This window comes from Sorex fumeus, unplaced genomic scaffold (assembly GCF_029834395.1).
Source record: "Sorex fumeus unplaced genomic scaffold, SorFum_2.1 ptg000098l, whole genome shotgun sequence".
Taxonomy (NCBI): Eukaryota; Metazoa; Chordata; class Mammalia; order Eulipotyphla; family Soricidae; genus Sorex; species Sorex fumeus.
The window spans coordinates 4,017,359-4,152,803 of record NW_026606155.1 but is presented as its reverse complement, the minus strand read 5'-3'; the positions used below and the strand labels follow the sequence as shown (position 1 = coordinate 4,152,803).

Below are 135,445 nucleotides of genomic sequence, written 5' to 3'. Positions count from 1 at the left end.
CAGCCGCGGCGTCCCGGGCCGGAAAGCCCCACGCCCAGCACCCCCTTCCACCCCCCACCTTGGCAATCCCAGCGGCTACCTCCGTTTCAGTGTGGCAACGGTTTGGGGGTTCCCCACCCCCAAACCCCCGCCTCTAGATTGCAAACACGCAGGGGAGAGGTTGGCAGGAGCAAACGCGCCCTGCGGTGATGCCGCCGAGTTGGGGGGTGCACCCCTAGTGCTCATTCCATTTTCGGTGGGCTTCAGGCCTGCTGTTAGCTGTTAGCCGCAGAAGGTGCTTTTTATTTTATTTTATTATTATTTTTTTTTGCTTTTTGGGTCACACCCGCAATGCCAGGGGTCACTCCTGGCTCAGCACTCCGGAATTACCCCTGCCGGCGGGAGCTCAGGGGACCCTATGGGATGCTGGGAATCGAACCCGGGTCGGCCGTGTGCAAGGCAAACGCCCTACCTGCTGTGCTTGTGTTACCACCCCCCGACCCCCTGTTATTGTTTTCGGGCCCCACCTGGCTCAGTAGTCAGGACTCACTCCCGGCGGGTGGAGTGGGGAGCGGGGGACCCTAGGGGGGGTGCCGGGGATGGACCTAGGGGCAGCCACAGCAAGGCTCGTGCCCGCCCCGCTAGACTGTCGCACCCGCCCCCCCCCATGCCGTTTTTCAAAAAGATTTTTTTCAAAAGTAGGAAGAAACTGCAGAGATCTTGGCTTGTTCCCTTCGTTTCCCGGGGTACGATGCGTGCAGGGTGGCTAGGAGAGGGAGGAAGCTCAAGGGGCTACTTCCTCCACCGCTTGGGGATCTCACCCTCCGGCAAGGCAACGCAGGGATCAAACCGGTCCGACTGCAAAACTTTTCTCCCCAGTCTTTTGCACTCCCCCCCCTCCCCATTTTATTTTAACAATGTATCTTCAGAATATTACTCAGTGGACAATAAGATGCATTACACCCCCCTCTTGTGTCCGAATTTTAAAATTCGATGAGTGTTTCATGGCAATTCTCTACGGATGCTAAATTTAGATTCTTTAAGTCTTCGATTCAGAGGCCCAACTAAGTGGAGACAGACACAGATTTCTCGAAAATAGGGTATCAATGTTTAGATTTCCATTTGAATGAAAGTTCAGAATTTGGTTTTGCTAGTAAATATTTCATATTTGATATGATTTGGTTATTTTGAGGGTTTGAAAATGCGCTTACACTTTGAAATTAAAAAAAAAAAAATCCAATCAAATCATTAGGAGAGTTCTACTTCCAGATAGCTGGGGAACCAGATACTAAACCACTTAGAAAAAGACTGAGGCTTTCTCAGGATATAGGCCTTTCCCCAATAAAATCTGAAGTTGTGACTTCCCAACTCTGTTAAATGCAAAGACATCCTCACAAAGAATGACCAGAACTGTTCATCCTATACAAACACAAAATTATTAAAACAAAGCAATTGATTTTTTTTCTAAAAAGTAAATTGCAACTGGGGTCAGAGTACAGCCGGTAGGGCATTTGCCTTGCAGGCAGCAGAACGGTGCTTTGATTACTGGCACCCCCAATGGTCCCCCAAGCGCGGTCAGGAATAATTCCTGAGTACAGACCAGGAGTAAGTCCTGAGCATCGTGTGTTGTGACCCAAAAAGCTAAAAAAAAAAAGTAAACTGCAATAATTTCTACCATTAGGTTATGAGAGCAATTTTCATCTGCTTTTAATGCAGCATATCTCAAAATTTTTTAAGAGTATAGATTAGGATTAGATCAGTTTATTCATTTGAGTAATTTACTTGATCTCCAAAACAAACATGAAAAATTTATGGCAAAAGTTTACTATTTCAAAATCTTTTTAAGGTAAACAGCCAGAAGTATCTATTAGGGAGCATATTAAATAATACTTAGATTACACTTAGAATGAAAGAATGTGTTTAAATAAATTTTTAAGTGAACTGTATAGACCTTGAGCTATATCTCTCAGGGCTCTACCAGAGAATCAATTAGAAGGATCTTTATGGCCCGTTCAAAGAAAGGGTTGGTCTTGTTATCCTAGTTGTGTCTGGCTGAAATAACAAGTCTGAAATAAGTGAGGTAGCATCAGCCGGGAAACTTTAGTACAGAAACTGCCACTGATGTCCACAACCATTTTTCCTTAGAGAAACATGAATCTTTCTTTTAAGACTTTTCAGCTGATTAGAAGATCTACCCAGATTACTCAGGTTACTTTTTAATTTATTTATTTTTTAAATTTATTTTTAATTTAATTTTTTTTTGGTTTTTGGGCCACATCCGGTGGTGCTAAGGCCTTATCCTTGCTTGGTGCTTAGAGACCACTCTTGGTGGGTTCTGGGAGCTGTCTGAGGTGCCGGATCAGACCCAAGTCTGCTACTTGCAAGCCAAGTGCCTTACCTATTGTATTATTACTCCAGCCCCTCAGGTTAATTTAAATTTTTTTTTTTTTTGCTTTTTGGGTCACACCTGGCGATGCATAGGGGTTACTCCTGGTAGTGCTCAGGGAACCATATGGGATGCTGGGAATCGAACCCGAGTTGGCCGTGTGCAAGGCAAACACTCTACCCACTGTGCTATCTCTCCAGCCCTCAGGTTAATTTTAAGGTCAACTGAATTTGTAGATGTTGATCACATCTACAAAATAACCTGACAGTGATACCTAGGATAGTGTTATGAGTAATTGTATATAAAGTCTACCTGAACTGACACTAATGTAATCATCCCAGTAACAGATAAGTACTTTATCTTGTAATCGCTTACTCTTATGCTGTGTGCAAATGTCATATAACTTAAAAAATTGCGAATGAAGTTCAATGATGAGAGTTTTAAACCACAAAGGTTAAGGCACTTTGTCATATGATCAAGGGTATGGGGAGGGTGGATTGTGAGTTCTGCCTCTTAGTAGCTATGTGATATTTTTATCTTTGTTAACCTCTCTGCGCCTCAGTTTCCACCTCTTTCAAAACAGGGGAAGGTGGGGCTGGAGCAATAGCACAATGGGTAGGACGATTGCCTTGCACGTGGCTGACTCAGGTTCGATTCCCAGCATCCCATATGGTCCCCTGAGCACCGCCAGGAGTAATTCCTGAGTGCAGGGCCAGGAGTAACCCGTGAGCATTGCCGGGTGTGACTCCCCCTCAAAAAAAAAAAAAAGAACAGGGAAAGGGGGCCATAGTGATAGTACAGCAGGTAGGGTGCTTGCCTTGCATGCAGCCAACCAAGTTCGATCCCTGGCATCCCATATGGTTCACCAACCCCCAGAGTGATCCCTGAGTGCAGAGCAGGAGTCAGCCTCGAGTACTACCAGGTGTGTTCCCCAAATAAATTTAAAAAACAACAACAAGAAGAATAGGGCTAGACAGATATCACAGAGATTAAGGTGCTTTCCTTATAGGCAACAGATCCAGGTTCAAATTCCTGATTCCACACATACTACCAGGAATCACTCCTGAACACAAAGACACGAACAGCTCCTGAGCACCACAGGCACAGCAGACCCAGCCCCAATAAAGAGTAAAAACATCTAGAGGTGTACAGATTTAATAAGATACCGAATCCTGTACTTTGAATGAAAAACTTTCCCCTTTAACACGTGTGTCTACCTACATACCAGAACCTTGTCCAATATGCTTTGAAATCCATTCATGATGCTGTCATTTGACCTACTCACCTTTCGCCTTCTCACGTTCTTTACAGAGTTGCCAACTTGAAACGGAAAAGCCCTGCCTGGGAACAGTTGGGATGGGATTTAGAGCACTTGCCTTGCATGTGGAAGGCCCTTGAGTTTGATCCTTGGCATATCAACACACACACACACACACACACACACACACACACACACACGTGCGCGTGCGCGCTGCCACCACCACCAGCACCCCACAAAGAACAGGATACTGCCTGACTTTGGAACATGCCAAACACCTCTGTGTTTCTTCACTTAATCACTTAACTTCCCGTTAGTCGGCGATTTGCTCGAGCGGGCGCCAGTAACGTCTCCATTTGTCCCTGTCGCGTGCTAGTGTAGCCCAGTGGCATCTGTTCGCTCTGGGAACATGAAGGGCCTCAAACCGATCGTTCATGATCTTCACGAAGAAGTCTGACCATCTGGAAGGTGGGCGGCCACGCGGTCTTTTGACATCCCGTGGAATCCAGTCGGTAACAGCTCTAGTCCAGCGGTCGTCTTTAAATCTCATTACGTGACCAGCCCATCTGATTTTCGACACCTTGGCAAATGAGACAGCGTCCCTGATTCTTGATCGTCGACGGATGTCAGAACTCCGGATTCTTTCTCTCATTTGAGTGAAACGTGATATTCCAAGCATAGCTCTTTCAGTTCTTCTTCGGGAGACCTGAATAGCATTCTCATCCTGTTTGCGTAGGGCCCAGGTCTCTGAGGCATATGTTAATGCAGGAAGAACAGTGGAATCAAAGAGATGTGCCCGGAGCCGGAGGTTCTTCGTCCTCTTAGCTATTTCTTCGACATTCTTGAAGGCGTTCCAAGCCGCTCTCTTCCTCCTGCGCAGCTCGGGTGCCAGGTCATTTGTCATGTTGACCTCCCGACCTAGGTACACATAGCTGTTGCATTCGGAGATGGTCGTTCCGTTGAGAGCGAATGGGGCGTCAGGAACAAGGCTGTTTCTCATAAACATTGTCTTCGTAAGATTCAGTAATGTAGTCCTACCCTTCCACACTCACGGTCAAAGTCGGCCAGCATTTGTGCCGCTTGGCTGATGTTTGGTTAGTGAAGATAATCTCTACAGAAGGAAGAAGAAGGAGAGAAGGACATGGCACTGAATGGCAGAGAAATGGGCCCTAGGGTGGTCCTGTCTCTGCACAGAGGGTATTAGGTAAAAACACTTCACCTTTTTGGGCCTCAAATCCTAATGAGATTATCTTTAAAGACACGACTTTCAGATTCCAAAAAGTGTGCAACCATAATGGTATGAATAATAGACACAAGGAAATTCTTTCCATAAAGGTTAATGCCATGCATGAATATTTTCATGACATTTATAAGTGTTTTACTACCTAGCAGCATATCATATAAAATAGATGAAAATAATCCCTCAGAAAAAAGTACATAGCAGAAAAATACCCCAGCAACCATCTGTTCTTTTGAGTTCCATTTTCCTAAGATGTAAATGCTTAACTATGTAACTATGTAACAGTGATAAAAATGTGACCACTTCTTTTGTCCCACCCCTAATATAATGTTATCTTGAACAAGTCAGGAAATGAAATTAATGCTGGATAATTGCTGGAGCAACTGCAACTCTTAGAATTCACTACCACCCACACACATCATTGTCTTAAATATAGAAACTACCTCACAGGATGCTAAGTAGCAACTTGCTCTGTGTTGACAATAAGCGAAAGCAAGCGGGAAATGCATTTACAAAGCCCGAATTGGATGGAGAAGAAATTCCAAGCCTGTCATTCTGTTAGCATGGTTATTGCTCACTTAAGGTACTTCAGGGAATGGAAATGGCACGACTCTCTCTCTCTCTCTCTCTTTTTTTATGGTAAAGTTTCCTATACAAAAATAAATCCTTAAAAGAAAGAGGATAGGGGCTGGAGCGATAGCACAGCGGTAGGGCGTTTGCCTTGCACGTGGCACCCGGGTTGTTTAATTCCCAGCATCCCATATGGTTCCCTGAGCACCGCCAGGAGTGATTCCTGAATGCAGAACCAGGAGTAACCCCTGTGCATTGCCAAGTGTGACCCAAAAGGTAAAAAAAAAAAAAAGGAGAGAAGTTTTATTATTATTCAATAATGAATTCAATTTTACATTGATTCAATTTATTATCGGGCTGAAGTTATAGCACAGTGGGTAGGGCATTTGCCTTGCACGCGGCCAACCTGGTCAACCCGAGTTCGATTCTTCCGCCCCTCTCGGAGAGCCTGGCAAGCTACCGAGAGTATCTCGCCCGCACAGCAGAGCCTGGCAAACTACCCGTGACGTACTCCATATGCCAAACACAGTAACAACAAGTCTCACAACGTACTGGGCCCGCTCGAGCAAATCAATGAACAACGGGAGGACAGTGACAGTGACAGTGACAGTTTATTATTCCTTTTCAATGATAAGAAAAATGATAAGACCTGTTAAAACAGTGCAACTGTTATAGCAAGTAAGCGTGCTTGCATTGCATGTGGACGATCTGTGTTCAATCCTCGTATGGTCCCGTGTGGTCTCTGAGCCAGCCAGAAGTGGTCCTTGAGCACAGAGCCAGGAGTAAGCCTGGCCCACCGCTGGCTGACTGTGGCCACCTCCCCACCCCCCAATTAACCAAATTCCTCCCCCACAACCAAACAGTTCAACTGTTGCCAGAGATACTGTACAAGAGGTGAGGCACTTGCCTTGCCCGCGGTGACCCCCCAGTTTGAATCTCTGAAGTTGTGAATGGAAAAAAGTTGAAGAAGCCCGACTTGAGAGGACAGCAAAGCAGGACCAAATTGACCTCATAGAGGACATGGGACCTTAATGGAATTAATCCCCTCCCCTACTTTCCTTTGTTGTTTATCGATGTTGTGATGGTCAGGGGTGCACACAATCTTCACTGTTGTGATGGGGAGTGGGAAACCCACATTGGGGTGTGGTGCTCACATCACTCTGTCACATGCTTAGCTGCGTTAGGGTGGCAGCGTTTGCCTGGGGTCGCTGTTCATATATGTGCCCACCAGGGTTGCACTTCCTGGCCATGGTGCTCGAGATTCTTTCTCCTTGGCTCCCATGGTGGTGGTATTTTTTTAAAAAATTTTTATTAGTGAAACACCATGAGGTACAGTTGTAGACTTACAAATTTTTGTGCTTGGGTTTCGATTATACAATGATCAAATACCCATCCCTCCACCAGTGCCCATTTCCCACCACCACGGATCCCAGCATCCCTCCCAACCCCTATCCCCCCCATCCCACCCTGCCTCTGTGGCAGGGCATTTCCTTTTGTTCTCTCTCTCCTTTTGGATGCTGTGGTTTGCAAAAGAGGCACTGAGTGGCAATCATGTTTGGTCTCTAGTCTACTTTCAGCATGCATCTCCCATCCTGGGAGGATCCTCCCAACACCCTTTATTTGGTGCTCCCTTCTCTATCTGAGCTGCCCTTTCCCTTAGAATGCCCGGCTGGCCTCTAAGCCATGGAGTAAACCTCCTGGTACTTATCTTGGCTGTTCTTGGGTGTTAGTCTCCTCTTTTGTTACTTTATGTTCCCGAGATGAATGCAATCTTTCTATATCTGTCCCTCTCTTTCTGACTCATTTCGCTTAGCGGTGGTGGTATTTGTGCACACTTGGTTACACTAGGACTGGACATTGTTTGCATTGTCAGTGGTCACAGACACCGGAGCTGTCAGGATCACACTCAGCATATGTGGAACCTAGAGATTTGCACTCAGGACCCTATACTCACAAGGCAGGTGCCCAAGGTCACCGTTGCATTTCTCCAGGTCCACACAGTAAACTTTTACGAGTAAATGAAATAGATCTTGATTTGTTCATAAAATAAGATTCTGATTAAAACAAAGAAAATTCCAACATCAGGTATGATTGCGCTTCTATCAGGCTCGCCTTATTATTTACTGAGAGCTGAGATTTTATATTCTCAGTGTCTTCAATCATTTTTTTTCTAGTTTGAGGAACAATAGACACATAGCACTGCATGAGTCGAGAAGAGGCATCAAGATGACTTAGCATACGCACATTATGAAATTATTACACAATCAATTTGGTTAGCATTCAGCTTCTTGGTTATGTTACAACTTGCATTCCTGGACAAGTAGGCTTTTGTTTTTGAAGGCTGAGATAGCTGTATGTAGAAAACATGAACTGATTGTAGGCTAATTTGAATAGTTAGCTTGGGATTGAAGAAAGCACTTTTTCTTGGGGGGGGGGGTCACATCCTGTGATGCTTCCTCCTGGCTCTACTCAGGGATTACTCCTGGCTCTGCACTCAGAGATCACTCCTGTTGGTGCTTGGGGACCATATGAGGTCCTAGAGATTGGACACAGGTTGGCTACTTGCAAAGCAAATACCCTATCCTGTGATAGTATGATGGTACCTTATGATACATAGTACGATAGTACGATGTACTATCTCTCCAGATCCAAATTTTTTTCCTTTTGTCCGCCAAGAGCTGGATTGCATCTTATGTGCCATGCTCTTCTTCAGATCTCTAACTACAGGCTGGAGTTGAGTGGAATGTGGTCTCAGGTTTCATGCATGAAAGAATGGCAGTTCAAGTTAGCTTCCCCTGGGTGTCTGATGCCCTGTCATGCAGGTTTGAGCACATTTTATAGAAACCGCCAGCTACTGAATATGTCCCATTATCATTGCTTTTCACGCCAAGGAAAGTCCCCCGCTCAGAAAATTCTGTCACTGCGATGAGACTGGGAAATTTTGAACTATGATTCCTGGGCAAGCAAGTTTGCAGTGGTTCAAGTGTAGGAGCCTTGAGAACGGTGAGCTGGAGGTGGTGCTGGAATTTGCTAAGAACAGAGTCATCAAAACTTCTATTTCGATTTAGTTCTGAGGGGCACAGGGGATACAAAGGTATATTCTTTTGGCTGTTGTTAGCCCCAGTGGTGCCACAGATTGAAGCCAGGGCCTCACATTGAAGCCTGTGAGCCACATTTCCTGGGTCCCATCAAGAGATTTTTAAACAGAGAGTTGTGATGCCTGAATTTTGGGGGTTTGCTTTGTATTTTGGGGAGGGAGGGTTTGGACCACATCCAGAATGCTCATGGCCTACTCTGGCTTTATGTTTAGGGGGCGCTTTCAGGGGTGCTCTGGGTACTGTGTAGTGTTGGGGATTGAACCAGCATCTGCCTTGTATGAAGCTGACCTGGGTTCAGTCCCAGGTATCCCATATGGGTCCCCACTAGGAGTAAACCCTGAGCACCACTGGGTGTGGCCCCAAAACACACACACACACACACACACACACACACACACACACACACACACACACACTTAAAACAAAGAAGTGGATGATCTGGGAAGAAAATAGCCCTGTCCAGCACTGTCTTCCCGTTGTTCATCGATTTGCTCGAGCAGGCATCAGTAACATCTCCATCATGAGACTTGTTGTTACTGTTTTTGGCATATTTTGAATACGCCACGGGTAGCTTGCCAGGCTCTGCCGTGTGGGCGGGATACTCTCGGTAGCTTGCTGGGCTCTCCGAGAGGGATGGAGGAAAATCGAGCCCGGGTCGGCCGCATGCAAGGCCTACCCGCTGTGCTATCGCTTCTGAGTGCAAAGTCAGGAGGAACCCCTGAGCATCACTGGGAAGAAAGTAGCAAAGTTTAGTATAATAGCTGCCTTTCTGATTCAAGACTGTTGTTAGTACAGAGCATTCCAGTGATGACCTTATGCACCAAAGCAAAATCTATTGAACTTTAAACTGGGGGAAAAGGCACAAGTGAAGAGGAGAAAGTTTAACATTAGAGAAGATTGGAGGTTGTGCCATACCTGGTGGTGCTTTTTTTGCTCCAGCCCAAAAAAAGGCCCTCCCGTTGTTCATCGATTTGCTCGAGTGGGCCCAGTAACGTCTCCATTGGAGATTTTGTTGTTACTGTGTTTGGGCTGGAGTGATAGCACAGCGGTAGGGCGTTTGCCTTGCATGCAGGCAACATGGCCGACCCGAGTTCGATTCCTCCGCCTCTCTCGGAGAGCCCAGCAAGCTACCGAGAGTATCTCGCGCACACGGCAGAGCCTGGCAAGCTCCCCGTGATGTATTCGATATGCCAAACACAGTAACAACAAAATCTCCAATGGAGACGTTACTGGGCCTGCTCGAGCAAATCGATGAACAATGGGAGGGCCTTTACCTTTTACTCCTGACATTTATAAACCATAAAATCAAGCAGAATATTGATCGATTTACTACAAATTGAGTAATAAACATTAGATAGCAAGACCTAATAGAATCCTGCTTTAATTAACACCATTTTGTAAGTACAATTTGTTAAGTGTTGAGATGTCATTTAGCATTCAAATTCACATAATCTTATTATGCAAATATTATCCCATAGATTTAAATAAAGAAATCCATGAGATAAATCAACCAATGTATTCTTATTTTTTTTTTTTTTTTGCTTTTTGGGTCACACCTAGCGATGCACAGGGGTTACTCCTGGCTCTGCACTGAGGAATTACCCCTGGCGGTGCTCAGGGGACCATATGGGATGTTGGGAATCGAACCCAGGTCGACCGCGTGCAAGGCAAACGCTCTACTCGCTGTGCTATCACTCCAGCCCCAACCAATGTATTCTTAAATTGGACTTTTAGCCTATACTGGAAGGCAGAAATTTTTGCTTGGCTACTCTTTGAACATATAACATTTTAAATATTTAATTTGAAAGTTTGCTGTATATTTGAAGACATAATACTTAAGAAAAAGTCCCCAGAAAATTTCTCTAAAAATATTGTAACTTCTGAAGAGGACTTTAATTTTTTTTTTTTTCTGGGGAAGGAAAACCCAACAGCTCAGGACTTACTTCTAGATCTGTACTCAGGGATCACTCCTGGCAGGGTCAGGGGACCATATGGGATGCCAGGGTTTGAATCCAGGTCGGGCCACATACAAGGCAAGTGCCCTACCTGCTGTACTATATTACTCTGGTTCCTAAGAAAAATTAAATTTATTTGTAAAGTTATTGGTATTCTTACTTGTTCTTTGGGTCACACCCAGTGGTCCTCAGGGATTACTCTTGACTCTGTGCTCTGTGCTGGTGGTGTTCAGGGGACCATAGGGATGATGGAGATTGAGTCTGGGTTGGCCACATGCTCCACGTTCTCTGTCTCCAGGATTCTTTTTTAAGCTTATCATACTTCCAAATTCTTTTGTAATAGTTTGTTTCATGGGATAATTTTGTGCTTATTTATTTATTTGTTTTTTTAGATCACACCTGGCTGTGCTCAGGATTTATTCCTTGCTCTGTGCTCAGGGATCATTCTCTGGTGTACATAAGGGACCATACTGTAATTCCGGGCACTGAAATCAGGTAGGCCTCATGCAAGACAGTTGTCTTTTTTCCCCTTTAATATATTATTTTATACCAGTTGGTCTTATGCTAAAAAAGATTTTGGCATTTTACAGTTAATTTGCTAGCCTAACAATATCTAGTAAGCGTGATTAAGGGGAAAAAGTGAATAAAGGAAAAAAAAAAACCAGATAATCACACGATCAGTGTGGGACTGAGCTGCTCTTCCTGAGAGGATTAGGACTCACTGGAGAGTCTTGAAGCAGGAGCAGAAAAGAGGAAGCTTGGGACTTGGGTAGAACAGGTAGAGAGTACTTTCCTTGTACATGGCGGACCCAAGTTCAATCCCTTGCATACTGTATGGTCCTATGAGCCAGGAGAGAAAAGAGGACGCTAGAATTTGGGCATAATAAGTAGATAATAAATAGGTAAATAAATAGAATTTATTGAAAGTTTATAACTTTTCTTCAAGTAATGAATATATGCCTTCTAAAGAAGCCATTTTTTTTCTTTTTTGGGTCACACCTGGCAATGCACAGGAGTTACTCCTGTCGGTGCTCAAGGGACCATATGGGATGCTGGGCATTGAACCCGGGTCGGCCACGTACAAGGCAAATGCCCTACCCGCTGTGCTACCTCTCCAGCCCCCAAGAAGCCATTTTCTTGAGAGCTTTGTTTTACTAAGAGTTTATATTAATAAACCACACTTTATATTCTCTATGATATAGTCTTTGGTGTTTTCTTTGTTGCTTTTTCAGCTTCCTAAGCTATACCCAGGAGGCCAGGGGCCTCCTTGCGGGATTCCCAGCCAACAGAAATGGCAGTTCCATGCCTGACGATGCTGCTCAGGTCCTCAGGTGCCCTTGGGTTCAAGGATTACTCAGACCATCCTGATACCTCTAGTGGGCCTCTAGGGCCATGCTTGAGGGCTTCCAGGACTCTAACAGACCATCCTCGCTGGATCATGTGGTGCTCAGGATTGAGCTAGGATTGGCTGCATGCAAGGCAGGTGCCTTATCCTCTGAACTCTTATACGCCATCTCTCGAAGTCTTTATGTAAACCATTATAGTGAGAATATATATGTCCAGGCACCAGAGAGGCCTAACAGGACAGAGCTTGTCAGGAGTAAGCCCTGAGCACCAGGGATATGGCCTCCAAACCAGGCCCAAATGACAAAATGTATACATATCCATTTTCTGAGTCAAGCTGGTGTTGCAGCCACTCTGTGCTTGAATGCCCTCTGCTCTCAAACCAATGGAGGGCCTGGACACGTTCTCTTCTGTCTCGACCTCTTACTTATGGCTGCTGGCATCTCTGCACTGCAGTGATGTGGGAACTGCCTCCTTCCACACCTGACAGTTGTTCTGCAGGAAGGTTAAGGCACAGGGAACTTATTTTACTAAAGTAAAATAGGTGACAAGCAAAGTCCTTTAATAGTGTGTGAACATGATCAGAATCTGACTCCTAGAACAAGAGCAACCAGTGCTGGTGTGAAGGGAGAAAGGGACTCTCCTTCATTGTTGGTGGGAATGCCTGACTGGTCCAGCCTTTTTGGTGAGCATATGGGGATTCCTCAAAAAACTAGAAATTGAGCTTCCAAATGACCCAGCAAGACCACTTCTGGGAATTATATACCTGGGGGCACAAAAACACACAGCAGAGATGCCATCTGCACTTTTTTTGTTTATTGCAGCATTGTTCACAATAGCCAGAATCTGAAGAAGAAGAAAAAAACAAAAACAAAAACCAAAACCAAAAAACCCCAACTTCCCGGAATAGATGACTGGTTATCTAGACAATAGAATACTGTGGGAGACCCAGGGGGGTAGGGAGACCCAGGGGTTCGGTTCAAGACAAGCAAATTATTTCAGTTCCATAGGAAACATTCAGGGCAGTCGCCATCCAGAAATCTACCAAGAATCAATACTGCTATCCACGTCTGAGCTCCAGCTGTCTGTGCTGGAATAGTCCATGTGGAACCTGGTGACCTCGACCACGTTCTCATCAAGGTTCTGGTGTGGCTGGTCCCATGCAGGCACAGGGCAGGTGTCAGGGAGGGGAGCCTGGTTCCTGTGAAAGTTCCTGGACTCCACGTCCTGCGCCTTCTTCCCGCCAAAGAGCCAGTAGCCAGCGCCGGCCCCCACCACCACTGCCAGGCCCAGGTAGGCGTTGTAGGTCATGGCGATCAGCATCAGCAGGTAGCTCAGGACCACCTGGAGCACGTGCATCACCGTCTGCAGGAGGTAAGCGACGCTCAGCAGCTGCGGCCGGGGCGTCTCCTTGGGGCGGGCTCCGTCAGGTCTGGGGAAAGGCGAGCACTGGGCACGGAGCCCCTCGCGGGCTCTCTTGAGTCCCTCGTAGCCCAGGGCCAGCAGAAACACGGCCACGACAGCCAAGGCCATGGCCACAACGGAGTTGATCAGCAGCCCGGAGAACAGTAGTTCCACGTTCTTGTAGCCGAAGTAGAAGGTCATGGGCATCGTCATGGACATGTGTGCGCTGCCGCCGTGGGAGTGGGGCCCCGAGGTGGCCAGTGGCTGCTGAGGAGGAGCCGGGATGCTGGGGTGTCCCATGGCGCTCATCCCGGAGTGATGGTGCGAGTGGTCCATGGTTCCAGGAAAAGCCATGTTGCAGAAGGTTCTGGAAGGACACTGGAGTCCTGCACTGCAGCCTCTTCTCAGAGTCTCTGGCAGACACCAAGGTAAGGCTCCTTGGAGCCCTGCCTCTTATGTACACTGGGAGGAGACCCTCCCTGACCCTCCCAGACCCTCACCGACCCTCCCTGATCCTTCCTGACCCTCCATGATCCTCTATAATCCCCTCTCTACCCCTTCCCTGACACCCTCCTTTGAGATCTTCTCAGAGACCCACCCTACTAGATCCTTCGTCAGAGAACAAACTTGGATTTTTTTGCAGGGGGCGGGGGGTTGGGAGGGGACACACTCAGCAGTACTCAGGGCTTACTCCTGGCTCTGCACTTAGGGGTCATTTCTGGCGGGGCTGGGGGGGACCATATGGTGTGCTAGGGACTGAACTCAGGGCAGCCATGTACCTGACTCACTGTACTATTGCTCAAGTTCAATATTTAAAATAAATTCAATTTTTAATTTATTTATATATTTTTTGAATTTTGGGTCACATCGGCTATGCTCAGGCCTTACTCTGGCTCTGCACTCAGAGATCACTGCTGGCAGACTCCAGGGGGACTATATGGGGGTGCCAGGAACCTAGGTTGACCTCATGCAAGGCAAACACCCTACCCACAATGCTGTTGCTCTGGATTTTAATTAATTAATTAATTAATTAATTAATTTTGCTTTTTGGGTCACACCCGGCGATGCACAGGGGTTACTCCTGGCTCTGCACTCAGGAGTTACTCCTGGCGGTGCTCAGGGGACCATATGGGATGCTGGGAATCGAACCCGGGTTGGCTGCTTGCAAGGCAAACGCCCTACCCACTGTGCTATCTCTCCAGCCCCAGCTCTTTTTTAAAAGCTCAAAGGCTAGATGGGACCAGAGAGATAGTACAGCAGGTAAGGTACTGGCCTTGTACGAGGCTGTGCCAGGCTAAATCCTTCGCACCCTATGTGGCCATTTGAGACCTGCTAGCCATGATTCCTGAGCACAGAGCACTGCTGTGTGCCCTGTTACCCCCTCCCCTCCCAAATCTCTTAATGGCTAGAAATTGAGAAAAACTCTTTCCTATGCTAGGGTCAACTGCACACTGGTTGACACTTTCCTGAAGGCAAATCCTTGGTCCTTCTCAGAGCAGCAGTACTATTGCTCTCCGAGGCTACTGGCTCCCTGTGCTTTGAGTGACAGTGAGAAGAGAGTCCTGCAGGAGTGGGGGAGATGGAAGTGGGGGAGGGGAGTTTCATAAAGGCACCCCTTTTTCCTCGGTGGCAGGGTACTGGTAGTGGAAGATGCAGCACTGAGTGCTCCCTGCCAAGGAGGCTATGGAAGGTCGCAGCTAAGAGCCAGTAGCCGGTGCCTGCCCGAGCCACCAGCGCCAGGCTGAGGTAGGCATTGTAGGTCATGGTGGTCAGCATCAGCAGGTAGCTCAGGCCCACCTGGAGCACGTGCAGAGTCGTCTGCAGGAGGTGAGCGGTGCTCAGCAGCTGTGGCTGGAGCGTCTCCTGGGGGCGGGCTCCGTCGGGTCTGGGGAAAGGCGAGCACTGGGCGCGGAGCCCTACACGGGCTCTCTTGAGCCCCTCATAGCCCAGGGCCAGCAGAAACACGGTCACGGCAGCCACAGCCATGACCACCGCTGAGTCGATCAGCAGCCCCGAGAACAGCAGCTTTACGTTCCTGTAGCCGAAGTAGAAGGTCATGGGCATCGTCACGGACGTGTGTGCGCTGCTGCCATGGGAGTGGGGCCCCCGAGGTGGCTGGAGGCTGGGGAGGAGGGGCCGGGGTGCGGGGGTGTCCCATGGCACTCATCCCGGAGTGATGGTGTGAGTGGTCCATGGTCCCAGGAAAAGCTGTGTCTTAGAAGAGTCTGGAAGGATGATGGAGTCCTACACTGCAGCCTCTTCTCAGTCTCCCTAAGACACCAGGCAAGACTCTTCTGAGACCCTCCCTGGCCCCCTCCATGGCATTTCCCTAGAGACCCTTCCTGAGAGATCAAATATTCAGACCAGCCTTAGGATTAAAAATGTCTATTGGTGAAATTGGATTAAAAAAAATCAGACTCACACACAAAGGCAAGTGCAGGTGCTGTCTATCCACCAAAAGACTTATCTCTCCTTCCCTAGGTCTTGGAGAACATTGGGTTGTCTTTGCTCCTCCCACAGGGAGATTAGGTTTATTGAGTTACTCCCACAACAGTGCCCTGGAGGCACGCCGAATTCCATCAAGCACTAATAATCCTATATTGCTTTTCTCTTTTCTTTATATCACTTGCATGGTTTAGCAATGTCCCTCTTGTATAGACACAGGAAGACAGTTAATGCTATGCTTTGTAACATGGGAGTTATTTGACTCCAAAGTAATATTTACTCCTGGGCATCCATCATATTTACTTTATTTAAGCCTCAGTTTCCCTTAGTTCCTAGCACTCCAATAGCAGGGACTGGATGGACCGAGGGCAAGCTGTAAGCTACCCTGGCATTTAAAGGGGACAAGCTAAACAGCATAAGTATAATAAGTTAAGAGCATGGTCATGGGACAAAGTGTCATGACCTAGAAAGAAGTAGCTGAAGAAGGACCCTTCTGGGGTTAGGAAAGACCAACCGGGCATGAGGACTGTGTTCTGGAATATACAGTGAGATGTCCCCAGGAAGAGCCAACCTTTAAGCTTAATATATCTCTTACTGTGTTCATACAAAATGACTAGGAATGTTATAAGAAGTAAATTTACTGTGATTGTTTAAATGAATTACTAGCTGAGGAAAGGAGAAAGCAATACACCCTGGATGGAATCCTGCCCTTGAGCAGATATACTAGTCATCTAGAGTGCTAGCCCTCTGATGAGATTTTGTCCTTGAGTTAATCCTTAAAAACTTCTCCTGAAGGAGTGGCTTTACGTCTGTCTGTTGTTATGACAATGTTCAATCCCACCTACATGTCCCCTCCACCCTTCATGATTTCTATGTAACTATGCTGAAGGGGTAAGAGGGATTGGATGATGACAAAGACTAGAAAGAGAAAACCAAAAAGTTTGACTTTCTAGTGGGACTAGATGAGGACCATGATGGGGACAAGGATGATGGAACTATGATGGCTGGGAGTACAACCAAAACTACCACTACAATTCTACTGTAAGGGGAGAGATCGGATTATGCTGGGAAGGAGAGAGAAATGAACTGACTTCTGACCAGCCTGTGGTCCTGGTCTCTATTCCCCTGGTCCTTCGTCTGTCACTGTGGACCCATCTGGGGAATGGTTCTTGGCCACCGAGAGCTAGAGTACTGTGAATCCTTGCTTTTTCTTTGAAACTCACACCTAGGCAAAGCAGTTCTTTCATTCTGAGATCCAAATGGGTTCATGTAAGCAAATGTGAAATCTGAGAATGTTGGGAAAGTGAACTTTAAAATATGGTGACTTCAAAAATTTACTAAGTGAGCCTGAATGACAGTATAGAGGTTAAGGTGCTTACTTGGCATGCAGTCATCCCAGTTCAGTCCCTGGAACCCTCTATGGTTCCCTAAGCACCCCTGAGGAATAACCCCTGATCGCTGAGCCAGGAGTAAGTCCTGAGCACTGCCAGGCGTGAGTTAATCATAAGCAAAAACAAAACAAAGTAAAATTTACTCAATAGAAGAGTTGAAGTGGCAGAAGAACACTTCACAACATGGGGGAGGCCTCATATTCTACACCCAGACCTATAAGCCCCACTCCAACACTCTTGTCCTCTATATATGATGCCCTGGTGGTCTTGTATGTACCATGTCCTGGATTTCCTCCTCACTGCTTGGCATAACAACACCAGATTGCCTATGAAAGCTCAGAGGCAGATAAGTACTGCCTGGGGTGGCCTTGGGAGGCCCAAACGCCCTACAAATAGCACTTTGGGAAAAGTTAAATGAACATAAAGGATTTTATAAAGTGGAAGCCAAGTGAGTCCTCCACCAGTAGATTTACACCCAAGTTAACAAAATATTTTATTATTTTTATTTATTTATTTGGGCTGGAGGTGATAGCACAGCAGATAGGGCGTTTGCCTTGCACACAGCCAACATGGCCGACCCGAGTTCGAGTCCTCCGCTCCTCTCGGAGAGCCCAGCAAGCTACCGAGAGTATCTTGCCCACACGGCAAAGCCTGGCAGGCTCCCCATGATGTATTCGATATGCCAGACACAGTAACAAGTCTTACAATGTTACTGGGCCCGCTCGAGCAAATTGATGAACAACGGGAGGACAGTGACGGTGATAGTGACCCTTCCAATGAACACTCCTTTTTCTTACAATTTGATCTCTATGACTTGAAATCTACCAATAATTAATAGAGCATACCTGAAGCCAAGCTCTGTTCTAAGTGCTTTCCAAATACATTGTAATCCAATCACCCTTTAGGTAGGCGGCATAATTATAATTATTATTATTTTGTATTTTGGGCCACATCTGGTGGTACTCAGGGGTTATTCCTGGCTTGTGCTCAGGAGTCACCCATGGCAGTGCCTAGGAGACATATGTTGTGGCAGATTCCAACCCAGACTGACTGTGGGCAAGGCAAGCATCTTAACCTCTGCATTCTGTCCTCCAATGATATATTTTTTTCTTTTTTTTCTTTTTGGATCACGCCTGGGTTACTCCTGGCTCTGAACCCAGAAATTACTCCTGGCGGTGCTTGGACGACCATATGGGATGCTGGGAATCGAACCCAGGTCAGCAGTGTGCAAGGCACATGCCCTACCTGCTGTGCTATCGCTCCAGCCCCCCTCCAATGGTCCTTTGGAAAAATTTGTTTTTCTACCTTGAGACACTGTAATCTACAACGCTGTTCATGAGAGGGCCTCATGCATTCAGTGGCCCAATACCACGTGCTCTCACAGAGAGTTGCCTTCCCCCATCATTATCTTGGTATCTTCTACTATTCTCTCTACTTTCAGGTGATGAAACTCAGACACAGAGAAGGCACTTTCCAAGGTCACATATTCAGGTCAGGGCAAACCCGGGAGGTCTGGCCCCGCGTCTGGGTCTGGTAGCTACCTTGCCCCCTGACTTCTGAGCCATACTTCCCCGCTAGCTGCACAGACCCCAGGTGTTTACAGTTCTGCACTGGCTCTTCAGGAGAGATCCTCGCCTTTCTAAGACGTGAGAGCAGGAGCTCTCCTCCCCAGCACCTCTCCATTTCCTGCAGGCACTGGGGAACAGGTCCCTGAACATAGTACACCTTTAGGAATGAAACACAAGTTTTTGGGGATAAAACACTAGGTGGCTTGCAAACCAGAATCTCCACCACAGGCTAAGTTCTTCCAACATCCCTAGGAGGGGTCACGATATCCAACAATTAGGCCTAGCACTGTAGCACTGTCCTCCCCTTGTTTATCGATTTGCTCGAGTGGGCACCAGTAACATCTTCATTGTGAGACTTGTTACTGTTTTTGGCATATCAAATACACCATGGGGAGCTTGCCAGGCTCTGCTGTGAGGGTGGGATACTCTCAGTAGCTTGCCAGGCTCTCTGAGAGAGACAAAGGAATCAAACCCGGTCGGCCGCATGCAAGACAAATACCCTTCCCTCTGTGCTGTCACTCCAGCGATTAGGCATAATTAATTATGCCTAATTAGGCATAATTAATTATGCCTAATTAGGCATAGTTTTTGTTTTTTTGTGGCAGTGCTGGGCGGCCAAAGCCATAATGCTCAGAGACCTCCTGGGGCCAGAGATCAGACCAGGGTCTCACACATGCAAAATATGTGCCCTGCCACTTAAGCTACAGTTTGGTTTTGAAGTTGCCAGAGAAACACCCCCTTCCCCCGCCATAGTTAGTTGAATCTTTAATTCCTAGGAGGTTCCGAAGCATGGTGGGGTGGATCCTTTTCCATCCATCTTTCTGGAGCGTGAACTCATTCTACTCTCTTCTGTAAGCCAACAACCAATGACGTTGCAAGGCTTCAGCTCTTCCAGACTGGGCAGAGAAAATAGTAATCCTTTTATTACTTCTGAAGGGCTGGAGCGATAGCACAGTGGGTAGGGCGTTTGCCTTGCATGTGGCCAGCCCAGATTTGATTCCTCCGTCCCTCCTGGAGAGCCTGGCAAGCTACCTAGAGTATCTCACCTGGCAAGCTCCCCGTGGCATATTTGATATGCCAAAAACAGTAACAGCAAGTCTCATAATGGAGGCTTTACTGGTACCCACTTGAGCAAATCAATGGACAATGGGAGGACAGTGCTACGGTGCTATCTTCTGAAAAGTTTCAAGGAAAATCCTTTATGTAAATGCTGATCTAAAGCAGTTTCCATGGGTTTGGAGTAAGTGAATAGACCCATCAACATACGGATAAAGAGCAAGTTTGCATTTTAATGGTCATTCTATAGTACATGGATCTTTTATAAAAACATCCAAGTAGATGTACCAAGAATTGCCTTAGTAAATCTAGGAAATAAAGAGGAGCTCAGGACTACCCTTTCCCACAATTCAGGTCTTCATTTATGAGCATTTTTGCCATGAAATTTGGGATGGTAGATGCCACGCTTTTGGATCAACTTCTGGACTAAGTCACAGGGGTGGATGTTGCAGATTTGCAGCATGAATGCTATAATGATTAGGCCCCCCAGCAGGACGGCAGCAGCGACGGCAATCAGAGTGTGTCCAGGGAATGGCAAGGGAACTTCGTCCACATAGATCTGCAATGGAGGAGAAAGTTTTGAGTTTTCGCCCTCTAGCATTGAGCAAAATTCTGCAGATAAGGCTCCCTCTACAGGCTCTTGACAATGTGACCAGTGACAGTTGACACACATCTATATCTCATCTGATGAGAGCACAGCCGTAGGGCATTTCCCTTGCGCGCGGCCGGCCGGGCTCAATTCCTCCGCCCCTCTTGGAGAGCCTGGCAAGCTACAGAGAGTATCTCGCCCGCATGGCAAAGCCTGGCAAGCTACCTGTGACAAAGCCTGGCAAGCTACCTGTGATGTATTCAATATGCCAAACACAGTAACAACAAGTCTCATGATGGAGACGTTACTGGGCCCACTTGAGCAAATCGATGAACAACAGGAGGACAGTACTACAGACTGTCATCGTTGTCATCATCATCATCATCATCATCATCATCATCATCATCATCATCATCATCGTCTCCTCCTCCTCCTCCTCCTCCTCCTTCTTCTTGCTTGAATGTGTGATGGAAAGAATGTTCACTCTGTGGAACTGGCCGCGGAAGTGGGGTCTTGTGCTTCACGCAATTTATTTTATTTGCTTTTGGATTTTGGTCTTACCTGATGGTGCTCAGGAGTTATTTATGACTCTGCATTCAGATATTTCTCCTGGTGGTGCTTGGGGGACCATATGAAATGCTGGGGATTGAACCCAGGTAGGACATGTTTAAGGCAAGTACCTTATTCGCTGGACCCTAACAACCCAATTTAAAAGTGGTGTGGAAACCAGTCTTTCTGATCTAGGAAGCTAATTATCTTTATGGGAATTGATCATCGGGTTTATCTATTGCCTTAGGCTCAGATTCTGTTCCCAGTGGGATTGGAATTTGGAACATCTGATAGCAAAATGTCAGGTATTGAACTTGTCTTCATTATGGTGCTACAAGATAACGATAGTTCTTTCTTTCAAGCTGGACCGTCAGAAAAGGAATATTTAGCTTTGTTAAGACAACTCTAACCCAAACCAGAGAGGTACCACAGGGGTTATGGCATTTGCCTTGTATCCCACTGACTCTGGTTTCAATCCCTGCCACCACCTATGGTTCCCTGAGTCAGTAGGGCTCACTGCTGACCATAGAGCCAGAATTAGTGCCTGACCATTGCTGGGTGTGGGCCTGTCCCCAAATCGAATCTCTTTTGCTTTTTTTTTTTTTTTGCTTTTTGGGGCACACCTGGCGTTGCACAGGGGTTACTCCTGGCTCTGCACTCAGGAATCACTCCTGGCAGTGTTCAGGGGACCATACGGGATGCTAGGAATCGAACCTGGGTCGGCTGCATGCAAGGCAAATGTCCTACCCGCTGTGCTATTGCTCCAGTCCCCATCGAATCTCTTTTGATCAATGAGAGAAACAGTTTGTGTTTCTGATCATTGCAAACATTAATTTTAATTTTCTATGTGAAACTTAGGAAAAGTCAGGGGGGAAAATTCACTGTAAACATCTGTTTGCTTTTCTGCCTCTATTCTGCTTCTTCCGTGTGAGTAACTGCCCTCAGTTCCAACAGCCCACCCCGTTGGGTGGCAGCAGCCCCTGGGCTACAAGATAAAGCCTTGAGAAAGATCAAATCTCAGACTATGAAGCCAAAGTGTTGGAACTCTCTCTGGTAGGACGTCTTTGGCATAAGTCTATCCCTCAACACCTTCAAAAAAGTTTCAGTCTCTCATTGCCAAAGAGAATGTTCTACAGTTTCTGGTTTGATGCTCAAGGGCTTCCACATCTTGGCTCATCTACTCATTTTCTGGTAGGTGAATAGAAGTCATTCAACAGACAGACAGGCTTTAGGCTCTCCCAGATCTGTAGCTCTGCTCCACCTATTTCTTTCTAAAAAGACATTTCAGTCACTTTGCCAGACAATATAAAAATTTCACTAGCCCCGTCAAACCATCCATTGCACTGTAGCACCATCGTCCCGTTGTTCATCGATTTCTCGAGCGGACACCAGTTATGTCTCCATTCATCCCTGTCATGTACTAGTGTAGCCCAATGGCGTCTGCTCGCTCCAGGAACACAAAGTGAGACTTGTTGTTACTGTTTTTGGCATACTGAATACGCCATGGGGAGCTTGCCAGGCTCTGCTGTGTGGGCGGGATACTCTCGGTAGCTTGCCGGGCTCTCCGAATGGGATGGAGGAATCGAACCTGGGTTGGCTGCGTGCAAGGCAAATGCCCTACCCTCTGTGCTATCGCTCCAGCCCTGTGCTACCACTCCAGCCATTATACTTTTAAATTAGAAAACTCTAGCACCTTTGAATTATGCATTTTCAGCTAAACTATTTTCTACAAAGTTCTTGAAAACAGTTCTTGAAAACGTTTTCCTTCCAAGAAAATCATCTGTGACTATTTAAATATTCTACATCTTGCCCCGCAAAAGGCTAACCCCGAGAATCACAACAGTGTGTTCTAAACAAAATGTTCATTTGCCTCCAAAATAAGGTAAAGGTAAAGGTAAAGGCCCTCCCGTTGATCATCAATTTGCTCGAGCGGGCCCAGTAACGTCTCCATTGGAGACTTTGTTGTTACTGTGTCTGGCATATCGAATACTCTCGGTAGCTTGCTGGGCTCTCCAAAATACTTCCATATATATTTCTTGAACACTAATAATTCACTTAAATAACCACAGCACCATACACTCAAGAAATGAATGAGACAATGTGATTTTCAACCGTTTACAGCTCTTACTAAAATTTTATCCATTTCCCCCAATAATATTCTTTATCATGAAAGAAAACCAAGGTCATCTTGGAATTCTGTTTTAGAGCATTTTCAAAAGCAGTTTTCCTTGATTCAGAAAAACTTGCTTCAAAGTTTGCTTTGTTGCTTCAAAGAGAATCTTTTCTTTTTTATGGGGGCATGATAAACCCAGCAGTATTCTGGAACTACAGCTTTCCCACTGTACCAGTCCTCTAGCCCATTTTTCCTTTTTAACCATGCAGTCATTTCCTATTTTTCTTTTATTCATCTTTAGGCTTATTCATTAGTGAGGGTTTATTTTCCTCTGCTGATATTCATCCTGAAGATCTTAAGCATTTTATTTATTTATTTTTACTGAATCACTGTGAGATACAGTAACAAAGATTTCACGACTAAGCCTTCCCATGAGTGAAACCCCAGAAAATCAGACTCTGTGGACTCTGTGGCTGAGAACTCGGGGCTCAACGGGACTGGGAACGGAAATCCTCCCCCTTTCTCTGGAAACTCAGCAGTCACACCTATAAGCCACCCCTGGTTGGTGCCAGATAATCTCATCATCGACCACCATCCAGATCACGTGTCCTTCTCTCCTGAAAGGGAGCGGCATGATGCTCGCCATAATCATGCCACTGGACCCCGCATCAGACTGTTTCACTCGGGGAGCCCCAGATTGGCCGGGTGAGACCCCTCCCCATCCCAAGGGACCCAGTCCCAGCAGCCAAAAATCTCCAAAATCCAACCACCACCCTGCTCACGGCCGCTCTCCATGTACTCGGGCAGAGCCTCATCCACGAATGAAACTTTCCCTGTATCATATGGCTGCCTTTGCAGCCACGCAACAATTCATAGGACACACTCTACCCATAGTCCAAGAGTACTGCACTACATTTGATGGGATTCAAAGTAGAAGGCAACCAACCTTAGAGGGAAATATATTAGTTCAGTGTTGCTTTGGGGCAAGGATTGGGGTTCGGCATGGAAACACCCAAAATATGGTGGTGGGAAGGTGTAATAGTAGTGGGATTTGTGTTTGAATATAAATGTAGTCAAATATTGTGAACTACTGTCTTTAGGTGTTAGTCTCATATCACGTTATTTTATATTCCACAAATGAGTGCAGGCATTCTATGTCTGTCCCTCTCTTTCTGACTCATTTTACTTAGTGTGATACTCTCCATGACCATCCACTTATAAACAAATTTCATGACTTCATCTTTTCTAACAGCTGCATACTATTCCATTGTGTAGATGCATCAAAGTTCCTTTTTTTTTTTTTTTGCTTTTTTTTTGGGTCACAGCTGGCAATACACAGGGGTTACTTCTTGCTCTGCACTCAGGAATTACTCCTGGCGGTGCTCAGGGGACCATATGGGATGCTGGGAATCGAACCCAGGTTGACTGTGTGCAAGGCAAACGCCCTACCTGCTGTGCTATCGCTCTAGCCCCTGCATCAAAGTTTATTTAACCAGTCATTAAAGTTCTCGAGCACTCGGATTGTTTCCAGATTCTGACTATTGTGAACAGAGATGCAATAAATATACAAGTGCGGAAGTCATTTCTACTGTGCTTTTTTGCAACACCGGGATATATTTCCAGAAGTGGTATTGCTGGGTCATATGGAAGCTTAATTTCTAGTTTTTGAAGGAATGTCCATATTGTTTTCTAAAAAAGCTGGACCTGTTGGCATTCCCACCAACAATGAAAGAGTCCCTTTTTCCCTGAATTTGCAGCAGCACTGGTTGTTCTTGTTCTTTATAATGGGTGCCACTTTCTGTGGTGTGAGATGATATCTCATTGTTGTCTTTATTTGCATCTTCCTGATGATTAGCCTTGTAGAACATTTTTTTATGTGCCTGTTGGCCATTTGTATTTCTTTTTTTGAGGAAGCTTCTGTTCGTCTCTTCTCCCCATTTTTTGATGGGGTTGGAGGTTTTTTCTTGTAAAGTTCTATCAGTGTCTTGTATATACTGTATATTAAGTTCCTTTCTGATAAATATTGGGTAAATTATTTTCTCATTCCGTGGGCTCTCTCTGTATTTTGGTCACTGTTTCTTTTGGGGTATAGAAGCTTCTTAATGTAATCCCATTTGTTTATCTTTGTTTCCACTTGCTTGGTCAGTGGTGTTTCATCCTTGAAGATGCCTTGAGCTTCAGTGTCATGGGGGATTCTGCCTACATTTCCCTCCATGTACCTTGAGAATTCAGGCCTGATATTGAGGTCTTTAATACATTTTGATCTGACGTTTGTGGTTGACATTAGGCAGAGGTCTGAGTTCATTTTTTTTTTTTTGCAAGTAGCTGTCCAGTTTTCCCAGCACCAGTTGTTGAAGAGGCTTTTCTTGTTCTACTTCACATTTCTTGCTTCTTTATCAAAGATTAAGTGATCATATATTTGAGAGTCCGTGACAGAATATTTAACTCTGTTCCATTGGTCTTTGGGTCTGTTTCTATTCCAATACCATGCTGTTTTAATTACCACTGCATTGTAATACAGTTTGAAGTCGGGGAAGGTGATGACACCCATCTTCTTTTTCCCAAGGATTGCTTTGGCTATTCATGGAGGTTTATTGCTCCATATGAATTTCAGGAGTGTTTTGTTTATTTCTTTGAGAAATGTCATAGGTATCCTTATAGGGGCTGCATTGAATCTGCATACTACATCTTAAGCATTTTATTTATTTATTTTTCATCTTAAGCATTTTATTTATTTATTTATTTATTTATTTATTTTTTGCTTTTTGGGTCACACCTGGTGATGCACAGGGGTTACTCCTGGCTCTGCACTCAGGAGTTACTCTTGGCAGTGCTCAGGGGACCATATGGAATGCTGGGAATCAAACTCGGGTCAGCCACATGCAAGGCAAACGCCCTACCCACTGTGCTATCGCTCCAGCCCCACATCTTAAGCATTTTAAAAAGAGACAATTGCTTGGGCTGGAGCCTTGCATGCTGCTGACCCAGGTTCAATTCCCATCATCCCATATGGTTCCCTGATACCCCCATCCCACACCCTCCCCCTATCTGTGGGGCAGATGATTTCCACATTACTCTCTCTCTTTACTTCGATCACATTCAATATTTTGACACCAGACCCACCATTATTATTTGAGATTTTACCCCAACACTCAGATCTGCTGAAAAGGCAACAGTAGACAATTTGTTTTCTATTGCTGGTAATGAATAACATATGATGTCACGTGGCTGCAGTAGTGGCTGCACGATTTTGAAATTCCGAAATTTTAACACTTAAATCTGGAGGTATTTCTGCCAAAACCTGATGGGTTCCGAGATTTGCTCCTGAGTCTCTGGGATCATGGCTGTTAAGCAGTTTGATCAGGAGCCAGAAAAACCTTTCGTGGGTGATGACTTGGGGTCTCGTTGGGGTGGGGAGAATAGGACTGGCTCCACCCCCATCCCGTGAGGCCCTGCATATCTCGTCACTGCAGGCCCAAACCTGACTGTCCAAGGGCCTCTGGAGGATGATGGCCACCGAGCCGCCAGGGGGAAGCAGTCTTGCCTTTATTCTTTCTTCATGGTTTTTGGTTTTGTTTTATTATTGTGCTTTGGGACACACCCAGATGTGTTCAAGGTTAACTCCTGGCTATGGGCTCAGGGATCACCTCTGGCAGTGTGTTTGGGGGATCACATGTGGTACCAAGGAGCGAATCTGGGTTGGCCATACGTGTAAGGCAAGCACCCTACCACTGTACTATCTTACTGGTCCTTCCTTCATTTTTGAAGGGTATCTTTACTAGCAACAGAATTCTGGACCGACAGTTCATTTCCCCACATGACCCACTGTGTCACAGTAAAGGTTTGTACTGTCTTCCAGCTTCTCTGTTTCTACCAGGAAACCAACAGTCAAACTCTTGTTCATTTAATATAGCACTAGTTTTTTTTTTAAAAAATTTTCCTCCCTGGCTGCTTTTAAGAATTTTCTTAATTTGGGGGATCAGAGAGATAGTACAGTGGCAGGGCACTTTCCTTGTATATGGCAGACCTGGATTTGATTCCTGGCACCCAATACGGTCTCCTGAATCTTGCCAGGAGTGATTCCTGAGTACAGAGCCAGGAATAAGCCCTAAGGACTATTGGTGTGGCCCAGAAACCAGCCAAAAAAGAAAAAAAGACCTTAATGTTTGTATATGTTGTATTCAGACATGAATACAACATATCCATTTTCCCCTTCCCTCATTTATCCTGCTTATAAGGGATTCATCAAGCCTCTTGAATATGCAAATTAAGTTCACCAAAGTTGGGACATTTTCAGGCCTTCATTTTTCAGATTTTTTTCCCCCCTACTCCAGTCTCTTATTTTTTATCCTTTGTGAACTCTCGTGACTTCAGTGCTAGATCTTTGGATACTGTCATACTATCACATAGTCCCCTGAAAATCTTTGTCCTGTGTATTTTTCCCTTTTTTTTGGGCCACACTCAATAGTGCTTGGGGGTTACTTCTGGCTTGATACTCCGGAGTAATCCCTGGTAGTGCTCATTTGTGGTAGTGGGGGACAGAACCAGAGTCAGCCAAATATAAGACAAGCATCTTCTTTCCTGTACCATCTCGTCCACCCTCGCTTATTCTTTTAAGAATCTTTTAAGTAGGTTGAATCCCCAGTGATTTATTTTCATTGACGTTTTTCTCGCTGACACACACAGTTATTTAAAGTTTTTTTGAGGGGGTTTTGGGCCATACCAGTGATGTTTAGGGTTTCCTTACTCCTGGCTCTACACTCATGAATCACTTTTGGAGGTTCTGGGGGATGGAACCTGGGTTGGCCACTTAATCACTTAATAATCACTTAACTTCCCGTTAGTCGTCGATTTGCTCGAGCGGGCGCCAGTAACGTCTCCATTTGTCCCTGTCACGTGCTAGTGTAGCCCAATGGCATCTCTTCGCTCCGGGAACATGGAGGGCCTCAAACCGATCGTTCATGACCTTGACAAAGAAGTCTGACCATCTGGTAGGTGGGCGGCCACGCGGTCTCTTGACATCCCGTGGAATCCAATCAGTAACAGCTCTAGTCCAACGGTCGTCTTTAAATCTCATTACGTGACCAGCCCATCTGATTTTCGACACCTTGGCAAATGAGACAGCGTCCCTGATCCTTGATCGTCGACGGATGTCAGAACTCCGGATTCGTTCTCTCATTTGAGTGAAACGTGATATTCCAAGCATAGCTCTTTCTATTCTTCTTTGGGAGACCTGAATGGCGTTCTCATCTTGTTTGCGTAGGGCCCAGGTCTCTGAGGCGTATGTTAATGCAGGAAGAACAGTGGAATCAAAGAGATGTGCCCGGAGCCGGAGGTTCTTCGTCCTCTTAGCTATTTCTTCGACGTTCTTGAAGGCGTTCCAAGCCGCTCTCTTCCTCCTGCGCAGCTCGGGTGCCAGGTCATTTCTCATGTTGACCTCTCGACCTAGGTACACATAGCTGTTGCATTCGGAGATGGTCGTTCCATTGAGAGCGAATGGGGCGTCAGGAACAAGGCTGTTTCTCATAAACATTGTCTTCGTAAGATTCAGCTGTAGTCCTACCTTTCCACACTCACGGTCAAAGTCGGCCAGCATTTGTGCCGCTTGGCTGATGTTTGGTGTTATTAAAACAATGTCATCAGCAAAGCGGAGGTGGTGTAGTTGCCGACCATCTATCTTCACTCCCATTCCTTCCCATTCCAGTCGTCGCATGATGTTCTCGAGGGTGGCACTGAAGAGTTTCGGTGAAATGGTATCACCCTGCCGCACCCCTCTCTTGACATCAACGATCACTTCTTTGTAGAATGGTGAGATCCTGGTAGTGAATCCGCAATACAGCTCACGGAGGATCCTGATGTATTGGGCTTGAATGCCCTGATTGGCTAGGGCTTCAATGACCGCTTCCGTCTCAACAGAATCAAAGGCCTTCTTTAAATCAATGAACGTTAAGCAGAGCGGCATCTTGAACTCCCGAGAAACCTCAATGAGTTTGGTTATCGTGTGGATATGGTCACGTGCAAGGCAAATACCCTACCCATTGCACTATTGCCCTGGCATCCTAAAATTTTTAGATATTGGGTTTTTCAGTTTGGAAATTTACATTGTTATAAAAGTTTCTATTTTTTTTTTCTGCTGAGACTGTCTCTCATTTTACTCTTTTCAAAACTTTTCACCTTTATTTTTTGTGGCAGTTATACTGCTGGTTTAAATCTCTGCTTATTCTCTTTCCGCTTCCTTATGTGTTTCTTTCTCTTCAGAATTGATGCTATTTCTTAACTCTTTACTCTTAACTCAATACAAAGAATAAGCTTAGATTCTATTCTGGACCTTTAAAGGCTTAAACTATAAAACTCTGGTTCTATCAGTGATTCTCTGAAAAATGTTGAGCCTAGAATTAGTTTGATTGAGATCAGATCACAGCTTATGTTTGCTTTTTGTGCTCTGATGTCATTTCAGTGTTTGTGTTGCAGAAATTCCCACCCAAAACCAACATAAAACAGAGCAGTCCACCTTGAGAGGGGTGGAGACCCATATTTTATGCTAGTGGACCCAGCTGAGCTCATGCTGCAGAAGTGGGCTCAGAACAAAGACAGGAGCTTTATTTTACAGAATATCTGATGAGGGTGAGGTATTGGCAGGCAGCTGGCATAATACAGAAGCAAGAATTCTGTATTATGCACATTATCTTGCAAAGCAGGGCCTGGACCTCTCCCTCCAGGACATGAGCAGATTTGGAGGATGTTCCTAGATTACCAATTACAAAGGACATCCTGAACGCCCTCCATCCTAGGACCATCTCAAGGACATCCTGAACACCCTCCGTGCTTATGTCGTGGTGCCCAGACTCAGGTACCCCTTGGTAGCTTCTGCTCTCTGTTGTTGGCCCGTTTGAAATGTGGGCAGCGTTCTGTTTTCCTCATCATTTGGAGACTCTGCTCTGCCAGTGACTCTTCGCTCCCTAGGCCTCTCGGGGGGCATTTAGTATCTGGTCTTACCCTGAAGCAGTTCCTTTGCTTCTTCGGGTGCTTTCTGCACGCTCCACCTGATACTTGGGCCACTTCCTATATAGAATTGGAATTCTCCTTCTCCAGTTCTCTTATAGGAATTTATTCCTCTTCCCCAACTCTCCACTCCTAGAGATCCTTTCCCTTAGACCTCTGAGAAAGTCAGAGCTCTGTGAGAAGTTGAACTCCCCTTTTAGTGTTTGGTTCTTCCCTGGAACTGGGGTTGCCCATGAGGCAAAGGCAGAGAAAAGAGAGAGAGAGAGTAAGAGAGAGAGAGAGGTCATGAGAATTTCCCACTTATGTTCTTCCTATGATTGATGCTTCTGTCCCCAACATCTGTCTAGTGGGATGGATTTTTTTCTCCAAGTTTTAGGTGTCTGCCGTGCTGCTGTCTGGCTACCCAACCCCTACAGAAGTGCACATCATTATGGGAGAGAGAGAGACAGAGAGGGAGAGAGGAGGGAGAAGAGGGAATGAGGGAGAGAGAAAAGAAGGATTTTGATTTTGTTTTCATCAATGGAGCACCAATGCTTTACATGAGTGAGTTCTTAATAACTAAATTCTCAGTTTGTCTGTCCCCGCAGGTAGCAGATGCCATTATATGAACAAGTAATCAGAAACATTGTAAATAATGGGGTGATCTGGGGAACCTAATTTTGACCCCCAATTCATTTTTTTGGTGGGGTTTGCTAATCTCACAGTCACAGTCACAGTCCTCCTGTTGTTCATCGATTTGCTCGAGCGGGCCCAGTAACGTCTCCATCATGAGACTTGATGTTACTGTGTTTGGCATATCGAATACGTCACGGGTAGCTTGCCAGGCTTTGCCATGTGGGCAAGATACTCTTGGCAGCTTGCCAGGCTCTCCAAGAGGAGCGGAGGATCGAACTCAGGTCAGCCATATTGGCTGTGTGCAAGGCAAACGCCATACCGCTGTGCTATCGCTCCAGCCCAGGGTTTGCCAATCTATTATACTTTATTTATTTATTTTTATTAGCGAATTACTGTGAGGTACAGTTACATACTCAGAAACTTTCATGCTTGCTTTTCAGTCATACAATGATTGAGTACCCATTCTTCCACCAGTGCCCATTCTCCACCACCAATGATCCCAGTATCCCTCCCACCACCCTCACCCTATCCGCTCCCTCCCCACCTCACCTCCATGGCAGGGCATTCCCTTTTTTTTCTCTTCCCTTTTGGGTGTTGCAGTTTGCAATAGAGGCATTGAGTGGCCATTGTGTTCTATCTATAGTCTACATTCGGCATGCACCTCCCAACCCGAGAGGGTTCTCCAAATGCCTTTTACTTGGTGTTCCCTTCTCTATCTGAACTGCCTTTCCCCACAGCATTTGAGGCCGACTTCCAAGCTGTGATGGAAACGTCCTGGTCCTTATCTCTACTATTCTTGGGTGTTAGTCTCCCATTTTGTTACTTTATAATCCATAGATGTTGACTCCCAATTCTTAATGATCTGCTTTCTGACACTTTCTAACTGACTCTACCATGATGGGGCAGGAGATAGAGTATGGGCATGAAGCAGTGCATGGGGCTAACCCCATTCGATCCCCAGCACCCTGTATGGCCTCCAGAATACCTCTAAAGTGACTCCCATGCACAGATCCAGGAATAAGCTCTGAGCACCACTGGGTGTGTCGCTCCCCTCCCCCCGAAAAAAAAAACTCCACTCTACCATTACAATGTAAATCACCAAAGGAAGAAAACTACTGGAATTTAGACAGATATGTGGGGGCATTCCCGGGGGAAAGAGGGTGCGTATCAAAAGTCAGACCCAAGCTGATGGGGAAAGGGAATCCAGACAAACAGAGGCTGTTGTTCAAGTGCTCCTGACACTGCTGGACCTGTCACCTGCCACACAGCTTCTCTCCCTACTTTCTGGCACTGTCACTGCCATAATCCAAGTTCCCTGGGCCCCTGAACTTGTCCATCCGCCAGCTCTGCCCATTTCCTCTGGGGGTCTTCGTGCACTGAGGTTTATCAAGTTATTTTCCCTGCTATCCCTGTCTCCCCCCACCTCCCGCCCCCCGCCTCATGTGATACCTGCACATTCCATGTTACCTGAAATTCTTCAGTTAACTCACAAAAACTGATGCCTTCAACGACGGACACTCTGAAGTGAAAAAGCTCCGAGCCCTGTGGGGGAAGTACAGCGCATCATTTGTCAGCGTGTCTGGCTCAAAGGGGCCACTTGCCCTCTCAGTGCAGCAGAGGAAAAGTTTGGTTTCACGACTCACACTTGGAGCAGGATCACACATCAAAACAAAAGACATTGGGAAAGGACACGCATGTAGCAGAGGAGCTTGGGAGTGGACAAACATGTTGTTAGGATGAAGAAAAGAATGTGAAGATATTTTTTTTTCCTTCTTGGGTCACACTTGGCAATACACAGGGGTTACTTCTGGCTCATGCACTCAGGAATTATTCCTGGCAGTGCTCGGGGACCATATGGGATGCTGGGGTTTGAACTCGGGTTGGTTGCATGCAAGGCAAACACCCTACCCGCTGTGCTATTGCTCCAGCCCCGGTGAGTGCTTTTAGCTCATCCTCATCTCCATGATCTTGGCTGTCTCCTAATTTTTACTGCCTTTGATGACAGTTATCTAGATTATGTCTACTTAACATTGGATCCACAAGCCTACAATTGGGACTATTCAGCTGAAGAATGCAAAGCTCATCACCCCCCCCACACACACACACCCCAGTTTTGGAAACACTCATTCTAGCTCTACCTTGATATTGTCCAGTCAATCAGCTCACAAAGTATTAAGTCCATGCTAAATTCAACTGTTGGACAACTTGAGAATTGTAACATCAAGGGAGAGGAAGGCAAAGAAATCCTCTCCATACACTTTACAGTTGTTACATTCATCATTCGTAACTACCTTTACTTTAAAACTAAAACCAGAGTATTAACGTTTAGCTTAAATATAGACATTTTATCTGAATTCAAAGCAGGAAAAAGAAAAAGGTGGTCAGTTTACCTCTATACTTAAGTTGAGGCCTACAGGGTTATACACAGGAACTTGAAAAAGAAATTCTGAGTATTCTTTCAGTTTCTTGATATCACTTGGTACACTGTATTCTAAAAGTACATAAAGTATATTTTAAGCACATTTACTCTTATTTCTCATCTTACATACAGTTTGCATACATTACAATAATTGCATTCGTTGGACAGTCCCACACCTTAAGATGACTAAGGTATTCCTGACTTTTAGCTGCTTAAGTGGAAGAGGTATTTAGGGGAAATTAGTTCTGATGATCTCACACAGCATCTTCTTGGGGCACTGTCAAGGAAGAGAACTCTAGCCACTGTTCTTCAGGTTGAGTCCTGACCTGCATGAACACCGTGTCTTTGGCAATGGGGTAAATGACCACCATCATGTGATAAGGATCTAGCCAGGAAGATGGGTCCAAGATGGTGGGAATATTGCACTCTTTGACCCCTCTTCACAGGCAGGAGCCCCTGGTATGATCCCTGGCATTGCATGGTCCCCTAAGCACTATCGAAAAGGCCCTCCAGCAGTCCCTTAGCATCACTGGGTGTGGGTCTAAAAGGGAGAACCACCAAAAAACAAAAATGAGATAAGGACTACGTTGGTCATTGGTAAATGGTTTTCAGTAAGGTCATAGAAAGTTTCCCCAGTAGAGTCACTCAATTTTCCCAAAGACTAATCAATTTCCCCTGTTTTTCTCATAATTCTATCTAAAATTGGGTATATAGGGTGGGAGTTAGAGATTGCAAAGGTTTGTAATGGCATATGGCACCTAAGTGGTGGTAGTGGGGGGAACTCTAACTTAGCATTTGCCAATTTCCATGGTGTAAATACCCTCAGTACAGCCAATTTCAAGCCTTAATGGTCTCATAGCTAGCAGGTAAAATACTTGACTGTTTAACAATCAGTGCTGAAAAGTTGATAACAACAGGCATCATCACACTACCGAAAATAGGGTGCTCATTAAAGCAAAACATTTAGTACTTTTCTTTGCTGAGTTTTTTATTTCCAGAACACTTATGTTGGGCAGAGTAAGACTTACTGAAGACCATGTACCTGAATTGTTGGTAACGTAGTCAGAATAGGTCAAATTTTACTTAATTCTATTGATGGACAGAGATTGGAATAATAGTACTCGGGGTATGGTGTTTGCCTTGCAAGTGACCAATTTGAGTTCTATTTCTGGCATCTCATGTGGTGTTCTGAGCTCTGCCAGGCATGATCTCTGAGCTCAGAGCTAGGAATAACCCTTGAGCACTGCTTGGAGTGTCCCAACATCCTACCCTCCATTTCTATCAATATATACCTTAAAGTATACACACATGAGTATACGAAATGTTGTATATTTGAGGCAAAATCAGTTGAGGTCATTTCATTTATCTTGTTTAAAACCTTTCGGTTTCTTGTCAATTATATGACAATTAAGATTTTTTTTAGGTCACACCCAGTAATGCTCAGTGTTTACTTCTGGTTCTGCATACAAGAATTACTTCTGACAGATCTTGGGGGACCATATGGGATGCAGGGGACCAAACCCAGGCTGACTGCATACAAAACAAACACCCTACCCAGTGTTCTATCTCTCCAGCCCTGTGATCAAATGTTTTAGCAACTTTACTTGTCAAATGAGTTGAGATCCCATAGATAATGTGGAGTCCCTATAACATCTATCTCCATAATATCATAGCAAAAAGAGGGTACACTGCTTATCCCCTCTTTCCCCCAGTATAAATGGAATCATGTTATTTAAAAAGTTGTTTTTACTATGACACCATGTTATATAAAGTTTTTCCTAATACAGATGTTTCAGGCATACAACATTTCAACACCAGTCCCATCACCAGTGTGATCTTCCCTCCACCCATGCCCCCAGTTTCCCTTCCACCCCACAATCTGCCCCCTTAGCAGGCACAAACAAATTCACTTGATAGTGCTTGATACACCATAAAGGGAAATGGGATTATCAGAAAATAGAACAATAAAAGTCATTCTTTTCTCTCCACTTCAGTAAAAGTCAATATGTATTAATTGTTATGTATTAATTACATCTCACAGTGATGTTACTAAAATCATTGTCTAAGGATTTACTGAGCTGGTGGAGCCTTCTGCTTTATTGTTTTCGCTCACTGAGCTTGGTAGGGTTCTATGCAATTTTCCCATCAATTCTGCTGTGGTTCTACTGGCTGTTAGCACTGTGAAATTTGGAGTAGGTGTTGGAGGGGGTTTGAGTTTCAAAAGAAAAGGAACAGGCTCAAGAGGGACTCAAGAGTTTGGTGGTCGAGAGCTGCCTCCTCAGGCCAGATGACACCAATGGACAGTCGGAGGATTGGGGGAGCAGAGAAACAGGGCCCCAGGTTGGTTGGTAGACGGTTTATTTTTCTCTCCTCCCCAACGTAGTCCAATCTCTCCCTTACAGCACAATCATAATTGTAGTTTTGGTTTGTAGTCCTAGTCATCATAGTTCCATCATCCTAGTCTCCTAGTAAACCACAAAGTCCTCTACCTCATTAGAGCGTCTCTTTCCCCTTACTACATAGTTATGTAGAAATCATGAAAGGGAGGGGAACACTAGGTGTGGTTGAACATTATCATAACAACAAACAGAGGTAAAGTCACTCCTTCAGGGTAGTTCTAGGAAATTAACTCAAGGACAAAATCTTATCTGAGGGTTCAGCACTCCATATTATTAGGAGATCTGCTCAAGGATGGGATTCCATCCAGGGTGTATTACTTTCTTCTTTCCTCAGTTAGTAATCCATTTAAACAATCACAGTAAATTTACTTCTTATTTCTAGTCATCTTGTATGAACACAGTAAAGTAAAGTAAGTAAAGTAAAGGCCCTCCCGTTGATCATCGATTTGCTCGAGCGGGCCCAGTAACGTCTCCATTGGAGACTTTGTTGTTACTGTGTCTGGCATATCGAATACTCTCCGTAGCTTGCCGGGCTCTCCGAGAGGGGCGGAGGAATCAAACTCGGGTCGGCCATGTTAGCTGCGTGCAAGGCAAGACGCCCTACCTGCTGTGCTATCGCTCCAGCCCTATGAACACGTAAGAGATATATTAAGCTTAGAGGTTGGCACTTTCTGGGGACATCTCACTATATATCATAGACTACAGTCCTCAGGCCATGCTATTCATCTGTAACATGCCTTAGCCTCTTTTTTTTTTTACTTTTTGGGTCACACCTGGCTATGCACAGTAGTTACTCCTGGTTCATGTACTCAGGAATTACTCCTGGCGGTGCTAGGGGGACCATATGGGATGCTGGGAATCGAACCCAGGTCAGCTGCGTGCAAGGCAAATGCCCTACCTGCTGTGCTATTGCTCCAGCCCCTAGCCTCTTTTTTAAATATATATTTTAAAAATTTTTATTAGTGAGACACCATGAGGTACAGTTGTAGACTAACAAATTTTTTGTGCTTGGGTTTCAATTATAAATGATCAAATACCCATTCCTCCATCAGTGCCCATTTCCCACCACCACGGATCCCAGTATCCCTCCCACACCTCATCCCTCCATCCCACCCTGCCTCTGTGGCAGGGCATTCCCTTTTGTTCTCTCTCTACTATTGGGTGTTGTGGTTTGCAAAAGAGGCATTGAGTGGCAATCATGTTTGGTCTATAGTCTACTTTCAGCATGCTTCTCCCATCCTGGGAGGATCCTCCCAACCCCCTTTATTTGGTGCTCCCTTCTCTATCTGAGCTCCCTTTTCCCCTAGCATGTGTGGCTGGCCTCCAAGCCATGGAGCAAAACTGAGCTCTAATTTGACCCAGCCTTAGCCTCTTTTACTCAAATTATTATGTTTTTCTTTCAGGGTTTGGGACTGCACCGGCATTGCTCAGGAGCTACTCCTGGCTCTGTCCTCAGGTGAACCCCCCTGGTGATTCTTGGAGTACCATACGCAGCACCAGGGATTGGAGTCTGGATTGGCAGCATACAAGGTAAGCACCTTAACCCCTGTGTCATCTGTCAGGCCTCTTAAAGCTCATATTCTTCAAAATGTTTTTAAGTCCCCCAGAATCCAGGTCTGGAAGTGGGAGGTGGTGTAACCATCTAAGTGTCCACGGATCCAGGTGTCTGCACCTGGCAGTTCTGTAGGTGGGCAAGTTCTGTAGCCCCTGACCAAGGTCATAAGGATGTTACTGCTTATGATAGGATAAATGTTGTAACATTGTATGCCTGAAACTCAATTATGAGTAATTTTGTACATTATTTTGTCCCATTCGCGGCCGCGCGACATCTTATTATGACATCTTATTATCTCATTCCTACTTTGGACAAACTGGCAGGTTATCAAATGTAGCCTGCCCACAGGGCAGAGTCTGGCAAACTCCCCTTGGCGTACCCAATATGCCAAATACCAGTAACAATGATGGGTCTCATTCTCCTAAAGAGCCTTGAATATAATCTCAGGGCTAGGATGAAAGAGATGTTACTGGGGCCTGCTCGAGGCAATCGACGAATAACAGGATGATTTGTGATTGTGATTTGTGATTGATTTGTCCCAGTAAAATACAATTCAACAATAAAGACAGAGAGAGAGAGAGAGAGAAAGAAAGAGAGAAGAAAGCAAAGCCTACTTAATTTCCAGTTCCCTCTCTGATTCACTTCTGACACGGTCACCAGGTATGGCCTGGCTACTGGGATATTGCCATTCTCGTCGTGAATTTCCAAAGTAATGGGATAGTTTGTGACCGGAAATTTAAACCGAGGAACCTGCAACACAAATCCCCGGGGATAAATGTCAATGGAAAATTCATTGTCATCTTCGTGGTTGGTGGTGTCCATCAACTCCCAAGGTGGATGATTCTAGAAGAAATAAACTTGTAGTTTCTTCTGCCTTCTCAGGCCAGGAAACCTGTCATTTGGCAGAATTCAAGTGAACGCTCAGAGTAATACAGATATGGTGGTCACAAAATTCAGACTCCTTGCATGGGAATGCACTATGAGATTCTCACTCTGTATTTTGTGGGCCCACACCCAAAAGGTGCTGTTCAACTGAATCTTGCCTGTCTCTTTCACACCCTTTTCCCTGCTATCCACACTTTTTTTTTTAAACAGAAACTTTCCAGGTAGAGTTTAATTGTGGTGTCAACTTGTATTTATGATATAATCTTTGGAAACTTACCTGGCTTCTCTGGACCTCAAACTGAATGAGAAAACCAGGGAGCAGGTAGTCAAACTCAGGTAGTAGTATTTTATTTCAGCAACGTGGAAAAACTGTTCAATTGCTCTCAAGATGCAGTGAATAATGATGGTCTGGCTAATACTGTGTGTATGTGTGAAGACGTATCTAAGCATAAGGATTTGCATTTAAAGTTAAAGGTAAATAATTTATGGTGAAGAATATACATATACATAGTTCTATAAAATTTTTGAAATAGATCTACTTGAAAGTTACAATTAATATACTTGTTTCCATTAATGCCAAAATCAGAAGCTTCATATACCTTTACATGATTTGAGACTAACACAATGGAATATTTGACACAGAACCCATTTCCCTAAAAAACATATTGTGTACTTTTTTTGTTTTGTTACTGCTACCAGACTAAGTTTTGGGCGAAGAACTTAAAATTCTACTCATTTATTTGTTTGTTTTTCTTTGTGTAAAGTTCAATTTCTATATTTCAGAATCTGATACTCATATGAAAGACATTTTTTGAATTAATTGGAATTCACTATAATGAGTATATAGTGTTTTACAAGTTACGAAATGTGAGGTGTGTGTGAAAGTGAGTGTATATTATAGTATATGATTAATCTGAGTAACTAATCGATTAAGTGATCAGAGTAGTGAATGTTTTATTCTATTTTACAGATAAAGTTAATTAACTTAACGATGGGCATTTACATTCAGGTCCCTTTGGCTTTGTCTACACATAGTTTTTGTTTTCTAAGCACACCCAGCAGTGCTTAGATATTACTCCTGGATCTGTGCTCAGGGATCACTCCTGCGAGGCTCTGGGGGCCCTATGGGATGCTGGAGATTGAACCTGGATCGGCTGTATACAGAACAAGCACCCTACTTGCTGTACTGGTGCTCCGGCCCCTATTTTGTTTTAACTCTGAGTTACACATAGTTCTATGTCATGTTAAGACATGGTGAATGATCTTAGTCATTTTGCTTAATAGAAGTGAATATGTCAAAATTTTATTGACATGAAAATATAGTATTCATGTAATTAAAAAGGATCTTACCTTTTCTCTGCAGTCTGAGACAGCAACAGCATATGAATACTTATCATTATCTGTACAATGACACTGCTCTCGATTGGACGCCCCAGCACATTGCTTGAACTGACCCCGTTTCTGCAAACAGAGTTAAGATAGATTGACTTGCTACTTTTTTTGGTGGCAGAATTTCTGGAAACTTAAGGAATATGTATTTGCTCTCTGAATGGATAAAATCTCTAAGAGGCTAAAAAGTGTGTGTGAAGGGGAACAGAATTCATAAATAATTCAGTTAAGATAGAACTATGTTTCTGAATTTTCTCAGTAGTCTCAACACTATTATTCTGCTCCTTTCCAGTAAATCTGGGAGAGTTAATGGTCAACCTATGTGCACACTAAAATGTCTTGTCATTCTGGATGCAGTGCAGATTGCCAAAACCTTCTCTGGGTCCTCCTAGAATGGGCATGTGGGACCCGAAGAAGCAGACTTGATATTGGGGGGCGCGGGATGCAGACCTATGAAACAACTCCCAAATCTAGTTTCCCACGGATATTTCTTTTTTTTTGTTATTTTTTGGCTTTGGGGGGTCACATCCGGTGATGCACAGGGGTTTCTCCTGACTTTGCATTCAGGAATTACTCTTGGCAGTGCTCAGGGGACCATATGGGATGCTGGGACTCGAACCCAGGTCAGCTGCGTGCAATACAAATGACTTACCTGCTGTCCTATTGCTCTAGCCCCTGATATTTCTTATAGCAAGTGTGATTAACATTTATTTATTTTTTTGAGGGGGGTTGGACTCTATTCAGCATTGATCAGGCCTTTCTACTGGCCTTGTACCCAGGCATCACTCCTGGCAGTTTTCAGGAAATCATATGTGGTGCCAGGGATTGAACTGGGGTCAGTCACATGCAAGACAAGTGCCTTAAGCCCTGTGCTATCTTTCTGGTCCTCCTAATTGACATTTAAGATCTCCACTAGAACTTTCCCTTTGTCTTGTGCCTTTTAGTTGGTTGATCATGCTAGAAATTGGTTTATCTATGTATTAACTTATTCAGTCCTGGAGATTGAACCAGAGATTCAAATAAACCTGTTTAGATTTATTTCTGAACTCCTTTCCTTTGGGAAAAGAATATTTGTTACAAAAAGTGCTGCTATGATTTTTTTTTTTTGCTTTTTGGGTCACACCCGGCGATGCACAGGGGTTACTCCTGGCTCTGCACTCAGGAGTTACTCCTGGCGGTGCTCAGGGGACCATATGGGATGCTGGGAATCGAACCCAGGTTGGCTGCGTGCAAGGAAAACACACCCTACCCCCTGTGCTATCTCTCCAGCCCGCTGCTATGATGTTTTAATTTGAGCATACATTTTCCTTTCTTTTACCAGAAGTAGAATGACTGATTTTAAAAATAATTCTTTCTTATGTTTGGAAGAACAGGCAAACTGTTTTTCATTAACAGCTGAAATATTTTGCATTTCCATCAGCATGAGGGTTCCAGTTTTTCCACATCCTTGCCAATACTTGTCATTTTCCACTCAAAACTATTATAACTAACTTAATGGGCATGGGGTGGTAACACATTAGGGCTTGCCTAATGGTTATACTGAGCATCTTTTCATAAATTTGCTGGCTGTGTGAAGAACTTCTTTGGAGACATGTTTCTTCCAAGACTTTATTTCTAATTGGGTAGTTTGACTATTTTTGCTGTTGAATTGTAAGAATTCCTTAAAAAGCACGTTGTATTATAGATTCTTGGAAACTTTTATTTTTAAAGTTTTGGGTCACATCTGGCATTGCTTGGGGCTACTCCTGGCTCTGTTCTTGGGGAACACTCCTAGTAGTACTCAGGAGAACATCTGGTGCCAGGGATCAGACTGGGGCCTTCTCTAACATCCACAGCCTGTGCTCAGTCCTTTGAGCCCAGAAACTGTACCTTGAAATGAGACAGGAAATAAAGAAAGCACCTCAGAGAATGTGGCATTCATCAGTGGCCAGTATTTCTATTTTTCTCCACAGTGTTCAGATGAATGAAATAACATTGAACCAAAAGCACCTTACAGCAGAATCTGGTGGCTATTCTGGAAACTGGACCCTTACAAACACTTTTGTCCTCTTTCTTTCTTTCTTTCTTTCTTTCTTTCTTTCTTTCTTTCTTTCTTTCTTTCTTTCTTTCTTTCTTTCTTCCTTCCTTCCTTCCTTCCTTCCTTCCTTCCTTTCTTCTGCCCTTTGGGTCACACCCAGCGATGTTCAGGGGCTACTTCTGTCTCTGCACTCAGGAATGACTCCTGGCGGTGCTCAGGGGACCATATGGGATGCCAGAGATTGAACCCGGGTCGGCCGCATGCAAGGCAAACACTACCCGCTGTACTATTGCTCTGGCCCCTTCTGTCGTCTCTCATGGAGTACCTTTTTACTTCTTCAACAGTGTCCTTTCATTCAGAAAGGTGGTGGTTCCCACCCCCACCCCCAGCCCAGCAGTGCTCAGGGACCTCTACTCAGGCATCATTCTTGGCAAAGCTTGGGCCCAAATATAATGCTAGAGACCGAAGTGGGTCAACCACGTGCAAGGCAAATGCCTTCTTCCCTCTACTACAAATGAAAGGTTTATAATATTCGGGCCAGAGAGATGGCTCAGAACTAAGCACACACTCTGCATGCTGGAAGCCCAGGTTCCATTCATGCCAGCACATGGTCCCTAAAATCGCACCAGAAGCAACTCCTGAGTAAGTAAGCACTATCAGCTGTGACCCTAAAACAAAACCAAAGATTTCAAATTTTGATGATGCTCAATTTATTTGTTTTTAGTTGCTTATGATTTTTCATGTCATTTTTAACATACCACGGCCTGATCTAAAGGGACAAAGATTTTGCTTGTCTGTTTTGGGTAATACCTGGCAGTTCTCAAGGTTTACTCCCGGCTTGATGCTCAGCAATCACATCAGATGGTGTTTGGGGAACCAAAGCCGGGTTGGCTGTGCACAAGGCGAGCACCCTACCCACTGCACTATTTCTCTGGCCATAGTGACAAAAGATTGTTTAGTTACATTTTCTTATATGAGTTTTTACTCTTTTTTTTTTTTTTTTTTTTTTTTTTTGCTTTTTGGGTCACACCTGGCGATGCACAGGGGTTACTCTGGCTCTGCACTCAGGAATTATCCTGGTGGTGCTCAGGGGACCATATGGGATGCTGGGAATCAAACCCGGGTCAGCTGCATGCAAGGCAAACACCCTACCCGGTGTGCTATCATTCCAGCCCCGTGAGTGAGTTTTTACTCTTACACTTAGGTTGTTGATTCCTTTTTTGACAATTTTTTTTTTAAAGCTGATTCTTGTAAGACTGGTGTTCATATTCAGGCTGCTGTGTGGAGATGTCCATATTGTGCCAGCACTATTTATTCAGAAGACTTTCTCCACTGAGTCGACTTGGCACACTTTCAAAATACCAGAGATGGGGCTTGAGCAATAGCACAGTGGGTAGGGGTTTGCCTTGCACGCAGTCGGCCTGGGTTCAATTCCCAGCATTCCATATGGTCCCCCAAGCACCACCAGGAGTAATTCTTGAGTGCATGAGCCAGGAGTAACCCCTGTGCATCTCCAGATATGATCCAAAAAAGAAAAAAAATCAAAATACCAGAGATGTGTGGGTTTACTTCTAGACTATCAATTCCATGCTCTTGAGTATGGATATTTGTTCTTATTACACTATCATGTTCCACCTCCTTCTCCTTCCCCATCTCCTCTCTTTCTTTTCTCCCTCCCATCCTTCCTGGTGGTGCTTGGTGAGATCATATGCAGTCCCAGAGATTCAAACTGAATTCAGCGGGATAGGCAAGAAACTTAACCCCTGTACTACTTCTCCAGCAAACATACACTCTTGTAAATCAGTGTCATCTCAATTGAAAAATAACTGAAAATAAAAGTGACCGAAAAAAAAAACCCACACTGATTTGTAGATTGGGACCTACAGAATGGAAACCTAGCCCACATCATAGACCTAGGTCTAAATTAGCCCATACTTTTGGGCCATCAGAAACCAAAGACTCGTATGTAAGCCACAGTGGCCCCTGATATTAAACATGTATTTGAGCCCACAGTGATCCTGGGGAAACACGTATAAACCCACATGATCCCTATGAACACATGTGTGAGCCCACAGTGACCTCTGGGGAGCTCATGTGTGAGCTCACAATGATCCCTTGGGGAGCTCATGTGTGATCCCACAGTGACCCCTCTGAGCACATGTGTGAATCTAGAGTGACCCTGGGAGCACAGCTGCTGGAGTGTGAATGTAGCAGAGCACAGAGCACAGTACCCTTGGGAACCTGAGTATAAGCATCAGAAAAGAAAAAAAACCCAGTTCAGACTGTTTTTAATAGAAAAATATTATAATTAATTAAATAGCACTGCACTGTCCTCCCGTTGTTCATCGATTTGCTTGAGCGGGCCCAGTAACGTCTCCATTGTGAGACTTGTTGTTACTGTGTTTGGCATATCGGATACGTCACAGGGAGCTTGCCAGGCTTTGCCGTGCAGGTGAGATACCCTCTGTAGCTTGCTGGGCTCTCTGAGAGGAATGGAGGAATCGAACTCGGGTCGGCCATGTTGCCTGCGTGCAAGGCAAACGCCCTACCGCTGTGCTATCGCTCCAGCCCAATTATTTAAATATTATAATTAATTAAAACATTTAATTAGAAAAATGTTAAGAACAACTGTGCAAACCCCAGTGCACCACAACCAAGCATGTGGGCACCACGGCCCGGCCTGTGTGGCTCTTTGGCCATAGCAAGATCAAGAACAAGGGGAAGGGGAAAGATCAGGGGAGCAGCTCTGGCGATGACCTGGAAAGACAGCTGATGCTGGGGCAGATGAGACCGGGCTGAACACGCCTTCCCCTTTGAACATCTGCACACAGGGCATCTGTGATTGTAACAAACAGTTCCTGAAATCCAAATAAAGCCATGCTTACAGGTGGTGCGAAGTTACTTACTCTTGACTCGGGGAATAGATTTCTTGGGATGGGCTTGCTGGGATCCGCATGGTAAAAGTTATTCGTGAGTGGAATAGCGATTCCCATGTTAGATGGAGGCCTGTAGTTCACCTGCAAGTGAGTAAGCGAAAGAAATGTAGCGTTTACCATTATTTACTGTCTTCAAAGTCAATATATTGGGCCTGGAGCGATAACACAGCAGGTAGAGCGTTTGCCTTGCACGCGGCTGACCTGGGTTTGATTCCCAGCATTCCATATGGTCCCCTGAGCACCACCAGGAGTAATTCCTGAGTGCAGAGCCAGGAGTTCACCAGGTGTGACCCAAAAAGCAAAAAATAAATAAAGTCGATATATTGATTTACCGGAAAAGATTTCAAAGCAAATACTTTATTTTACTTTAATAGCTCCAGGTAAAGTAAATAAAGTAAAGGCCCTCCCGTTGATCATTGATTTGCTCGAGCGGGCCCAATAACGTCTCCATTGGAGACTTTGTTGTTACTGTGTTTGGCATATCGAATACGTCACGGGGAGCTTGCCAGGCTCTGCCTTGCGGGCGAGATACTCTCAGTAGCTTGCCGAGCTCTCCGAGGGGGCGGAGGAATCGAACTCGGGTCGGCCATGTTGGCTGCGTGCAAGGCAAACGCCCTACCGCTGTGCTATCGCTCCAGCCAATAGCTCCAGGTATTAAAGTATAGCTCCAGGTATTAAAGTAAAGCCAATAGCTCCAGGTATTAAAGTAAATTTTCTATTCATCTCCCTCCCCCTGACCCTCTTAGTCTCTCACTTTCTGGAATTCTGACAACAATTTAATTCTAGAGTAGTTTATTTTGGAACTTGTACAAAAGTAAAAAATAAAATTAGTATTTATAGTAGCGTGATATAGCAGTATGCAGTATGATAATAACTACCTGAAGCCAGTATGATGAAATTTATTTATTTATATTTTTATTTATTTATTTTGCTTTTTAGGTCACACTCAGCGATGCTCAGGGCTTACTCCTGGCTCTGCACTCAAGAATTACTCCTGGCGGTGCTTGGAGGATCATAAGGGATGCCGGGGATTGAACTCGGGTTGGTTGCGTGCAAGGCAAACGCCCTACCTGCTGTACTATCGCTCCGGCCCATATAATGAAGTTTAAATGGATACTATATTCAGTAAATAATCCTTCAAATGTGGTAATTTGCTTTTTTGTCACACATCAAATTAGAAGAAATAAGAGAGTTAACAAAGAGAAATCATTTATATTACAATCAACTTTGGGCACAAGACCACGAACAGATCACGAAAGCCCAGCCTGACAGCTCTATCACAGGGTGTAAAAATCAGATTAAGAATTTTGAAAACGAATGACCAGAAAAAAAATCACCCTTTCAGAGAGTTTTACATATTCGAAATAGATCCTCAAGATGACTTGAAGCTTAAACACATCCTAAAATGCAAAGCATTCAAAGACAGCCAGCAGCACACAAGTTAATAGAGCATTGGTCCCTCTAAACAATTTCCTCCAGGTTTTTACCGGCAGAGTTTTGATGAGATTGAAACCCTGACTGTCTTTGCGAACGCCCTTAATCCAGTCTTCCTTGGGGATATGTATGTAGGGTACGTGGTGCATAGCCTTGACATAGCTGCAGCTGCTTTTCAAGGTTGGGATGACGGTTGTCACAACACAGTTGGTCGAGGCATCCCAGATGACAAATGCCAGGGAAATGAAACCCTAGAAATTTCCAAACAAATGAAGGTTAATGTGTGTCTACCTACATGCAAGAGTCCTCAATGCCCGTCTTTCATCATGAGCCTGTGTTTGAAGAGGGGCCTCGAAAAAGGCTGTGAATAAAGTTATGAGGTAGTAATTACGGTGGTCCTTGTTCAATCTATGGGAGTCTACTGAACCAGGGGAATCTGAACAGAGATGAGATCCAAGGGAAGAGAACATGAGGACACAGGCAGAATAATGGTGATGCTGATGAACATTAGAGAGGGCTGGGGAAGAAACCCTCTGTAGATCCCTTGACCTGGAACATCTTGCTTTGAGAATTTTGAAAAAATTAAGTTTTCATGGTTTAAGCCTTCTTCTTCTTCTTCTTCTTCTTCTTCTTCTTCTTCTTCTTCTTCTTCTTCTTCTTCTTCTTCTTCTTCTTCTTCTCCTTCTCCTTCTCCTTCTCCTTCTCCTTCCCCTCCTTCTCCTCCTCCTCCCTCCCCCCTCCTCCTCCTCCCTCCTTCTCTCCCCTCCTTCTCTCCCCTCCTCCTCCTCCCTCCTCCTCCTCCCTCCTCCCTCCTCCCCCTTCCTCCTCTCCCCTCCTCCTCTCCCCTCCTCCTCCTCCTCCTCCTCCTCCTCCTCCTCTTCCTCTTCCTCTTCCTCTACTAGAAAAGAGACCGAGGAGATTTGGCCAGGACAGTCTGTGTGAAATGCATCATAAGAGAATACTTGATGTCTTCCAGGAGGAGATACAGGAAGTCCCGAATGATGGTGGGGGGCAGAACCTGGAAATGAGCAAAGCTCAAGCGAGACTCACTGCATTTAATACTGCCAGGGCATCCAGCCCAGAGAGCAGCAGCCCCGCTCCAACATGGAGGAGTACTCTGATATCTGCTTTGATGAGGCACATGAACCCCAACTAGGAGACCATTTGCAAAGCAGCACTTAGTGACCCCTGATAGCTCAGAGATTTTACAGTGAATTTATACTCAAGAAATGAGGGTGCTGGGGGCCAGAGAGATAGTACAATGGGTAGGGAGTTTGCCTTGCATGTGGCCGACCTGGGTTCAATCCCCGGCATCCCGTATGGTCCCCCGAGCACTGCCAGGAGTGATTCCTGAGTTCAGAGCCAGGATAACCACTGAGCATTGCCGGGTATGACCCAAAAAAGACCCCCCCAAAAAGAAAGAAATGAGGGTAAACCTTGAATGGGGCAGGGGGTCGGGGAGAAGAGGGGCAACATGCAACACAATGGGATAAACTCAGTTTGGAATTCTAAAGTACTTTTAGGATTAAAATGGTAGAAATATTAATAAGGTATTAGTAGATCCCACTAGTGACTCCTCATTCTCTGTGACTATGAAAAAAATCATCCATTTTTAAACAGAGTTTTATCAAAATGCATAGAAACAGAATCTAAGTATGTTTCTCCATGATGGGAAATGTAGCGCTGAAGATGGGCACAGTTAAATCAGCAGTGAAGAAACAATCACAAATCACAAATCATCCTGTTATTCGTCGATTGCCTCGAGCAGGCCCCAGTAACGTCTCTTTCGTCCTAGCCCTGAGATTATATTCAAGGTTCTTTAGGAGAATGAGACCCATCATTGTTACTGGTATTTGGCATATTGGGTACGCCACGGGGAGTTTGCCAGACTCTGCCCTGTGGGCAGGCTATATTCGGTAGACTGCCAGTTTGTCCAAAGTAGGAATGAGATAATAAGATGTCATAATCATAATAAGATGTCGCGCGGCCTCGAATGCAGCCGCACGGTTCCGGGAGCTGATTTTTATAGTCTCTGGGGAGGAAAGCTCGACCCGCTCCCCTCCAAGGGGCTCCGGCGAGGGCAGCCAGGCGCGGGGGCAGGAGACTGCACTGTTCTCTTCCGGGAGCTAGTTTTTATAGTCTCTGGGTCTTGGCCGTTGATGGAATTACACGGCACCAGGGGGCCAGTTGGTGGGTGTGACCCCCGCCTACTGGAGTTTGGAGGATCTGAGTGGAGGATGCCCAGCCCCAATCCAAATAGGCTTGGAGATCTCGGCCCGGAACCCGCGTGACTTTGTTCCTCTGCCAGTACCTTCATGTGTGCGGAGAGTGGTCTCAGCATGGTGGTGGCTGGTCCTGGAGGTCTTTGGCTGGCGGAGCTCTGGTCGGGGCGGGGAGGAAAGCTCGACCCGCTCCCCTCCAAGGGGCTCTGGCGAGGGCAGCCAGGCGCGGGGGCAGGAGACTGCACTGTTCTCTTCTGGGAGTTGGTTTTTATAGTCATCCAAGTGAAGAAACAACCAGGAAAATTCAGGGGATTGGATGTGCTATGCCATAGCTGACCCAGTGCCAGAGTGATAGTAGAGTGGGTAGGGTGTTTGCCTTGTTACTGGTTCCCAGATCCCCAAAGCTTTGCCAGGGAATATCCTGAACACTTTCAGGTATGTTCTCCCCTAACACCCCTTAATCCCAAACCAATGCAAACCAAAACAAATTTAGAAAAAAATAGGGAAGTTTGATTATGAACTGGGTTTTATGGGATACCAAAATCCATTTAGAAGTTTCTTGGATGATAACAGTATTGCGTTTCTGTGTGTTATAATACACATATTGTTCAGAGATGAGCACACGCTACAAGGGAGGGAACTGACAGGATGCTTGCTATTTGTTTTCAATATATTAGACTTAAAAAAAAACAACTTAATGAGGAATGATAGAACAAAATTAGCCAAATCTTGACTATTCTTTCCTTTGAGATAAGGGAGAGGAAAATTCTACTCTATTCTGAAGATTTTATGACAAAAAATTTTAGAATATAAAGAAAATACTGGCTGAATAATCAAACCACATAGTTAAAAGCAAGTGCGCGTCTCTCTCTCTCTCTCTCTCTCTCTCTCTCTGTGTGTGTGTGTGTGTGTGCCTGCAAAGGGGGCAGGCTTGGGGGTGGGCGGGAAACTGTGTGTGTGTTGATAGAGATCAAACTCCTGTACCTTCTCACATGTACTAGATATGCACTGCCAAAGAGGCAATCCACGCTGGGAGAAAATTTTATTTTGGGTAGGTGAGTGGGCCATACCCAGCAACACTCTAGGATCACCTGAGGAGTCAGATAGGGTGAGGGGGATTGCACCGGGGCTGACCACATGCAAGGCAAGCACCTTAACCTCTGGACTGTATCTCCAGTCTTAGAAGCGAATATTTTTAAGTGTTTTTTTTTCCTTTTGCTTATTTGTTTTGGGGCTACACTTGGCTATGCTCAGGAGACCATGTGGTACTGGGACTGAACTTGAGCTTCCTGCATGCAAAGTATGTGTTCAGTCATTTGGGTATTCTCTTCAGCATCTCCTCTCTAGCCCCAATTTTAAAGTATGTACATGGTGCCCTCAAAGAATTAGGAAAATCCTGTTGTAGAGAATGAGCACATATTCTCTACATGCAGGGCATTGGTTTGGTTGCCTGACTTAGAACATGACAACTCATTCTCAAAGGAGCCTGTGAGGTGTGTGTGTGTGTGTGTTACTACTGCCTCCAGGTTATAGATGAGGAAATGTCACACAGGAAATGAACTTTCCCCAGGTTCCAGGGAAAGGAGCAGAATTAGGTGAGTTTGCGTCATAAGTCTTTATGGTAACACCCAAATGTAAGAAATACTTACTCAGCCTTGATTGGTAGGATGATGTTGAAAATGTCCTTTTTCTGAATTCATCATCTAAATTTTTTAAAATGAATAAGTTCTTTTTTGTTATCGAAGAAAACATTGGACCAGAGAAAGTATGAATAGGGCACTTGCCTAGCATGCAGATGACCTGGGTTCAATTCCCGGCACCCCATATAGTCCTGAGTCTAGCCAGGACTAGCACAGAACAGGAGTAAGCCCTGGGCACAGGCAGATGAAGCCCTCAAACCAAAAATAAATAGAATAATATAAATATAAAAAGAAAATCTTACTAGATCTAAACTTCTGCTTGTCACAGTCACTTCCAGCATATAATTATCAGTGTCATCAAAAGAGTGTTTACTCTGAATATGAAACAAATGTGCGTTTCCAGCAATTATTTTCAGCTGTGGACTTTCAAAGTGTTCAGGATCTATAGAAATCAGAGCCAGAAGTGGTCAGTAATAAACCCTGAGCTCTAATGGATGTGGCCTACCCCCTAAAGAATTCTGGGTCGGGGTGGGGAACACACAGAATCAGGGACTGAATTCAGGGCTTTGCACCTGCCAGGTATCCACTCTAGCCTTTTACCCCCACTAACTTCATTTAAACTTAATTTGGGATTTACAAAGTTGTTCATAACTCAGTTGTTTTGAGCCTTTAATGTTTCAACACCGATCCCACCACCAATGTGACCTTTTCCCTACCATTGCCCCCAGTTTCCCGCCCACCCCCAAGCCTGCCCCCTTTGCAGGCACAAAATAATTTATCTTATATTACATGTGATGACAGAACAGTAAGTGGAAGTATCAAACATGCCAAACACAGTAACAACAAAGTCTCCAATGGAGACATTACTGGGCCCGCTCCAGCAAATCGAAGAAAAATGGGAGGACAGTGACAGTGACATGGTTAACTGAAGTATGGCTCTGGGGACTTAGGATATGATCTAGGCTTTGCATATTCACATTTTCAGTAGAAGAAAATTTGTGAAAATTGTTTTGTCACAAAGTTGATATCAAAGTCATTGCCTGAGGATTTACTGAGCAGTTTGGTGCTTCTCAAGGCTTCTGTGTTACTGTTTTTGCTCACTGAGCTTAGTGGGCTTCTAGTTTCTTTCTTATCTAACTTGCTGTACTCCTACTGGGCTGTCAGTATTGTGGAATTTGTAGGTGTCACATGGTCTCATAGGCACCAGTAACTGCAGAACTGGGACAATTTTTTGGCTTGGTGTCTCTTGAGGTTAGTCCTGAAACTGTGAAGCTGGATTGTTAATATACCAGAGGCCGTGGCAGGTGGGTGAAAAGGTCCCAGAATTTTCGGCCCAAAGACCTGTGTACCTGGGAATTTCATGAATTTTGACATCTCTTCTGAGAGTTACTCCAGATTTTTTGAGCTATTTCCCTGGACTAAAGTTTATACCTTTCAACCATTACCTCATTTTCTTTACACCCCTAACAACTAGCATTCTGCTTTCTAGTTTTTATAAATTTAGATTTCACTTTTTTTTTTTAAAAAAATTGTTGTGTGGTAGCTTAAACAACAAGTTCACAGTAAATATTTATTATCTTTTTGGTGGGTGGATGGGATGTGCAGTGATGCTCAGGGGTTACTCCTGGCTCTGCACTCAGGAATTACTCCTGGCCACACTCAGGGGACAATATGGGATGCCGGGAATTGAACCTGGGTCAGCTACGTGCAAAGCAAATGCTCTACCTGTTGTACTATCGCTCCAGCCCCAACATTTATGATCTTGATGTAGTTTGCTGCAACTTGTCACCACCAAAGGGCCCAAGATCCTCCATCACTGTCCTTCTGTTATTTCCAGTCCACCCCCATTGCTCCCCTCTGTCCTGCCCTCCTGCATAGTAATGTCCATTTTGTAAATAAAGTCAAGCATTTGTCATGGCTGATACAGTCTACTCCTGTATTTTGTCTTTCTCTATCCTGCTTGTGAATGAGATTATCCTTCTCGCTCTCATTTTGCTTAACACTATGCCTCCAATCCCATCCAAGTTGCACTGAACTGCAAGATTTCAATTTTCTGACAGTTGCAAAGCATTCCACTGTGTATATATGTCACAACTTCTTTATGCGTTCTTTTTTCTTCTAAGATTCTACATATGAATGAGATCATGTACTATTCATTTGTGTGTGTGTGTGTGTGTGTGTGTGTGTGTGTGTGTGTGTGCTTGACTAATTTTACTCAGCATCATGTTCTGTTCGTGTTCTGGCAAATGGTTGGCTTTCCTTCGCTTTATGGCCAAATAATTGTATGTCTCTCCCTATGGCCAAATGTATGTCTCTCCCACATTTTTGTTTATACATTCATCTCCTGTCCAACACTCAGGTTATACCATATGTAGACTCTTAATATACATATGTATATGTTTTGTTTAGTTATTAGGCCACTCCGGGCAGTATTGAGGGCTTACTCCTGGCTCTGTGCTCAGAGTCACTCCTGGCAGTACTGGGAAAATATATATGGTACTGGGGATGGAGCTGGGTTCATCCATGTGCAAGTCAAGCACCTCACTCCCTGTATGATCGCCTCCTGTTTCCCAGATCTTGACTCTTATAATGCTGAAATGTTTGAAGAAATGTACACATCTATGAGATGCTTTCATTTAGATTCATACCCAGAAATGGGACTGAATAACCATAAGACAATCCAATTTTTCTATTTTGGAGGAATCTGTCTCTCTCTATCTATCTAAATACATATATGTGTATATTTGTATCCCTATGTATATTTTTTTTTACCACACTTTGTGGCACTGAGGACTTAACTCTTCTATGTTCAAGGGTCTTCTATGTTCAAGGATCTTCTATGTTCAAAGGTTCTATGTTCAAGGATCCTTCCTGGCAGTGCTCAGTATTGAACTGGTGTGAGCTGAATGCAAGGCAAATGATTTAACCCTGGTACTATCTTTTCAAACTCAACAAAAATATACATTTTAAACCCAAAGGTGCAAGGGTTCTCTTTTCTATACATTCTTGTCAACAATTGCTGTGTCTTGTCTTTTGGAGAATAATCATCAATGTCAGGTATCAGCTCATTGTAGTTTTTATTTCACTTCCCTGGTAATTGTTTTGAATGTAATTATATGTAACGGTTGGTTGTATGATTCTTTGGAAAAATGTTTATTCAGATTCTCTGCCCTATTTATTGGCTTAAAAATGGCTATTGAATTGTACAAATTCCTTATATATTTTAGATATTAACCCCTTATCAGATATGTAGCTTTCAAATATTTCATCCCATTTCAGGTTGCCTTTTCATTTCCTTGTTTGCTTCCTTTTCTGTGCAGAGAATTTTAGTTTGATTTATTCCACTCTTCAAGTTTTTGCTTCTGTTGATTTTGCTTCTGCTGTTGAAAACTCCACCCCAAGCGCTAGCCCCTATTTTCCCTTTTGATATTATATGTCAAAACATCATTGCCAAGGACTGGAGAGATAGTACAGTGGGTAGGGGACTTGTCTTGCACATGGTCCACCTGGGTTCGATTCCCAGCATCTCATATGGTTCCCCAAGCTTGTCAGGAGTAATTCTTTTTTTTTTTTGTCTTTTTTGGGTGACACCCAGCGATGCTCAGGGGTCACTCCTAGTTCTGCACTCAGGAATTACTCCTGGTGGTGCTTGGAGGACCATATGGGATGCCAGGGATCAAACCCAGGTCGGCCGCGTGCAAGGCAAATGCCCTACCCGCTGTGCTATCACTCTGTCCCCGTCAGGAGTAATTCTTGTGCACAGAGCTAGGAGTAACACCTGTGCATTGCATGGTGTGGTCCATTAACCTAAAAAAAAATCATTGCCAAGACTAAAGTCAAGGCATTCTTCCATGTTTTCTTCTAGGAGTTTTACGGATTCAGAATGTGCACGTAGGTTTTTAATCCATCTCAACTGATTTTTGAAAAGTATAAGATAGGGGTCAGCTTTGTTCTTATGGATGTGATTATTCAGACTTCCCATTAATATTTACTGAAAAGACTATCCCTTCCCCTTTGTGTGTTCTTGACTTAAGATGTTCTTGTCAAAGATTAGTTGTTTGTATTTGTGTGAGTTTATTTCTGGGCTCTCTATACTGTTCTATTTGCCTATGTGTTAGTTTTTATTCCAGTAACATAATTTTCTGAAGACATACCTCTGAAATACAGTTTGAAATCTGGAAGTGTGATAGCTTCTGCTTTGTTCTTTCTCATTGGCTTTGTTCATTCAGGGTCTTTTTCTGTTGACACTATATACCATGTCAACAGAAAAAGGATAAAAATCACTGAATTGTTTCAGAAGACCCAGAAAAAGCATTTAACATGACTTGACATCATCTCTTAATAAAAATACTCAACAAATTAAGCATAGAAGTGAAGTATCACTGTCACTGTCCTCCTGTGGATCTAATTAAGTCAAATTTGCAAGTCCATACCCAATATCATTCTCAATGGTGAAAAGTTTAAAGCTTTTCCTCTAAATCAGGACTGACAAAAACAATTCCGAAACTCATTACTTCTGTTCAATATGACAGTAGATGTATTACCCAAAGCTAGTGGGCGAAGAAAAAAAATAAAAAGAAGAAATAAAATTGTTTCTGTTTGCAAATGCACAATCTTACACAGAAAACTCTAATAAATCCACTAAAAGAGAAGCAAGGCCAAGATGGTCCAAAAGAGGAGCAATTGGAGGCACTTCTGCAGCATCCCAATGAAGAATGTATCAAAGCCGAATCAGATGCAGCTCCCTATTGAGAAATTCACTGGAGAACCCAAGCACCATCTCTAGAAGATTCTCTGCTATGGAACAAGGAGCAGCAGCTGACTGAAAGCTAAGGAGGCGAGAGATGGAGCAGCAGAGACTGAGAAGGCATGGAGCTTTGTCCTGAGAAGACAGGGTGAGCCAAAGACCCGTGCTTCAGACCAAAGAGTCTTCTCTGACAAACCTGTGTTGGTGGCAAGAACTAAGTGGGTTAGATTTTGACAGTCTTGGGCAACACCCTCTCCTCAGGAAAGGAGCTCTTAACCTCTCAGAACAGGAAGCAACCTGGGGCAAGGTCTTCCATTTCTGAGGGTGGAGCAGCAATGGGCTGTGATACCCACTCACCAGACCTATCAAAACCCACCCCACCCTCGTCCACATCTGACTGGTGACGTGTAGGGGCATGAAACTGAGAGTCAGATCAAAAATAAGATGGGCTGGTCACGTAATGAGATTTAAAGACGACCGCTGGACTAGAGCTGTTACCGACTGGATTCCACGGGATGTCAAAAGACCGCGTGGCCGCCCACCTACCAGATGGTCAGACTTCTTCATCAAGATCATGAATGATCGGTTTGAGGCTCTTCGTGTTCCTAGAGCGAACAGACGCCATTGGGCTACACTAGCACGCAACAGGGACAAATGGAGAGGTTACTGGCACCCGCTCGAGGAAATCGACATTAACGGGAAGTCAAGTGATCAAGTGATCAAACTTACTAAAATCCTCATAGAAATTTATACTAAATTTCTTTATGCTGATAATTTCTTTAAATATCAAAGGACATCGAGGCCCTAGCCAAACAGGGCGTTCAAAGTCAATACATCAGGATCCTCCATGAGCTGTATTGCGGATTCACTACCAGGATCTCACCATTCTACAGGGAGGTGATCACTGATGTCAAGAGAGGGGTTCGGCAGGGTGATACCATTTCACCGAAACTCTTCAGTGCCACCCTCGAGAACGTCATGCAATGACTGGAATGGAAAGGAATGGGAGTGACGATAGACCATCGGCAACTACACCACCTCCATTTAGCTGATGACATCGTTCTTATAACACCAAACATCAGCCAACTGGCACAAGTGCTAGCGGACTTCAACCGTGAGTGTGGAAGGGTCGAACTACAGCTGAATCTAACAAAGACAATGTTTATGAGAAAGTCTCGTTCCTGATGTTCCACTCACTCTCAATGGAATGAACATCTCCGAATGCAACAGTTATGTGTACCTAGGTTAAGAAGTCAACATGATGAATGACCTGGCACCTGAGTTGCACAGGAGAAAGAGAGAGGCTTGGAACGCCCTCAAGAACATCAAAGAAATAGCTAAGAGGACAAAGAACCTCTGGCTCCGGGCACATCTCTTCGATTCACTGTTCTTCCTGCATTAACATACGCCTCAGAGACCTGGGCCCTACTCAAACAGGAGAACACTATTTGGGTCTCCCAAAGAGAAATTGAAAGAGCTATGCTTGGAGTATCATGCTTCACTCAAATGAGAGAAAGAATCCGAAGTTCCGACCTTCGTCGACAGTCAAGAATCAGGAACGCTGTCTCATTTGCCAAGGTGAAGAAAATCAGATGGGCTGGACATGTAATGAGATTTGGAGATGACCGTTGGACTAGAGTTATTACTGACTGGATTCCACGGGACATCATGTGGCCGCCCACCTATGAGATGGTCAGACTTCTTCGTCAAGACCCTGAATGATCGATTTGAGGCTCTTCGTGTTCCTAGAATGAGCAGATGCCATTGGGCTACATTAGCATGCGACAGGGATGAATGGAGACATTACTGGTGCCTGCTAGAGCGAATCGATGAATAATGGGATGTCAAGTGATCAGGTGATCAAAGGACTGACATCCTCAACCAAAGGGTACAGAGTGGTTGCCTGGATCAGGAAACAAACAAACAAACAAACAAACAAATCCAACCTTCTCATGCTTACCAGACAGTCATCCACTTTCACCATGAGCACAGGCTCGAAGCTCAGAGCTAGAAAACCCTCAGACAGGCAAATGGGAACCTATGAAAAGCACAATAACTAGGCTTGTATCCCCCAAATGGAATTGAAACTTAAAAAGGTAAGAAGAGATAAAGATGGATATCATATCTAAATCAAGAGATTAAAACATCAAAAGGAGGCCGATGAACACACATGTGCACCAAATGAAAGGGTAGTAAGTTCTTTTTTCTAAATTTTTGGGTCACACCCAGCAATGTTCAGGGGTTACTCCTGGCTCACGCACTCAGGAATCACTCCTGGTGGTGCTCAGAGGCCCATATGGGAAGCTGAGAATTGAAACCTGGTAAATGCCTTACCTGCTGAGCTATCACTCTAGCCCCAGGGCAGCAAGTTCTTAAAGCAACTACTAACACCTTTGAGGAGAGATCAGCAGCACAATAGAGATTGTAGCATCCTACTCTCACCATTAGACAGGTGAAACCAGGTGGAATCTCAATAAGAAAATAAGAGTCCCAAATGAAGAATTTGAGGAGTTGGGGTTAATGGACATGTACAAGGCTTTCTACTCCCTAAAATCAGCTTTTTCTGCACTGTACCTGAAATATTTGGGGGGATGGACCAGATATTGGAACACTAAGTGAATATCAAAAAGAAGTGAATATAGAAACGATTTTAAATCACTTTTCAAGGCAGAAACTGGCAGCGAGTAAGGGATTTGTCTTGCATGTGTCCAACCAAGGCTCAATCCTGGCACCACATATGGTCCCTGAGTCCTCCAGGAATGATCCCTGAGGCACAGTGCCAGGAATAAGCCCTGAGAACCTTCTAGATGTGGCCCAAAAATCAAACCCCAAACAAACAAACACACAAAACAAAACTGTAAAAGAAATAAGAGATAGAAATGAAACAACATACTATTGAAAATCCACTGAGTCAATGGGGAAATTAAAACAAAAATAAAATGAAAAGATTCCTGGAAAATTAATGAGAATGAAGACACAAGCCGTAGGAACCTATGGACACAGCAGAACAGGACTAGGAGGAATGTTCATAAAAACACAGACTAACATCTGGAAACAAGTAAAAGCTCAAATCAATAACCTGGCCTCACAGCTGATCATTGTATAATTGAAACCCAAGCATAAAAATGTGTAAGTCTGCAACTGTACCTCATGATATCTCACTATTAAAAAAATTCTTTAATAAAAAAAAAGGAAACTAGAATAGTGGAGTTCATGCCCAATTCAATCAGCTTAATCAATGACTGAATAAATAGCAGTACTCTTACATTATACAAAAGCAAAAAAAAAAAAAACTAGAATAAGGGGGTATGGTGCTGCCAGCAGGTCAACTCGTACCTGTGGGGCAAGTGCATCAGCAGCCCGATGGTGCCTTCAGATTTTCTGATATTCCAAAATTGCCGCTGTGCCTTTGGCAGGACACCAACAACTTGGGTCCAAGTTTACCAAGAAATTAAACGGCCGAAAGTTAGGAATGCGAGAGCCACACCCACAAAACCACCTCTGGCTCAGCTATACAAGCTCATTTATTGGCTTTATTTCAGAGACCTATAAATGCCGAAAGACTTCAAAAGCTTCAGTTAGGGCCAGTGATGTGGCATGCTGCAAGCAAGCAGGTGAGCCCTACAGGGCCTATGCCAATTGTTTATTATCTGGAGAAGATGGAAGCAAGGACCATGATCCAGAGACACATGAAAGAATCTTCGAACTGAGCAGTTCATTGTAGAGATGTCTCCAGACTTTAAGCCAGGCCGACCTCATTGGAGTGCCTCAGATGGGGCACCTCAGTCATCCCTCCACCTGCCCTCTAAGAAACCCGGTGGCTGCCAACTTCCAGAACCCAATGAGAAGTGCAGGTACGCGAGTCCAGGGTTGGCAAACTCCAGACCTCAAGGGGAGTCTAGGGGATGAGACGGTCCTTCTCATGCCCCCATCCTCATGGGACTCTGGAAGTCACACCCACAAACTGCCTGCTGCTTAAGCTCCTTAATGGCCATGATCCAGAGACACAACAAAGAGCTTCAAAGGGCAGCTCGAGCAGCTCGCTGCAGAGATTTCTCCAGACCCTAATTATCTAAAATTTTAGAATTCCAGGAGAGTGCAGCTGTGACATCTTACGCTATTCATAACAAGCAATACAAAAGAGAGTATGGGGGAGATTGTCTGCATAGAGCAGGGGGAGGGGTAGGATGGGGGGATACTGGGGAACTTGGTGGTGGGAGATGTGCACTGGTGGAGGGTTGGGTGATTCATCGTTGTATGACTGAAACTCAAACAAGATAGCTTTATAACTATCTCACAGGGATAAAAATAATAATAATCACTGTATCACTGTGCTCATCCCATTGTTCATTGATTTACTTGAGTGGGCACCTGGGAAGCCTGGCAAGCTACCCATGGCGTATTCAATATATCAAAAACAGTAACAATAACAGGCCTCATTCCCCTGACCCTGAAAGAGCCTCCGATATGGCAGCATTGGGAAAGATGAGTGAGGAGAGGCTGTTAAAATTCCAGGCCTGGGATGAATGGAGATGTTACTGACACTCGCTCAAGTAAATCGATGAACGACGGGACGACAGTGCTAATGTGGAGTTCATGCCCATTCAATCAGCTTAAGCAAATGACTGAATAAATAGCAGTACTCCTATATTATATATATATATATATATATATATATATATACATATATATGAAACTAGAATAAGAATAATGAAACTTCATTGAAGACAAGGTTGGCAAAGTCCTCCACGACATTGAATCTAACGGATCTTCAAAAATGCCACGCCACTCACCAAGCAAATGGAAACAGATAGATAAATGGGACTATCTTAAACTAAGAAGTTTCTGCACCTCTAAAGAAACAGTGACCAAAATACAAAGACAGTCTACAGAATGGGAAAGGATATTCGCCCAATACACATCCTATAAGGGACTGATATCAAGGATCTACAAAGCACTGGTTGAACTCCACAAGAAGAAAACATTCAACCCCATCACAAAATGGGGTGACGAAATGAACAGAAACTTTCTCAAAGAAGAAATATGAATGGCAAAAAGGCACATGAGAAAATGCTTTACATCATTAATCATCAGGGAAAGGGAGATGCAGATCAAAACAACTAGATATCATCTCATACCACAGAGACTCGCCCACATCCAAAAGAACAAAAGCAGCCGGTATTGGTGCGGATGTGGTGAGAAAGGGACCCTTTCTCGCTGTCCTCGCTGGGGTCCCTTGGAGTGGGGCGGGTTGAGTCTCCCTCCCCGCCCCGAGTAGAGCTCTGGCAGCTGAAGACCTCCAGAACCAGCCACAAGCATGCTGAGACCACTCTCCACACGCATGAAGGTACTGGTAGAGGAACAAAGGCATGCGGGTCTCGGGGCTGAGATCTCCAAGCCTGCTTCGATCGGGGCTGAGCATCCTCCACCCAGATCCTCCACCTTCCAGTAGGCAGGGGTCACACCCACCGACTGGCCCCCTGGTGCCATGTAATCCCATCAATGGCCAAGACCCAGAAACTATAAAACCCAGTTCCCAGAATCGTGGGGCTACATCTGCGGCCGCACGACATCCAATCATCTCATTTTTACTTTGGACAACCTGGCAGGCTACTGAATGTAACTTGCCACATGGCAGAGTCTGGCAAACTCCCTGTGGCATACCCAATATGCCAAATACCAGTAACAATGATCGGTTTCATTCTCCTAACCCTGAAAGAGTCTTGAATATGGCATTTTTTAAGATCTCAGGGCTAGGACGAAGGAGACGTTACTGGGGTCTGCTCGAGGCAATCGATAAACAACAGGATGATCGTGATCATGATCGTGATCATGTCGATAAAAGAAAAGATAAAAATAGTATGATTTGGGTTGGGGAGACAGTTGAGAGTTTAGGGACACTAGGATCCAAGTTTAATTCCCAGCACTGCATAGCTTCCTGAACACTGTAGGTATAGCCCTGGAGACCCCTAAGCTCAGTTCGGTGGTTTTGGTTGCTCCTGGCACAACTAGCTCTGAGTAGCACCATGTTTCCAGGCCCTAGCATTAAAACATCTGGCCTGACTAAGGATCACCAGGAGTGACCCCTGCAGAACCCCTGAATTCTGCTTGGGAGGAGACCCCCAAATCATAAGATCGTATCAATAGACACAGAGAAAGCTTTTGACAAGATTCAGCACTTAACGTAATTGGTCACATGAAGAGATAGAAGGAACTTCCTTCAATATAGTAAAGGCTTTCTCTCTCAAACCTTGAGCTAGCTTCATGTTTAGTGGCTTCCTCTGAGATCGGGCCCAAGGCAAGGATGTTCATTTTTACCACTACTGCTCAGTGCAGTAGAAATCTTAACCTTAGCAGAAGTTAAGCAAGAAAAATAAATGAAAGGATTCAAAGTGGAAAAGAAGTTAAAAGGATCACTGTTTGTAGATGAAGTGATAATACACACAGAAAACGCTAAGGATGCCATTCAAACTTTAAGAAACAACAGAGGAGCAGGTCACAAAATCAACACACAAAAATCTGCTGCATTTCTACATGCAAAAAGAAACTAGAAAAGAAAGGAATTAAAAAGTTCCATTTACATTATGTCCTAAAACATCCAGTACCTAAGAATCAATTTAACAAAGGAGGTGAAAGACAGACATCAAGCACTGTACATCACTATAAGAGGAATAGAAGACTCAAGGAAATGGAAAGAAATTTTGAGTTCATGGATCGGAGGAATTGCCCTTGGTGAAAGGAATGTTCACCCAAAGCATTAGACAGATGTTACTCAATCCCTATCAAAATTCCAATTCCAAAATTCTCCAAGAACAGAGGTCAAAAGAACTAAAATTCATATATAACCTTAGAGATTTCACTTTCTGACAAGCTCCCAGAAGTTTCTAATGTTCAGGGACCACACACGCTCTTTCTTTTCTTTAGTTATTATTTTTTCTTCTTCCACAAAGAGACAAGAGAATTGTTCTGCTGGTTCTATCTGCTTCAAACCAAATGTGTAAAATTGCTTATACTATTTGACAGCTAAGGCAGTATAATTTTTTTTGAATTTTAAATTATCAATTTTATTAATTATCCATAAGTAAATTTAAAATTTAAAAAAATTCACATTTGGGGGCCAGAGATAGTATAGTGGGTAGGGCATTTCCCTTGTATGCAGCTGACCTCCATGTGATTCTCAGCATCCCACATGGTTCCCCAAGCCTAGCAGGAGTGAGTCCTGACTGCATATCCGGGAGTAAGCCTTGGTACATCTGGTTGTGGCCCACCAACAAACAAACAAACAAAATCACATTTGTTAAAACACAAATAATAAACATTAAAATATGCAACAAAATGGAGGGATTATTTCCCAAGCAATTACATTAAAGGATATTGTCAGTCTGTTTATCAACTACAGTGAATCTCAAGTCTTAGGCTATTGATGACCAACATCATATACTTTAGATAAATTTATAACAAGAAAACAACTACTTGGGGATGATGCCTCCCAAACAGTTCTCAGGGGACCTGATGTGCATTCCCAGAAATACTTAGCCCACCGGAACAGGCCAGATAGGTTGATGTTTGGCCCAGAAATACAGTGGTGCTTGAGCCTGGCAATGCTGGGAGAAGGGGCTTGCAGGATCAGGGAACTCAGTGATTCACGCATGCCAGCATGTGCCCCAGTGCTGTGAGCTATCGTTCGGTCTCTATAAAATTCTTTTCCCTGTCACACCTGTGGATTTTATAGTCTCCGCTATTCTCTGAGATATTAATAAAAGTTCTAGTCCTCCAGGTATGAAGTTACACTAGGCTTATAATGTTCATTTGCATTATTCTTGTCCCAGAGGGAGATGTATTTCCAAATGTTACAGATGATATTAATTCTGTTGCTGTGTCCTGGAAATTTTTTCAATCTGGAGGATTAAGTTCACAGTGATTTTTCTTTTTACAAGAAGGATTTAAATTTAGTTTTTCAAAAGAAAATATATCAAACATTGTTTTATCACATATTCTTAGGTTGATAATTATTTGATAAGTAAATATAATACTTTTATTTAGAAAATACTTTTTTTTATTATTAGTGAAACACCATGAGGTACAGTTGTAGATTTACAAATTTTTGTGCTTGGATTTCGGTCATACCATGATCAAATACCCATCCCTCCACCAGTGCCCATTTTCCACCACCAGGATAATATCCCTCCCCCCCATCCCCCCATCCCCCCCTGCCACTGTGGCAGGGCATTCCCTTTTGTTCTCTCTCTCCTTTTGGGTATTGTGATCAGCAAAAGAGGCATTGAGTGGCAAACATGTTCAGTCCAGTCTACTTTCAACCTGCATCTCCCCTCCTGGGAGGATCCTCCAAACACCCTCCATTTGGTGTTCCCTTTCCCTGAACTGTCCTTTCCCCTAGAATACCCGGCTGGCCTCTAAGCTATGGAGTAATCCTCCTGGTGTTGATCTCAGCTATTCTTGGGTATTAATCTCATGTTTTGTTATTTTATATCCCCCAGATGAATGCAATCTTTCTATGTCTATCCCTCTCTTTCTGACTCATTTCGCTTAGCATGATACTTTCCATATTGTACCACTTGTATGTAAAGTTCATGACTTCATCTTTTCTAAGAGTTACATAGTACTCCATTGTGTAGATGTACCAAAGTTTCTTTAACCAGTCATCTGTTCTTGGGCACTCAGGTCTCTTCCAGTTTCTGGCTACTGTAAAGAGTGCTGCAATGAACAAACAAGTGCAGAAGTCACTTCGGCTACACATTTTTGCCTCTCTGGGATATATTCCCAGGAGTGGTATCGCTGGGTCAAATGGGAGCTCAATTTCTAATTTTTTGAGGAACGTCCATACTGTTTTCCAAAAGGGCTGAACCAGTCGGCATTCCCACCAACAGTGAAGGAGTGTCCCTTTCTCGCCACATCCACGCCAGCAACGGTTGCTTTTGTTCTTTTGAATGTGGGCCAGTCTCTGAGGTGTGAGATGGTATCTCATTGTGATTTTGATCTGCATCTTCCTGATGATTGATGATGTAGAGCATTTTCTCATGTGCTTTTTTTGCCATTCGGATTTCTTCTTTGAAAAAGTTTCTGTTCATTTCATTGCCCCATTTTTTGATGGGGTTGGATGTTTTCTTCTTGTGGAGTTCAACCAGTATTTTGTATATCCTTGATATCAACCCCTTGTCAGATGTGTATTCGGCGAATATTCTTTCCCATTCTGTAGACTGTCTTTGTATTTTGGTCACTGTTTCTTTGGAGGTACAGAAGCTTCTTAGTTTAAGATAGTCCCATTTATCTATCTCTGGTTTCACTTGCTCAGCCAGTGGCGTGTCATCTTTGAAAATAGCATTAGCCTCAATGTCATGGAGGGTTTTGCCAACTTTGTCTTCAATGTACCTTATGGTTTCTGGTCTGATGTTGAGGTCTTTAATCCATTTTGATCTTACCTTTGTACATGGTGTTAGGCAGAATTCTGAGCCCATTTTTTTGCATGTAGCCGTCCAGTGATGCCAGCACAATTTGTTAAAGAGGCTTTCCTTACTCCACTTCACATTTCTTGCACCTTTATCAAAGATTAGATGATCATATGATTGAGGGGAGATGTCAGTGTATTCAACTCTGTTCCATTGGTCTGCAGTTCTGCCTTTGTTCCAGTACCATGCTGTTTTGATTATTACCGCTTTGTAGTAAAGTTTGAAGTTAGGGAGGTTGATTCCTCCCATTTTCTTTTTCCCAAGAATTGCTTTAGCTATTCGTGGGGGTTTATTGTTCCATATAAATTTCAGGAGTGTTTGCTCCATTTCTTTGAAGAATGTCATGGGTATCCTTATAGGAATTGCATTGAATTTGTACAGTGCTTTCGGTAGTATTGCCATTTTGACAATGTTAAGTCTCCCGACCCATGAGCAGGGGATGTCTTTCCATTTCCTCATGTCCTCTTTTATTTCCTGAAGTAGCGTTTTGTAGTTTTCTTTGTACAGGTCCTTTACTTCCTTAGTTAAGCTGATTCCTAGGTACTTGATTTTCTGGGGCACAATTGTGAACGGGATTGATTTTTTCATATAGCTTTCCTCTCTCTCACTGTTTGCGTATAGGAAAGCCATGGACTTTTGGGTATTGATTTTATAACCTGCAACTTTACTATACAAGTCTATTGTTTCTAGGAGTTTTTTGGTGGAGGTTATTGGGTTCTCTAAGTATAGTATCATATCATCTGCGAATAGTAAGAGCTTGATTTCTTCCTTTCCTACCTGAATGCCCTTAATATCTTTTTCTTGCCTAATTGCTATTGCAAGTAATTCCAGTACTATATGGAACAGCAGTGGAGAGAGTGGGCATCCTTGTCTCGTCCCTGATCTTAGAGGGAAGGCTCTCAGTTTTTCCCCATTGAGGATGATGCTTGCTGTCGGCTTGTAGTAGATGGCTTTAACTATGCTGAGGAAAGTTCCCTCTATACCCATTTTGGCTAGGGTTTTCATCATAAAGGGGTGGCAGTATAATTTAAAGCTAACATTATTAGGATATTACGCTACTTGTGCTAGAATATAGATATTAAAATACAGAATGAAAAAACAAGAAAAAATTATATACAAAGATAAATTTGTATTTAACAATGAGTGAAACAAGGACACATTATTCTATAAGTGATGATGGAACAACTAGCTTACAACTTACAAGTAAATCTGATAAATTACAGAGATAGATGAAAATTAAAACCACAAAGCTCAAACTTTCAAAAACCATAATGCTACTCATATAAGACAATCAGATAGGTGTCTAAGGGCTTAAAAAAATTGTATGTGTGTGTGTGTGTGTGGCGGGGAGGGGTCCATACCTGGCAGAACTCAGGGCTCACTCCTGATGAAAATTAGTTTTTAAATTAATTAATTAATTAATTAATTATTTCTTTTTGGGTCACACCTGGCGATGCACAGGGGTTACTCCTGGCTCTCTGCACAGGAATTACCCCTGGCAGTGCTCAGGGGACCATATGGGATGCTGGGAATCGAATCCGAGTCAGCCGCGTGCAAGGCAAACGCCCTACCCGCTGTGTTATTGCTCCAGCCCCAAATTAGTTTTTTTTAGAAGGAAATTTAGTTTACAGTAAATTCGTTTCTGATGGACCAGAAAGAGAAGTCCTCCATTTTTTCAAAGCCTATAATTATCATCTATATAAGTTGCTTTTTGATTCTGATTTCTGTTTTGGGGCAAAAACTGGCAGTTCTCAGGGCTGATAACTGGTTCTATGCTCAGGGACCATATGGGGTGCCAGTATGGCTTTACAGTATGCAAGGCAAGCACCCTACCTGCTGTACTAGCTCTCAAGCTCTTTGTTCTTGTTTTTTTTCTTTTATAAAAAAAAGCTCGAGCGGGCCCAGTAACGTCTCCATTGGAGACTTTGTTGTTACTGTGTCTGGCATATCCAATACTCTCGGTAACTTGCCGGGCTCTCCGAGAGGGGCGGAGGAATCGAACTTACAAGGCTAGCACAGCGGGTGTTGTTACAGTTATTGTTTTGGGATATTTGGGGGGTATACATGGTGGTGTTTGGGGGCCACTCCTGGCTCTGTGCTCAGGGTCACTCCTGGCAGTTCTCAGAGTATCAAATGTGGTGCTGGGGATCAAACCCAGGTCAATTACGTGTAAGACAAATTCCTTAACCCTGTGCTATGTCTCTAGCTCCTGTTATAAATGTATTAGGCACCCCATAGATAGGCAGGAAAGAAATAAAAGTTCCATTATCTTAAGTGAGGAGAAATTCAAAGGCCAAGAAATCAGCTTGGGAGTGGTACCTTGAAGAGGGGAAAGCTTACAAGCGGCCAACATGGCCGACCCGAGTTCGAACTTTTATTTCTTTCCTGCCTATCTATATTTCCCACAGCGGGTAGGGCGCTCGCCTTACAAGCGGCCAACATGGCCGACCCGAGTTCGATTCCTCCGCCCCTCTCGGAAGGTTTATTTTTAGAGATTAGCAAAAATCCAGGCTAAATATAAATTTGAGCTGATAGCTAAACCTCATTTTACTTATTTGTAAAATGAGTGTCATGAGTTAAACTCTCAGCGTTGTTATATTCAATTAAAAAGGCATAAAACCATTTAATAAGGACCTTCACAAGTACTCAATTACTCGAAGTTAATTACTGTGACTGGTAGAATGTCTGCTAGCATGGAAACTGAAACTAAAGAAACGATCAATATATTTCACATTCATGAAGTCATGGTAACTCCTTTAGATATTTCCCACTAGGGGCTGGAGTAATAGCACAGCAGGTAGGGCATTTGCCTTGCATGTGGCCGACCCGAGTTTGATTCCCAGCATCCCCTGAGTACCCTCAGCACTGTCAGGAGAATTCCTGAGTGAAGAGCTAGGAGTAACTCCTGTGCATCACTGGGTGTGACGCAAAAAGAAAAAATAAAAATACCAGATATCCGTGGTAGTGGGAAATGGGCACTGGTGGAGGGATGGGTATTTGATCATTGTATAATTGAAACCCAAGCACAAAATTTGTAAGTCTACAACTGTACCTCATGGTGTCTCACTAATAAAAATTAAAACAAAAATAAATGTTTGGAAAAAAAACCCCAGATATTTCCCACTAAAAATCAACTTACCTCTTAGAGTAGGTATGATCTTAATTTTAAAAGTGTAAGATTCCCCCAAGTCAATATATTTCTGGAGACTGAGAGTTAACGAATCATCAAGTGGCTGCAACCAGTAATTGCACCGTTTTGAATGTATAGACCATTTGCGTCTGTTGAGTAGCCCGAAGTCATATAGGAACCAGGAGTCACTTCGAAAGGTCATATTCCGGGGTACTATTGAAGGCATGGTAGCCAGGGCTAAGGCATTAGTATTATTTACAATTTTTGTGATTAGGAAGCTGCTGTAACCAACGATCACCACTGTCTTCTCTACATCCGTTTTTTGAAATAAAGAAACAACATTGGGATCTAGAACAGAGATATTTGGTAGAAAACAAAACAATTGTTATTCTCTAAGCATACTATTGAATACGCTATTCAATACAAAATACTAAATTATATTAAATGCTACATTACTAAAGAATACACTGAGAATATACTAAAGAATAACTACTTGAACTTCTTCTTTTGGCGTTTTGGGTCACACCCAGTGATGCTCAGAGGTTACTCTTGGCTCTGCATTTAGGAATTACTTCTGGGGGTGCTCAGGGGTCCATATGGGATGCCAATGATCAAACTTGAATCGGCTGCATGCGAAGCAAATGCTCTACCCACTGTATTATTACTTCGGCCCCGCTACTGGAACTTTTACACTCTGGTCTTCAACTGAGAAAACATTACAAAGATCTCAGAGCATAATTTAAATAATTTTATATGAAATACACCACAAAGATACCAATCATAAACCTATACTTAGCCATTATTCTGAAACTTGCTCTGTAAATTTTCCAACTGAAAAAAAAACCAGAAAGGGCTAAATAAAGATAAGAAAGTTGATTTTGTCAGCTGATGGATGCTAAGAACTTTAATAATTTAGAATTTTTATTGACGTTCTATGAGGGAGGGCTAACTTGGCTAGGGTTTGCCTGCGTTAGAGTCAGCTTATTCTATAGAAAATAGTTAATATATTTGTTGAGTGGGTGAATAATTGATTGCTTAAGAAAGCATGAAGATGGAAAACAAAGAGATTTGAGGACAGAGCCATAAGGAACAGAGTTATGTAAGGAAAAGAAAAGGGAAAAGATTCAAGCAAAGAGAAAAATACAAAATCAGAGAGAAGCCACTGAGAGGATAAGAAGGACGCCAGAGGTCATCAGGGACAATATTTCTGATAGATTTAGAAACAGATCAACACAACCACTCACCTTACTGGAATGTACAGAGATGGAGTCAGAAGAGAATCTCACAATTGCCTTTATTAGGCACAGAGGCTCCAATTTCTCCCACTTTTGAACAAATCAGCACAATTCTTTTTCCCTTCCTCCAACCTAATTACTCTTCTAAACTTCATAGAGAAATTCTCTAATAGAGTTGACTTGCTGTCTTCAATTCTTCTCTAATTATTTCTTTTTTTTCCCCTTTATTTTATTTTATTTTTTTTTAAGTTGTAGATTTACAATTTTTTGTGCTTTGGTTTCAATTATACAATGATCAGATACCCATCCCTCCACCAGTGCCCACCCTCCACCACCACGGATAATATCCCTCCCACCCCCATCCCCCCATCCCCCCTGTCTCTGTGGCAGGGCAATCCCCTGTGTTCTCTCTCTCCTTTTGGGTGTTGTGGTCTGCAAAAGAGGCATTGAGTGGCAAACATGTTCAGTCCATAGTCTACTTTCGACATGCATCTCCCCTCCTGGGAGGATCCTCCAAACTCTAATTATTTCTTACTAATCGTTAACCTAATCCGAATTTTGTTGAAGTGATTAATAGGTTAATCATCACCTAAGCCTAATCTAGATCTTTGTCGAAACTTTCTGCACAGCTTCGTGGCCACTTCCTTTCTGTAGTACCCTCACCTCGCAAAAAGGAAAACACGTGATCATGGTACCTCCCCTGCCAGGTATGTACAAAATTTGTAAATCTACAACTGTGCCTCATGGTGTTTCACTAATAAAAACTTTAAAAAAAAAAAAAAAAGGAAAACGCTCTCTCCACCTTAACTCTGAGATCGATACTAAGATCTTCTCTGAGAACACCATCAGGCTGATTTTGATTTTTTTCCAATCTCTCCTACCACTAAATGCTGGGATGAGACTTTAGTCCATTTCCTTTCCAATTCATTTCTATTCATTTTCCAGCGCATCTCATCTGGTTTCGTAACATGATCATACATTAAGCCATTTTTTTCTGCGTTTTTGTTTTGTTTTGGGGCCATATTCAGCTGTGCTTTGGGATTACTCCTGATTCTATCCTCAGAAATCATTCCTTGTGGTGCTTGGAGGGCCCTATGTGGTGCTGTGACTTGAACCTGGGTTGGTCACATGCTAGGTGAGCACCTTACCTGTGGTACTATCTCTTTGGCTCCATCACTCAAATTTTTTTCTTTTGCAATATAATGGACATCATGTTAGTTTTAGATATAAACATAAGGATTAGCTATTTGTGGGTATTGTGATTACCACTATCAGTTTAGTCAATGTTCATGTTAAATCTTTTTTCTTGTGATGAGAACTGTTGAGATTTCTTAGCACTTTGAAATACATAATGCAGATTTTTTTTTTTTTTGCTTTTTGGGTCACACCCGGCGATGCACAGGAGTTGCTCCTGGTTCATGCACTCAGGAATTACTCCTGGCGGTGCTCAGGGGACCATATGGGATGCTGGGAATTGAACCTAGGTCGGCTGCGTGCAAGACAAACGCCTTACCCGCTGTGCTATTGCTCCAGCCCCACATAATGCAGATTTATTGAAGAGTAAATAATGAATGGCAAAGTGAATGGCAGTACTGTTTAATGTAGCCACCATGCTGCGCAACACTGCCTGTAACATTGGTTTGCTAGAATCAAATGCAGCTATGCGGATCACCACAACCTATTATAACTCTTAATAACCTTCTCTGGCACTCACCATTTGACCCTGCAACTCTTTATTTTCTTTGTTGTTTATTTTTCATGTTTCATATATTTGTTTTTCATGTTTTTCATAGGAGTGAGGTCGCAGGATATTTGTCTTTCTTAGTCTGTATTATTTCACTTAGCATAATACCCTTAAGTTCCATTCAAGCTACTGCAAATGATAAGACTTCCTTCCCTTTTTTTTGGGGGGGGGGTGATGGTGCTTACTTACCTCTGGCTCTGTGCTCAAGGATCACTCCTGGTAGGCTCAGGGGACTATGTGGGGTGCCAGGGATCAAACCTGGATTGGCCATGTGCAAAGTAAGAGACCTACCCACTGTGTATCACTCTGGCTCCAGAATTACTTTTTAAAAATAGCTAAATAATGGTCAAAGTAGGAGCTAATCAATCTTAGAGAGAAATTTTTCTTTTTATAGACCTATAGAAGGTCTTAATGGCCCCTGGGTAAAATACAACAACCTTCACACTCTTTCCTTTAAGGATTCTTTTTTGTATTGTTTTCAGCAGTATTTCATAACAAACAATGCAAAATATATTATTTCAGTTCTGCTTTGGGGCAGGGATTGTGGTTTGGGATGGAAACATCTGAAATACGGTACTGGGGTGGAATAATGGTGGTGGGATTGGTGTTTTAATGTTAAATGTAATCAAATATGGTGAACTACTTTATTAAATAAAAAATGGGGCATTTAAATTTTCTCTGTTTAAATACACAGATACACAGTTGCTGAACCATTTAGTGATTCTATTTTCAATATTTTTGAGAAATCAACATCATTTTTTACAGTGGCCTTGTTACCGAGAATGTTGGGGGAGGGTTAAGATAATCAACACCTCTACCGAGTACTTTATTTATGTTTGCTATCCAACTGGTAGTTGTACAAAGAGTTATTTTGCATAGGGCATATATGACCTGATTCATCAGCTCCACAAATCCTCATTTAAATAAGATGCAGTGGGAAGATCCTCCCAGGATGAGAGAAGCATGCTGAAAGTAGACTATAGACCAAACATGATTGTCACCCATTGCCTCTTTTGCAAACCACAACACCCACTAAGAGAGAGAGAACAAAAGGCAGTGCCCTGCCACAGAGGCAGGGTGGGATGGGGGGATGGGGGGTGGGAGGGATACTGGGATCCGTGGTGGTGGGAAATGGACACTGGTGGAGGGATGGGTATTTGATCATTGTATAACTGAAACCCAAGCACAAAAATTTTTAAGTCTGTAACTGTACCTCATGGTGTTTCACTAATAAAAATAAAAAATAAATAAATAAAATAAAAGTACATCTTGAGAAAAAAAATAAATAAGGTGCAGTTAGTCTGCGAGCAAGGAGAGAATGCATAACCCAAGGAAGTGGAGGTCTTAAGGTTTTGGGGCTTCTTCACTGTATTTCAGAAGTGAGCGGTGGAGAAAGTGTTTCTAGAAAGAGTAGGGGTTGCTGCCACTGTTGCTGCTTTGCAAGAATTACTCTTACACAGGGGACCATCTCCGATTCAATGAAGTTATTGTTTTTTTTTTTTTTTTGCTTTTTGGGTCACACCCGGCGATGCACAGGGGTCACTCCTGGCTCTGCACTCAGGAGTTACTCCTGGCGGTGCTCAGGGGACCATATGGGATGCTGGGAATCGAACCTGGGTTAGCTGCATACAAGGCAAACGTCCTACCCGCTGTGCTATCTCTCCAGCTCCCTGAAGTCACTGCTTTTTTAAAAAAAACTTATTAGAGGTAAAGAATTTTTCCAGGAAAATAAATCTGTGTTTTTCTTATGCAGATCACTAATGGACTTAATTTTGAAATATACAGTTATATAAATGTACATTAACAATCTTCCAAGAGGACACTATTAATTTTTCTAGGTACTAGAGATGTATTATAATATTACACTTACCTTGTGATGTAAGAGTAAGCACATAGAAGGGATAATTAGTTGGCGTAATGGAAAGGGAACTATATAAACAAGAACTCTCATCTTCTTTTTCTACTCCAAAAGGTTCTATAATTTCTGCAATAACTGAAGACAAAAATCCGGCAGGAGTGTCATGATAAAGTATCTTTTTTATGTAAGCACTTCCAATTTTGCTAAAAACCAAACCAATAAAACATCAAGTAAAATTTGGTAAAACAGTGATAACACAGCAACTTTGTGAGCAAATAATTTACAAGTACAACACCTAACAAATAAGCATCTAATTAATGTTTATTCATCTTTGTTTTTAATGAACAAAATGCCAATTATGGAAATGGGATAGAATTTTTCACCTAACATATTTACAAGAGGGTTCAAAGAGGCAAGAATTGACCAGGGGCCCAACTCCACAACTAACTTTTTTTTTTAACCACTTCATTTAGAAGAAGGACACATCCTCCCTCTTCAGATCATGGCAATTTTACTCTATCCCACAAGCATAGCACTGAAATATATCAGTAGGTGATTCGCAACTAATCTTGAAAAGAACACTAAGCTGACAAATATATCCTAGGTAGTCTGGTCTGGGATGAGAACTCTGACACCTTTTCAGAATGGGGGCAAATCCCCCCCTACCTCTGCCACCTGTAGGACCAGCAAGCCCTGCCCAGACCCGATGTTTTCTAGTATAGAAATGGTCAAACTCCACAACTGAAACTTATTAAGCTGCCAAGCCACCAAAATGTTCCAGCTCTGGAACTACTGGCCACATATGCAGCCACACAGCACCTCCATCCTTCACAGTACTGATAGCTCAGTCAGCACACACAGCAAATTTATTGTTAAAGATGTGTAGAAGACCACCAAGCTCAGTGAGCCTAAACAATAATCCAGAAGGCACAACTAGCAACAACCAGCCCAGGAAATCCTCAGACAATGACTTGAGGAACAACACCACTGTGAGACACAAGAATGATCACAAAAATTCACTGATCTATTTTCTGATAATTCCTTGTAATAGCAATATAAAGTGAAATATTTTGTACCTGCTAAGGAAACAGACTTGTGGGGTGGATGGGAAATGCCAGTGAGTGGAACCAAAATAACAGTGCAGCCAAATGTGTTGACACCACCGCTAATGTGTGTGACCTCAGAGAGCCAGCACCTGTGTGACCTCAGAGAGCCAGCATGCATGTGCCATCCCATACATGACCTCTATGACAAAGGGAATTAGTAATATAAAAATCATTTTTTAGTATATGTTGTAGCAAGCAATAAAAAGTAAACAATTCTTTGCCTGCTAAAAGGGCAGACTTGGGGATGGTGGAAAACTGGGGACAGAAGTGGAAATAAGATCACACTGATGGTGGGACTGGTGTTGGAACACTGAATGCCTGAAACAGCTGTATTATGAGCAACTTTGTAACAGGCTGTTTAAATCAGGTAAAAAAGAAAATAACTGACCAGGCTAGATGCTCACTTACTACCAATGCCATTGTTAATTAGCATAAGCACTTTAGAAAGCAATTTGGTGTTATGCATTAAGCGCTCTAACCTTTTCTTCCTATTCTGACCGTAAGTCAAAGATTGGACTCTACTCCAAGGAAACAATTTGAGACAGTGTACATAAGCAAAGCTTACACAGAGAGATGTTTACCATAATACTATGATAAATGTTAGAAATAGAATGTGCCGGCAATAGGGATATTAAAGGAAGAGGTCATAGTTGATCTACTTGAACAATCCATAAAACGGCAATTAAGAAGAATTTAATTGCAACAGGAAAGGGCTCCTACAATGGACACACAAAAGCAGCATGGGGAAAAAGGTTGAACGCATATTAAAAAGAACTCATAGTTTGCAAAAGAGGTAATGGGGGGATGGGGGGTGGGAGGGATACTGGGATCCGTGGTGCTGGGAAATGGGCACTGGTGGAGGGATGGGTATTTGATCATTGTATAATTGAAACCCAAGCACAAAAATGTGTAAGTCTGCAACTGTACCTCATGATGTCTCACTATTAAAAATTAAAAAAAAAAAGAACTCATGCAATTCCACCACTGCAGCCATGCTAACTCATCTACTGGCCCATCTTCAGAGACTCGTGATTAAATCTCAAAATATATCAACTAGTCACAAACATTTCTCAGACACACTGCTCCTGGGCCGAACACTTCATAGTGGGCTGAACTCGGTAGGTGGGTGGGCTGCATCCCCTCTCTGCACTCACACCCCACAGTTGCTAAGTCCCGACTCCACTGTCTCATGAGTGATCTGCACAGAGATGCCAAACCGTTGGACATTTCAGGTGACAGTCTTTGGGGCTGAAAACGCTGGGCCTTCTTGGAGTCAGGATGGGTGACCTCTCCCCACAGCTCCTCATACTTCCCAAAGCCCTGGCAGCCACATCCACATTCCCCAAGAATGAGAGAATGAAGAATGAAGTCACACTGAAGATATTTGTGGTGTGTGTGTATGTGTGTGAGGGTTGGACCCACATCGGACAGTGCTCTGGGGGCTACTCCTGGCTCTGTGCTCAGGAAAACAATTGGTGGCAGCGAGGGTTGAAATGGGGTTGGCGGTATCTAAGGTTTGCCTTCACCCCTGCCCTATCTCACCAGCCCTAACTGATGGTGTTTAACAACTTGCTTTTTCCCCAACTACCTAAACATTGCTTCCAGTCATCACACTGGGCTCCTATGCCTGCATGGCTGAAGTCCCCTTGGCCCCATTTCCCCCTTGCCTGCCTCTTTGCCCCTCCCCCTGCTGTGAACCCCGGCACCCCATTCCCAAGCTTTAGGACAAAAAGCTTTCCATGATCTTTGGAACACGCTGTTCTGATTTTCAAGTGTTCTCCACCTTCAAAGAATTGTCCTCTGCTTTAAAAAGAGCCAGGACATTAAAAACTAAATATTAACATGGAACTTTAAAAAAGGTGAGTTCAGAGAGATAGTACAGTGGGTAAGGCACTTGCCTTGCATGTGGCTGACCCGGGTTCAATACCCAGCCTCCTATATTATCCCCCCAAGCCCTGACAGAACTGATTCCTGAGTGCAAAGTCAGGAGTAACTTCTGAGTAATCACCAGGTGTGGCCCCAAAACTGAAAAAAAAATAATTTAATTAACAAAAAATTAACATGGACATTAAAAAGAAGACAGAAAGTTCTATAGCTGGACAAATGCTTAAGGGAAAAAAAGGCTTACTGCTGCACGCACGCACATTCAAAAAATTTTAATTAACAACACCCATACGTGGACATTAAAAACAGAAAGTTCTACAATCTTTGCAGACAACACCACTGCCAGCGCTTTTATACCTCTGGTGCCAGTCTTCAGCAAGCCCACAGAGAGCTGTCCAATGGTGCGCGGAACTGTTGGTTGTAAGTCAAGATATATATTGAGTGTTGGAGAATTAGTATAGGGTTTAGGGACTTTGCCTTGTCTGTCAATCAGGAGCAAGGCTGCACGACTGTGTGTGACCCTCAAACCAAACTCAAACAAGAAACCATTGTGTTGTATGGGGCCAAGGACGTGCCTCAGTGATAGAGTATATGTCTTCTTGGGTGTAGGGCTCTGAGTTTGATACCTGCTACCCCCTTCCAACTCCCCCCAAAAGAGAGCTATGTATTGATAGCTAGTACATGTCTGACATAGAGTTAGTTCAGCTGGGTATGATATCTGGAACAGGAGGAGATTCTGACAACCTGCAATGGTTCCTTCTCTAGCTACAGGTGGGGCCGGAAGTACACAGGGTCCTGCCAACTTGGCCCCGTGGCAGGCCTCTGTTTCATCTGCGGTGCTTGCAGGCCACGTAGGCATGGCCACGGGCAGGAGCATGGTGGGTAGGCAGCATGCTGCAGTGGTGAAGCTGTGTCTGAGAGCCCGGGGTTATGGGCTGGGTGTTTCTCAGAGTGGGGAGGGGATTAGGCCAGATATCTGGGCACTCAGGTGCTTGGTCATGGGACACACCCCCTGCAGAGAACTTGGGCTTCCTGACCTCAAAGTTGACCCTGAGTAAGGCTCAGCCTCTTGACCCAAGCAACCCAGGTATAAGTTCAGTGACCAGCAGGAAAATCAGCAAGTACCTGTAGCTGATAACTTTGCCTTTGTGAATGCCAGAGAACTTCCTTTTGTGTACGTTCCACAGGGACTCATTCAGGGGCACATAGGCAAAGAAGATGATCTCACGGAAGGTCAGGAGCTGTGGGGCGAGTGCTGTATGGAAGCTCTGATCGGGATTCTGGCAAAAGGAAGATGAGAAGAGCATGTTGAAACTGTCTTTCCTTTCAGAGACATGGACAGCAGCTCTGTTTTCTGTGGCTCATGGTAAGCATCCCGGAGGGTGGTGGGGAGAGGGTTAGTGTGTGTTTTGTCTGTGTGGTACAGTGGGAATAAAGACTTGAATGTCTTCGTGTGTGTGTGTGTGTGTGTGTGTATGTGTCTGTGCGTGTCTGTGTGTCCATGCATCTGTTGGGACCGAGTTCAGGGCTTGCTCCTTATTTGGAGGGTTGTGTGTGTGTGTGTGTGTGTGTGTGTGTGTGTGTGTGTGTGTGTGTATGTGGCTACACCCAGCGATGCTCAGAGGTGACTCCTGGCCCTGAACTCAGGGATCACTCCTGGCAGGAAAATAAGAGGCAGGTGTGCAAGAGATGTTGGAAGGAGAAGCCCAGTGAAATCGTGACCCTCTGAATCGGCGCTCCTCAGCCTTCTTCCACCTGCCCGGAGCAGGGCCCAGGACTTTTAATGAGCCCAGTTCTAACACAGGTAGGAGACAGTGGTTCTCAACCTTTCTATACCTGCTGCATGGACCAGCGGTGATGACCACTGCTAGAAGTTGTTCTCTGCTCCCAATAAAATGCCCTCTGCTTGCCCTCACCTTTGTTGCTGAGCACAGGAGCCCGGGAAAACATGCCAATGTTAATGTTAGGACTCTGGGAACGGCAAGGCAGCCCCTACTGAGCATTCTGCCTGTGACTGGAGCTGGGGAGCGGTGTGTGTGTTTGTGTGTATGTCTGTGTGATTCTGTGTGAGTGTGTGTGTCTGTGTGTGTCTATGTGTTTGTGTGTGTGTCTGTGTGTGTATGTCTGTGTGTGTCTGTGTGTATCTGTGTGTGTCTGTGTGTGTCTGTGTGTATCTGTGTGTCTCTGTGTGTGTTTTTGTGTGTGTATGTGTCTCTGTGTGTGTCTCTGTGTGTGTATGTGTCTCTGTGTGTGTTTCAGTGTGTGTGTCCTGTGTTTGTGTGTATGTCTGTGTGTGTTCGTATATGTATATATGTGTGTGTCTGCGTGTGTGCTGTGTGTCTCTGTGTGTGTCCGTGTGTATATCTGTGTGTGTCTGTGTGTGTTTGTATGTGTATATCTGTGTGTGCTGTGTGTCTCTCTGTGTGTGTCTGTGTATGAGTCTGTGACTATGTGTCTGTGTATGTGTCTGTGTGTGTGTCTGTGTGTGTGTCTGTGTGTGTGTCTGTGTGTGTCTGTGTGTATCTCTGTGTGTGTCTCAGTGTGTTCTGTGTGTCTGTGTGTCTGTGTGTCTCTGTGTGTATCTGTGTCTCTGTGTGTGTCTCTATGTGTGTGTGTGTGTGTGTATGTGTGTGTGTGGAAGGGGCAGCCTGCGGAAGCACTGGTGCCTGCAACGGTGTGGGAACGTAGGCAAGTTACCAGGTCCCCCCACATCTGCCCGAAAGGGAAAAGGGTCTGTGTCTATAGGGCTCCTGCCCAAGCCTGCACCACAGACCCAGAGAAAGGTCTGTGCTTGCTTTCTCCTTCAGCAGATACCCCTGTTGCTGATTTTGGTGGTGGTGGGGAGCTGGGGGAATGAAGCTGAGTTGAGAGTGCCTTGGACTTGGGACCAGAATGATAGTACACCAGGTAGGGTTTTTGCCTTGCATGCTGCCAACCCAGGTTCGATCTCCGGCATCTTGTATGGTTCCCCCAAGCATCTCCAGGAGTAATTCCTGATGAGTGCAGAGCCAGGAGGAACCCTTGAGTATCACTGAGTGTGACCCCAAAAGCCAAAAAAAAAAAAAAGAAAAGAAAAAAGAGTGTCTTGGACAAATTCTGAGTACAAAAACCTCTTTCTGCCTTTGACTTGAATCGTTTATTTTTTTAAGTTAATTTTATTGAATTGAATCACTGTGAGATACAGCTACAAAGCTTTCATGGTTGGGTCTCAGTCATACAATGTTCCAACACCCACCCCTCCACTCGTGTACATTTCCCACCACCAATGTCCCCTCGATCCCTCCTGTCCCTCTCCCACCCCTCGCCTGTCTCTATGGCAGGCACTTGGACTTGAATCATTTTTTTTTCTTTTTGGGTCACACCTAGTGATGCACAGGGGTTACTCCTGGCTCTGCACTCAGGAAATACTCCTGGCGGTGCTGGGGGACCGGTGGGGGGGGCGGTGGGACTATATGGGATGCTGGGAATCGAATCCAGGTTGGACATATGCAAGGCAAATGGTGCTGTGCGATTGCTCCAGCCCCAGACTTGAATCACTTAAAAGTTCACTTAAGAAAGGGGGCAGAGCAGCACTGCAGAGGGTAGGGCACTTGCCTTGCACAAGGCTCACTCTGGTTCAATTGGGTTCAATCCCTGTGGCATTGTGTATGGTCCTCTGAGCTCTTCTAGGAGAAGAGCTCAGAGGACCCAAATGCAGACCCAGGAGTGACCCTTGAGTAGAGCTGGGTGTGGGTGTGACCCCAACCCCCTCCCACCCCCCACCTCCCAAAAAAGAAAAGAATAATCAACCAAAAAACTAAAGCTAAGATTTTTCTTTCCAATGTATGAAGCAATGTAGCACTGTCCTGTGCTGTCCTCCCTTTGTGCATTGATTTGCTCCAGTGGGCACCGGTAACGTCTCCACTGTGAAACTTGTTGTTACTGTTTTTCACATATTAAATACACCATGGGGAGCTTGCCAGGCTCTGCTGTGCGAGCGGGATACTCTCGGTAGCTTGCCAGGCTCTCTGAGAGGGGCGGAGGAATTGAACCCGGGCCAGCCGCGTGCAAGGCAAACGCCCTACCCGCTGTGATATTGCTCTGGCAATGTAGGAAACTTCTGAAAAACTGAGTTCCCCAATGATTTGGTTGCTCCACACTGCAGCTCGGTTCCCTGAGTCTATACCAGCATCCAATGGTCCATGGACCTGGCCAGCCCAGTAACACACCTCACACAGGTGAACAGAAACACAGCACTGCACGGTTGGCCTAGAGAGCAGAGCAGAACATCAGGATCCAGCTTCAGTTCCCTTCCCTACAGGCTGAGGGCTCTGCATTAAGCCCTACCTAGAAAAACTGACCTGAGTCTTTGCTGGTGTACTGGCGGGAATTGTTGGTTTGTTTATGTTTGGGCTATACTTGTCTGTACTCGGGCATCACTCGTGGTGGGGATCAGCAGACCATATGGGTGCCAGGGATTGAATCTGGGTCAGCCACATGCAAAGCAAGCGTCTGACCCTATCAGATATCTCTGGTCCCAGCACTTTGATTTTTGTCCTAAGGAAAATACCTTCCCACCCCTACATTATTCTGTATCTGCGAGGTCTAACAAGGCGAACTGCTTCAGCGTGTTCCATACTGACCTGCTTAAAAACATTATCAACATTGGAGTCAATGCCTTCCAACACATTCGGAGTCAATTTGTGTAAGAACCCCATGTGATCGTAATACAATGCAAAAGCTTTTTCACGAACAATTCCAAATTTCTCATATATGCTTAATCCTATAGGGAAGAGACAGAAGAATTTGGAGATTGAGACCAACCCATGGCAACATCCCCCACTGTACCTTGCACACCTTCTCCCTAGAGACTCAGGTGGAGCGTGGCTCAAACACCTCTTTTTATTTTTATTTTTTGGCTTTTTTGGACACACCTGGCTCTGCACTCAAGAATTATTGCTGGCAGTGCTCTGGGAACTGTATGGGATGCTGGGGGTTGAACCTGAGGGTCAGCGATGTGCAAGGAAAGTGCCCTACCTGCTGTACTATTGTTCCGTTGCTCTAGCCCTGTGTGGCTTAAGATTTCTTACTCAGTGACTATATGACATTTGTGAGTCCCATCCCAGCACCTATTCTTGGCTCTCCATTTCTATTATCATGACCATTTGGTTGGAGAAGTGAACCTGAGGGATACTTAATGAAGCACTCAAGGGGGAAAGAGTTAGTGGCCTGACCCCTATCTTGCCCTCTAGAACTGTGTTTGGGGGGAGTTGGGGGTGTCCCAAAATTCAATTCTGAGGCTTCCCCTTACATATTCTCTCTCTCTCTCTCTCTCTCTCTCTTCCAGTGTTAGTCTTTCCTCTCTCTCCCCTTTCCTCTCTCTTCCTCTCTTCTTTCTCCTCCAAAGTGATGCTAAGGTGGTCCAGAAGCCCCACTGGCAATTCTAGGCCAACCAGGTGGGTTGGACCATTCCATGGAAGGGACCAAGGATGAGGCGCTGCTCGCCCAGGCCCTGCGGTGCAGGGAAAGACCTGGGTGATGACACCATGGTGATTCTGGGAATGACCAGGATCCTTACCCTCCCCCATGTGATGTTCCATTCTCAGGGGACCATGTGTGCTGGGAATCAAACCCGGGAACATGCCTAGCACTCGACTATATCAGCGCTTTAGAGTTTTAAGTCCCTCTGGAATGGACAAGTGCAAATATGGCTCATTCTCTCCCATAATTCCAGCGTTCCACACTGATAAACCTCCCAGGAGGTCCGGATGCAGCCAGTCAGCATCTCCAGTCCCAGTCACGGCCACACACACGTCCCTTGCATCCTCAGCCCCCCTCCTCGTCATCCAGGACACCTGCATGACGCACCTGTGCCCCAGACCCTGGTGTCCTTCTGAGTCCCTCAGGAAAAGAGACCCCTGCCCACGTTTCAGGTGGGCTAACCCCAGAGAGCAGGAGCTATGTGGGGGCAGCTGAGTCTGGGGGCCATAGTGTAAGCATGGAGGGCATTAGGGTGTCTAGGAGGTGGTTGGAATCTCGCTCTTGAATCATGATAACCTGGGGACATCCTCCAAATATGCTCATGTCCTTGAGGGGGTCCAGACCCTGCTCTGCAAAATAACATGCTTGGAAATTTCTGCTTCTGTGCTCTCCTGCCAGCGGCCTGTCAGGGCCCCAACCCTCCGTCAGGTGTGCTATAAAATCAAGCTCCTGCCTTTATTTAAGGCCCAGGCTTTGGGACATGAACTCATCTGGGTCTGCTGCTATAATTAAAACAGCGTTTCCCTCTTCTTAAGATGTGCTGCTTGGGTAGTGGATGACTTTTGGTGAGAATTTCCCCAAATGCTTTACTCTAGTTTTATTTTGTTTATTTATTTTTCATTTTATAAAGTAGTTCACAATATTTGATTACTTTTAATATTCAAACACCAACCCCACCACCATGACACCTTTCCACCACCATGTTTTGTATGTTTCCATCTCGAACCCCAACTTCTGCCCCAAAGAAGAACTGAAATAATTTATTTTGTATCGTTTGCCAAACACAGTAACAACAAGTCTCATGATGGAGACCGTTACTGGGCCCGCTAGAGCAAACCAATGAACAACGGGAGGACAGTGACCGTGTTATGAAAAACCGCCGAAAATGCTACAAAAATGTTTCCTTAGAGGAAAGAATATGAATATTATTGTATTTCACTGAGGGGCATTAAGCTCTTCTATAAGAGATCACTAACATATTGTTAAAGGCTGAGCCTGGGACTGGAGAGATAGCACAGCGGGTAGGGCGTTTGCCTTGCATATGGCTGACCCAGGTTCGATTCCCAGCATCCCATATGGTCCCCTGAGCACCGCCAGGAGTAACTCCTGAGGGCAGAGCCAGGAGTAACCCCTGAACATCGCCGGGTGTGACCCAAAAAGCAAAAAAAAAAAAAGGCTGAGCCTGTGATATATATATATATATATATATATATATATATATATATATATATGTTAAAAATATTTCCCCGTAAGGCTGGTTGCCTCTTTCTTTGAACCCCATCAAATGAGGTGCAGTACTCTTGGAGTCTGAGTGTGGTATGAAGTGTTACATTTGCGGCCGCGCAGTCCAGGAATAGGTTCACTTGTGGGTGAGGCTCGGCCTGAGTGTGCAGAGAGCAGCCATGAGCATGGTGGTGGTTGAGTTCTGGAGGTTTTCGGCTGCCAAGGGATGGGGAGGGTGTCTCACCCGCCCCACTCTGGGGTGCCCTAAATGGAACAGCCTGGCATGGTTATGGCAAGCGTTCCTTCGGGAGAGAAGGACATGCGACTCTCTCACTCTAGTTTTAATCCACCAGCAACCCCCATTGACTGTAGCCTCAAAGTATATCGAAAGAATTCAATGATGACGCATCCCCTCCAACACAATCAGCCTATTCCTGCTCCTATGCTCCAAGTAGCTGGAAGAAGAGATTCGTACACAGGATTGACTCCTGCAGGCAGTAATGGAGGCCACGAGGTCCGAGATCTAGCATGTAGGAAGAGAACCAAGGGTGACTGGGGAGCTAGGGGCCCACCCATGTCATGCCAAGTCCAAGAGAAGGCAAAGAAAACTATTCAGGCAGGAAGAAAGACAGAAAAGGGAGCAGATTTATTTTATCTGCCTTTTGTTTGACTTTAATACTCAGCAGGATGTTGGCTGTCCACATTGGGGAGGGAAGTGTATTGAGTCCATTGAACCAGATGGTGAGCTCACCCACAAACATTCTCTAAAATGCTCAGAAATCATGTTTAATCACAGTATACCTCCTGACTCTATCAAGTAGACCCTTAAGATTAACCAATTCAACTGTACCTAGCTGAGACACTCCGGGAACTCTTGGAGGGGGACAGGCTGGGATCCCCCAAACAAAGCCCCTGCAGCCACTCACTTTTTTTCCCTTTCTGTGTCACACCTGGCAATGCTCAGGGGTTACTCCTGGCTTTGCACTCAGGAATCACTCCTGGCGGTGCTCAGGGGAACCATATGGGATGTTGGCAACTAACGCCCAATCTGCCTATTGTCTGTCATCTACAAACTGTTCACTCGAGTCATCCTGAATAGGATTAGCAGAACACTAGATGAAGGACAACCATATATATATATATATATATATATATATCATATATATGTTAAAAATATATTTCCCTCTAAGGCTGGTTGCCTCTTACTTTGAACCCCATCAAATGAGGTGCAGTACTCTTGGAGTCTGAGTGTGGTATGAAGTGTTACATTTGTGGCCGCGCAGTCCAGGAATAGGTTCACTTGTGGGTGAGGCTCAGCCTGAGTGTGCAGAGAGTAGCCATAAGCATGGTGGTGGTTGAGTTCGTTGGCCTTGTGCAAGGCAAACGTCCTACCCAATGTGCTATTGCTCCAGCCCCCCCACTCACTTTCATACCCTAAAGCTACCCCTCTGACCGGACTCCATCGCCTCAGGACGACTGAGCCTCCCAGTGAAATGGACTCTGCTCCAGACTCAGGTCCACAGGCCCTTTTTACTGAAAGCTTTGGGCCTTCTGGGGATAGGGGTGGGCTACCTCCCTCCACTTCCCTGTACTTCTAGAGCCCTGGAAGTCATGCCCACGAGCCACCTCCACCACCATGGAAGCTCATCAGTAAAAAATTCCAGTGGGACTGACCAGTTAGAAACCCTAGACTTCCTGGGGCTCGAGGCCCAAATTCTACAACACTGGCAATCCAGCACATCCTGGTGGATTGGACGAGATGGAATGTAGAAGCCGACCAACCTCAACGAACAAAAACATTAACACAAACGCTTAACTGGTAACAACATTTTAGTAATTCCTCAGACAAGGACTTAATATCAGCATAGTGAGATGCAACAGTTATCACTAATCTTCTTCTAAAGAAATACTTTTTGATCATTTTGTTAGCCATTGTATTGTTTGTTATGAAAAATTGCTAAAAATGCTACGATGGTTTTAGCCATTTATGGGTAACAAGTGATATAAAGTAAATTATTATGGGCCTACCAATGGGGCAGGCTTGGCGAGTGGTTGGGAAAATGGGAACAATGGTGGAGAGAAGGTGACAGTGGTGGTGGGATTGGGGTTGGAATATTGAATGCTTGTGACAAATTATCATGAACAACTTGGTATTTAAATGAAGTGTAGGACATGCAAGGGGAAAAGGGATCTCAGATAGAGAAGGGAGCACCAAATAAAGAGTGTTGGGAGGACCCTCCAGGATGGGAGAAGCATGCTGAAAGTAGACTATAGACCGGACATGATTGCCACTCGATGCCTCTTTCGAAAACCACAACACCCAAAAGGAGAGAGAGAGCAAAAGGGAATGCCCTGCCACAGAAGCAGGGTGGGATGGGGGGGAGGATGGGGGGGGGGTGGTGGGAGGGATACCGGGACCTGTGGCGGTGGAAAATGGGCACTGGTGGAGGGATGGGTACTTAATCATTGTATAATTGAAACCCAGGCACAAAAATTTGTAAGTCTACAACTGTACCTCATGGTGTTTCACTAATAAAAATTAAAAAAAAAAAGAATATCAGGATCTGGGTGACAATGAAAAAAAGAAAAAAAATTATTGTGAACAAAAAATAAATGAAGTGTAGGAAATAAATACACAACAACAAAAATATTAACCAGAAATAAGGTTCGACAGCCCGAATTTCATCTATAAAAGTATGTAACATTTTTCCACCTTTAGATGCTCTGAAAAGGAGATGCAGTTCATAACTGATGTGTCTGAACAAGTATTGTCCACCAGGGGATGCTGGTGCCACAGAAATCAACTGGCTATCCATGCATGGGGACTTGCCTGAATTTACTTTCTTGAATATTGGTACAATACACGTTGACTTTTTTGCTGTCTGAAATACCTCCAAAATATTAAGCTACCATTTGGCATTGAAACAAGGTCATTGTGAGTTGATAAAGAGAAAAGCAAGGCATCTGGCCAGGCGTATATTCACCCAGGAAGCCAATGTCCCTGGAAGCATCCCATATATTCCTGTAGGACACCCCACATAAATTGTATAGAACCAAGGAAAGAAGAAGAAAATCCACAAGTAAATAAGTTTTTTAATTTACTTATAAATGAAATCTTGCAGTTCACTGTCCCCCATTAAAGCATCTTGCATTTATTTCACTTGGTTTACTACTGAGATGCATGCAAAGTGATTCTCTTACCAAAGACCACAACTACAAGCAGCAGAAATTATGTGACTCACCCCTTCCTCCCTCAGAGTCACTGTCAAGGTGGTCTGGAAGAGGTTTTTCTCCTTTGTGTCAGAAGAAAATGCGTCTGACAACCAATGAATCTCAGACTTTCTGATTATGGCACCTACAACATCCTTCTGCTACCTTTACATGTGAGTAACAAGTTGGTGCCAAATTCTTTTGTTTTAATATCTTTTTTTTTTACTTAGGCCCCTGATTTACAATGTTGTTAACTATACAAGTACATAATGCTCTAACTCCATACCAGCCACCAGTGTCAGTAACTCCTGACCTCCAATCCCACTTCTTTTCTAAATTTTATTAATTTTGGTTTTGGGGGTTACACCCAGTGGTGCCCAAGGCTTATTCCTGGTAGGGCTCACGGGAACATATGTGGTGTTGGGAATTGAGCTCAAGCCAGCTCTGTGTAAGGCAAGCACCCTACCCACAACGTTACCTCTCCAGTGCCCCCACCATTGGTATATTTTTGGGAGGGTAAATTCTTAACCCCAGAATTTCATTATTGTAGATCAGTGACATGATTACATCAGTGTTAATACTTATGGTTTTGGCATACAAAGTGACCTCACCTGTCCCCCATCAAAATAACGACTTCATTATTCTCTGACCCCCTTGGCCCTCACTTGGCATTTTTCGTTCTGTAATCCAGGGCCAAGAGATGGACATCATTTGAAACCTTCCTTTCCCTTGCTTTTTTTCTCTCTTTCTCCGCCACTAATCAGTGAGATCATCCTGTATTGATACTTCTCCCTCTTACTTACTTCATTTAACTGATACCCTTGAGTTCCATCCAAACTGTGTGAACTGCAAGACTCCATCTTTCCTCACTGGCTTACGGTCTCCCCCCCACCTACTCAATGGAACTATTTTAAGTAAGCCTGAAACACCACCAAGTGTAGCCCCCCCAGAACCAAAAAAGGGAAAGAACGAAAACAGAGAAGTCAATGGCCAAAGATCACGGTTTCTTAGACATGACATCAACAGCACAACAAGAGGAAAAAGGGACCACCTGAAACCCAGCGAAAGGTATATTCCCTCTCCTGGTAAGAAAGGGCACATCTCAAGAAATATATTCAAGAAGGTGAAAAGAAAACCCAGAGCAAATCCACACAAATCATGCATTAGATATAGAACTTACTTCCAGAGAGTAGAATATAGATTATTTAAATTTTGTACAAATACTAAGCACCTCAACAACTCAAATTAGGGGATGTAAGCCCACTTAAGAAGGGAGAGGGGCTGGAGCGATAGCACAGCTGATAGGGCGTTTGCCTTGCACGCAGTCGACGTGGGTTCGATTCCCAGCATCCCATATGATCCCCCGAGCACCAACAGGATAATTCCTGAGTACATGAGGCAGGAGTAACCCCTGTGCATCACCTGGTGTGACACGAAAAGAAAAAAAAAGCAGAAATAAAAGAAGGGAGAGTGTCGAGTCTTTCTGGGGCCACGCCAGAGTCTGAGAAGTCCTCATTCATTGTGGTTTTGATCACATTTCCCTAATGGCTGGTGGCCTGAGGGTTCTTCTGTGTGACAGGTGCCCTTTGGCCTTTCTTTATGTTTTGTTTTAATTGAACCACTTGAGACACACAGTTACAAAGTTGTTCATGATTGGGTTTCAGTCATTCAATGTCCACCAGTATCCATTTCCCACTACCAATGTCCCCAGTTTCTCTCTGGCCTATCTCTGCAGCCTGCCTGTGTCTCAGTGGCAGACACTTCTCTCCCCTTCTTTTCTCTCTCTCTCTCTCTCCCCCCGCCCCCATCTGTCTGTGTCTCATTTTCCTTTCAGGTGCTGTGGTTTGCAATACCATTACTGAAAGGGTATCATGCATCTCACTTTTCCTCCTTTCAGCACTCAGTTTTGGTCCAGAGTGGTTGTTTCCAACTATCCAACTATCATTGTCCTAGTGGTCCCTTCTCTGTCTTAACTGCCCTCCCACCCCACCCCCCTTGGTCTCAGGCTTCCTACCATGGACCAGTCCCCCTGGTCTTTGTTTCTATTGTCTTTGGTTATTATTCACATACTATGCTTTTTTTTTAAATAGCCTGGAAATGAATGCAATTATTGCATTCATTTTGTCTCTCTAAACATTCTATATTTGACATAAAAATCCATGAATACCTATTTGGATAGTACTTTCATTTTACTTACTTATTTATTTATTTAGGATTTGGGGCCACACCTGGTTGTGCTCAGGTCTTGCTCCTGACTCTGCACTCAGGAATTACTCCTGAGGGCACTTGGGGCACCATATGGGATGCAGGGGATCAAATGCCCTCCCTTGCTGTACTATTGTGTTTGGAGAATTTCAATAATCTTCACTTACCATTGTAAAACCATTGGCAATTTTAGATATTTGTGGTTCTGAACTGTTATGGGCACAGGTGTGATCTTTCTTGTTGTTGTTTTTGCTTTTTGGGTCGCACCTGGCAATGCTCAGGGGATCTTCCTGGCTTTGCACTCAGGAATTACCCCTGGCAGTGCTTGGGGGACCTTATGGGATGCTGGGACTCAAACCCAGGTCGGCTGTGTGCAAGGCAAACACCCTACCCACTGTACTATTGCTCCAACCCCAGATCTATCTTTCTTAAAGTATGGCTGAATTTCTTAAAATGGCAAAGATGACTCTCGGAAATGCATGCATACTCATTTCCCTTTCAAAGGTCTTGTTGTTTAGGTCTTGATTGACGCGCTGAAGGCTGGTGCTGCAGTTTGGTTTTCCCGCCATTTGATGACTTAACTCTTAATGCCTTGTCACCGAACTAAAGTGTAAGGTGAACATTTGACAACAATAATCATTTCTGTTGGTACCGTATGTCCAATGTGACATCCAAGCGTGAGCCACCAGTCGTATGCACCAGCCAACATCTTAAATGAATTAAAGAACCGAAACAGGGTCTGGAGAGATAGTACACCGGGTACGGCGTTTGCTTTGCACGTGGCCGACCTGGGTTCGATTCCCAGCATCCCATATGGTCCCCTGAGCACCGCCAGGAGTAACTCCTGAGTGCAGAGCCAGGAGTAACCCCTGTGCATCGCTAGGTGTGACCCAAAAAGAGAAAAAAAAAATAAAAACCCGAAACAAACCGACCACCCGTGCATCCACCGCTGGAGGGCATGGAAGATGGTCCTGGAGTACCCTAGCAGCTGCTGAAACATAGCGGGGGCACTAATGCGACAAGGACAGTTCTCCTAACAGACCCTGAGAACTGAAAGTCTGTTTGTACATGAAAGCTGATTGGTAAATGTTTCTAGAGCAGTCAAAATGTGTTGTAAACATCCGGACACACACCAGCGCCAGGGCTCTAAGGAATAAACAGAGTGTCCACACTCAGCCGTCCACCAGCCTCAGTGTCCTGATAAATGTGCAATCAATGGATGTCACTTAGCCATGAAAAGAGAGGAAGAAAGGATGTTTGCTGCCACGTGGACATTTTGTTAGTGAAGTAAAGTCTGCCGCCAAAAGCAAATTTCATCAGTACCATCAGTACGATTCCAAAATGACACCAAAACAAAACATAACTTTAGGTTTTTTGGTACAACACAAATAGAAAAATGTCAAAGTTTTATTAGCGGTTGGTCGGTCCTCCCGTTGTTCATCAATTTGCTTGAGTGGGCCCAGTAATGTCTCCATTGTGAGACTTGTTGTTACTGTGTTTGGCATATCGAATACGTCACGGGGAGCTTGCCAGGCTCTGCCGTGCGGACGAGATACTCTCAGTAGCTTGCCGGGCTCTCCGAGGGGGGCGGAGGAATCGAACTCGGGTCGGCCATGTTGGCTGCTTGTAAGGCAAATGCCCGTGTTGGATTTTTGGGTCATAGATTTTAGCTATAATAATTTTTCCTTTTATTTACTATAGAATATATGATATTTAATCGCCTAATTAAATGAGATGCACTTCTATTTCACACAAAATCACAAATCATCCTGTTAATCGTCGATTGCCTCGAGCAGGCCCCAGTAACGTCTCCTTCATCCTAGCCCTGAGATTATATTCAAGGCTCTTTAGGAGAATGAGACCCATCATTGTTACTTGGCATATTTGATATTTGGCATATTTGGTACGCCACGGGGAGTTTGCCAGACTCTGCCATGTGGGCAGGCTACATTCGGTAGCCTGCCAGTTTGTCCAAAGTAGGAATGAGATAATAAGATGTCATAATAAGATGACAGTAGGCGGGGCCGCGTGGGGGCGCGGTTCAGGGAGCTGGTCCTGGAGGTCTTTGGCTGCCGGAGCCCTGGTCGGGGCGGGGAGGAAAGCTCAACCCGCTCCCCTCCAAGGGGCCCGGGCGGCAAGGACAGTCAGGCGTGGGGGCAGGAGACTGCACTGTTCTTCTTCCTGGAGCTGGTTTTTATAGTCTCTGAGTCTTGGCCGCTGATGGGACCAGCCACCACCATGCTGAGACCATTCTCTGCACACATGAAGGTACTGGCAGAGGGACAATGTCACGCGGGTTCCTGGGCCGAGATCTCCAAGCCTACTCGAATTGGGGCCGAGCATCCTCCACCCAGATCCTCCAAATTCCAGTAGGCGGGGGTCACACCCACCAACTGGCCCCCTGGCGCCGTGCACTTCTATTTATAAGCACCTTATTCTGAATTTTACTTTAATATCAACATGGCCTTGTATTATTTTTTTAAATTTAGCTGTCAAAGCTTACAAAAACGTAATGTTTTTTTCATTTTTTATGCATCATTTTATAGCTGTGACTTTTGGGGGTGCATTTGTTTTGGGTTCACTTACTAACAGTAGAGAGAATTAGGAAGACAATACCATAGCATCAAGAAGAATGAGACAAGGGGCTGGAGGGATAGTACAGCAGGCTCTATCCTGGGCACCCCATATGGTCCCCCCTGCCAGGAGTGATCCCTGAGCACCATTGGGTGTGACCCAAAAACTAAAAAAAAAAAAGTATAAATTTATTTAGTAATTAGATTAACCGAGAAAGTCAAGGTAATTCACAAAATAAGAGAAAATATAGTTCAAAATAATTTATCTGACGGGGGATTAACATGCTGATATATATACCCATATACATATATCCCCGTATATCACTGTATCACTGTCATCCTGCTGTTCATTGATTGCCTCGAGCAGGCCCCAGTAATATCTCCTTCGTCCTAGTCCTGAGAATTTTAAAAGTGCCCATATATGCATCTCTTAAAATTCAACAACAAAACAATGTGATTAAAAAATGGCTAACGCAGAAACTGGAGCAATAGTACAGCAGAGATGGCATTTACCTTGCATGGATTATGACCCGGGTTTGATCCCTGACACCCCATATGGTTCTCCAAGCCCACCAAGAGTGATCCCTGAGCACAGAGCCAGAAGTAAGTCCTGAACAGCACCAGGTGTGGCCAAAACAAAACAAAACAAGAAAATTGCTAAAGTAATTGAACGGACATTTCTCTAGGAAGGTACACAAAAGGTCAGTCAGCGTGTGAAATGCAAAACAAAACTACGAGGTGTGGACAGTGGTGGGGGAGAGCCACACACTTTGTTGGTGGGTGCAGTATTATATCCCTTAACATTATATCTCTAAAACATAAACATTTGTGTCCTGGCATGGAGGGGAGACTCTGCAGGCTGATTATTTCTTTCTTTTTGGGTCACACCTGGCTATGCTCAGGGGTTACTTCTGGCTCTGCGCTCAGGAATTACTCCTGGCAAAGCTTGGGGAACATATGGGATGCTGGGGATTGAACTTGGGTCGGCCGCCTGCAAGGCAAACGCCCTACGTGCTGTACCCCTAAACATTTATGCCCTTGTAAAAACAAATATCATACTCATGAGTATGTTTATGCCAAACACAGTAACAACAAGCCTCACAATTTGTTGTGAGATGTTACTGCTGCCTGCTCGAGCAAATCGATGAACAATGGGAGGACAGTGACAGTGACAGTGAGTACGTTTACTGTTAAACACACACACAGACACACACACACATACATACACACAACAACAGGGTTTGGCAAGGATGTGGATACATAAATTTGAACCCTTTATTTGTGGTGGTATACCCTACTGTGGAAAACAGAACAGCAGTTCCTCAAAAACTTCAAACTAGGGATGGGAGAGAGAGAGAGAGAGAGAGAGAGAGAGAGAGAGAGAGAGAGAGAGAGAGAGAGAGAGAGAGAGAGAGAGAGAGAGCAGTTGCTTGTTCCAATCTGGTCCCTGGCACTACTGGGGGTTTCTGAGGAGCAACACTGTATCCTTGCACTGAACTTCTGGCTGGGCTGATTAAGAATCACCTAAGGGATTGGCACATTTGCCCTCCTTCAGCCACCAAACCTAAAACTAGACTTGCTATAGGATCTATCAATTGTAGTTGTGCAATTGGGATGTGTCCAGAGGAACTAAAGGTGGGATTTCAGTGACTTAAGTACCTATCCAAGTTCACAGCAGTGCTGTTTACGATAGTGAAAACACGGAAGCAACCCAACTCTTGGATGGATTGGTAGGAGATGGTATGTATACACCATGGACTTTTATTGGTCAGGGAGACAGAAAGGAGCATGATGGCCATGGGCTGGGACACAGGAAGGAGAATGAGACGAATTATTTAAAAGTACAGAATTTCAATTTGTAAGCTGAAAAGTCGTTTATAGTCAAGTGACTTTTAAATGACTGTAAAATAAAGCTTCTGGAGGAAAGCAACACAGTATTTCCTGCTCCAAAAGCTTCCGTCCCTCTCAGAGAGCACAGTAAGCTACTGAGAGTATCCCGCCCTTCTGGCTCCCCTGAGATGTATTCGATATGCCAAAAACAGCAACAATGACGGTCCTCATTCCCCTGACCCTGAAAGAGCCCCCAATATGCCATTGGGCTATACTACCATGCCACAGGGATGAATGGAGATGGTCCTGGTGCCCGGTTGAGCAAATCAATGAACAATGGGATGACAGTGACAGTGACAAGTTGAAAAAAATCACTGACATGCGTGGTGGTGATGGTTGCAGAACATTCTGAATGTATTTAATACCACTCAATTCTACACTCCAAAATGGGTAAGAGGATCAATGAAAAAATGTATTATTTTTATAAAGTTGTTCACAGTAATTTATTACATTCAATATTCCAACACAAGAGGATCAATTTTTGACGCTATGAGTATTTTACCATCAGATAACTTTTAGAAATCTGTTAACCCCATAAGTTAGAATAGCCAATGAATACACAGGTTGGGTTTCATCCCATATATTTTTATATGGAGGTCATAGCTCACCAGGCCATGTATTATTCTTACCTGCCTTTGTCCTATAAATGTTTCCACGATCGGAAATAAAAACAATGTCTGAAGTATAAAAACTGTGAGAAGTTTCCTTGATGTATTCATAATAAAAGCTAGCGATTAATTCAAAAGTGTTGCCACCATCCATTGAAAGCCATATCTATAGAAAAGAAATAAGACAGTGGTCCCTACAAAGCTGTCCAATTACCCCATCCTCCCAGTCTTCCCTCAAAGCACCTGGGATCTTTGTGGCTTATACCTCTTTCTTTCCCTCTCTTTCTCTCTTGTCTCTGTTTCTGCATATCTCTGCCCCTGAGTCCCCTGGTGTCTGTCTCTGTTAGTCTCTGTCTCTCAATGTCTCTGTCTCACACATGCTGAGACCACAGACTCCTTACCTTCTCTGCCTATTCTGCTTCTTTCCTGGAAGGTGGCGGATTCCTGGTTCACAAAGCATGAATGCAGAATAAAATGGTTCTCATTGTCTCCCCAGTGGGAGGCGGGTGTCCCCTCATATATAAAGGTCTGAAGCAGTTAGGACTGAGCGGAGAGTGTGTTTTCTATACTGACATAAAACTTCATGTTCTAGGCATCTGGCAAGTTTATATTAAGTATGCTCTTGGTATGAACTTTTCATATTTTCATATTAAGCACCCCTTGGTATATTTTCATCAATGTGTCCTGGGAACCTTTGTAAACCCTCAGATATATTTCTCTACTGCAAATAATTTTCTCTGCTTCCTCATTTTCCAATAAGAATTGTTTGAAGGTTGGTGGGTGGTGGTGGAGAGATAGCACAGCCGGTGACACTTGCCTAGCATGCGGCTGACCCAGGTTGGATCCCCAACATCTCATAGACTTCCCTGAATACCACCAGGAGTAATTGCATGAAGAGCCAGAAGTAACCTGGAGCACTGTTGGATGTGGCCCCAAAACAAAACAAACTAAACAAAACAAAAAGAATTTTTCGAAGGTTTTGGTCTGGAGAGATAGTGCAGCTGGTAAGGTGCTTGCCTTGAATGTGACAAATCTGGGTTCCATCCTGGACAATCCATATGGCCACCTGAACCCTCCAGGAGTGGGTCACTCCTGGCAGACTTGGGAGACCGTATGGGATGCCAGATCAAACCCAGGTTGACCACATGCAACGTAAACGTCCTACCCTCTGTACTATCACCCTGGCACTTCATCTCGTTTCTTTTCAATCATAAATGGAAAAAAGTTTAGCAGATGTTCACTGCCTCAGTCATCTTCTCCTCTCATTCTCTCTTCATCAGTCTCCATCACTGATGAGTTTTTGCTCATCAGTGAATCTCTTTCTTACCTGACATGCAGCCACTCAGCGTACAAGCCTGAACTGTGGTGGGGGAGGTCACATGTACATACCTGATTGCCGTAAGCGTACAGAAAGTGGCTTCGTGGATGAAATACCATCCCTAGGGGCTTCGAGAACGATCGAGGGAAAATGAAGGTCGGAAATTTAGTTGTTATACTTAGACTGTTGTATTTGAAGGTGTTCACCGTGGCAGAAGTTTGTTTCTAGAAATAAAGGAAGACGTGCTAAGCATTTCTCCCCGCCCCCACCCCCCTGTGGCTTTTCTTGCTAGTCCATGTCCCCACGTGCCTGTCACTTGACTTTTGGATGAAGACAGGGACATGCCCATAAATGTCGCCCAGAATTGGAAGAGTTAAACAATCATCAATATCTCTGGACTCTGGCCCCTGCCCCCCACTTCCTCTTCACAGTCACATGTCCCTGCAATAGAGGCTGACAAGGAAATGACATAATTTGTTCAAAATTTCTATAGTAATTGGTGTGGGAGAGGTATGATAGAATTGTCATTGAATTTGGCAGATTCCAGTGCTCTTAATTATGGCACCAAATTGTGTTTTAGTGGGAAGCAGTTTAGTGACACCTGCAGTGCTCAGGGGCTACTCTTGGCTCTGTGCCCAGCAGCGGCCCCTTGCAGTGCTTTGCGGATCACATGGAGTGCTAGAATCGAACAAAACTGGCCACATGTAAGGAAGTGCCTTACCTCCTTTCCTCTCTTAGTACCAGAACACTTTTGAAAGAACGTGAATGCCTGGGACACAGTCTAATTTCACTGGATCATGATCTTTAAGAGGATCATCATATGTATCCCAAAATACACCATTATGGAGCAAAGGTCAATTTTTACCGAGTGCATCGGACAGTCAATAGAGTTGAACCCAGGGGCTGGGGTGGGGTGGTAAAAAGCTTTTTCCTACGTGACTAGAAGCACAAGTTTCTGCAAATATACAGTTGCCATCAGCCACAAATATTTCTTTGGGGTGGATCTCCTTCCAGAAGGGAGAACTCAAACAAAACCAATCCCAAATCCCTCCTCCTGGGGAGCGGAAAGACTTTTGAAGAGCAAAAAAAGCATTCATAGCTGTATAAACAAACACTATCACAAACCTTTTCTATCTTCTGTTTGTCCTGAAAACACATTTCTCTTTCAGAAGGTCACTTGTCTTCCCCAAGTACTTTCTCCACCTCCTTAACCTATTAAGACGGTATCTAAGGTCCACATTCTACCCTCCACTTTTCACCCATGACTGATATTCTCCTGTGGGTGAGACTCACACGTAAACAAACTGCTTTTATCTTGCAAATCTGTCCTTTGCCAGCTTAGTTTGTAGGACTCCAGATACTGAATGTAAGAGGGTTTAGGAAAGAATATCCCCCCACCTCCCCTAACGTCATGAGGAGAGGACTGAGGGTTTGCTCCCTTGATCCCCTATGCCTACATGACTCAGAATAATTCTAAGTCACAGTAAGGGTTAAGAAGCGTTGGGACAGGAAATAGAGAACTGTGGAAATTTCATTTCATTTTTAATTATTCCAACTCCCTGTTTCATGGAGCAAAGGTCAGTTTTTACCGAGTGCATCGGACAGTCGATAGAGTTGAACCCAGGGGCTGGGGTGGGGTGGTAAAAGCTTTTCCCTATGTGACTAGAAGTACAAGCTTCTGCAAATATACAGTTGCCATCAGCCACAAATATTTCTTACCTTGATCTAGACCAAACTCAGGTTGCATTCATCCGGTGGGGGCGGGGGGGCGGGAAGCAAGGAAGAATCATGGCTAGGCAAATAACATTGTATTTTTAATAGCCATCAAACTCAATGAGCGGGCAGAGGCAAAACAAATCAGGTCTTCCAGGAAACAGTCCCCTCTAGCCAATGTTATCAACGCTGACTCCCAGAGAAAAGAACTTGAGATTGATATGGTAGCTACTCAGAGTCCAGAACCATCCCCGGGAACTGTGTGCTCACCACTTTATGTAGAAGATAGATCCCACATCTGTTCTCTTCGTCCACAAGAAAGCTTATGACTTTGGGGCTTAAAACTCTCTGCCTCGTTGTCAGTTGATGTAAGCAGGGCAACCATTTGCGAAATGGTGCACTACTATAGAAACAAGAACTTGACTGTGGAAAAGAGAAAGGCAAAATGAATGCTGCTCTCATAATGATGTAGGCCGGCAGATAGGGAAGGCCCCTTCCCAAGGCAATGGCAGTAAATCTCCTGGGAAGCAGTAGCCCTGACCTCATGGAGACATTTACAGGGATGACAGCAGAAGAAATAGAGACCAATTAAGGATCAGAGAGAGGTTAACCAGAAACTCCAAAACTGTTTCTTTGACACCTGACCAACAGAAGCTCCTGCAGAAACAAAAGTCAGGAAAGGAATTTCAAAGAAGACCATCACCACTCCCAACCCCCTTGGTAACCTCCCTAGCAACGGACTTTTACCTAGGTAGAAGCCCCACATGGGGGTAGGTTGGAGAAACCCTATAAAGGCCACCTTGAACAAAGGAAGCATGAGCAAATGCTTCCTGAACACATGTGTCGCCCACATCTCCCCTCTTGAGATGTGGACTTTCCTGTTTTCATGTCTAACGCTGGGATGTGTGTAGGGGCTCTCTCCACCCTTGGAGAAGCCAGGGTTCTCTTTTGAGTAGGTTACTTTCTACTCTGTCTCACTTTCTCTCCCTCCTTCCCTTCAAAACCTTCAAAATAAAAACTGTGTAATTTCACTGCTTGTCTACTCCTGAAATTCCTTTCTGCAAGGCGAGACAAGAACCCAGTAACCCTGGGTCCCGGGTGGCAGAGGCGGGTGGGGAGAAAGTGACTGTCTTTCTCTTCCCTACTTCACATAAGTCACCCGTGGGGTCCACCAACATCAATAAGAGAAGCTCTCATTTGCGTCCTTAGGCAGATAAACTAAAGGTGAGTGTGGGGTGGTCCTGACTGACCATGGAAAAGTTTTCTGTAATTAATATCTGTGCACAGTGGATAGGGTGTTTGACTTGCACATGGCCGACCCAGGTTCGATTCCTCCGTCCCTATGGGAGAGCCCGGCAAGCTACTGAGAGTATCCTGCCTGCTCAGCAGAGCCTGGCAAGCTCCCCGTGGCGTATTTGATATGCCAAAAAAAGTAACAAGTCTCACAATAGAGATGTTGCTGGTGCCTGCTCGAACAAATCGATGAACAAGGGGAGGACAGTGCTACAGTGCTACAATATTTGTGATGCACTCCCAATGCCAGGAATCCAGAAAACACCATAAAGGTTCCCCTTCTGGCCCAGAGTGTGTTCACCAAACCCACACTGTAGATCCAGTTTGAACATCATTGCCAGCTACCCCAAGAAGAAGCACTGGGGGTGGAGGCTGGGGGTTGTGAACAATGATTCGGCCTGTCAGAACATGATCTGCCATTGTCCAGTTTATAGAATCATATCCCATGCAATAGCTCACCTTTCTGCATCATTTATGCCATACCTCACTCAGGGTCTTGTTTCTGTCAAAGGTGATGCTGACATAATCCACTGTAAAAAGTATAAAAATAACAGACTCGCATCAGTTTATAACTGTATTATGACGTCTATTCAAAAGCAACGTTCTTGTACCTATAACAGGCATGCAGAGGGTCTCAAATGTAAATAAAAATTTTTCCTCTTTATTTATAATAAAAAACAAAGAGGAGAGGCTGGAGCGATAGCACAGTGGTAGGGCGTTCGCCTTGCACGCAGCCAACATGGCCGACCCGAGTTCGATTCCTCCGCCCCTCTCGGAGAGCCCGGCAAGCTACCGAGAGTATCTCGCCCGCACAGCAGAGCCTGGCAAGCTCCCCGTGAAGTATTCGATATGCCAAACACAGTAAAAAAATATTAAAAGGGGCTGGAGCGATAGCACAGCGGTAGGGCGTTCACCTTACAAGCGGCCAACATGGCCGACCCGAGTTCGATTCCTCTGCCCCTCTCGGAGAGCCCGGCAAGCTACCGAGAGTATCTCGCCCGCACAGCAGAGCCTGGCAAACTCCCCGTGACGTATTCGATATGCCAAACACAGTAACAACAAAGTCTCCAATGGAGACGTTACTGGGCCCGCTTGAGCAAATCGACGATCAACGGGAGGGCCTTTACCTTTACCTTACCTTTACCTTTATTTATTTATTTATTTATTTATTTATCTATCGGTTTTTGGGTCATACCTGGCATTGCACAGGGGTCACTCCTGGCTCTGCACTCAGGAATTACTCCTGGCGGTGCTCGGGGGACCATATGGGATGCCAGGAATCGAACCCGGGTTGGCCGCGTGCAAGGCAAACGCCCTACCCGCTGTGCTATTGCTCCAGCCTCTCCTCTTTGTTTTTTATTATAGGGGGACCCCATCCACCAAGAGTGCTCATGAGACCCGGGAATTTCTCCCAGTGATGCTTGGCCAAAGAGCTGGTTTGTATAATCTCCAGGGGTGGCCAAGGAGAGGCCCGACGCCTCTGCCCCTCACCGCCTGGGTTTTGGAGGGTCCCCCGGGTCGCTCGCCCAGCTGGGAAGGCCTGAGTCATGGGGCAGATGGTGGACGAAATGAGGGCCAAGTCGGTTGGTTGATCAGATGCCATTTGTTCTATTCTCCCCACGTGCCTGCCCCAGTCTCTCTGAGCCTCCCATTCTAGTCTCACACTGCTCCTTATTCCTGTCTCTTCCTATCTCTTCTGCCCATCTATCCATGCTCCATCTTGCAGAATTGGGCTCTTTCTCTCCACGTTCCTGCTCCTGTTTTCTTCTACATCCTTCTCCCTCTGTCCCCCTTGCTAGTCTCTCTGCAGTCCATCTTGCCATCCTGAACTCTCTCTCCTCTCTCCAACTCTCTTGTCACTCCAAGTCCCCAGCACTCTGGGCCAACACTGCACTCAGTCTGGTAGAAAAATCAATTTATCTGGGGAACATAAAGTAACAAAGTAGGAGACTAACACCCAAGAATGGCCAAGTCTACTTTCAGCATGCATCTCCCATCCTGGGATGATCCTCCCAACACCCTTTATTTGGTGCTCCCTTCTCTATCTGAGCTGCCTTTTCCCTTAGCATGTGTGGCTGGCCTCCAAACCATGGAGCAAAATTCCTAGTACTAATCTCGGCCATTTTTGGGTGTTAGTCTCCTATTTTGTTACTTTATGTTCCCCAGATGAATGCAATCTTTCTATGTCTATCCCTATCTTTCTGATTCATTTCATTTAACGTGATACTTTCCATGTAATACCACTTGTTTGTAAATTTCATGAGTTCATCTTTTCTAACAGCTACATAGTACTCCATTGTGTAAATGTACCAAAGTTTCTTTAACCATCTTTTATTTTTTTTCTTCTTTTTTTACCTTTTGGGTTACACCCTGTGATGCATAGGGGTTGGTTACTCCTGGCTCTGCACTCAGGAATTACTCCTGGTGAAGCTCAGGGGGCCATATGGGATCTTGGGAATTGAACCTGGGTTGGCCGCATGCAAGGGAAATGCTCTACCCATTGTGCTATTGCTCCAGCCTCCTCTTAGTCTCTTTCCTATACAAAATGAATCTATCCTTAAATTTGGTTCCTTTAAGTTCTTTTTTTAAAAAAGCCTGTTAATGTCCATCACTCCAGTCCCAAACCACCTTATTTTGAAAAACCACACCTGGTAGAACTAAGAGGGTTATTCCTGGCAGTTTTTTAAGGGTGATTCCTAATAGTATTCCAAGGACCGTGCCAGGGATCAAATATTGATCTCATGCATGAAAGCATGCACACTAGCTCTCTGGGCTATCTATACCCAACTCCCCCCAAAAAACCACATTTTCATAAGATGCAGTTCTTCATCTGTTCAGTTTTAATCATGAGATTGTGACAATTCAGTTACATCTCCGGCCACTGAAATCTTGAACCCCACAAAGCCATTCATGAGAGCTGATTTAAAATCAACCTCTTCAAAACTCGTCATGGTGACATTTTGATCCTTCATGAATCATGGATGTTCTTAATGGCATTTAGAACCATTGATAAATCCCTTCCAAAAGGTTTCTGATTTACTTTATCCACGTGCATCACAGGAATTACCATCTATGGCAGCGAAAGAAAGTCTTACAAAATATCCCAGACATAAAAGTCAACATTACTCCTTGATTCACAAACTGTACTGCCTTAGACGAGGAAACACATCAAACCTCACTGTATATCCATTAGAGCTCTGACCAGGTACATTTATAAGCCAGGGAGCAATAGCACAGTGGTAGGGAATTCAACTTGCACACGGCTGAACCAGGTTTGATTCCTCCGCCCCTCTCGGAGAGCCCAGCAAGCTACCGAGAGTATCTCACCCGCAGGGCAAAGCCTGGCAAGCTACCCGTGACGTATTTAATATGCCAAATACATAACAAGTCTCACAATGTTACTGGGCCTGCTCGAGCAAATCGATGAACAACGGGAGGACAGTGACAGTGACAGTTAATGTCTTTAAAAAATTTACCTTCAAACTTCTCTCTGTTAGCCAGACATCTTTCAGTATACCACAATTTCCCTTTGATAAAGTCAGCCTGTGTAAATAAATGAAATTATCATTCTGCAATCTAAGGACTTCATGATGCAGAAGAAAAACTATTTTAAAAGTTGTGATTGTTCAAGAATGTGAGAAAAATAGGGAAAATATGAGTGAAAAGAAAAGTGTGTGGAGAAAGAACCAGAATTAGAATATGTTTTTGGAATAACACACAGAAAGGGACTAAAAAGATGATGTTTCGGGGGTCCTGGGGTAGCTGAGAGGTAGAACTCTTTTCTTGCATCTTTCAACTGTGAGGCTGTAAGTTCAGTTTCCAGCATGGCTCTGTGTGCCCAGTGGCTCTGATGTTTGGGATCCTTGGTGCCACAACAAAACAAAGTGTGTGTCCACTGCCTCACTTCCAGCAGGCATATGTGAGTCCCACAACTCAAGTATGTGAGCCTGGTGGGACATATGCAAGCATCAAAACCCAGGATATTCACCCACCACCACCACCAAGGAAAGTGTAAGGACAAACCAGGGACAATTACCACACGCCATGGTCTGGGTTAATAAAAATAGTAGCTCACTCCATGAACAGTGGGTTGGAAGCTACGGGAAGTGGTTAAACCCATGTCCTTAGTGCGGTAGGTCACAAGTCTGCTGTAGGAAAATTCTGAGCTTCAAATTATTGTTGATTGAGACGTCAGGAAAGCCTTCTTACATTGTTTTTAGAGACTAATATTAAAGTAAGTTTGAGTGCTTGCTTCAGCAGCACATATGCTCAAATTGGAACGATACAGAGAAGATTAGCATGGCCCCTGCGCAAGGATGACACGCAAATTCGTGAAGCGTTCCATATTTTTTCGAGTATTTTAAGTCTTCATTTTCTCAAACTAAGTGTTTGCTGTTCTCAAATACGCAAGAATAACTTTTACACTCCCTCCCCCCTCCACTTGATTCCCCCTCCCTTCCCCAGCCCCCCCCCCACTTGTTGATTGGCTTTGCAGAAATAGAGTTTTAAAATATAAAAAAAAAATGTAAGTTTTATCTGTGCTTTAAAAAACACTTATTTACTTATTTGGGTCCTTCCTTCCTTCCTTCCTTCCTTCCTTCCTTCCTTCCTTCCTTCTCTTTTATTGGTCTCACATAGCCTTGTCTCACTCTAGACTATTCCTGGTTCTGTGGCCAGGAGTGACCACTGGTGGTGCTTGGAGGACCACATGTGGTGTTAAGGATCAAACCCAGGGTCAAAGTGGCCACATGCATGGCAAGCGCCTTACCACTTGTGCTTTCTGGACCTAAAAAACATTGAAATGTTCTCAAATCGATTGTGACGGTGGTTGCCTTTATTTCCACTTTTGTGAGGTACCTCCTGAGCAGAAGGACCGGGGGGCCCCACCAGCGATTCTGTCAACCAGGCCAGGGGTCAATGCAAGGGTCCATGGATTGCAGTGCAAGGGGTACAGCTCTGGTCTTGCAATGTCAGGGCTTACCTGGGCCCACCCTAGGCAATGCTGGGGATCTCCTGCACCCTGTAGTACTTGGGGGACCATGTGGTCCTGGGTATTGAACCTGGGCAGGGCACATGCAAAGCAAGTGCCTTAATGTCCCAGCCCCCGTTGTTGTTGGTTTTGTTTTACAAACTTGCTATTATTTCCCATTTTATCTTCAATTTCAGAACCATTAGGATGTGCCAATGTCTATTTTTCAGTCTTCCCCCAAATTGGAGAGGTATCTTGACTTTATCAAAATACAGTCCTTGATCTTCTTACTATCTGCAATTTTCTTCCAGTTTATTGATGCTTCTTCTCTGTCAACCCATCATTTTTTTGGGATGTCACACCCAGTGATGCTCAAAGTTCTGCACTCAGGACTTCTCCTGGCGGTGCTCGGGGGACCATATGGGATGCCTGGGATGGAACCTGGGTTGGCCACGTGTACAGAAAGCGCCCTTCCTGCTGTATTATTGCTCTGGTCTTTCTTCTGTCCTCCCCCCATTTTTTCCATTCCTTTCCAGAGTTCTGTCACTCACCCTCAACCCTCTGACATCTTTGCAAATGCTCATCTTGGCCTTCATGATGTTTTGTTTCCCTAGAAAGCCAAAAAGAACTTTCTTCCTTTGGATCTTTCATGCTGTTCTTCTGCTTCCCTCCAATTTACTTCATTTTAAATTACAATTTGGGATATCAGGGCCTAGAAAGTTTTGTTTTCTAAATAAAGACGCTGCACTTGAAACTCCTTATAAATGCTGATGTCTGTTCCTTCTAAGGTCTCTGCATCAGAAGGGTGGCTGCAGAATAGGAAAATATTGATCCAGCGCTCTAACTCAGGGTCAGAAATCGTGATCTTCTCTATTAGCATCTCTGGCCTATGTTCTGATGTGAACAGATTAAGTGCATTTTGGAGAACTTGGGTCTGGTGGGGAGCACCTCCTAGTGTGGCAATGCTGGAGGGATAGTGGCCCGCTGTTCCTTGGGCACCCAGGGAAATGGCCTTCCACTGGTCACATTTGCAAGACGCAGAGGCCATCACTAGGAGGTCCCTTCAGGGACCCCATGGATCAAGCTCTCTCCGGGACCCTCACCTTCTGCCCTTCGCATTGCCATATACTTCCTTTTCAGATAAACCAGAGGACGCAAGATCTCTTTGTACAGGGGGATTCCTTAAAGCTGGGCTTCTGCTGGTATTCAGCACCTGCAAAGATCAGGGGACAATTCTCATCCCTGTATTTGAGAGTCTGGTGTGTGTAGTTCTTGTGGTTCTCTCTCTCTCTCTCTCTCTCTCTCTAATTTAAACCATTTTTATTTAAACACTGAGGTTTACAATGCTATTAGTCACACTTCTTTGCATCCATTATTCCAAGAACAAACCCATCACCAGAGAGCCACTTCCCTCCACCAGTGTTGTGGCTTTATCTCTTCTAAGTGGCAGATGACTAGTTTCTCTGGAGACGTCCATCATTCTTGACACGAATCACAAATGCCCATCTAGCTAGCCTGGCTTCTACCATACTGTTATTGGTTTCCCAGTTGAAAAAAAATCCTTTCTGTTTTTCTTCTTTCTTTCTAATTCTTTGGGAAAACCGATGACTTATTCTTTGATTCCTATTCTCCTTCTGGTTGTTTAGAACGTTAAAGATGATATATTTCTTTGTTTGAGTAATTACCATTTAACTTGAACATACAAGTTGACTATCCACTTGACAGTTCTCTAAAAAATTCTAAGTTTTAGAATTTCAGTTCTACTGCCAAGCAAGGAACTTAAACTGCTGATTGTCCACAGGAATGCTGATCATTCCTCGTTTTATCGTCTAGACTTTCCATTCCATCCCACATCTATACACAAAATGGGTAACTGTAAATTTTTTGTACACCATTTCCAGGCTTTGAGCAAATATTTACTAAGTGCCTCTCTTGCCTTAGGAGTTCCTGGAGGGAAAAAGACAGAGTGGGGTCTGCCTCTCAAGAGCCTAGAGCACACATTCCAGTTCTAGCCTGGCTCCGCACCCCACTCCTTCATGGAGTCTGGGCTGGCACGCTCCTGCAGTGCCTTATCAGGGTGCATTTCTTTTCTCCACCCTCATTCTTGATAGTCGCAGAGCAAGTGCGTTTGGAATTCTAGGCTGACCGTTCTCTTCCTTGGTTCAAACTGTGTCAAAATATTTTGTCTGTCTTTCTGAGTTAGGAGGATTTTCCTCCAATCAGTCTGGCAAGTGGCCTGAGAGATAGCACAGGGGGTAAGGCCTGGTGTGAGCTGACCTGGGTTCAATCCCCAGCACCACATAAGGTCCCTTAAGTCTAGCCAAGAGTGATCCCTGAGCATAGAGCAAGGAGAAAGACTTAAGCTCTTCTGGGTGTGACCCCAAAACAAGGCAGAGAAAAATAATATAATAATAATAGAAGTAACTAGTTCTGTTAGGTTCTGACTTGTGTTTCATCTCTTAAATCACCTGGGGACCACATTACTTGTAACCAAACCTGGAAATTTAAAGTATCTTACCGATTTAAAACCGCAAAATTCTATCCTTGAAAACTGGAAGGTGAAGAAAAAAAAAAGCAGAGGGCACAATAATGTAAGTCATACTACAGGAAATGATGTATGTCATCTAAAATAACAATCACTACTGCAGAGATGAAAGGGAAGGAAATTTGATTTTCAGAAGTTGAAGCTTGGGGCTGCCTGGAGGAAGAGGCCATCAGAAGGAGCATTTTATGAGCTGCTTCCCCATCTCTGTAATGTTGACCAGACCCTGATTTCTAGAGCACGGTGGCAGGCAGGCCATTATCAGTAGAGGGAACATTGATGTTGACATAACAGTTTGGGGCTGGGCATATGATCACTACTACTAATATACTGATTGGACATAAAAACACACTTGGAACTTGGTGATTAGCTGAGATTGGAAAAGCAACTTTGGAGATAACAATTCATATGATGACATTCTTGTCAACGGACATCTGACCTGTCTGTGCTGGTGGTCTCAGCAAGGGTCTGGAGTCCTGAATTTCTCCCCTCGTTCTGACTGACAAGGGGTCTACCAAGGACTATTACAAATTCTCCTCCTCTATGCTCAACTACATACTGCTTTGAGGATCCAAGGATTAAGGCCCGTGAAACATGAAGGCCACCCCTAGCCATTTCTACCATATCCTGGAGATTGTCCCTTCATTTTCCCCCTTGCTTCCATATTTGATTAATTTGTTTTTGTTTAATACGTTAATTCCAGAGAGGATTTGAAATACACTTGTTATCTTGTAATGGCTAAAGTGGAGGAATTAAGAAATGTGTGAACACACACACACACGCACACACACCACCTGCACACACATACACACAGGAAAAAAAAACTGTGGAGAAGGTAGAAGAGATAGTGAGGGAGTTAAGGCATAAGGCACTTGCCTTGCATGCAGCCAACACAGGCTTTATCCCTGATACCCCATATGGTCCCCTGAGCACAGCTAGGAGCAATCCCTGAGTGCAGAGCCAGGAATAAGTCCTGTGCACCTCCATGTGTTCCCCCCAAACCAAAAATTACATACACCTACAAAAAACAACAGCCAAAGAAAGAAGTGTTCAGAGAGAGAGAGAGAGAGAGAGAGAGAGAGGGAGACATTAAACCTGACATGTGCTGAGTCTAGGAGGACACAACCTTTGCCTGTCACTGTCGCCAGTGTCATCTGTTGCTTCTGTAGGGTCAGTTGTGGCCCCTGGATCAGCTTCTAACTGCATAGTACACCCAGTTCTCTGTACTGTGAACTTAGGTCATTGTCCTGCATTTTGGTGCTTCTGTTTCATGATTGTGTGATAAGCACATCCAAGATCAGATCTACTAGCTGTCTGAGATACAGCTGGTTTTGTGTGTGAGGCTCTTTCTCTGCAGTGATGAAGTAGGGGGAAGGCTATGAATTTTATTTACTGAAATAAAGATTAGTTACTGCATGAGCTTTTGTCCCCTATTATGTATGGGGGAGGTCCACTCTAAGACACCCCCCAGAGGATGCTGGAAACCATGAAAAGTACTCAACTTTAAAAAAAAATACATGCAATTATTGGGGACCTGAACATTTATAGCTTGGATAAAGTTTAATGTGCATATTAGGTGCAGCAGCAGATTAATAATAGTTCACAATAAAAATGTATGAAAATACTGAAATAAGGAGAATAAGTACAATGATAGAACATACTGAAAGTTATGTGAATATGGTCGCTAGCTCAAAAATATCTCCTTGTACTCAGAAAAGCAAACTGCAGATAAAGGAAGGAACATTATAAGAAATAACTGCTCCTCAACAAATAAACCTTTCTTTGAGTGTTTCCCCTGATCTTTTCCTGCATGGTTTCTAAGTATTTGTTTGTACTCTCAATTCTGTTGTGGTGAATCTGGGAGACTTTTGTGAACATACGTACTGTACATCCTCACCAAAACAGAATTCCTTTCTTCTAACCCCAAAACTTACATTTTAACTTTTTTTTTTAAGTAAAAGAAGTTATTTGGGAAACAAAGAGAGGGAAGGGAAGATGTAGCTAGCACTCAAGAGAGAACACAGGTTTCTCCAGAAGGGAAAAAATGAAGCCTCAAAACTTTATTTTAATCTGTATTACATTGTAGTCCTCTATTTAGCTTTATGTAAATTCATGAGTGTTTTTGGAAAGATACAACTATAGATAAATATACATTCATATACACACACAAAGTATTTTTACAGGTATGTATTTAAAACATACTATAAATTTATATGGCAATAAAACTAGCACCGTTTCCAAATAATACATTCCATACTAGAAAGCAAAGGAAAAATGATCAAGCAGTTTTCTTTTCTTTTTTCTTTTAGGTTGAGTTGAAGTCGTGCCTGGCTGAGGGGTTATTCCTGGCTATGTGCTGAGATAGCAATGCTAGTGGGGTTTCTAGTGGTTCTTGGGGGACCTTCTGCAGTGCTGGGGATCAAACCAGGATCAACTGCATACAAAGTAAGAGCTCTACTTGCTGTAATATTTCTCCAGCCCCTGTTTTACTTTCCATACAAGAAAGAAGCATTTGATCTCAAGAGTTTGATGTGATCTATCTTACACCAAACTATATCCAATAGTTTTACACTATATCCAATAGTTTTACTTTATGTCACTAGAACTATTTCAGGCTAACTAGTTAAAGAAAATCACGTACCTTTAACCATGGGTACATTGGTTGATAAAGATTAGTTACAAAAAGACCAGTAGAAGCGAGGAGAATTAAGTGCATATTTGTCAAAACCATGTCGACCAGTGTCAGATGCTCGTGCTCTGCGGAGAGAAATTGCCCCAATGGTGACAGAGAAAGAGAAGAGGATCCAAAGATGAAATCCGAATGGCTAAAAGACACATGAGAAAATGCTCTACATCATTAATTATCAGGGAGATGCAGATCAAAACAACAATGAGATATCATCTCACACCACAGAGACTGGCCCATATTCAAAAGAACAAAAGCAACCAGTGCTGGCACGGATGTGGTGAGAAAGGGACCCTCCTTCACTGCTGGTGGGAATGCCAACTGGTTCAGCCCTTTTGGAAAGCAGTGTGGACAATTCTCCAAAAATTGGAAATTGAGTTCCCATTTGACCCAGCAATTCCACTCCTGGGAAAATACCCCGGAGAGGCAAAAAAGTATAGTCGAAATGACATCTGCAGTTGTCTGTTCATTGCAGCACTGTTTACAATAGCCAGAATCTGGAAAAAGCCTGAATGCCCGAGAACAGACGACTGGTTAAAGAAGCTTTGGTACATCTACACAATGGAATACTATGTAGCTGTCAGAAGGGATGAAGTCATGAAATTTACATACAAGTGGTACTACATGGAAGGTATCAAGCTAAGCGAAATGAGTCAGAAAGAGAGGGATAGACATAGAAAGATTGCATTCATCTGGGGAACATAAAGTAACAAAATAGGAGACTAACATCCAAGAATAGCCGAGATAAGTACCAGGAGGATTACTCCATGGCTTAGAGGCCAGCCGGGCATTCTAGGGGAAAGGGCAGCTCAGATAGAGAAGGGAGCACCAAATAAAGGGTCTTGGGAGGTTCCTCTCAGAATGGAAAATGGGTGGTGAGAGTAGATTATAGACCGAACAAAATTGCCACTCAATGTCTCTTTTGCAAACCACAGCACTCAAAAGGAGAGAGATAACTAAAGGGAATGCCCTGACACAGAGGTAGGGTGGGATGGGGATAAGGGGGGTGGGAGGGACACTGGGACTGGTGGTGGTGGAGAATGGGCACTGGTGGAGGGATGGATATTTGATCATTGTATAACTGAAACTCAAGTACAAAAATTTGTAAGTCTACAACTGTACCTCATGGTGTTTCACTAATAAAAATTTAAGAAAAAAAAAGAAAGAGAAGAGGATCTTGACAGCAAAGCAAAGACATTTAAGCAACATTGCTAAAGTATCGATGAAGAGAAAGGCATGGTCAGAGGATTTACCATATCCAATATAGATGGCATCTGTCAGATTATACCATTTGGTCTCTTGAGAATTCCAAAATCCGGAAGTGGTGAGGCCCACGTAAATGCCTGATGGGATGAAAAAGGAAAAGGAGATTGGATGACTCTGCAGAGAAAGCAGCTCAACTCCACAACACAGGGCCTAAGGGTACAAGACGCTTGCCCCTCCTTCCAGCCCATTTTCTGCCAAGGCTTCTACTTCTCGCCTCTGTGAACTTGTATTTACTGCAGGATATGTGAGAAATATGGGTGACAGCATAAATTTTTAGCCAGCCATCTGATTTAATGATCAAGAAGGTCCTTTTTATGTTGAAAGGGATGAGAAGGTTCCACGCCCAATGATACCAGCTGAGCAGAAAGACGGTTTTGTTCTTGAGGTATGGGTCAATGCAGGAAGACTCCTCTTAGCTGCCCTCCGAGGACTAAGGGTAGGGCATGGATCTCCCCTTCTCCAGAGAGAGCAGGGCACTCATCCTCAGAGTTATCTATTTATTTATAGCAATGTAGCACTGTAGCACTGTGCTCCCATTGTTCATCGATTTGCTCGAGTGGGCACCAGTAACATCTCTACTGTGAGACTTGTTGTTACTGTTTTTGGCATATCAAACTCGCCACGGGTAGCTTGCCAAGCTCTGATGTGCAGGCGGAATGCTCCCGGTAGGTTGCCAGACTCTCCGAGAGGGACGGAGGAATCGAACCCGGACCGGCCGCATTATAATTTTTATTTATTTTTAATTTAATGAATGATCGTGAGATACAGTTACAATCTTACTTTCATGCTTACATGTCAATCAAACAGTGTTCGAGTGCCCATCCCTCCACCAGTGTCCATCCTCCACCACCAATGTTCCCAGTGTCACTTCTGCCACCTCCATCCCTTCCCACCCCCTGCCTCTGTGACAGACACATTCCCTCTTTCTCTCTCTCATCCTCAGAGTTCTTGCATGCATGCGGGGATGTGTTTGCATCAATAGACCACAAACTATTTTATTTTAGTTTTAATTAGTTTATTTTTGGTGCTTGGACCATACCTGGTGGTTCTCAGGGCTTACCCCTGACTCTGCACTCAGGGATCACTTCTGATGATGCATGGGGATTGAACCGGGGTTGATACTGTGCAAGCCTAATCCCCGAGTTACTTCTCTAAACCGATTTCTAACTCCTGGGACCCCTCCTCCCCATGTATTTCCTTGATCAATACCTCACAATTTATTTGCTTCACTTAAAAGCCCAAATTCCTTTCCTTTGTTAAATTGGCAGAGGAAGATCCAAAGTGAATCAATTCTTCGAATTTCATGTCTTTTCTCTTAATTCCCGTGGATATAAATCATGAATCACGAATCATGAGCATCCTGTTATTCGTCGATTGCCTCGAGCAGGCCCCAGTAACGTCTCCTTCATCCTAGCTCTGAGATTTTTAAGAAAGTGCTATATTCAAGGCTCTTTAGGAGAATGAGACCCATCATTGTTACATTGTTATATCCTTTGGATATAAAGAAACATGTAAAATATTTTTAAAATGCTAAAAACGATTTTAAAATAGCAATAAGAATGATGTGCCCTTTCTCCAACTAAACTGTTCCATTCCCAGGCCTCATTCACAGAATCTTAAGAGGGCATAAAACTGACTCAAAGGGAATTCAGAGCTGATTCAGTTAAAACTAAAGATCTCCTCTGGGCTATTGAGAATGGAAAGAATATTATTCTTAGCTTGTCATTTTCCCCAAAAGGCTACACAAGGAAAAGAACATGCAGACTAAACCCTTATTCTGAAGTCTTTCTTCAGATACTCAGACTAGCCCGCCAAGGAACTTACCGGCCACCTTGGAGCTCACTTGCATGTCCTGGAAATCATGGACTTCCTGATTCTTGTCCTCTTTAAACTGTCTCTTGGGAATATGCAGGCAAAAATGTTCTCTAGGACTTGTGGTTGACATTTTCCAAGCTACAGTCATGACTAAGAAAGCCCTATCTGAGCCTGATATCTGGTCCCTCAGATGACCAGCCCTGATGAGAGCCAGTGGGACCAGATCTTTGCTCAGCTAAGCAAAGGAAGAGCTTTCCTCCCAGACAGTATCCAGCAAAACACAAAGATGTTCCTCATTCAGGACTGCAACCTTAGTCAACAGCAACAGGCACAGAAGGAACTGAAAACTGTTAACTTCAAGAGAGAAGAAACTGATGCTTTACTGATGTCGACTATTTGGGCTTTGAAAACTAAGAAAAACAGCTGAGGTGTCTTCAAGAGAACCTGACAAAAGACACTAGCATATGCTGCAAACACGAGAAGCCCTGTGACTGTGTCTCATCACCTGTCCTGGGAACTCTGAGGAACTTGTGTGTTCCATGTGGAACGGTTCTTTTTTTTTTTTTTTTTGCTTTTTGGGTCACATCCAGCGATGCTCAGGGGTTACTCCTGGCTCTGCACTCAGGAATTACTACTGGTGGTGCTTGGGGGACCATATGGGATGCTTGGAATCGAACCCGGGTCTGTCACGTGCAAGGCAAATGCCCTACCTGCTGTTCTATCACTCCAGCCCTTCATGTGGAATGTTAACTTAGCCAACAGGTACGTCGGGGGGCCCTGGGGAGCGTGAAGACAGTGGAGAGTCTAAAGCATGCACTCTGTTTCCAAAAAGTGAATGCCCGGCCCTCCCCACCAGGAAAAGGGGTTTTAACTCCCAGTTATTTTTTTCAGTAGAGAAAGATGTAGAAGAAAGTGGTCTTCTCCTCCACTTTCAGTGGCACGTCTCTAGCACTGCAGGCTCGGTAGATGGTGTTCTAAAGGGGGATGATGAGAAGGGACCCCCACAAGACCGGACTCCCCACAAATGAGGACTATTTAGTGAGACTATTTAATCAGGAGACTTCATTTCTCTTACCCAATGTCCTTAGACTAAAATGAAGTTAAGGTGACTCTTTTTTCCCCCCTTTACAGTTCCAGCTGGGGTTAATTTTTTAAAATTTTATTTTATTTTTTATAAAGTTGTTCACAATAATTTATTACATTTAATATTCAAACACCAACCCCACCATCATTTCACCTACCTACCACCATAAGAAGAAAGTGTTGTAGATGATAGTATTTCATCCTGGAGCCAATTAGCCCTTGTGTAAGAGAAACATGTATGTTATACCCAAACAAATGTGTGCTACTTTTGGTACATCAGTGGGCTAGAATATGAGAGGTCATGTGGTTGCAAAGGTGGCCACAAGCTCTAGCAATTCTGAAATTTAGAATATGACAATAGAGCAGATAATAGAGATATAATACTCATGGGTAAAGCCTATGTTGCTCTCTTCCAAGAGCTTTATTTCTGAGTCTCTGGATCTTGGCCATTGATGAGATTATATGGCACCAGGGGCAGTTTGACTGCCGAGCTACTGAAAAACTGGGGAGCTGGGGGTAGGAGACCCAGTCCTGCTCTGAGCAAGCTTGGAGATTTCAGTCAGGGATCCTGCATATTTGGGTTTTTCTGCAGTTTCCTCATGGGTGAAGCTCGTCTGAGCCTCTGGAAAGTGGTAAGGCCACTCTTGAAGACAAATTGAAAATGGGATTTCAGAAGCTGATAGAGACCCTTGTGAAAAGTTGGCATAATATAGCAGGGAGGACATTTGCTTTGCACATGGCCAACCTGAGTTAAATCCCTGGAATCCCATATGGTTCTCTGATCACCACCAGGAGTGATTCCTGAGTGCAGAGCCAGGAGTAAAACAGCACCACCAGGTGTGGCCCAACTACTATTGAGCCTCAAAGAAAAGGAACTGTATCTTAATGGGCAAAGAGAATCCTCTGAGGAATGTTCGAGACATTTGCTTTACAAATGAGACGATCACAGGTGGCCTGGGAGCCAGAATGGAAACTGGGAGATCACTTCAGAGTCTGTGAGTCAGTTGAAGGGAAAATGACATTGACTGAAGATTTTAGTAGAGGAGAAACAGAGGTCACTGAGAATGGACACTGACAACTGCACAATCCTAGAGCGTCTCGTCAGAGAGTCGGAGTAGGCAAGAATGTGATGGAGACAGATAGGATGGGGTCAAGGCACTTCCTTTGCATTCGGCCATTTTGGTTCAAATCCCAGGCGCCACATATGGTGACCCGCAATACTACTAGGGGTCACTTGACCAGCTCCTGAGTACATATGTTATCCAAATACCACCCATTTCCCCGGGGGGAGATTGTGGCTGGGGAGACAGCCCATGGGGCTGAAGCACACAATGACTGTGTGAGACCCTGTGTTCAGTCTCCAACACCACACAATCCCTTCAGCTCCCCTGGATGATGGTCCTAGGTTAACCTGAGCACCAGCGTCTCAGTGGACCTGAGTTTTGAACAGTCTGCCTGACTTCTGGCCCTCCAAACACTGCTTGGAAGTCCCCTCCCTAGTTCTGATGGCCCAAATGAATGTGTCCTAGAACTTACTTCTGTGATATTAATCTCCTACTGTTGCAGAGGGAATGACGGTAGAACGAGACGAATCAAGAGTTCTGGACTGGACTCGCTATGCTTGAGATGCTCTTGAGACATCAAGGGGAAAGCTAAACTCGCCACCAAACACAGGAGTCTGGGTTCAAAGTAGAGACCTGCACCGGAAATGAAGGTTTCGAAATGGTCAGCCTGAAGATGGCAGCACAGGCAAGAGACTGAATTCGGTGTCAAGAGGAAGGAGCACCACTGTGACTGCCAGGCTGAGCAGAAGGTGTCGGAGAAGATAGAGAAGGAGCCAGTGATGTGAGATGGCAAAGCCAAGGCTGGTGAGAGGATAGTGTTTTGAGGAAAGAGTGGTCGACAGTGTTAAATACTGCTGGGGAGGAAAGTGTCACCGAGGATTAAGAACTGGCAAGATAATGGGCTAGGGAGATAGCTCATAGGCTGGCTACAGGCTTTGTGTGGATTAAATCCTGTGAGGTCTGAGCCCACAGTCTCTCTCTCTCTCTCTCTCTCTCTCTCTCTCTCTCTCTCTCTCTCACACACACACACACACACACACCTCTCTTTCTCTCACACACCTCTCTCTCTTTCTCACACACATACACCTCTCTGTCACACACACACCTTTCTCACACATACATAATCTCTCTTTCTCTTACACACACCTTTCTTTCACACACACCTCTCTCTCACACACATAAACACACACACCTCTCTTTCTCTCACACACCTCTTTCTTTTTCTCTCTCTCTCACACATACACCTCTCTTTTCCTCACCCCCCTCACACACACACACACACACACACACGCATACCACCATCACCACCACCCAGTCACACACGTGAGTACTGACACTGATTATTATGACTGAGCTTGGGAAGAACTGTTTCCACAGCTACAGGGCGCAATGTCTGGTCTGAAGTAAAGATAAAAAAGGTGAGTGGAAAACGTAGCACCACCTGCCGTAAGTTCTTTGCATTCGTTCTGCTGTGTAAAGACACAGAAATGGGGGAGTGAGAGCAGCGGGAGATGGAGACTTTTCTTGACGATGGGGGGCTACGAGGGGCAGGTGGCATGAGTGAGCACAGAGGCCATCCCAAGCTCATCACGAGGAGAGTATGTGACAACAAGGACATGCTGCTGGCCTGGGGCCTGAGGACGTGGGAGAGAAAGCGGGGACTTGCCAGAAAGACCCAGAGAGGGATGTTCAGAGGGCTGCCGGGAAAGAACCCAGGGGTGAAGAACACGGGGGTGACGAGGCATTGGAGAGCTGCAGAGATGCCTCTCTCAGAGGGTAAACAGGGGCAGGGTGCAGACCTGTGGGTGCAGCTGGATGGGTGCCCTGGGGAGCCCCCGGATTTTTCACAGGAGGCATTCGCTAAAGGCACAGCTGTGAGTGACAAGTTAAAACGGGCGATGGAGAGGCGTGGTGTGATGTGAGGAGGTCACTTGGCAGAGTGGGAAAATAAACATTCCAGGGTCGAGAGAGGATTCCGGGCACTGCTGAGTACCCAGAGCACTCGAGATCTGCTATCGTGAATTTACAGTATGGCTCGTCACTGGAATCATTTGAAACTGAGACGAGTGTGCATTTTTTCCTCCCTCTCTTAGCAATAGTTTGCCCTTCTGAGTTAGGAGTTCAAGTGGAATTTTTTTTTTAAATGTTTCTTTGCTTTCGGTCCACACCCAGCTGTGCTCAGGTCTTACTCCTGGCTCTGTACTTAAGGATCACTCCTGGCAGGCTTGGGGACCATCTGGAGTGCCAGGGATAGAACCTGGGTTGGCAGCGTGCAAGGCAATCCCCTAAATTGTGGCACTATCTCTCTAGACCTGGAGTTGAGGTGATTTTTAAAAAAAATTTTATTAGTGAGACACCGTGAGTTACAGTTGTAGATTTATAAATTTTTCTGCTTGGGTTTCAATTATGCAATGATCAAATACCCATCCCTCCACCAGTGCCCATTTCCCACCACCACGGATCCCAGTATCCCTCCCACCATCTATCCCCCCCATCCCACCCTGCCTCTGTGGCAGGGCATTCCCTTTTGTTCTCTCTCTCCTTTTGGGTGTTGAGGTGATTTTTAACTAGCACTGAGGGAGAGACAAAAGAATTATGGGAGAAGTTGTAAATATGGGCTATGCAAATTGTGGGGAGAAATCAAGAAGAGAAGAATGCTGGAGGGGGGAAAAACATGTGAAAGGGACAATTGGTAGGAGTTCCAAAGAAATCAAAGAAATGCCGTGTGCAGGTGAGAGCAGGCTGAAAGGACGGCCGGGTGTGAGCAGAGGGGAAGGCTGGTTGTGAAGATTTTGGTGAACATGGCATGCTGGAGACACAAGGTCAAGAATATAACCATTGGGACTGGAGCGATAGCTCAGTGGGTAGGGCGTTTGCCTTGCCTGAGTTCGATTCCCAGCATCCCATATGGTTCCCCGAGCACCGCCAGGAGTAATTCCTGAGTGCAAAGCCAGGAGTAGCTCCTAGGCATCGCAGGGTGTGACCAAAAAGGAAAAAAAAAAAGAGAAAAAAGAAAAAAATAATATGACTATAATCACTAAGTCAACGATGGTTGGAGGGATCGTTCGGGATGGGAGATGTGTGCTGAAAGTAGGTAAAAGACCAAACATGATAACCTCTCAGTATCTCTATTGTGGCGGGGGTGGGGGGGAGCAGAGAGATGGCTCAAAGGAGCTTTGCATGTGGGAGCCCCAGATACAATCCCTGGCACCATGTGATTCTCTAAATGCTACCTGGGGGCAAAGACGGATTATTCCCCAAGCATTTCTGGGAAACAAATCCCTAAATAATAATAATAATAATAGTAATAATATGATGATGATGTTGATGATAATAATAGTAGTAAGATGGAGAGGAAGATCGGGGACCAGCAGCTAGACTCATGCATGTGTGCTTGGAGGGTCACTTGCGCTGGCAGCCAACATGCGGTTCAGAAAGAGGGAAAGTCTGAAATGGTAGAAACTGGGCATTGTGAGAAAGTAATTCTTTATTTTTAATTTTGCCCCACACCCAGCAGTGCTCAGGGGTCGTTCCTGGCAGAGCTTGGCAGACTTGTGTAGTGCTGGGGATCGAATCTGGGTCAGTGCCATACAAGACAAGTACCCTACCTGCTGGAGTATCTCTTCAGTCCTAAGAAGTCACTGTCACTGTCACTGTCCTCCCATTGTTCATCGATTTGCTTGAGTGGGCCCAGTAACATTGTGAGACTTGTTACTGTGTTTAGCATATCAAATACGCCATGGGTAGCTTGCCAGGCTTTGCTGTGCGGGCGAGATACTCTCAGTAGCTTGCTGGGCTCTCCGAGAGGGGTGGAGGAATTGAACTCAGAGCGGCCGTTGTCAGCCGCTGTGTGCAAGGCAAACGCCCTATCAGCTGTGCTATCGCTCGAGCCCCAGTCCTAGAAGTAATTATTATTATTATTATATTATAATAATTACATATAATTATTATAATTACAATAAGAGACCACACGACCTCTTATTGTCTAGTTCTTGCTCTCAGAGAACCCAGTAGGCTACTGAGTGTATCTTGCCTGCACAGCAGAGCCTGGCAAGCTCCCCGTGGCATATTCGATATGCCAAAACCCAGTAACAATGATGGGTCTCATTCCCCTGACCCTGAAAGAGCCTCCAATGTGGCACTTGCTAAAATCTCAGGGCTAGGACGAATGGAGATGTTACTGGTGCCTGCTCGAGGAAATCGATGAATAATGGGATGACAGTGATACAGTGATGATGATGAGGATGATGATGAGGATGATGATTGTTTTGCACTTGGGTTCATACCGAGCTATGCTCAGGGCTTTCTCCTGGCTCTGTGCTCATGGATTATTCCTGGCAGGGCTCGGGGGACCACATGGGGTGGTGGGGATTGAACTAAAATTGGCTGCATACAAACTAAGTGCCCTATCCTCTGTTTTATTACTCAGGCCCCTCCAGAAGTAATTATTAAAAAGCAATAATTCTTCTTAATAAAGAATTAAGGGGCATTCATGCCCCCAAGGACCCCCAAGACATGTGAGTAGAGGGTTGCAGGGAAAAGAATGTTAGCTGGGGATGGCAGGGGCAAGATAGTTATGGGAAAAGACAAGCATTTTGGAAGAGTTTGCTGATAGACTGAATCACAAAGAAAGGATCTGGGTGGATCTAGAGTTTAGGTTCAGAGAAAGAAAGGTATCAGTGAAGTGTCTGGGGGACGGGAAAACAGAGTGACAGGGGGTGGGGGGAGGAACTTACAGGGTGGGCACTGTAAACCAGGAAGATATTTTAAGAGTGACATCAAAAGGCAAGGGAGATCGGAAGTGTCGACTGGGGTATGTGGGGCAAGTGGATACCTGAACCCTCAGCTCCAGGGGCGAGGGAGTCAGCAGAGGACAGACTCTGCCCATGCTGGGAGCTGCTGGTTTAAGTGCTGGTAGCTCAATGCAATTGGATTTCTTTGTGGCTTTAAGTGCCCGTGGGGTAGCTGGGGAAAGAACAGCTTCCTGCTGCTGGTTCAGCAGTAGAACCTGAGAATTTGCGAATGTTCTTCTCCTCAGGGACTGGTCATGAGGACTAAGATGTCCTCCTTGCTGTACTCCACAGAGCAAAGGCAGGGACTGGTATGTGGAGTTTGCAGAGAGAGGAAGGGCCTGAGCCTGACATCCACAGGACCAATCCGGAAAAGGGGACGGGTTTCCTCTGGTTGACAGAGGAAAGAGATAGGTTTTGGGGATAGAGAGATGCTACAGCAGGGAAGATGCTTGCCTAGCACCTGGCTGTCCAGGGTTCGATCCCTGGCTCTAGGTATGGTCCCCCAAGGCCCTTTATAAGTGATTCCTGGACACAGCTGGGTATGGCACACACACAGAGACACACACACACACATTGGGAGAGGGAGTTCTAACTAAATTTGTTGAACACAGTCAAAGACATAACTGAAACATGGTAACACTGTCCGTTAGGAATTCAAATAAATTTGGGGTCTTTTTGTCCATATATTACCCAATACATGCCAGTTTCATCTATAAATTTATAGTGTCATGGTAGGGCAAACTTTTGCTCTTATTTTGGGATGCTGGGATTGAACCCGGGACCTCACAGAGAAAGCAGTGTACAATGCATACTCACAAGTAGATGATATAATGATAAAAGATGATAAAATGATATAATGAAGAGTCTGTTCTTATGTTTTTGTTGTTTTGTTTTGGAGGACTTGGAGGACTTTATGTGATGCTGGGGACCAAACCTTGATTAGTCACGTGCAAGGCAAGTTGCTCGATCAAGTACTGTCTCTTTTGCCCTAATACTTAGAAATCTGTAGGAAAAACTTTTTACCACTCCGACAACACATTAAACTTCACTGCCAGTTAAATAAACATCTATTAGGCAATTTTAAGACAACCTTCAACATTCAATGATACTCTGAACTTACCACTGTGGTTCAAGTTCAAAATGTAACCAATCAGTGCGACGTCGTTTGCACAAGGGCTCTTTGTCACCTTGAGTGCTTTGACGGAGGAGTAAATTTCGGTGATTTCCTCGAGTGTCATTTCAGCCCCAACATTAGTCTGAAGAATGGGCTCTGTGGAAATCAAAGTTAGGAATTTACAAAGTTAGGTTGTGACGCTCTTGAAAATAGAACATTTCTATTTTTCATCAAAGGTTTTCAAGGAACTCTATCTGGAAACTATTCCACAATTCCCAACACAGGTGCACCACCTCTCCTTCTTGGTTAGTTAAAACTTGTCGACTATGACTTTCCAGAGTCAATGGAATGGGCTTGATTCCATTGACTTCCTCCAAGTTCCTATAATATCGCATTGCAGAGGGCTTGAGGAAAGAATGCAGACCCTGTTTGGGCCATCTTGAGAAAAACATCAAGGACCCAGAAGATCTATCCTGAGAAATGAAACTAGTGGGCCACAGAATTTGCACATCGGTAAGCTAGAGAGGCACCTTTGCTTCTAAGAAAACACAATTATTTTTAAAAAATAATTAATGAATTAATTTAGCTTTTTGGATCACACACAGCGATGCTCAGGAGTTACTTCTGGTTCTACACTCAGGAACTACTCCAGGCAGTGCTTGGGGACCATATGGGATGGTAGGGATCAAACCCAGGTCGGCTGGATGTAAGGCAAACGTCCTTCCTGCTGTACTATCACTCCGGCCCCAAGAGAACACAAATACTTTCTTTTTTTTTTTTCTTGCTTTTTGGGTCACACTCCAAGTACTAACCAGGTCCCGGGCTGGAGCAATAGCACAGCCGTAGGGTGTTTGCCTTGCATGCAGCCAGCCTGGCTGAGCCGGGTTTGATTCCTCCGCTCCTCTCAGAGAGCCCAGCAAGCCACCAAGAGTATCTTGCCCGCACGGCAGAGCCTGGCAAGCTCCCCGTGACGTATTCAATATGCCAAACACAGTAACAACAAGTCTCAAAATGGAGACAATATTGGACCCGCTCAAGCAAATCGATGAACAACGGGAGGACAGTGGGTCACACTCACCAATGTTCAGGGGTTACTCTTGGCTCTGCATTCAGGAATTACTCCTGGCAGTGCTTGGGGGACCATACAGGATGCCAGGAATTGAACCCAGGATGGCCGCGTGCAAGGCAAATGCCCTACCTGCTGTATTATTACTCCAGCACCCTGAACACAATTACTTTGGGCCCTCTTTTCTAATCCCATAGAAACTATAGCCACGGCTACAGAAAGGTCAGTTAATCTAGACGCTCAATGAGAGGAGGGAGTTGGCCAGAGTATTTGAGGATTTCTAGAAGATTCAGAGGAGCTGTATGGAAAGGAGCAGGGAAAATCAGTCAGAGGTGGGCCACCTTCAATCTCCAACCCAGCAATCTAATCTTGGGCAAAGGGCTGGGAATAAGAGAGTTACATTTTAATGCCAAAGAAAGAAGTTCGTGTTTGTTTTTCTTCTGAAAAAAAAAAAAAAGAGGAAAGAGAATACATAAAAGTTAGCCAGGGCAATGTGACAGACGACGGCTGTCTGGATTTCAAAAATAGTCAAAGAACTTTAAGGACAGATATCTAATCATTTTTTTTTTTTTGCTGTTTACATTTCTACAATGCCAATCTCCATATTCCCAAACTTTTGGATAAAATCTGTGGCAAAGCATGACAAGTTGTTCACTTTATTCGCAGTCTAAAGAAAGGGCTAAGTTTTCATCTGGGTTGACCCAGGACGAAAAGCCCAGGACAGGGGGGAAAAAAGAGGCAGTTTATAATTCAACAAATGCAGCAATAAGTCATGCTGAGAGGTAAGGAAAAGTGGGTAGGGTTGTTGCCTTCCAGAGGCATCCTAGCCTGTGTTTGTTGGCTGGGGGGTGTTGGAGCTAGACTCTGAGACATGACTGCACAGCCCTAAAATTCCTCTTTACACAAATTCCTTTAAGACAGACACCGCCTCTTAAATAGTTTCAGAATGAGGGAGCTGTGGGAAATCTTGTCTGCCACCAAGAAGGTAAGGAGGAGATGGCAGCAAGAAAGTGGTGGTGTTGGGGGTATGGTGCCGCCAGCAGGTCAACCTGTACCTGTGAAGCGAGTGCATCAGCAGCCTCATGGAGCCTTCAGACATCCAGATACCCCAAAATTGCTGCTGTGCCTTTGGCCAGACCCCAAAAACTTGGGGCAAAGTTTACCAAGAAAGTAAATGGCCAAAAGTTAGGTATGTGGGAGACACACCCACAAACCACCTCTGGCTCAGCTATATAATTGGAGGCATGGCCTCTCTGGTTCCTGATCAAGCTGCTTAATGGCCATGATCCCAGAGACTCAAAAACAAATCTCGAAATCCAGCGGTTTTTGGCAGAACTGCACCTGGTCCCTGCAGTAGGTTACCGGCGCTGGGCCACCCTAGGTGGGAATAGGTTTCGTGCCTTGGCCTGTTTCCCCTGGTGGCCCGGTGGCCGCCATCCTCCAGAGGTCACTGGACAATTAGATTTGGACCCGCAGTGACAAGACACGTGGGGCCTCATGGGATGGGGGTGGAGCTGGCCCTTTCCTCCCTGTCCCAACGAGATGAGTCGCCACCAACGAATGGCCTCTCTGGCTCCTGATCAAGCTGCTTAACGGCCATGATCCCAGAGACTCAGAAACAAATCTTGAAACCCAGAGGCTTTTGGCAGAAATGTGTCCAGACCCTGCAGTAGGTTACTGTCGCTGGGCCACCTGAGGGGAGAAAGGGTGCTGTCCCTCCGCGCCTGCTCCCCCTAGGCAGCCCAGTGGCTGCCATCCGCCAAAGGCCATTGGAGAGTCAGATTTGGGCCCGCAGTGACAAGATGTGGGTCCTCATGGGATGGGCGTGGAGCCAGGCCTTCCCTCCCCACTCCAACGAGACCCCAAGTCGTTACCCACGAACAGCCTCTTTGGTTCCTGATCAAGCTGCTTAACGGCCATGATCCTAGAAACTCAGGAACAAATCTCGGAACCCAGCAGGTTTTGGCAGAAATCCCTCCAGATTTAAGTGTTAAAATTTCGGAATTTCAAAATCGCGCAGCTACTACTGCAGCCACGTGACATCATATATTATTCTTAACCAACAGTAGAAAACAAATTGTCTACTGTTGCCTTTTCAGCAGATCTGAGTATTGGGGTAAAATCTCAAATAATAATGGTGGGTCTGGTGTCAAAATATTGAATGTGATCAAAGTAGAGAGAGAGTAATGTGGAAATCATCTGCCCCACAGGTATGGGGAGGGTGTGGGATGGGGGTATACTGGGGTTTTTGGTGGTGGAGAATGGGCACTGGTGAAGGTACAGGTGTTTCATTGTATGACTGAGACTTGTACCCAAAGCTTTGTAACTGCTCTCACAGTGATTCAATAAGTAAAATTATAAAAATGAAAAAAATAAAAGTGAAGAGAAAGACAAGATCTAATTATAGAATTGAAAGAAAAATTTTATTTTATTTATTTTAAATTTTATTGAATCACTGTGAGATAGTTATAAGCTTTCATGGTTGGGTTACAATCACACAATGATCAAACACCCATCCATCCACCAGTGCACATTCTCCACCACCAATATCCTCGGTATAACCCCCCTTTCCCACCCTCCCCCTGCCTCCATGACAGACATAATTCCCCATACTCTCTCTCCCTACCTTTGGGCTTTATGGTTTGCAGTATAAACCCTGAGATGTTATCATGTTTGGTCCTTTATCTACTTTCTGCATACTTCTCCCATCCCGACCGATTCCTCCAGCCATCTTTTTCTTAGTGATCCCTTCTCTATTCCAGCTGCCTTCTCCCCTTTGCTCATGAGGCAGGCTTCTGGCTCTGGAGCAATCTATCTGTCCCATGTATGAAAGAAAAATTTTAAACAATTGTGTTCTGTGGGATGCAAAAGAGAGGACTGCAGGTCAGAGAACCGACAAGGTGTAGACGAATTAGTTTTATCACTTTGTATTCCCAACCTTAAAACTAGCAAGTTCTCATGAAAAAGCACAATGGTTCTCTTTTTTTGGGGGGGGGGGTGTCACATCCAGCAATGCACAGGGTACTCCTGGCTCTGCACTCAGGAATTACTCCTGGCAGTGCTCGGGGGACCATATGGGATGCCGGGGATTGAACCTGGGTTGGCTGTGTATAAGGCAAATGCCCTACCCACTGTACTACAGCTCCAGCTTCAAGCACAATGGTTCTTAACCAAGACTGGGAAAGGATCTTTGTAGGTGGTTCTCATAAGGAAGATAAAGCAATGATGGGTATCTTCCATAATTTCTTTATTGAAGATACAAAAGTCTGACTTTCTCAAGCTCTGCTCACTGGTGACACTCCACAGGGCTGCAGGAAAAGGAGCATTTCCATGGTTCCCGGATTCCTCTGCAGACCTCAGAACAATCACCCATGTGTCTATTTCATTTCTTCTCCCTCTCATCATACTCTAATTCCTACAAAGATCACTATTATCTCATTATTCATGGCTTGGTATTTAACTTGCATCTGTTGGATTTTACCTCGAACTGTGTCCAATAGTGTTCCTTCAGTAGTATAAATATCTAATCCATATTTTAGACTGATTCTTACCCACCATTCTTCTACAGAAGCAATATCTGTTGGGAAAAAAAAGATACATCATCAGCTACAGTTTTATGTCTTGTGAAATTTAAGGCTATATTAATAGTCTCAGTAATAATTTCCTACGTTCCCTCAATCATTAACTAATTAATATACAATGTGTCCCAAGTGTTTTTTCTATAAACACTTAAATGACAAAATAAGGAAAAGAATGAAGAAGTGCTCTTAACCAGCACAGCAATGAATCCTGATGTTCTTTTTTTCCCTTTTGCAACATAAATCAATAATAACAATATTTCAGATCACAATTCTCTGAGAATTGAGGTGGCTTGTATAAAGCAAATCTTGACATTTTACGTGAAGTGGTAGTATTATTTGGAAGCAGACCAGGATTAATTAAAATATAGAGTGGAAGCTTGAGGACTGACACTAAAACATTTCAAAGTCTAAGTAAACCAAGGATAGAGATAAAAACGAAAGCATAAAATATAGGGCAAATGAAGACAGAAAAAAATCCCAGAAAGAAAACTCCCTGATGGTAAATTTCAGTAAAACTATATCAACTGTCACTGTCACTGTCCTCCCATTGTTCATTGAGCATCTCGGTAGCTTGCTGGGCTCTCCGATAGGGGTAGAGGAATCGAAGTCGGGTCGGCCATGTTGGCCGCTTGCAAGGCAAATGCCCTACTGCTGTGCTATTGCTCCAGCCCAACTATATCAACAATCACAGTAAATGAAAAAGGTTCATCAATACCCATGAAAATACAGTTCCCATATCAGGCGCAAGAATCAAGATCGTCACTTTAAACATCAAGGTATAGATGCATTGAAAACAGAAGATGAGCAGGCCCTGGATCAAGGTTGAAGCTGATGCTGGAACCAGAGATGTTCATGAAGACAGTGCTTAGTCCCAGCATCTCGGTCACAAAGGATCTCTTCGTGGCACCCCCAAGGATGGGGCTCTTCTGGTGGCTGGTGAGGTAGATCAAAAATTTTTTTTTTTTTTACTTTTTGGGTCACACCTTGTGATGCACAGGAGTTACTCCTGGCTCTGCACTCAGGAATTACCCCTGGGATGCTGGGAATCGAACCTGGGTCAGCCGTGTGCAAGGCAAACGCCCTACCCGCTGTGCTATCGCTTCAGCTCCAGATCAAATGCTCTTTATACAATATGAAGTTACTGTTCTCCAACAGGCAGTTCTGGGCCGAGAAACAGTGGTGAGGATGCATGTGCGTCTAGAAAAGGGGCAACCGGTGTAGCTGGTCAACACAAAGTAGCTGGGACAACACAAAGTGGTTGGACAGAGAACCTAACTGGCTTTTGACAGGACTGGCTCACAGTTGGTATGTGCATAACCTTCTCCAACTTTCAAGTGATGAGAGTTGGAACCCTGAGTATCCACAGGTCTTGGATAACTTTTCCACCAGCTCTGATAAAGGTGACAGAGAAGTGTAAGGATGTGCTATTATGAAGTGACAGAGTAAGAAGCAAAGTCTAGATTTGTACATTTACACAACTATCCAGTATTTTCTCGATTTTTTTTAATCCGAACTATAGTTTCTTTCCACAGGTTTTTTTTTTTTTATTGATGTTGTTGCTTTTCTTTTTCTTTCCAGTTTGGGTTTTTGAACTATACCCAGCAGTGGTCAGGAGCTGTCCCGAATCTCTACTGAGGAATCACTCTTGGCGGGCTCGGGGACCACATTGATGCAAGGTAAGTACCCTACCTACTGTACTATCTCTCTGGCCCCTGTTGCTTTTGTTTTTGGACCATATTCAATAGCACTTGGGTGTCCCTTCTGGTGGTTCCTGGGGGACCATGGAGGGTTGGGAATTGAATACAGGACCCCTGTATGTAAAGCATGAGTTCCAGCCTTTAGAGCTATCCCCCCGGTCCTTCTGCACACTTCTTGACTCTCAGATAAATCTGTTGAACGTTGACCAAAATGCTGCTCAGAAGTCAAGCCAGAGTTAGCTGGGTACCAGGCAAGTGCCTTGACCCCTGTACTATCTCTCTGAGCCGCCACCAAAGAAATGTTTAAGAAATATTGGTGAATTCTCCCATTGCCTCTTTTGCAAACCACAACATCCAATAAGAGAGAGAGAACAAAAGGGAAGGCCCTGCCATAGAGGCAGGGTGGGATGGGGGGGATGGGGAGTGGGAGGGATACTGGGACCCATGATGGTGGAAAATGGGCATTGGTGGAGGGATGGGTATTGGATCATTGTATAATTGAAACCCAAGCACAAAAATTTGTAAGTCTACAACTGTACCTCATGATGTCTCACTAATAAAAATTAAAAAAATATTCAACGAAAAAAAAAAGATAGAAAACATGAGAGTACGTAGTACTTAATAAAGGCAATATTACATAGAAAAACAAACAAACAAACAAAAAGAAATATTGGCGAATCCTATAAAAAACATTAAATAAAAAGATTCTACCGATTTTACAAAAACTCTTCCACAATATAAGAGGGAACTCCTTCCAATTACTTATTTGATTTATTTCTCTTCAGCAGTGAGTTACATGTCAATACTATTTTTCTTTATAAAGTCTGAATACTTTATAGAGAGTATAAATCCATTGAGAACATATAAAGTCTATTTCTCTTCACCAGGTTCATGTACTACTCAGGGTTTCAAAATCCACAAAATACAAATCAGCAGAGGTGTGAAGCACCGGTCAGCTACCACCAACATCTCCTGCCAGTTTAACCAGGGGCCCGTTGAAAAGAAGCTCCAGTAAAAAAACATTTCTGCCTATAAATGAGGGCTACTGTTTTTTGATTTTTAAATCCTGAAGTCACCAACTTGATAAGCAGACCCAGAAACTCTAGTATTAGAACCAAGTTTTAATATCACTGCATGAGTAAGTCATTCTTGCTCTGGGGCATTGTCCAATCCATGGCACCCATGATTGGTAGAGTTAACAGAAGACTTCAAGGCAAGGTAACATTTCTGATCACATTTCTCTCTGCCCCTGTCAAGTAATCTGTACATCTCTTCAGTGGGAATAAGTGATACTTCATTCCCTTTGCAAATCCTGGACATCACCTCATCCATACAACAGAATCTCTCAAGGGAGAGATTTGGAGGCAGAACCAGAAAAATGAGCTTGCTCTTCGCATAAACACAATCCAATAAAGAAAGCGCATGCCTTTGTTTTTTTGTCTTGTTTTGAGCAAAGCTCAGGACATACTTCTGTCTCTGCACTCAGGAATTACTCCTGGTGGTGCTTGGGGAACCATATGGGATGCCAGGAATTGAATCTGGGCTGCCCATGTGCAAGGCAAACACCCTATCCACTGTACCATCTCTCCAGTTTGAGCGCTCATCTTAGAATACCAACTTCTCCTTCCTGTTTTGAGCTTAAAATTATTCTCAAAAATCTAGCTCAGTACTCACTAGTCCTGAAATTTGATTTTCCTTCTTTTAACATCTGAATATTTATGGTGGGTGGAAAACTGGGCCACCATATAACATATATTAGTAGATTTAATAATAAAAGAATATGCTTAATTTTTTTTTGGAGGGGGGTCACACCCGGCTGTGCTCAGGAGCTATTTCTGGCTCTGCACTCAGGAATCACTCCTGACAGTGCTCAAGGGACCATATGGGATGTTGGACATCAGTCGTATGCAGGGCAAATGCCCTACCTGCTGTTCTATCACTTAGACCCCCCTCCCACACACACACACTTAATTTTTAAGACTAGTGTAATTAACACCTGAATTTCTCAATACTATAATGTTCAGGTTCTAAAAGTGAGTTTACTTTAATGAATAAAAAAATATGTATCTCAGAACAATCAACATATAATAGACTTATGAGATAAAATACAGGAATCTCAGTTAAATATGAATTTCAGATGATCCATACATAATTTATTAGGCATATAGTAAATTATAGATATTTCCATGGAATAGCAACTTTTAAATATATTGATATTTTTATTTGAAAATCTTGGTAATTAGACCTCTAAGTAGAGGAATTAATTTAGATTACTCTTACCTGTATTTCGGGTAATATTTTCCCTGGGAATATCAATGAGCCAGTAAATCTGGTCACTAAACTGGGATATAAAAGACATCAGAAAACAACGTTTTACAATGTTATAAGCAACAATTATTTTGTTATTGTCCCTATATTTAAGGAACTAAACTTGTATTACTAAAAAAGATATCAGAAAAACAACGTTTTCCAATGTTACAAGAACAATTATTTTTTTATCTACCTTATATTTATAAAATATAAGGCTCTTCACTCGCTACCTGTCTGAATGCAAGGTTCCGTCCCAACGGAAAACCAGCAGGACCGTACTACTGTTCAAGAAGGGAGACATCCATGACATTGGCAACTATCGCCCGATCTGCCTATTGTCTGTCATCTACAAGCTGTTCACTCGAGTCATCCTGAATAGGATTGGCAGAATACTAGATGAAGGACAACCATGCGAGCAAGCAGGGTTCCGCAAAGGATTCAGCACCATCGACCATATCCACACGGTAACCAAGCTCATTGAGGTTTCTCGGGAGTTCAAGATGCCGCTCTGCTTAACGTTCATTGATTTAAAGAAGGCCTTTGATTCTGTTGAGATGGAAGCGGTCATTGAAGCCCTAGCCAATCAGGGCATTCAAGCCCAATACATCAGGATCCTCCGTGAGCTGTATTGCGGATTCACTACCAGGATCTCACCATTCTACAAAGAAGTGATCGTTGATGTCAAGAGAGGGGTGCGGCAGGGTGATACCATTTCACCGAAACTCTTCAGTGCCACCCTCGAGAACATCATGCGACGACTGGAATGGGAAGGAATGGGAGTGAAGATAGATGGTCGGCAACTACACCACCTCCACTTTGCTGATGACATTGTTTTAATAACACCAAACATCAGCCAAGCGGCACAAATGCTGGCCGACTTTGACCGTGAGTGTGGAAAGGTAGGACTACAGCTGAATCTTACGAAGACAATGTTTATGAGAAACAGCCTTGTTCCTGACGCCCCATTCGCTCTCAATGGAACGACCATCTCCGAATGCAACAGCTATGTGTACCTAGGTCGAGAGGTCAACATGAGAAATGACCTGGCACCCGAGCTGCGCAGGAGGAAGAGAGCGGCTTGGAACGCCTTCAAGAACGTCGAAGAAATAGCTAAGAGGACGAAGAACCTCCGGCTCCGGGCACATCTCTTTGATTCCACTGTTCTTCCTGCATTAACATATGCCTCAGAGACCTGGGCCCTACGCAAACAAGATGAGAACGCCATTCAGGTCTCCCAAAGAAGAATAGAAAGAGCTATGCTTGGAATATCACGTTTCACTCAAATGAGAGAATGAATCCGGAGTTCTGACATCCCTCGATGATCAAGGATCAGGGACGCTGTCTCATTTGCCAAGGTGTCGAAAATCAGATGGGCTGGTCACGTAATGAGATTTAAAGACGACCGTTGGACTAGAGCTGTTACTGATTGGATTCCACGGGATGTCAAGAGACCGCGTGGCCGCCCACCTACCAGATGGTCAGACTTCTTTGTCAAGATCATGAACGATCGGTTTGAGGCCCTCCATGTTCCCGGAGTGAAGAGATGCCATTGGGCTACACTAGCACGCGACAGGGACAAATGGAGACGTTACTGGCGCCCGCTCGAGCAAATCGACGACTAACGGGAAGTTAAGTGATTAAGTGATTAAGTGATATTTATAAAAAATTAAACAAAACAATCTAGTGTGTATACCTTTCACTCACTGTCACTGTCCTACCGTTGTTCATCAATTTGCTCAAGCGGGCCCAGTAACATCTGCATTGTGACAATTGTTACTGTGTTTGGCATATTGACTATGTCACGGGTACCTCGCCAGGCTTTGTGGTGCGGGCAAGATACTCTGGGTAGCTTGCCGGGCTCTCTGAGAGGGGCGGAGGAATCGAACTCGGGTCCGCCATGTTGGCTGCTTGCAAGGCAAACGCCCTAACCCGCTGTGCTATTGCTCCAGCCCACTCAGCAACTGTATTTTTAGGAATTTATTCTATACTATACAGATAAATATGTGAAATAAAATGTGCTTGTGGATGTTTAAATTATTTATAGTAATAGAAGACCATTGGAAATAAAGAAGTGGTACTCAGGAAGCCCAGCAGTCACTCCCAGTGAATTTTGACCCTACCGGTTTAGTGAGTCAATGTAAGGAAGGAGGATGGGGTGCAGCTGGAGCACTGATGTGCTGAGCCTGACCTGGGCCACCCCTACAGTGCTCCGGGTTCTCTGGTCTGTACCCAATGAGGCATTACAGAGTAAGTGGTGCTGGGACCAGCTGCTTGCAAGCCCTGTGCCCTAGTCCCTGGCCTATCTTTCCAGTCCTTTTGTATCCAGTTTTTTAAAATTTAATTTAATTTTATTTTTTGCCTTTTTGGGTCACACCCAGCAATGCTCAGGGGTCACTCCTGGCTCTGCACTCAGGAATTACTCCTGGCGGTGCTTGGGGGACCATATGGGATGCCGGGGATTGAACCCGGGTCGGCCGTGTGCAAGGCAAATGCCCGACCCGCTGTGCTATCGCTCCAGCCCTGTATCCAGTTTTAAACCAAAAAATGACAAGATTTGAAATGAAACAGGAATGTGCAAGCGATAATGGGGGTCGGGGATAAACTGGTGCACAGTGAACCCAGAGGGTAGACAGAAACTTCAAAGCAGTTACGACAGACAGACACTCAGATTTAAAGAAAATGTTCTAATGGAGGAAGAGATAGCGAATCCCAGCACATACGTGAACACTGTCAAAATAAATCCAAAACTATGTAAGAAGACTGAAAAGTGTAATAAACGAAATAAAATATTTTACTGGATGAATTCAATAGGAGATAGCAGAAGGAAAAGATAATAAACGGAGTGACTGAGATCATTTGATCTGAAAAGGGGGAAAACAAAGAAAAATAATCAGAGCCTTAGAGATCTGTGGGATAGTATTATACATTCCAAAATGGGCATAAAGTATAGTTGCAAGCAGGAGAAGCAAAAATTTTTTTGACAAATAAAATGGCTGGAGGCTTTCCAAATTTGACCAATTACAATCCAAGGAGCCTAATCAGGGTACGTGCCAGTAGAAAATCTTAAAATCATCCAGAGAAAAAATGATGCATTATATACAAGGGTCAGTAATAAGAAAATGAGCCCCTGATCTGCCGTTCAGAAATAAATAGGTCAGATACCATATCTGAAATGCAGAATGAGTTGTCCCAAATGCTGAAAGATAATGAAGACAGAAATTATGTTGCTGACAAAATTGTCCTTCAGGAATTTAGATGACCACTAAAAACCTATCAGAACTCACGACTGACTCCAGCAAGTCAGCAGGATGTGAGATAAAGATGCAAAACTTAATTGTATTTCTGTACACTTACAAAGAACAATCTGGAAAGGAGATGAATAAAACATTCCCAAGGCCAGTCCAGCATATGGCATGCACGTGTGAGGTCCTAGCCACAATCCCCAGAACTCTTGGAAGTGATCGGTGTTCCAGAGCCATGACTATCACACCAAAAGGAAAGCAATTATCCTTACAGTAGTGGCCCAAATCCTCTCCCTGAATATGTGTGTAGTGGATAGCATCACTGTATCACTGTCATCCCGTTGTTTGTCGATTTCCTCGAGCAGGCACCAGTAACGTCTCCATTCATTCTAGCCCTGAGATTTTAGCAAGTGCCACATTGGAGGCTCTTTCAGGGTCAGGGGAATGAGACCCATCATTGTTACTGGGTTTTGGCATATCGAATATGCCAAACGGAGCTTGCCAGACTCTGCCATGCAGGCTGGATACTCTCGGTAGCCTGCCGGGTTCTCTGAGAGGGAGAACTAGACAATACGAGGTTGCACGGTTGCATTTGCTTCCGGGAGCTTGGTTTTATAGTCTCTGGATCTTGTAGTGTATATGTGTAGTGTATATATGTATATATAATTGAGTTGTAGGATATGTATTATTGAGTTGTATCAACATAGGTATTTCCACAATGATATTCAAATGGTCGATAAACACATGGAAAGAGGCTCAATGTCTCTCGCCATCACGGGAATGCAAACCCAAACCACAAAGATATATCACTTAACGTGTACCAGGACAGTGTCATTCAAAAAGAGAGACAAAGCAAGTGTTGGTGGGGATGTTGGAGAAATCCGGAAGCCAAAATGCTGCTGGCGGAAATAGAAGAGGGAACCACCATTTTGGAGGAAAATCTGGCAATTTCTCAAAAAGTAAAATATAGCGACTATCTGACCAGGTAATTACATTTTCTGTACATACACCCAAGAGAAATTTAAAAAATTACTTCTGCACAAAAAATATAAATTTTCATAGAAGATTTATTCACAATAACCAAAAAGTTGGGAGCAACCAAATTTCCATCAACTGATGGGCGGATAAACAAAATGTGTTATCAATACAATGAGATACTATTTGGGAATAAAAATAACTGACACATGGTGCAGTGTGAATGAGCCTGGAAACCATTATGCTAAGTAAGAGAAGACAGTCACAAGAGAATACATATTATATGATTTCATACAAATAAGTGTTTAGCATCTCACGTAAGTGAATGTTTAGGATTTTCATCTCTAAAAGGTGTAAAGTAGCTTAGTAGTTGCTTAGAACTGGAGAACAGAGGGCCAGAAAGGAAGTGAGTATTAGTGGGGAGGGAGTTTCTTTTAGGGATGATAAAAATAATTCTAAAAGTACATAGTTGTAGTAATGGTTACACTCTATATATAAAAACCATTTTATTATTTATCCTAGTAAGCAAATTTAGGGTATATGAATTATTTATCAATAGAGTTACTTCCAAAAGTATAAACATGTAAAAGTAAAGTAAAGTAAGTAAACATGAAATAAAGACTATTTTTTTTTTGCTTTTTGGGTCACACCTGGCGATGCACAGGGGTTACTCCTGGCTCTGCACTCAGGAGTTACTCCTGGCGGTGCTCAGGGGACCATATGGGATGCTGGGAATCGAACCCTGGTCAGCTGCATGCAAGGCAAATGCCCTACCCACTGAGCTATCCCTCCAGCTCCTGGAGTAGATAATTTTTAAAAACTGTGTATCTTTTCTTCAATTAAGCTCTTTTAAATATTTTAAAAGCAGAAGGTATAATATATCAGTTGTAACACTGTAGCACTGTTCATCCATGTGCTTGAGGGGGCCCAGTAAAGTCCCCATTGTGAGACTTCTTGTTACTGTGTTTGGCATTCCAATATGTCATGGGTAGTTTGCCAAATGTTGTGTGGGTGAGATACTCCTGGTAGCTTGCCTGGATCTCTGAGAGGGGTGGAGGAATTTAACCCGGCTTGGCCGGGCCAGTCACATGCAAGGCAAACGCTCTACCACTGTGCTATTGCTCCAGCCCAGTTTATCAGTTATGTGAGAAAAATCTTTCTCTACATATGTACTATTACTGGACAAATTATTTGTTTATTTTGCTTTTTTTTGTGGGGGTGGGGTCCCCCCTGGCTCTGCCCTCAGGAATTACTCCTGGCGGTGCTTGGGGAGCATATGGGGTGCTGGGAAGCCGGGTCAGCTGCGTGCAAGGCAGACGCCCTACCCTATCGCTCCAGGCCCTGGACCAATTATTTAAACAAGTGCCATACAGGCCCTGCATGCAGATGTCCTGGGTTGTATCCATAGCATCTTTACGAGTGACCCTGAGCATAAAGCTGAAAGTAGTCCTCGAGCATTTCTGGGTGTGCCTCCTCCCCTCCCACCCAACCCACCCCAAAACACCCTATCACAAAGAGTCTGACTCCTTGACTAACATCCCAGAATGAAACAAAATGCACTTACCAAAGTTAAGTTGAAGTGGAAGATGCCAGTGTATGTACTATTTGTGATGATCAGGCTTGGAGCAAGTCCTCCGGATGTGAACATGTTTAGAGATGACACTGAAGAAGCAGGAGTCTCAGAGAGGAAAATACACTGGATTTTCTTTCGGGAAGAGAAAACAACAAGTAATGACAATTTGATTAGTAAAAGCATATTCTATCAACTTAAAAGGAGAAATCCATAAAAAGCAGATACCACTAAAGGCTATTTGTGGTAATTCCAGCCTCGGGAATAAAAAGGTTTTAAAAATAACCCTCTTATTTATTTTTTTCATTAAAATTAACATTTTTTTTCCTTCATTCAAAATTGTATTTATTATAGTTTGGATCATAAGTTTACAATCGTGTGAAAAGTACCCTTGTAGAACTCAGAAACCGATTATACTAGCATTGTAACAGGTTTCAATTCATTCTTACTGTACTCTTGCCTTAAATAATGATCATAATATTATGACACTGAATAGACAAAGAATCAGAGCTACATGCTAACACCTGTAGAAATCCACTCCCCTCCTGGCCCTGCTTAAAAAATTATACTCCTTATTTTGGTTTAAATTTTTAATAAAGCGAATGTATAAAGAAAATAAGTTATATTGGTTCTAGCCCAGTTATTTATTTAATGTTTTTGATTGGTGGGCCACACCCAGCTGTGCTCAGGGCTTTTTCCTGGCTCTGTGCTCAGGGATCAATCCTGGCAGACTCAGGGTGTGAAGGATCAAATCTGGGTCAACGGAACGCAAGGCAAGTGCCTTACCCATTATTAGAGAGACAGCCTTACCGCTAAGTCCCCTCTTTCTCAGTTATGAGAAGGAATTAAAAAATATGGCCACCACCAGTAGACATCTTTCTAAAAATCAAGAAGACACAGACACTAAGTTACTTTATTTCGTTCTCCTAGTAGTTAAGAGCATTTTGGGCAAGTTATCTGAGTTTCAGTTCCATCATTCACCAGATGGGGAAAACATACTTGTTTTGAAAATAGTTATTGAACCCTTACTGCGAGTCAGAAAGGGGCACAAGGTCCGGGGAAACAAGTGAACAAAACAGACAAAAATCCCTGCCCTTGGGAACTTACTTTCTGACGGGGATCAGCTGGGATGTTAGCTCTCACTAAGTAAATGGCTAGGTTGGGAGATGGGCAGAGGGGAAAAACAAGCAAGTAAAGGAAAACAATATGGACAATTCTCAAAAAATTAGAAATTGAGCTCCCATTTGACCCAGCAATACCACTCCTGGGAATATATCCCAGAGAGGCAAAAAAGTACAGTTGAAATGACATCTGCACTTCTGTGTTCATTGCTGCACTATTCACAATAGCCAACATCTGGAAAAAACCCGAGTGCTGGAGAACAGTTGACTGGTTAAAGAAACTTTGGTACATCTACACAATGGAGTACTATGCAGCTGTTAGAAAAGATGAAATCATGAAATTTATATACAAGTGGTACTACATGGAAAGTATCATGCTAAGCGAAATGAGTCAGAAAGGGAGGGACAGACATAGAAAGATCGAGTTCATTTGGGGGATATAAAGTAACAAAATATGAGATTAATACCCAAGAATAGCTGAGATCAGCACCAGGAGGATTACTCCATAGCTTAGAGGCCAGCCGGGCATTCTAGGGGAAAGGGCAGCTCAGATAGAGAAGGGAGCACCAAATAAAGGGTGTTTGGAGGATCCTCCCAGGAGGGGAGATGCATGTCGAAAGTAGACTATGGACTGAACATGTTTGCCACTCAATGCCTCTTTTGCAAGCCACAGCACCCAAAAGGATAGAGAGAACAAAAGAGAATGCCCTGCCACAGGGGTGGGGTGGGATGGGGGGTAAGGGGTGGGAGGGATTCCGGGAGCATTGGAGGTGGGGAATGGGCACTGGTGGAGGGATGGGTACTCAATCATTGTATAACTGAAACCCAAGCACAAAAATCTGTAAGTCTACAACTGTACCTTATGGTGTTTCACTAATAAAAAAAAAATAATAGTAAAAAAAAAAAAAGAAAAATGTATCTTTGTGAAACATAACAAAAAATATAAAATAATTTCAGAATAAATCAAGGAAGGGGGTCTGAGGCTATAAAACTTTGAAAGGGGAGGCTGGAGCGATAGCACAGTGGGTAGGGCGTTTGCCTTGCATGCGGCTGACCTAGGTTCGATTTCCCGCATCCCATATGGTCCCCTGAGCACCACCAGGAGTGATTCCTGAGTGTAGAGCCAGGAGTAACACCTGAGCATCACCGGGTGTGACTCCAAAAGCAAACAAACAAACAAACAAACACACACCCCAAAAGACAAAACAACAACAACAAAAACTTTGATAGGAGGTAGTAGTTTTTATTAGGATTTACAGGGACCAAAACAGGACTGATGGGGTTCCAACTGTCACCCCCAAATGGGCAAGTATGGCATCAAGATTATTAGGAACTAGAACCAGTGAGAGACAATAGACTCAGAGAGAGCCCTTGGCTCTCCTCTCTCTGCTTACAAAGCCAAGGATCCATTTCTTTTGGGAGGGGCTCCTCTGACCTGGTCTGTCTGAGCAGAAGACACTAGCTACTATCCCTGGAGACAGGAGGTCAGTGTCACGATGGGTCTGTGAACAAGGTGACCCTCATCTTCCATTAACTTCGCTTATATATTTACCTTCTCATAAAAGCCATCCCCCATTTCCTCTTATCTCAGCATTTTCCTACAATTTTTTGCTCTTTGCTAAAATGATATGTGAGGCTTTATCCCATGGACATGTTATTTCTCTCTCTTTCTCTCCCCTCACACTTCTCCAAGTACTTTTCCTTCAATAAAAAAACACTTTGCATGCTGGAGGGAGAGTACAGTAGCGGGTAGAGCAATCGCCTTGCAATGCGGCCAACCTAGGCTTGATTCCCATGCCCACTCTGAACCCTCTGAGCCCCACCAGGTGTGATCCCTGAGTGCAGAGACAGGAGGAAGCACTGAGCACTGCTGGGTGAGGCCCCAAACCAAAAATCAAACAAACCAAACTAAACCAAACCCAAACAAAAAAACTACTTCACTTTATTTAGAAAGAAAGAAAGGAAGAAAGAAAGAAAGAAAGAGAAAAAGAAAGAAAGAAAGAAACAAGGAAAGAAGGAAAGAAGGAAAGAAAGACAGGAACCTGGAATTGGAGAGATAGTACAGTGGGAAGGGCATTTGCCTTGCATGTGGTTGACCTGCTTGGGTTTGATCCCCAGTATTCCATATGGCCCCCGAGCACTGCCAGGA

The 135,445-nt window shown here is 44.2% G+C and overlaps 2 protein-coding genes, 1 non-coding gene and 1 pseudogene across 3 annotated transcripts; 1 reads left to right on the top strand and 3 right to left on the bottom strand.

Moving 5' to 3' along the window:
- Nucleotides 1–12,871: 12,871 nt before the first annotated feature.
- LOC130041251 (high affinity copper uptake protein 1-like) lies at nucleotides 12,872–13,570 on the bottom strand. Its single transcript, XM_056133318.1, has one exon. The coding sequence runs from the start codon at nucleotides 13,568–13,570 to the stop codon at nucleotides 12,872–12,874; it is 699 nt and encodes a 232-aa protein (XP_055989293.1).
- A 6,482-nt stretch (nucleotides 13,571–20,052) lies between these two features.
- CATSPERB (cation channel sperm associated auxiliary subunit beta) lies at nucleotides 20,053–134,872 on the bottom strand. The gene is made up of 26 exons (XM_056133317.1): nucleotides 134,849–134,872; nucleotides 132,170–132,310; nucleotides 126,359–126,419; nucleotides 122,282–122,377; nucleotides 117,741–117,890; nucleotides 107,853–107,942; nucleotides 106,555–106,670; nucleotides 103,890–103,922; nucleotides 99,879–99,945; nucleotides 96,886–96,932; nucleotides 95,380–95,532; nucleotides 93,468–93,620; nucleotides 92,100–92,244; nucleotides 79,297–79,391; nucleotides 79,126–79,139; nucleotides 75,755–75,943; nucleotides 71,652–71,842; nucleotides 66,812–67,150; nucleotides 49,761–49,900; nucleotides 45,650–45,847; nucleotides 44,133–44,243; nucleotides 39,171–39,281; nucleotides 37,550–37,685; nucleotides 32,953–33,053; nucleotides 32,030–32,104; nucleotides 20,053–20,253 (listed from the first exon to the last, which is right to left on the bottom strand). Exons 1-26 carry the CDS (start codon nucleotides 134,870–134,872, stop codon nucleotides 20,053–20,055), a joined length of 3,177 nt encoding a protein of 1,058 aa, XP_055989292.1.
- LOC130042232 (uncharacterized) lies at nucleotides 72,086–72,215 on the bottom strand (annotated as a pseudogene).
- On the top strand, nucleotides 100,647–100,753 carry LOC130042121 (U6 spliceosomal RNA). Its single transcript, XR_008795098.1, has one exon. It is a non-coding gene; the product is annotated as a U6 spliceosomal RNA (small nuclear RNA).
- Nucleotides 134,873–135,445: the final 573 nt, after the last annotated feature.

Coding starts and splice junctions, on each gene's coding strand:
- LOC130041251 (XM_056133318.1), bottom strand. CDS start 13,570: ATGGACCACTCGCACCATCACTCCGGGATGAGCGCCATGGGACACCCC.
- CATSPERB (XM_056133317.1), bottom strand. CDS start 134,872: ATGGGGGATGGCTTTTATGAGAAG. Junction 122,378..126,358: donor AAATATTACCCGAAATACAG/GTAAGAGTAATC, acceptor TTTTCCCAACAG/ATATTGCTTCTGTAGAAGAA. Junction 79,392..92,099: donor CATTTATAGGACAAAGGCAG/GTAAGAATAATA, acceptor TCTTCCCTATAG/GATTAAGCATATATGAGAAA.